This window comes from Coregonus lavaretus (genome assembly GCF_964263955.1).
Source record: "Coregonus lavaretus genome assembly, chromosome: 3".
Taxonomy (NCBI): domain Eukaryota; kingdom Metazoa; phylum Chordata; class Actinopteri; order Salmoniformes; family Salmonidae; genus Coregonus; species Coregonus lavaretus.
In genome coordinates this window covers 54,622,434-54,750,312 of record NC_139990.1, presented here as the reverse complement: position 1 = coordinate 54,750,312, position 127,879 = coordinate 54,622,434, and the positions used below count along the sequence as shown (strand labels likewise).

Below are 127,879 nucleotides of genomic sequence, written 5' to 3'. Positions count from 1 at the left end.
ATACACTGCTGATTTTGCAGGTTTTCCTATTTACAAAGCATGTAGAGGTCTGTAATTTTTATCATAGGTACACTTCAACTGTGAGAGACGGAATCTAAAACAAAAATCCAGAAAATCACATTGTATGATTTTTTAGTAATTAATTTGCATTTTATTGCATGACATAAGTATTTGATCACCTACCAACCAGTAAGAATTCCGTCTCTCACAGACCTGTTAGTTTTTCTTTAAGAAGCCTTCCTGTTCTCCACTCATTACCTGTATTAACTGCACCTGTTTGAACTCGTTACCTGTATAAAAGACACCTGTCCACACACTCAATCAAACAGACTCCAACCTCTCCACAATGGCCAAGACCAGAGAGCTGTGTAAGGACATCAGGGATACAATTGTAGACCTGCACAAGGCTGGGATGGGCTACAGGACAATAGGCAAGCAGCTTGGTGAGAAGGCAACAACTGTTGGCGCAATTATTAGAAAATGGAAGAAGTTCAAGATGCGGTCAATCACCCTTGGTCTGGGGCTCCATGCAAGATCTCACCTCGTGGGGCATCAATGATCATGAGGAAGGCTAGGGATCAGCCCAGAACTACACGGCAGGACCTGGTCAATGACCTGAAGAGAGCTGGGACCACAGTCTCAAAGAAAACCATTAGTAACACACTACGCCGTCATGGATTAAAATCCTGCAGCGCACGCAAGGTCCCCCTGCTCAAGCCAGCGCAAGTCCAGGCCCGTCTGAAGTTTGCCAATGACCATCTGGATGATCCAGAGGAGGAATGGGAGAAGGTCATGTGGTCTGATGAGACAAAAATATAGCTTTTTGGTCTAAACTCCACTCGCCGTGTTTGGAGGAAGAAGAAGGATGAGTACAACCCCAAGAACACCATTCCAACCGTGAAGCATGGAGGTGGAAACATAATTCTTTGGGGATGCTTTTCTGCAAAGGGGACAGGACGACTGCACCGTATTGAGGGGAGGATGGATGGGTCCATGTATCGCGAGATCTTGGCCAACAACCTCCTTCCCTCAGTAAGAGCATTGAAGATGGGTCGTGGCTGGGTCTTCCAGCATGACAATGACCCGAAACACACAGCCAGGGCAACTAAGGAGTGGCTCCGTAAGAAGCATCTCAAGGTCCTGGAGTGGCCTAGCCAGTCTCCAGACCTGAACCCAATAGAAAATCTTTGGAGGGAGCTGAAAGTCCGTATTGCCCAGCGACAGCCCCGAAACCTGAAGGATCTGGAGAATGTCTGTATGGTGGAGTGGGCCAAAATCCCTGCTGCAGTGTGTGCAAACCTGGTCAAGACCTACAGGAAACGTATGATCTCTGTAATTGCAAACAAAGGTTTCTGTACCAAATATTAAGTTCTGCTTTTCTGATGTATCAAATACTTATGTCATGCAATAAAATGCAAATTCATTACTTAAAAATCATACAATGTGATTTTCTCGATTTTTGTTTTAGATTCCGTCTCTCACAGTTGAAGTGTACCTATGATAAAAATGACAGACCTCTACATGCTTTGTATGTAGGAAAGCCTGCAAAATTGGCAGTGTATCAAATACTTGTTCTCCCCACTGTATGTATATATATATATATATATATATATATATATATATATATATGGCTATAGCCATACTATTTTGACATTTTAAAAAAATATTATCAAAATGCAATTTAACTGTAGGCTATAGCCTAAATAGTCCTCTTACCTTTGGGGAGAAGCACGCTCACGAGGATGGTTACAATAAGGTGCATTTTGACTTGGAGCTGAAGGAGGTGAAATGATATAGGGTGTGTCGAGTTACAGCATTTATCTGTGCTCATTTAGAGGTGTGGTATGTTTGTTGAGAAGCATCCACACTCACTCACAGAGCTATTGAAATCCAATGTGTTCAATAATGGAGCTTTGAATAGTGTTCTGTTGCAACACATACTATTTGTAGAATGTGACAACAATTTGTTTTCTGTGGTCTTACAGCCTGGAATTAAAATGCATTCACTTTTTTTTCACTGCTCAGTGCTCTGCAAAACCTTCACAATTTCCAAATAAAAAATAAATGTCAAAAAATAGAATTTTCTTTTTGGATAGGCCTCCACCAACTTTGCACACATCTTTCAAAATTGCTCAAAGTCAGTCAAGTTGTTTGCAGATCATTGCAGTCAAAAATGTGACAGGCCCATTGTGAATATGATTTGTATTCCTTTTTATTTATGCTGTTGTATTTACTGTTATTAAATCTGTCTTTTGTTATTGGCGATGAGAAATAATAACAGCAAATAAAACAATTTAAAGGAGTTAATTCCTAGTCACAATGCGCTATAGGTGACTCGGGAGTTGCCACTGTCTTGTCTTGGTAAGAAACTGTTTTCTTTCAATAAGAAAGTGTGGATTTGGACTTGTTTTGTGTTATTGTCCTGCTAAAAGGAGAATTTTTCTCCCAGTGTCAGGTCTCAAGCAGACTGAAGCAGGCCTAAAGGCGTCAGTATGCTTCAGATCGTTTGGCGGCTAGGCAAAGTCGGCTCGGTGAACCGAATGAGTGTGCTTGCAAACTCCAAAACCTTCGCTTGAAAAAACAAGAAAGAAGCGGCAATAGTACTGTTTGTCCATTTTGAGACACGGTAGTCAGAATTGATCTAATATAACTCAAGAAATCTGTAATTAATGTAACTTGTTTCAGAAAACTAGGTGTGTCGCACATCACTACTTCACAGGTATTTGAACTTAATTTGTATTTTTTTAATCAAAATGCGTTTTTTTGGCAGAAATGCCATCTGGAACATGTAAACTTTCATGTGCCTTAAAAACAAACTTGTGTGCCATCTGTAAATACGAATAAAATGGTTAAATTACCAGCCTAGTTGGTTTAGCCACGGGAAAAGACAGGAACCTTCCCGCTAGCCATGATTGGCTGAGATAATGGATGGGCTGGACATGCCGAGAGATGAGTTTGGATTGGTCTGCCATGTAGCACGCTTCTGTCTATAACATGAGCTGCTTAGTATGTGTAAGTCATCTTTTATAAAGCGTTTTTTTTTTTAAGATATCACGAAGAACTGCACATGTGTTGCTAAGGTTCTCCACTTTCTGGTGGACCGAGTTTTGATATCAGTGGAATTCCCGGTGGAAGCAGAGTATGATAGTTAAGGAGATGGAGAAAAATCTGGCGTTTGAATGCAAATGCGGAGGGAGTCGAAAAGAGAACACAGAAGGCTGTTCTATAAAACACCTGTCAGGATTACATCTTCAAAGTAAGGGCAACCATGGCAGCCGTGACAGAGAGGGAAAAGCGTCCATCTCAATGTATATGGGTAAGAGAGTCTAGCTAGCTACATATTCAGATATTACACGTTTCTAATTTGATCAGAAAGTCGTTTTCATTGCAAGTTAAAGTGTACTGTTAGCTAGCTAGCTAACTTTAGCTGGCTGGCTGGCTGGCTAGCTAACGTTATGTGCAGGATCTGTGTAGTAATGTTATTCGTATCTCAGAGCCATTTGCATTGCTAGTTATAGCCTAATGTTAGCTAGCTAACATTGAACCTAGCTAGTTGGTTAGCTTTAGCTACCTGTAGATTCATGCAGGGTAGTAAAGTTATGAGTTGGGATTATGGTTAATTGTTTAGCTAGCTACATGTCTAAATAAAAGACTCCACTATGCAAGTAACCATTTTACTGTACCGTTTACACCTTCTAACAAGCTAGAAACGAACCAAAAACATTGTTCAGAAAGTTGCTTTTAGTTGCCTGGTTTGCTAGATTGACATGTACTGAATTCATTTTTAAACGGATGGGTTTATTAGTGTTAAAATGCACCAGTTATGCTATTTTGGATCCCCAGGTTGCTGATGAAATGCAGCCTGTCATTTTTGTGTTTATCGTTTTTCATAACGACAACGACAAGTTTGATGTCGGACGACAATAGAATGTTCATGATGTCACTGCGACAACTGTATACAGACATGTCGATAGAAGTAGTATAAACCAGCCTTTAGTCTTGCAATCTCTGGTTGTACACTACCGTACTCACGGTTTGGTGCATTATTTCTCAATAAAAAAATGTACATGAAAATGAGTGGAGAAATTTAAAGGGTTACTCAATGAGGGTTACTTCGCACCAAATGTAACGCTTTGCATTTAGGCCTTTTTGCAGTATTAAGTGCCTTGCTGCAAACAGGATGCATGCTTTGGAATGGGTTTTTCAGTACAGGCTTTCACTCTGTCATACAGGCCAGTGTGAAGCGACTGCGATGTTGTTGATCCATCCAAATGCAGGTTAGCGTTTTTTGTCATGAATCTTGTCTGGAGGCAGCTCTGCAGAGTGGTCACTAGCTGGCACTACCACAAAGTCACAAAATCTGATTTTCAACCTAAACTTAACCACATGTACATATTACCTCAATTACCTCAACTAACCTGTATCCCCGCACATTGACTCTGTACCGGTACCCCCTGTATATATCGCCTCATTATTGATATTTTATTGTGATACTTTTATTTTCTTGAGTTTCTTTAGTACATTTTTTCTCTTATTTTTCTTAAAACTGAATTGTTGGTTAAAGGCTTGTAAGTAAGCATTTCACGGTAAGGTCTACTACACCTGTTGTATTCGGCGCATGCGACAAAGAAAATGTGATTTGATTTGACTACTAACTACTACTAAATTAAGACCAACAAGCTAATTTCATAATTTTTTACAATATAGCCAATTTTGACAGAACACAGACTTTAATTGTATGAATATGCATGACTTGAGACCGATGGATGTTCTTAGTTTTTTGCTTCTAGATGCACAGTTGAGAGAGGATGAGAGAGACATTTGGAGAGGAGTTAATGTTGACCTGATGAGTGATGAGAAGGATGGCCTGCAAAACGGCAAACCAGTGTGGCTTTGTCAAGAAATACAGAGCCGCTCGGAGAGGGACCAGAGCTACTTGGCGAGCTACACTACATGGATAATGTCTGGGGACTTATCGTCAAGGCAACATGGATCCCATGGGCCCCTCAACACTATAGCAACATTTTTACCCTAATGGAGACTCGCCCTGGGCAAAGCTGGATGACTCCTGTCATCACCCCCCCCCCCCCTTAACCCATGTATGCAGGTAACAACCACATTCAATATTCAAAGATTAATTAAAGTATTTTCAAAAGAATCAGGCAGATCTAATGTGTTATATTTTCCTACATTAATTTGACATTTCCACAAACTTCAAAGTGTTACCTTTCAAATTATATCAAGAATATGCATATCCGTGCTTCATGTCCTGAGCTACAGGCAGTTAGATTTGGGTAAGTCATTTTAGGCGAAAATTGAAAAAAAAAGGGTCCAAGGAACTAAGATATTCTTTAGTATAGCATTTATGGGAGAGACATGGGCTGACATGGACGGAGATTTAGTGCAACTGACTTCAAAGGCATGCACTGGAATTTCGCGTTGTTTTAAGTGGGTGGACATGTGTAGTCGTTTCTGGGGATTTACTGAATGTTTCCGGACATATACTCGTCCATGCACGTCTGCGCACATAAAGGTGACAAGATGTTTCAACCTCCATGTTTGACGGTGGGGATGGTGTTCTTGGGGTCATTTGCAGCATTCCTCCTCCTCCAAACATGGCGAGTTGAGTTGATGCCAATGAGCTCCATTTTGGTCTCATCTGACCACAACACTGATCACCCAGTTCTCCTCTGAATCATTCAGATGTTCATTGGCAAACTTCAGATGGGCATGTATATGTGCTTTCTTGAGCAGGGGGACCTTGCGGGCGCTGCAGGATTTCAGTCCTTCACGGCGTAGTGTGTTACCAATTGTTTTCTTGGTGACTATGGTCCCAGCTGCCTTGAGATCATTGACAAGATCCTCCCGTGTAGTTCTGGGCTGATTCCTCACCGTTCTCATGATCATTGCAACTCCACGAGGTGAGGTCTTGCATGGAGCCCCAGGCCGAGGGAGATTGACAGTTATTTTGTGTTTCTTCCATTTGCGAATAATCGTACCAACTGTTGTCACCTTCTCACCAAGATGCTTGGTGATGGTCTTGTAGCCCATTCCAGCCTTGTGTAGGTCTACAATCTTGTCCCTGACATCCTTGGAGAGCTCTTTGGTCTTGGCCATGGTGGAGAGTTTGGAATCTGATTGATTGATCGCTTCTGTGGACAGGTGTCTTTTATACAGGTAACAAACTGAGATTAGGAGCACTCCCTTTAAGAGTGTGCTCCTAATCTCTGCTCGTTACCTGTATAAAAGACACCTGGGAGCCAGAAATCTTTCTGATTGAGAGGGGGTCAAATACTTATTTCCCTCATTAAAATGCAAATCAATTTATAAAAAAAATTACATGCGTTTTTCTGGATTTTTTTGTTGTTATTCTGTCTCTCACTGTTCAAATAAACCTACCATAAAAATTATAGACTGATAATTTATTTGTCAGTGGGCAAACGTACAAAATCAGCAGGGGATCAAATACTATTTTCCCTCACTGTATGCTAACTGGATAACAGTCATTCAAGCTCTTGCTAGCTAACCAAATGACACCTGCATCTCTAGCTGTGTATATCCACTGAAAAACGATATGAGGGGAAAAAGTCAGTCACTCTCCCCCTCCTCCAATGACATTGCATGACATCCTCCTAGCAGCTAGCTAGCTATCTAGCTAACGTTAGGCTCTGTCTTTTTACCTTGCTACATAAATAGATACACTAGCCTATTAGCCACGCTATGACTGACTTGTGATCATTGCCCTTGCTAGTTTGATTGTATTGAAATTCCAAGCCTTAGTTACATTTGTCCATTTTTGTTCAAAATATTTAGTCATTGAAACTGAAACAGTGCATCCCGAATGGAGGCAGCAAACAATGTACCAGGCCATCTGTGATTAACAAACTGATAATAGCAATATTTTTTGGACTACCAAGAAATGTATTGGTGAATTATATTAATCATGCAGTGAACTGCATCCATCTATTCTGCCAACAATGCCTTAATGTACGTCATGGTATGTTGAGTCAAATACTACCTATTTTTAAAACCTCTTATAAAGTTGGTTTGTAGCATAAACTGGGAATTTGATATTTTTGACTGATATTATGATTGTCTGTTTGTTTCATATCTGCAAAGTAGTTAAAACTCTTTCAGTTCTACTTTAAAGTTCTCAGAACATAAAGAAAACTTTCCATAAAAATGACAAGAAAACATTAGTAATGTTCAAAGAACATTCTTAGAATGTCATTAAAAAACATATACATTCCATTCTCAGCGTCAACAGAACTCTCTTTATCCTCTATCTTTTTAAGTGTATTCAGGTGTGATGGCAACGCCCACACCTGATCTTAATGGCTGCTTGTTTCCTTTGAAATGGGGTTTGTTTGAATAGACGAAAATGAACAGCTTTTTATGAGTTAAAAAAACATGGCACGCTAGCTCCATCCTGGTGGCGCATTGGACTAATTCCATGGATAGAGAACAGAAGATCATAGGCGCAAATCTGACTGACACCATGCCACAATAAAAAATAAATGTGTTTGCATGATTAGTGCCTAAGGAAATTAATTTCAATGTGTCCTATTGTTGCTTGGAGTTCGAAACCGTGTTATTAAAAGTATTATTGAAACATTTTCACAGAACATTATTTAATTACCCTCAAATAACCTATAATTTATGTTCTGAGAACGTTAAAGAACCTCCCATGAAAACTTTCAGGGAACCATAGTAAAAATGAACACTCAAAGAACAGGCAAAATTGTTACTTCCGTTCTCAGAACGTTTAAAAAAAGTTGAATGGTCAGGAAACGTATGGCTTCATTCCCAGAACCAATTGGAAACCAAAAACGAACGTTCCCACAACTTCCAAGGAACCAAATGTGCTAGCTGGGAAGTGCCTGGCAGCAAACAGGATGCATGCTTTGGAATGGGTTTTTTCAGTACAGGCTTTCACTCTGTCTTACAGGCCAGTGTGAAGCAACTGCGAAGTTGCTGATCCATCCCAACAAAGGTTAGCATTTTTTGTCATGAATCTTGTTCTGGAGGCAGCTCTGCAGAGTGGTCACTAGCTGGCACCCTAACCTTAACCCTAACCACACTACTAACCCTAATGCATTTTTACATTTTACATTTTAGTCATTTAGCAGACGCTCTTATCCAGAGCGACTTACAGTTAGTGATTACATATTTTTTTTATACTGCCCCCCCCCGTGGGAATCGAACCCACAACCCTGGCGTTGCAAACGCCATGCTCTATCAACTGAGCTACATCCCTGCCGGCCATTCCCTCCCCTACCCTGGACGACGCTGGGCCAATTGTGCGCCGCCCATGAGTCTCCCGGTCGCGGCCGGCTGCGACAGAGCCTGGATTCGAACCAGGATCTCTAGTGGCACAGTAATGCCTGACCATAACCTTTAATTAAGACCAAAAAGCAAATGTTTGTTTTAATTAATTTTTACAATATAGCCAATTTTGACTGTGCAGCTGGCCCATGTTGCAGAAATCAATCAGTTCTGCCTCAAGGAGAAGACTCATGACAATAAATGACAACCTGCTATCCAAACACAGTTTAGTTTCTCCAACCTCAGCCATAGTAGCTGTTAAAAAATGAAAATGGTGAACTTTGGGCATAAGCATCTGTGTTTAATGACATCTTTTTAGATGATACTGTACCTGAAAGCCAAAGAATGGGTTTGAAAAGGAAATGATCAGGGCTGGATACATCCCAAAACAATTCTAGAATGTCAATCTTATGGAGGAAGTCAGCAAGGCTGTTGAGAAAGGAAGAGTAGCAGCAAGCAAAGCAACATGAATTGAGGGGCTTCCTAATGAGGCACTAGTTACCTTATTTACTGCCAGTTCTATTTACAAAATGGTATCCCCCTCATCATGGTATAAACCTTTAATCAACCCGAACTCTGAAGTTGCCATGGGGTTTGATCTGGTGTACCGCCACTGCTTTTGGTGTACGCACCCACAATTTCCTCTCCCTCTACAGTGTATATGTTATCTTTAGCCTACTTTGAGTGCTGACATCTTGTCTTTGTCTGGTGGCCAGGTATGTGTTATTATTTTGTGTACCTCCAGATAATTCATATTCAGTTACTCACAACAAGTAAGTTCTCGACCTCCTGTTTGCAGTATCTCTCGCTCTGGTTTGTGGTCTGCCCGTCTATGCCAACCTACATCTGGTTCTTGTAAGTGTTTGTGCCCGTGGCCTACATACCCATCTCCCTGAGCATGATTATGTCCATGTATGGACACCAAGCCCCGATAGGGTGTTTGTCTTGTGCCTAGAGGCTGACAGCTGTTCATCATCCAGACAGGAAACACAGTAGCAAGTCTAGTGACTACTGCACAAGGGAACATGTCCAACAGACCAACCGGCACATTGAAACCAATGTAAAGTGATATTTCAAAGTATTTAAAGGTCCAATGCAGTCGTTTTTATCTCAATATCAAATAATTGTTTTCAATTAAAGTGGTTAAAAATAAACAAAAATAGCTTCTTAGCAAAGAGCAATTTCTTTCTTATTGGTCTATTAACTAATTTACCAACTGGTGATGTCACCAGGCAGGCCAAAACGCAATCCCACCAAAGCAGGCTGAAATGTCAGGCGGTCTTTTCAAACAGCTCTTACACACACAAAAAAACACAATTTCACAGTATTGTTTCAACCTCATAGTGTGGAAATATATATAAAACACAGAAAAATGTATCACGTTTTGAATGCACTTGGCCCTTAACATCTGCATCTGATTTGGTTTGTTAGACGCACAATAGTCATCTCTCCACTGTAGTAGCTGATGTGTGATGAGCTCCACACCCCCCTCTCATACAATGCAAAAATACTCAGTGTAAAAAACATTAAGAACACCTTCCTAATATTGAGTTGCACCCCCTTTTTCTGTCAGAACAGCCTCAATTTGTCAGGGCATGGACTCGACAAGGTGCCGAAAGCGTTCCACAGGAATGCTGGCCCATGTTGACTCCAATACTTCCCACAGTTGTGTCAAGTTGGCTGGATGTCCTTTGGGTGGTGGACCATTCTTGATACACACGGGAAACTGTTGAGCGTGAAAAACCCAGCAGTATTGCAGTTCTTGACACACTCAAACCAGTGCACCTGGCACCTACTACCATACCCCGTTCAAAGGAACTTAAATCTTTTGTCTTGCCCATTCACCCTTTGGACGGCACATATACACAATGCATGTCTCAATTGTCTCAAGGCTTAAAAATCCTTCTTTAACCTGTCTCCTCCCCTTCATCTACACTGATTGAAGTGGATTTAACAAGTGACATCAATAAGGGACCATAGCTTTCACCATAGCTTTCATGGAAAGAGCAGGTGTTCCTAATGTTTTGTACACTCAGTGTATATAATGTATGCCATTTAGCAGATACTTTTATCCAAAGCGACTAACAGTCATGCATGCATGCATTTTACATATGGGTGGTCCCGGGAATCGAACCCATTATCCTGGCGTTGCAAGTGCCATGCTCTACCAACAGAGGACCAAAATGCTTCAAGCACCTGGTGGAAAGGTGCTATATAAATCCAATGTTGTTGTTATTATTAACTACTTGTAAGGGCACATCAGGACTTTGTTGTTCCATGTTCTGAATGGGAGCTATTCCATGACAAGATGCACCTGACAATCTTAATCCTCTACCTCCACTTCAGCTAGCCTAAACCAAGCCCTGTTTCAGAAGTGCCAACGTGCGATGCCCATTTATTTATCTTTACAATAAGAAAGTCTGCACATGGCATATTCTGCTCCCAAATGTTTCAATTTGACCTAAACCTGGTTCAATGTGCTCCTGCCGAACGTTAAGCACTTTCTTTCACTATTCATATCGTTTATTGTTGGCAGCAGGATGTGCCTATCGCTCACACAGACTTCTTGTAATGGTACATGACGCATGATTCAATCCCTGCTGACTAACGTGTATTGGTTTTGTAAGTGCCTGTATACTTTTCAATACATTACACTAAAGGTGTGGTCTCCATTTTCCCAAGACTTATAGCTAAAAGTCTTGAACGTGACTCAAATATATCTGTTCTGACACAAACCTGTCTTCTCTAATGGGGGAAGATTTCTGCAGTTTCACAATAAATGGCAAGAGTTTTCCCTTCTGTTCTCGATCCAACAAGGATCATTGAGGTTTAGAATATTCTAATAATATTTCTCCCAGAGATGGTGTGAGCACTCAGGAAATCTGATCACCCATTTAGTCAGATAACAATAATGTTATTTTTCTGGAGAAAAGGTAAAGTGAATTTAAACACTTAACCCTAGTTGTTCCTGTAAGTCCCTCTGTATAAGTGTCAGCTAAATTACTAAAATGTATATGCAATTTGTCCAATAAAACAGAATTGAACAGACTCCTGTGATAAAATGTTTTTACAATGATTGCAACAATGTCATTGGAGTGTGTGTGCAAAGCATACACAGAATATGCACAATATTGCATCCTAATGAGTGATGAGGGGACAAAGAAACGGGGCAGGAAGCCAAGTAACACAAATGCATACAACACTTTGCCCTTGAACTGAAGGTAATATGTAAAAGATTTACAAATGATTTACAATTGATTTGGTTGGTGATATTAGTTTGTCACACTCCTGTTTTTACTTTCATTTCCTCTGCAAATGAGCCCTTAAGTTTCTATTCCTTTCATTACATTTCCTGTCAAAACCTCAAACCGAACCACGTGACAAGCTCTACCTTTGAATTGATAAAGCCTGACCCACTTTCATTTCTTCCATTGTGTGGTCTATAATCCACATCTTTTTAAGGTTCTGTTTCTCTCAGTTATGTTTTGTGTCATGAGCCTGTTTCACAACTTCCCGCAAAAAATAGCGGGCTCTGTCTGTGTTGCACCTATTTGTTATTGTTTGAATCCTGGAAAACAATCTGGATCCCAGTCAGAGGAACACACCTCCTATGCCTGAGGGCATTTTACCGTTCTTTTCCTCCTGTAAAAGACACCTTAGGGAAATTAGCTGCTCTGTGGTTGCTATATAAATCTGATCCAATGTTGTTGTTATTATTAACTACCTGTAAGGGCACATCAGGCAGAGCCCGCTATTGAAAGGCTTTTTCAAAGACCGTTACCCTGGCAGTGCCAACTTCACCTTTTCAACAATTAATAATCGTTCCAAGTTCATTAACCTACATTTTATACTACCCTATCATTATTACAGAGTATGTAAATAGACCAAAAAAGCAGATAGACTAGGGATCTTGTTCTTGAATAGAAATTAATGATGAAAGTGAAAACTATTGACTGAACAATACTGTTATGAAGAAGGTTAAAACTAACCACTAAAATGATTGGGGTGTTATGTCCATAGCCGCAGGAAGTAGGGGTGTTGCAGCACCCCCTGAAAAGTCGGAATAAAAATAAAATATTAATAAAAAATCAAATAGGAAAAAATATTTTCAGGAAAGTAGTGCCCTGGGCCTTTAATAGTAGTCCTGTATTAGTGAACCGATATAGCCATCTGCAGCACGGGCAAAACTTTTTTTCCAGGACAAAATTCAAATTAAAGGTATATCAAATTTAAAGGGATGGCTTTAGCTAAATGTACTGAAAACCCTATTGAATGAAAACTCCATGAGAAACTCTGATGGCCAGCAAGTGGGAGGGTTTTCAGCTGTTTAATTAAATGTATTCAGCACACGCAAGGGAACCACGCCTGCAAAGCTCGTTACGCACATGCATAGGAAGTGCGTAGGAAAGGTGTACATTTCCTAAATCTGAATCGGCCCTAAATTACCACAACTGTTTTGAAACCATTTTGATAAATATACTTTTGTTGATATTGTTGTGAATGCAGATATACTGTACCCCTTTTATGTCCCGCCTACCTTGTTGGTGATTTGCAATAGTGTCGGCCAATCACCAGTCAGCACCACATTCATGTTCTGTGTAACTGTCATTTTGGGCCAGTTGACTTGATGTATGGCCCCTGCATAGAACCCAGATTGTTCTGTGCTGGAGCTAGTCAGTCCTTAAAAGTGTGTGTTGTTTGTGTACAATAAACATCAGGGAAAGAAGAAGGTTTGTTGTGGTCCTTCCACCCACGTCCTCCACATCAGCTGTACAGTGTTAGCTATTTGTTAGCTACTGTAGATTCATAGCACTAGCCAGGGTAAGGTTAGCTGATTAGGTGATTGAGCATTAGCTAACGTTAGCTCACACTCAGTGAAGATCTCAAAACATAACACTAGTGCCAGAAGTGTTTTATTGTATTTTTTAAATATTTTCTGTGCACGTTGACGGTTTTGAGTGTTTTGGGGCATTCTCACTGATCTGACATTGCTAGCTAGCTTGTTAGCTAGATTCAGTTGCTAGCTAGCTAGCTACGGGCTCTCTCCTCACAGGCCCTCCCTGTGAGCTGTGCAAGCCCTGAACACATTGCTATGGCAACCCAAGGGCAGCTAGCACAGTGAAAAAAGACCCTGCACTGCAGAGGCACAGCCAGGCCTATTTAGCATTTTTGTGCAATTCACATTTTTTCCTCTTCTGGATATTTGCTTTTTTTTTCATCATTGTAGGGACTAAGTGGTTCAGGGAATACCACATCCAGCTGGCCAACACCATAAGGCAGGCTGGAAAAAGGCTCTATTTTGTTAGAAACAAAGTGGACAGTGACCTGGAGGCCTCATTCAGGTGCAGGAGTGGCAAGGGTCTCACTGAAGCTGATATTCTGAGTCAGATAAGAGCTGATTGTGAGGTGAATATGAGGAAGGCTGGGGTAAAGCAGGCCAAAGTGTTCTTACTGTCCTGCTTTCAACCACAGAGCTTTTACTTCCCCCTCTTGCAGACCACCATTGAGAAGGAGCTTGAGGGCCACAAACGCCACGTTTACCTCCTGTCACTGCCTAATCTCTCATCTGCTGTGGTAGAGCGTAAGAAGATGTCTCTGGCTGGGACTGTGTGGAGAGCCATAGAGGCATGCCTGACTGCTGTAACAACAGGAGATGCTGGCCATGGTGTTGTGTCTCTGTTGATGAACACACAGATCTTACCAGCAGAACTTTGGTCTGGATGCGGATTCATTTTGTCAGTTAGCTGCACTGACAGGAAAGACTTATCAGGTAAAGGAGCCGCTCTACTTCAATATGAGACAGCAACAATATTACAAATGTTGATAATTGATTAATCAATAATAATCGATAATAATTGATAACTTTTTTTTTTTTTTTTCTCTCTCCAAAGGTAGATTTTTCTTTGCTATCCATAATCACTTCTCTGATCATTCTTTTTCTGTCAACTCAAAACCACCTCCCAGGTAACAGGTTTGGGTTTTTCCATTTATGTTTTGAGGTTGCACGTATAGCATTTCGGCACGTAGGGCGCACAGATCATCAGTCATTATGTGTTACACCTGTGCTGGTTGCCGTCTCGTTAGTGGGTAGGTGTTTCACCTGTGTTGGCCCAGGTGCTATTTAGGAGTGGCTGGACCAGTGCTTCAGTTGAGTTTGAGAGAGCTACACGTCACATCAGCTGAGGTGCGATTTCAAGCTCAACCTATATAAGTTTGAAAGAAGCCTGAGTTTTGGTTACCCCTATTTTGCTCCATTTTCTTTTTAGTCCCTATCCTAAGTTGTTGTGGGTTTTTCTTTTAGTTTGTCTTTTCGGAGGTAAACCTAGTGGGCGTCCATGGTGGGCGTCTTTTAGAACCCCTTGCTAGTGGCTTTCCCAACTTTCAGTGGGCACCCACATGGGTGCCTTTCAGAACTCCTTTTGAACCCCTTCCTGTTTTGTTCGGTTGGTTGTCAGTGATTTTCTTTGTCAGTTCACTTTGTTGTGAGTGACATTTTGAGTTTGTCTTGTGGGAATGTAACAATATATATTTCACCTGATTTTAACATTCTGTCATAAAGAGCACATGTTCAACTTCATAAAAAACACATTTTCCCATCAATAAGTTAAATTATAAAATACTATAGTAAGTGTCAATTAAAGTAACAGGGTCGATAAATTCATCTTAAATCAGCGATAAATCTCCTTGTGACAGGGGGAATGAAAGCTTGTTGTGTGCAACAGGGAGGGGCAATTTTTGTTTTATTGCTAAAACCTTTCTAGTCTATCTATGGGTAACAAGGTTGGCATGTTATGCTCGACCCACTCAGTTTTCCACCACAAAACACCAGAAAATTGCCAAAAAGATAAGAACCAGCTCACCTGCTTTTACACTATGATTTGACTATTAGATGTTCAATGTTTCTTTTGAAAAAATTATTGTAAATGGGCAGTGCAGGCAAAAATGTGAATTTCCATTATTATAATTTTTTTATCTGGTGAATTAGTGTACTGTATATTGTATGCACATATTACCAGCACCTTGAATTATGATATTGCCCTTTTAGTGTAAGAACCTTTTTTGGAAAAAACACCTAGAATTTCAGCCTGTTCAGGTGGGATGGAGTTTTTGGCCAAGAGCATGACATCTGAATCTGATCGGATTATTCTGACCAATTACCAGTCTTCTTTTATTTGCAAATGTATCCTCCTATTTTGAAGGGGTAGGCTCTAGAGTCTAGACGATCCTATCCACCAATCAGGGCTGTGTATGTAAATATATACAATTCGTATCAACACGCCCACATGATCAGACTGAGCATTTTAATGGCAAAATGAGGCTCAGGGAAATAAATGATTAACATTTTTTATTTATTAAATTTAAAAGACTGCATGGGGGTGCTCATATTTCTCCATATTTAAATGAGAGTACAGTTCACATAACAGGGTAAAGTAAATTAATCACTAATCACATGAAATAAATAATAATCTTCAGAAATTGCTTTGTCAAAGCAACAAAATAACTAGAGCTTTACAATGATGTTAACTTTAACATTCTATATTGGTGCACAATTTCTACTTAAAATATCAAAGGGAATTAGTGCATTGCATTTGTTGAACAACCCATATATATTATACTAATCAAGGTGCTGGTAATTTGGGCATACAATATACAGTACACTAATTCACCAGATTTACAAGCTAATGTGACCAGTTGGACATACACTAACACACGCCCTCTCTCTGTCTCGCCCGTGGTCTCAGTAATTGTTTAGGATCAAGAAGCACCATGTGGGCGAGAGCGAGAGAGATGGCGCGCTAGTGTGTGTCCAACCGGTCACACTAAGTATACTGAACCTGTTATGTTTTAGAAAATAATAAAATACTTTTCTTTGTTCTTGTTATTACCATTTATGTGTTAAAAAAAAGTGCAGATTGCAACACTTGATAGGCAAAATAACTGTTGTAAGACAGAATTAAATATTTGACATATATCATATAGTGTCATAGTACAGAATCAACTGCATCACCAGTTTTAATTTCAAAGGTCATAGCAACACAACAAATTATAGTGTAATTATGGATGCATTATTTCCTTGAATGCAAAATATCTTACAGAACAGGAACATTGGGAGGTTGAATATGCAGATCGAAAGTTAGGACAATCAAAAGGTAGGTTTTCAAATAAAGGTTAGTTAGCAAGTATAATTTCTGTGAGAGTTCAGTGACAAGCCGGAGGAAGTTGACACGACAGCACCCTCCTCAGGGGATAGGTACTCAGTGTAAAGCCAATTAGCACACAGCTGGGCCGATTAATTGCTTTGTGTCTTCCTCTATATAGGTGTGCCAGGAGAGGAGCTGAGGAAGGATTGGGTGTAGAGATGGGGACCTGGGAGGACGTCATATTGTCCTACCTCAGAGAAAGCTTCTTCGTTTGGGGCACCGTGTCTCTCTATTAACCAAGGCAGACTGTAGATAGAGAGAAGCGTTCCTCCTGTAACTAAACTCAGCAAAAAAAGAAACGTCCTCTCACTGTCAACTGTGTTTATTTTCAGCAAACTTAACATGTGTAAATATTTGTATGAACATAAGATTCAACAACTGAGACATAATCTGAACAAGGTCCACAGAAATGTGACTAACAGAAATTGAATAATGTGTCCCTGAACAAAGGGGGGGTCAAAATCAAAAGTAACAGTCAGTATCTGGTGTGGCCACCAGCTTCATTAAGTACTGCAGTGCATCTCCTCCTAATGGACTGCACCAGATTTGCCCGTTCTTGCTGTGAGATGTTACCCCACTCTTCCACCAAGGCACCTGCAAGTTCCCGGACATTTCTGGGGGGAATGGCCCTAGCCCTCTCCCTCCGATTCAACAGGTCCCAGACGTGCTCAATGGGATTGAAATCTGGGCTCTTCGCTGGCCATGGCAGAACACTGATATTCCTGTCTTGCAGGAAATCACACACAGAACGAGCAGTATGGCTGGTGGCATTGTCATGCTGGTGTACAGGCCTCGGTGTAACGCTCATTCCTTCGACGATAAACGCGAATCCGACCATCCCCCCTGGTGAGACAAAACCGTGACTCATCAGTGAAGAGCACTTTTTGCCAGTCCTGTCTGGTCCAGCGACATTGAGTTTGTGCCCATAGGCGACGTTGTTGCCGGTGATGTCTGGTGAGGACCTGCCTTACAACAGGCCTACAAGCCCTCAGTCCAGCCTCTCTCAGCCTATTGCGGACAGTCTGAGCACTGATGGAGGGATTGTGCGTTCCTGGTGTAACTCGGGCAGTTGTTGTTGCCATCCTGTACCTGTCCCGCAGGTGTGATGTTCGGATGTACCGATCCTGTGCATGTGGTGTTACATGTGGTCTGCCACTGCGAGGACGATCAGCTGTCCATCCTGTCTCCCTGTAGCGCTGTCTTAGGCGTCTCACAGTACGAACATTGCAATTTATTGCCCTGGCCACATCTGCAGTCCTCATGCCTCCTTGAAGCATGCCTAAGGCACATTTACGCAGATGAGCAGGGACCCTGGGCATCTTTCTTTTGGTGTTTTTCAGAGTCAGTAGAAAGGCCTCTTTAGTGTCCTAAGTGTTCATAACTGTGACCTTAATTGACTACCGTCTGTAAGCTGTTAGTGTCTTAACGACCATTCCACAGGTGGATGTTCATTAATTGTTTATGGTTAATTGAACAAGCATGGGAAACAGTGTTTAAACCCTTTATAATGAAGATCTGTGAAGTTATTTGGATTTTTACTAATTATCTTTGAAAGAGGGTCCTGAAAAAGGGACGTTTCTTTTTTTTTGCTGAGTTTATAATGTGTAGACGATAGTCTAAAGAGGAGTAGCCGTTTGTTGTTTTGCTTTCCCTTTGTGGGCCACGGCCTTTTGGTCAACGGCTTAGTTTAGGTTTATTTTGTTGTTACGCTGTTGTTTCAGCGTTGAACGTTACCCTGTATTGGAATTATTATTGTTGGGCGAAAGAAAACCCGTTCAGTAGCAATACAAAAGAAAAGGAACCACATACAATGCCTCTGGTCTGTTCATTTCAAGCCTCCTGCTTGAGATAGGGTGCTTCGGACAAGCTGATCCTTTTACATTTGCCACATATTGGTGTAATGTTCCGATATTGCTTGAAGTCTTGACATAATATTCTTGAAAGTGTACCTTACAGTAATATGCATGACTGGTTTTCAAATGTTGTGTTTAAAAGATTAACCCTGAGCTGTGTGTGAGTCAGTTTACATTTGCCTCTGTAGATGGCCATGGACAACAGACTACTGTATGTTTGGCCCAACATCAGTGAGAATGATGTTGAGGTAGTAAGACATATTGCAGAAGAACTGGAGAATGTGAACTTGACCTCAGCTGCAGGCATGACTCAAAAGTATTTGGAGGAGTTGAGCTATGTGAAGCTGAATATTGCAGTCACAGGGGAGTCTGGCTCTGGTAAATCCACCTTTATCAATGTGATCAGAGGCCTGATGGATGAAGAAGGGTCTGCTGACACTGGTGCAACTCAGACCACTGAAAGCAACACCTTACCCACACCCACAATATCCAAATGTCAAAATGTGGGATCTCCCAGGTGTAGGCACTCAAAATTTCAAACCAGAGGATTACCTTCAACAAGTTGGATTTGAACGCTATGACTTTTTTCATCATTTCATCAGAGCGTTTCAGAGTCAATGATGTTACGCTGGCAAAGGAGATCGACAATGAAGAAGATGTTCTACTTTGTGCGCTCTAAGATCGATGCCACCATAGATGCAGAAAGAAAAAGAAAAAATAATTTCAACCAGGATGAGACACTTAAAAGTTGAGTATGCACAGCAAATGTACATTACTCCCAAATAAACAAAATTTCACTGCAACTATCCGGTGTATGCAACAATAAAAGAGAAATGGTCATTTCATATTGCAAAGCCACATTCTGGAGTCTGTATAGCCAATTCACATTTTTAAAAAATCATGTTCATTATCTCCAGCACCATACCAATGTCTGCCTATCTGAAAACCGTGAAACACATAGTTACAGTTTCAAAACATTTTTGGGGTGGGGGTAATTTTCCCAGGACCTTTTCTTCGTATATTTTGGACTACAGTATGGAGTATTGCTGTTTTTACATACAATACACTGAGTGTACAAAACATTAGGAACATCGTCCTAATATTGAGTTGCACTCCCCTTTGCCCTCAGAACAGCCTCACTTCGTCGGGCATACAAAGTGTTGAAAGCGTTCCACAGATATTCTGGCCCATGTTGACTCAATACTTCCCACAGTCAAGTTGGCTGGATGTCCTTTGGGTGGTGGACCATTCTTGATACACACGGGAAACTGTTGAGCGTGAAAAACCCAGCAGTATTGCAGTTCTTGACACACTCAAACCAGTGCACCTGGCACCTACTACCATACCCCGTTCAAAGGAACTTAAATCTTTTGTCTTGCCCATTCACCCTTTGGACGGCACATATACACAATGCATGTCTCAATTGTCTCAAGGCTTAAAAATCCTTCTTTAACCTGTCTCCTCCCCTTCATCAACACTGATTGAAGTGGATTTAACAGGTAACATCAATAAGGGATCATAGCTTTCACCTAGATAGTCCATGTCAGGGAAAGTGCAGATGTTCTAAAATGTAATGTTCCTAATGTTTTGTACACTCAATGTATGTAGACACTGGTATGGTGCTGGTGTAGAATAAAGCCTAATGTTAAAAAGTGGCCCTTTAAAGCCAAAAAAAAATATTTTTTTAGGGGTGATGTCATTACGTCCAGCTGTTTTCATCGAAAAGATAGAGAAATGGAAACTCACCCTAGCAGACAATTGTCGCATCTATTTACTATGCAAACTTTCTAAATGTCGACAACAACAAAAAAATCACTGGACAAGTTAATGGAAACATAGTTACTGTTGTGGTTGTACTTGTCTTGATTTTATTAGCTTTGCTCTTCTTAGGACTTTGAGTATCATGGTGTGGTCTCCTCAGGTCTTCCTCGTCTCCAGTTACAGTACCTCTCTATGATTTCCCCAAACTGGAGGAGACGATGGAGAAGGAACTTCCTGATCACAAGAGGCGTGTCCTGCTTTTAGCCATTCCCAACATGAGCCTGAAAATCAACCAGAGGAAGAAAGCGCCTCTTCAAGCCAACATGTGGAGATCAGCTCTTGTATCTGGATGTGTGGCAGCAATACCAATTCCAGGTCTCTCCTTTAGTGTAGATATAACCATCTTGGTAAGGGAGATCAGAATGTACTACCAGGCTTTTGGTCTTGATAATGAGTCTCTGCAGAGCCTTGCTGGTAGAACAAATGTGCCAGTGGAGGAGCTGAAAGCAGTCCTCAAGTCCCCTCTGAACAAGGAGATAAGCCAAGACGCATCAAAATTCTGACCAAGGCAGCTGGGTCAACATTGAAGGTGGTTGAGTACTTCTGGAGTATCATTCCAGTTTCTTTGCTGCAGGAGGAATTTCATATGGCACCACCTAAAACAAGTATTTAGTCAGCCACCAATTGTGCAAGTTCTCCCACTTAAAAAGATGAGAGAGGCCTGTAATTTTCATCATAGGTACACGTCAACTATGACAGACAAAATGAGAAAAAAAAATCCAGAAAATCACATTGTAGGATTTTTTATGAATTTATTTGCTAATTATGGTGGAAAGTAAGTATTTGGTCAATAACAAAAGTTTCTCAATACTTTGTTATATACCCTTTGTTGGCAATGACACAGGTCAAACTTTTTCTGTAAGTCTTCACAAGGTTTTCACACACTGTTGCTGGTATTTTGGCCCATTCCTCCATGCAGATCTCCTCTACAGCAGTGATGTTTTGGGGCTGTCGCTGGGCAACACGGACTTTCAACTCCCTCCAAAGATTTTCTATGGGGTTGAGATCTAGAGACTGGCTAGGCCACTCCAGGACCTTGAAATGCTTCTTACGAAGCCACTCCTTTGTTGCCCGGGCGGTGTGTTTGGGATCATTGTCATGCTGAAAGACCCAGCCACGTTTCATCTTCAATGCCCTTGCTGATGGAAGGTTTTCACTCAAAATCTCACGATACATGGCCCCATTCATTCTTTCCTTTACACGGATCAGTCGTCCTGGTCCCTTTGCAGAAAAACAGCCCCAAAGCATGATGTTTCCACCCCCATGCTTCACAGTAGGTATGGTGTTCTTTGGATGCAACTCAGCATTCTTTGTCCTCCAAACACGACGAGTTGAGTTTTTACCAAAAAGTTCTATTTTGGTTTCATCTGACCATATGACATTCTCCCAATCCTCTTCTGGATCATCCAAATGCACTCTAGCAAACTTCAGACGGGCCTGGACATGTACTGGCTTAAGCAGGGGGACACTGCAGGAATTGAGGCCCTGGCGGCGTAGTGTGTTACTGATGGTAGGCATTGTTACTTTGGTCCCAGCTCTCTGCAGGTCATTCACTAGGTCCCCGCGTGTGGTTCTGGGATTTTTGCTCACCGTTCTTGTGATCATTTTGACCCCACGGGGTGAGATCTTGCGTGGAGCCCCAGATCGAGGGAGATTATCAGTGGTCTTGTACGTCTTCCATTTCCTAATAATTGCTCCCACAGTTGATTTCTTCAAACCAAGCTGCTTACATATTGCAGATTCAGTCTTCCCAGCCTGGTGCAGGTCTACAATTTTGTTTCTGGTGTCCTTTGACAGCTCTTTGGTCTTGGCCATAGTGGAGTTTGGAGTGTGACTGTTTGAGGTTGTGGACAGGTGTCTTTTATACTGATAACAAGTTCAAACAGGTGCCATTAATACAGGTAACGAGTATAGGACAGAGGAGCCTCTTAAAGAAGAAGTTACAGGTCTGTGAGAGCAAGAAATCTTGCTTGTTTGTAGGTGACCAAATACTTATTTTCCACCATAATTTGCAAATAAATTCATTAAAATCCTACAATGTGATTTTCTGGATTTTTTTTCTCAATTTGTCTGACGTGTACCTATGATGAAATTTACAGGCCTCTCTCATCTTTTTAAGTGGGAGAACTTGCACAATTGGTGGCTGACTAAATACTTTTTCCCCCCACTGTACATGCTGAAGAGCTGTTTGAATGAGGTGGCTGAAGATGCACAAAATGTACTGAAGGCCGATGAGTGAGATGTCAAAGAGACTGTTTTGATTGTGTTTATCAAGATCGAGGGATGTTTTTTCATAAGTGCCTTTTTATTATACAAGGGAAATATATATTGCCCAAAAATATACATTAAATACTACGCTTCTTTTCGCATTTCATACCAATTTAATCTCTATAACCTACAGCATGAAATCTATTATTTATTTTTTAAAGGATTCTATCACCACCATGACAGTCAAATCTGATGTTTTGAGATGAATGTATAATCAATCAATAATTTTTGCTTCTGGATTTGAAAAGAATCCTAGTTAAGACTTTATCAATATTACTTGCCTGAAATGTAAAGGTTGTGGTTTACAAAGGATTTTATACTCTTTCAGAATGTTCTTACAATATTATTGTTATTACATCAGAAGGGAGAAATAACAGAGTATATCTGTTTAATGTTAATAAGTGTCTCGTACTGAATCTCAGCTCCATCTTTACATAATAAACAATAATAACATTTCAGGTGAACAGGTAACAAATACTTTAGACAATCACATATTTTGAAATAAAAATTAAGCACCGCTGTATACTTAAACTAAATATTACTTTCACCATTTGCATCATGTTAGTCAGAATGTACAGTACCAGTCAAAAGTTTGGACACACCTACTCATTCCAGGGTTTTTCTTTATTTTGACTATTTTCTACATTGTAGAATAATAGTGAAGACATCAAAACTATGAAATAACACATGTGGAATCATGTAGTAACCAAAAAAGTGTTAAACAAATCAAAATATATTTTATATTTGAGATTCTTCCAAGTAGCCACCTTTTGCCTTGATGACAGCTTTGCACACTCTTGGCATTCTCTCAACCAGCTTCATGAGGTAGTCACCTGGAATGCATTTCAATTAACAGGTGTGCCTTCTTAAAAGTTAATTTGTGGAATTTCTTTCCTTCTTAATGCGTTTGAGCAAATCAGTGGTGTTGTGGTAGGGGTGGTATACAGAATATAGCCCTATCTGGTAAAAAACCAAGTCCATATTGTTGCAAGAACAGCTCAAATAAGCAAAGACAAATGACAGTCCACCATTACCTTAAGACATGAAGTTCAGTCAATCCGGAAAATTTCAAGAACTTTGAACATTTCTTCAAGTGCAGTTGCAAAAACCATCAAGCGCTATGATGAAACTGGCTCTCATGAGGACCGCCACAGGAAAGGACGACCCAGTTACCTCTGCTGCAGAGGATAAGTTCATTAGAGTTACCAGCCTCTGAAATTGCAGCCCAAATAAATGCTTCAGAGTTCAAGTAACAGACACATCTCAACATCAACTGCCATGACTAAAGGACACCAATAAGAAGAAAAGACTTGCGTGGGCCAAGAAACATGAGCAATGGACATTAGACCGGTGGATATCTGTCCTTTGGTCTGATGAGTCCAAATCTGAGATTTTTGGTTCCAACCTCCCCGTCTTTGTGAGACGCAAAGTAGGTGAACGGATGATATCCGCATGTGTGGTTCCCACTGTGATACACAGAGGAGGAGGTGTGATGGTGCTTTGCTGGTGACACTGTCTGTGATTTATTTCGAATTCAAGGCACACTTAACCAGCATGGCTACCACAGCATTCTGCAGCGATACGCCATCCCATCTGGTTTGCGCTTAGTGGGACTATAATTTGTTTTTTAACAGGACAATGACCCAACACACCTCCAGGCTGTGTAAGGGCTATTTGACCAAGAAGGAGAGTGATGAGTGCTGCATCAGATGACCTGGCCTCCACAATCACCCGACCTCAACCCAATTGAGATGGTTTGGGATGAGTTGGACCGCAGAGTGAAGGAAAAGCAGCCAACAAGTGCTCAGCATATGTGGGAACTCCTTCAAGACTGTTGGAAAAGCATTCCAGGTGATGCTGGTTGAGAGAATGCCAAGAGTGTGCAAAGCTGTCATCAAGGCAAAGGGTGGATACTTTGAAGAATCTAAAATATATTTTGATTTGTTTAACACTTTTTTGGTTACTACATGATTCCTTATGTGTTATTTCATATTTTGATATCTTCCCTATTATTCTACAATGTAGAAAATAGTACAAATAAAGAAAAACCCTTGAATGAGTAGGTGTGTCCAAACTTTTGACTGGTACTGTGTCTTTCAAAGTCAGTCATTTTCTGTATCATCTGATTCTTCCAAGACTTACCAGGGTTATTTACTGTCACATTGACACCTGAATCTGACCAGCTGTCCCTTTTTCTCCCTCTGTTACAAAGCCAGAGCCACCAAAGTTGAACTGTCTGTAGTTCCATATGTTCCCAAAGAGATGGACCTCTCCTCAACATCAAGCACCTCAGATCACCACTGACTGAACCTGTGAGCCCAATAGTACTGGCACTGTTCATCTCCAGACCCACCTCTCTCGGTCTCTTCTGGTCCTCATGTAGGATAGGGACATCTATTTCCTCCAGTATATTCATCACAGCAGGTTGACAGTGCTGCTAGGCCTGTAGACGGCTGTATTCAGACAGGGCTGAGGACTTCTTTACCCCGTCCCAGATGCGAGCTGCGTAGTGAAACCTGTCACAACCACAACATAACAGTCAAACATATTTCCGAGTACAGTTTTGCCTCATTTCCAACTAATCACAAAATGTATACAGTGAGTGACAGACACGACAACACTTGTGTCCCTCTGTGCTTCCCTTACCAGTTCTTCTCTGTGAGGATGGTGTGTGACAACTGACAGCGGGACATGGCCAGGATTTGGCTGCGGAGCTTGGAGACCTGAGAGGAGAAGGTGGGGTGTCCTCTGTACCCCGGGAGGAGAGAGAAGAGAGGGGCGGCCCCAGACCCTAGAACAAAACACCAAGACACAGACATGGGTAATCAGTATCACAAAGGACAGTGAGGAGAATATCCACAAAGATAGACAGACGTGTGTGAAAACTAAGACATGGTAGTTGCTCTGACCTGCTTTGGTTAGCGCGTCCTCCCCCTCATTCTCCATGAGGGGCAGCAGGAACATGTTGACCTCTGTTTCCAGGTAGTCCCGGCCCAGTCCAGGGAAAATATTACAGTCCAGCATGGACAAAGTGCCTGCATATAGAAACCAAAAGATGATCAGCCAATACATGCTAATTAAACCCATGTCTGCACACTTTATGGGGATTTTTAATGACATATGTCACTGCTTTGCACTTCTCATCCTTCAAAAAGATGCACGTGCTGGAATCATAATATAGAAACAACACAATAGTATAGTGTTTAAATATGTGAATGTTGTGATAAGCCTGTTGGTACATTCTCTCCAGTGTAACCTTTGTATTTCAGATGGGAGTGGGACATCAGCTTGTCCACTGCCATGTGCATCTTCTTCAGGTTTCTGGGACAGAACTCATCTCGACTAGATTTGTTCTGCAGGAACACTAGACAACAGAACAATAGCAATACATTAGTGAGCGTTCAGTACAATGAGCCAGAACTAGAGTGCGTGTGTGTCCGTCTCTGCGTCTGTCACCTATGTGAGGGTAGTACTCTGATCCCTCTTCGTTGCCAGAGGAGCCAGTGCTGTCGTGGCTGGCTGAGGGGGTGGACGGCTTCAGCATCTCTGCTGTCTGGAGGAACCTGGCCAGAGACAATATCATCATCACCACAGAGACACTTCATACAACCTGGTCAGAATATTCACACAGCACAACAACCACTACAATGACAACGTGAATATGATATCAGAACATTCACACTGTTGTGACAGTGGAATGGATGCGAGGGTCTAAAACATTTCCCCAAAAATATTTGACAGGTGGGGTGATTACCTGTAGAGGTTGATATCAGTGAACCAGTCTTGAATCACAATGACCACGTGGCACACTGTGAACAAGAAGGCAGTGATCTGAAGAGACTGATTCAAAAAGAGCAAAGGAGAACGAGTGAGTTATAACACCTTGAGAACAGTAGAACTTACAAACCGACTTCAACATACAGTATGGAAACACGTTATGCAAACACAGACAGATGTTTCAAGACTGAATCAGCTCTCCTTTAGAGCCTCTGTTGTTGCCCCGTGCCCCCTGCTGGCCCCTCACTGACCTGCATCTCCACATAGGTGTGAGGGAGGTTGTACTCTGGAGGCAGCTTGCGGTCGTTGTTGATGAGGTGATCCAAAATGGAGGGGCTGAGAATGGGCTGGAGGAACACACAGAGCAGAGGAACATATTGGTATAGAAAATAATGTTGGAGCAAGAGGAATGGTATATGGATAAATACAACATTTGAGATACAGTGAATCGCCTTAACCGCTGATGCTTTAATCTGACCTGTGTGTCCAAGAAGATGACTCTTTCCTGAGTGATGTAGAAGTCAATACCAGTGCTCTGGTTCCCCCCTCTCTCTTTGATCTCCTGAGTCTGGGCCCTGAACACATAGCCCCTACACAAACACACACACAGGCCTGTCAGACACACAGATACAATACAACCATCTGTTACCATTTACTTTCTAATTGAATTACATTCATTTAGAATATAAAGTACAATTTACAACACAATATTCCCTGTCTTTGCAGATGGAAAGAGCTCCATGTAAGGAGGTGCCAGCAGAACAATACCTTTGGTCTTCTTCAGGTGTGTTGGCAGACAGGAGAGACATGATGGTGGATTTCCCTGTTCCCTGCAGGCCAATGACTCCCACTACCAACATGTCTGTCTGATCCCTTAGGTACTGTAACACAGGACAACACAACTGTTACACAACATGTCTGTCTGGTCCAGTGTTTCCTCTGGAAAAATGTGTATCAGTGGGGAAAAGGATCGCAGTGGAGGGGGTTAAGAGGGGGGTCCGGGTCCCCCCGGATAATTTTTACGTAGAAGGACTGAGAAGCTCAGTTCTTGGGATTTTTTAAAAAGGTTATTCTTCTCCAAAATGAATGAAAATTATGCTGACACCATATAAATTATAATTTCCACCTTCAGAAATGAGCCCAATAACATATTGGTAAAATTATTTTAATATATTGGACCATGCATATAGCCTATGCATGGTCCATATTATCAGGTATGCTATTAGCAATAAGCATGATCACCTGTAGCCCAACCAATAGAAGTGGATAGAAATAAATTGGCTGAAGCATTGGGTCGCTATCTGCATTTACCCTATTGCGCTAATCATTAGCTAGATCCCAAATGGGATCTTTTAAGTAGTTAGCATCATATTGATGCATAAATACAGTGAATATAATGTAGGCCTACCCGTTAGGGTAACTTGGGGTAAAATGCCACTTTGGTAACACGTCCCCTGCCTATATTTCTCACAGAAACCACTTCATGTCACAATCCCCCCCCCCCCACACACATTTTCCCTGGTTGCCACTATTCTTGCTCAACTAAAAATTACATCTGTCACATCACAATTTTTGAAGTCACTCCCCAAAAAATATTTTTGCCGTAGGATGGCATTTTACCCCAAGCTACCCTACAATTGACCTGTGTTATATTCAGCCCCACTATCCCCTATGCACTCACAGCAAATTGCTGAGCAGTAAGGTGCTTAACCATTTAGCTGCTAAAACCTCTGGATTTAAAATGGTGCAGTTTGCGCATATTTAGGAGTTGATAAATAAATAAAGTTGTAATGGGATGCTTTAAAACAGCTGTCCCTGTGATTGCATTATGAATTGTTGTGCATTGACTGCTTGTCAGAACACGTTTCCCTCCCTATGGCACTCGCAACTTGAATGTGCCTTGAGAGTAATATTTATCTCGCATAGAACGTACAACAACAAATCGACTAGGTAAATAGATAAACTGTTATACTATGGGGTTGTCTGGTTTTTCTATTCATTATTCATTTATTTTGCAGAGGAAAAGTAAATGTGGACTGTTCTAGCATCTAAATGACGGAAACACTGGTCTGGTCCCTTAGGTACTGTAACACAGGACAAAACAACTGTTACACAACATGTCTGTCTGGTCCCATAGGTACTGTAACACAGAATAACACAACTGTTACACAACATGGAACATGGTCCTGTGTAGCTCAGTTGGTAGAGCATGGCGTTTGCAACCCCAGGGTTGTGGGTTCGATTCCCACGGGGGGGCAGTATGAAAAAATGTATGCACTCAGTAACTGTAAGTCGCTCTGGATAAGAGCGTTTGCTAAATGACTAAAATATAAATATAAACATGTGTAGCCTGGCTACGGATCTGTTACACATATGTATGGCATGACAACGATAATCAGAAGAGCTTTACCTCCATGGCGCTGTCACACCAGTTCATCTGATCGTCCACCAGCTTGATGCTGTGCTTCATCTTCTCAGGGGGGACGAGCTTGGTCTGGCCAATCACAGCTGTAAGTAACGTGCATTTGTTAGAGATTGTATTCACTGCTGCTGTAAATAAACACTTATGATGGCTAGGGTAATGCTGATGATCAGTAGACATGTCCTGCATCCATGGTGGTCTGAGGCCTTTATTTCATTGTCTCTATTATGTCTCTGATGACACTAGTAAAGAAAGCAGTGGTCTTTGACAAGCATTGACTCACGGTCCACAGCACCGCTGGAAGCAGCTGCTCCCATGCCTCTGTTTTGTATCTGGTAGACAGGTTGGGTAGGGCGCTGGCCCTCCCTCTCCAGCTTTGAGGCCCCAGAGCCAGAGGCCGGAAGAGCCACCTCAGGGGGGGTCCCTGGTTTCACCCCGTCCTCCCTGGTCTTGATGAGCATGATGGGCTTCTCCAGGGCCTGGCCTCCGCTGATGGGTACACTCTGGGAAGGCTTGGACTGAAACAAAACAAGAGCCAAAGCATTATACTTGTTGTTGTGTTTACTGCCAAGACCCATGCATCTGAATTCAGTAAAAACTTTTAGTCAGCTTAAAGACTAAAACCTAAAGTAAGAGCATCTCTCCTTACCCGTTCTCCAGGGGGTTTGGCCAGTATGATGGGTGTCTTCTGAACGAGTGGTCCTGGAGGCTCCTCACTGCCATCCTTCAAAGATCAGATGAGAACTACAATAAACTAAGGAAACCCATATAGATAATTTTCCCGCATAGGAAAGCGTTGCACTCTTGTCCTTACCCTGCGTTCTCTGGGAACATATTCCCGATCTCGACTGGGACCAGAGAGGTTTTGCTCCAGGGGACCCACATCCCTGTCTCGGCGTCGCCTTCTCCTCCTTCCCTGTCCGTACATGCCGGGTTGACTGTGGCCGGATTCTGACATGTTGCACACTGAGGTCAACTGTCAAAATAAAACGAGAACAGATAACTACAACATCAGTTCAAATGTAATGCATACTGCTCTACTGATATGCAGTGGCTAGCTACAGTAACATTAACATATATGGGTGGAATGGATCTGAGTGGCTTTTTTCACACTTCCTGGTTCTTAAAAGCGGAAGTAGCTGCAGATGGGAAGACGCACTTCCGGCAACAACAATGCCAATGGCGGAATCGAGAAACATAAGATTTTGTTGTGTCCCGCAGTGCTCAAATTCCAAACAAAAACAGCCATATTTCCCGAGCAATTATGAATTGAAGAAGGAGTGGGGGCAGGCAACTAGATGAGACTTTAAGCTACGGCGAGGAAGAACATCTTGTTTATTTGCAGCTTCCACTGCAACCCTGGCGGCTATCTTCCTTCGTCAGACCACAAGTGTCAGAAGCCGGATGCTGTTCCTAGACGTTCTCAATGGAACGACTACCATCCCCCAACAACGCGGGAATCTGGATATTACATTTACATTATTTAGCAGACGGTCTTATCCAGAGCGACTTACAGTTAGTGCATACATTATTCTTTTTTTTTTTTTCATACTGGCCCCCCGTGGGAATCGAACCCACAACCCTGGCGTTGCAAACGCCATGCTCTACCAATTGAGCTACCTCCCTGCCGGCCATTCCCTCCCCTACCCTGGACGACGCTGGGCCAATTGTGCGCCGCCCCATTGGTCTCCCGGTTGCAGCCGGCTACAGCAGAGCCTGGATTCGAGCCTTAGACCACTGCGCCACTCGGGAGGTTGAAATGGATATGAAAGGGAAAATGCTCGTCTTGGAGTTGATGTTCGACAAACCGAGAACCAGCAGCCGGACACTTAACTGCTCTGGTGTTCACGACTATGCGAAACCTCCTCCTCTCGGTAAGTGGTGAATGTCTATTACTGTATTATTATTATTATTAACTAGATCAACTCGCTGTCCAGGTAAAGTGGACAGGAACATTTTAAATAGAAGATATACCTACAACACGAACAGCCATGAACAAACCATGTAAATAGCTGTAGCCAGGAAATTACAATGATTGAAGTCTTTTCAGGCCAACGACGCATATTTAAAACACATTACCTCGTCTTTACAATACACAGTTATTTCGTTAACACTTACATTATGCGTTTAATTTGGTTTTCAAAAAGGATTAGCTACTTGCTTTCCAGATAGAATCCACAAAACGGAAACAAAAACAGACGATAACGCTGAAGTACATCTCTCAAATTCCTTCGTTGGGAAACGAAGCCAGCTGACTAGGCTACATTAGTTCCGGGCAGTTCAATGTGGTTTTGCTGCACGACAGGGTTGTATTCATTACGCCGATTCTGTGGCAAAACGGAAAACGAGAGTTTCTATTGGACAAATTCAAGTAGATAGGTGCTAGGTCCCTCCCCGTTTCGTTTGCTCTGTTTTCTTCCGTTTGGTTCTTAAAAGCTAAACGGTTTCCGTTGCAAGACGTAACGAATACACCCCATAATTCGATGTTTTGTACACTGACTGGAGTTCCAACATTTGTAAATGCAGTGTAAAATATGGTTAGTAAAATGTTGCACCGTTCATGTAGTTCAGGCATACATTTAGCTAATCATACTCTTTCCATCTTTTTTTTTCTTCTCATAAACAGGCCTGGCATGGGTGTCACATGTTGATGACAGTAATTTCAGATGGATTTTGAAATGTCCTCATAGTGAACCTAGAATAAATCATGTGAACAGGCACAGACTTCAAAGCAATACATGCATGTGTAATGAGCCATTGCCCTGAAAACATTTTTATTTTGTTGTAGAGGGTGAATATACAATATAGGCCTACACCCTGGTAAAAAAAAAATTATATTGTAGCTATCAAAACTTTACTCATTGGTAACCAGGTTTCCATCCAACCTTTTTTATGCGAGTTAAGTACATGTCGGATAATTTTTTGATAAACTTTCCAAATGTCGACAAAACAAAAATATGCTAGACAAGGTGGGATCTTTTTGTGTCCGTAAAATTAATTATGCAAGAAATACCGGTGGAAACGCTTTTATGTGCAAATATTGATATAATTACCATCATATCTAAGTAAATTTGGAGTCACGCGATGACATGTTGTGTAGTCCTCCCACTACCACTCGTCAGGAAGCATGCAGTTTATTAGGCTACAGATTAAATACATTATGATGGACTTCAGAGTGGTGAAAGTGCATGGTGATGAGCTCGATGCTCCTTTACAATAATCTGGTGACATGATCATCGATGTTTGGTTGCCATTTGACGAATACAAATTATCTCTCTCTTTAATCCATAATAATCTCTTAATGTAGGCTATACATGCGCTCTAGCCACTGCGCGCTGTTGGGTAGAGCGCACGTGCCAACACCAGGAGTGGGCACACTCGCTATATAACGCAAAATGTTTTGTGAGAAAACCATCCGTAGAGTTGAAAATTAAATGGAAACCCATTTAACTTGTATTTTTTATTCGGTACATGGGAATTTAACCGCAAAAGGTATTTTTATGTGCACTACGTCATCACACACATTATTTTATCTGCAACAAATCAATTTGATTGAAACATCTTTGGTGGGGAAAAGCCCATATTGTTTTTATGCGGATTTTGGAATATTCACATGAAAATCTCTCACCAATTGGATGGAAACCTAGCTAGTGATGCAAAACTGAAGAAATAATAATCAAATGGAACCAAGTGTATTTTCTTAGGCCTAAATGGTATGATACCATGATCTAGCACAGCAAGATTTCATGACTATGTTATTGCCATTAGATTGTGCAATTAGGCTGTGGGGAAGATAAAAGTGCCCTACACATAACCTAAAAATAGTAATTTAGCTACCTAACAACAATATAGTCTTATTGTTACTCATTTAAATTCCCCACTTAGCTAATAAAATAGTCCTAATAATATAATTAAGCCCATAATTGAAATTGCATCAGAACTTTGCATTAAATTTAAATCATAATTTATAGTAGGCCCTTATGGACAGAGGTTACGTTATGGTAAACAAAGGTACAGTTTGTAGTTTCTACAGCAGTCTTTCAATTTGCAATAGGCGATATGCACAGGCGAGCATGACGTATTTCCGGTTAAATCTCAGGATTGATGTAAACTTCCGGTTATCGTAGAATGCTGTGCTACCGTATGCTAGCATTGAATGCTTGTCGTCAAAAACATCCGAAACGGTTAATTTTCGTCGTTGTTGTTGTTTATCTTAATGTTTTTACTTGTAAGACTTTGTCTTGACTTATAACACGATGACGTGTAAACGTACGAAAGTGTCCTTTCAAAAACGGGATGACAGCTCTTCCAGCCATCACTGCTGTGTGCCGCAATGTACAGTGTCTGCCAGATGCAATTCTTCTGTTAGTTTTTTTACTTTTCCCAAAGACAGTGAATTACATAAACGGTGGGTGATTAACATTCGACGAGTCAACTTTCTTACAACAAACACACGAGTCTGCAGCCGACACTTTCTAAGTGAAGATGTGATAGAGCCTCCGACTCCAGCTGGGCGCAGACGTCTGAAGAAGGGAGCTGTTCCAGTGCTGTTTCAATGGAACAATTTCAGTCTTCCAGCCCCACGGCCCGGAGTTTGGGAAAGGACCGAGCGTCCCAACACAGAAGGCAGGTAGTGGTTGAGGATTGATGGGTCTGGTAGCTCACAGCTGTAGCCCTTGTAAACTGTAGATCTGGAATAACAATATCAGGAAAAGTAAAGGGTTCACTAGGAAATACACCAGAATCTAACAGCGATTAATAACATTTATTTCGCAACACATTGTAGTCTGCCTATTTAATTGGACTCTGTATACCTAATTCCGCTTGCCGGAGTAGCATCTGGTTTGGCTTCACTACAACCATGGCATCCACAGGTCCTGGCTTCACTCCCTATTTATTTATGAGATATGAGAGATGCTAGTATGCATGTGACACAACTGTCTGGTATTGAAATGATACAAACCATTATTCGTGGTTTATGCTACTTCTGCTCTGTTTCAGTGCACGAAAGTACAGGAGGGACGACAGACATGCCACATTCAGAGTAATGGGCAGTCTGATATAGTAATGCAACCAAATGATTACATATCCCACACCCAGCCACACAGGAACAGTAGCTTTTAACAAGCACAACTGGCTGTGAATCACGCAATGTCATCTGAAATACACAGAAGAATAATTTAATGGGTTTTGAAAGACGAGGGTCTACAGCAGCAGGAGTAGGAGCAAAACTTGTTCTTTCTACTTTTTACTGGTGTAAGCAACTTATCTACTGTCTCGTGTCACTTTTGTGCTTTCTGCATCACTTTCCTACTGTCTTGCACCACTTACCTATTGTCTTGTGCCATTTACCTACCTTCAAACAGTATTGGCAGAGCAGTAGGTGAGTGGTGCGACATTGTAGCCTAGTACCAATAACAACAGTAGAGTGAAGGTTTTGCTCCTAATTCCTCTTGAAAAGTAGAAACATTAAGTACAAAAGCAAGGAAGTTGGGCCATATGTTTATAAAGAAAGAAGTAAAGATGACAGGACAGTTTTGAGTAGAACATCAGCAGTTTGAAGAATAGCTGAGTAGAATATGTTACTGACAAGTCAGGAAAAAGTAGTAATCTCATGATTGTTTACATTTCAAACCAAACTCCAATTTGTTTACAACAGACCCAACAACAAAGCATGGCAATTCCCACTCAGCTACCCTGGTCTGTATTAGGCTACCACTGTTCAGCTGTAGTGAAAACCACTAAAGTTCTAAAGTGTTCTCTTAGCAATGGCAATCAAAGCTGTGGTAACATTAAACGAGTAAAAACATGTGTTGAACGGAACCTTGAACAAGTTCAATAGAACTTTGAACGTGTCACTTAATCTAGTCCTACTCTCAGCTGGTGTGGTGGCTTTAGTTTCTTCATTGAGCGGTAGCAGTGGGCTCTTACAGAGATCTCATTTGTAGCCCTGTTTTTACCTGATACTTTCAAAAAAGTACAAACACATGAAGTGAGAGGTATATACACATGATTAAACTTTATTTAAAGCATGATTAACCTGAAACAGTACGGAGTCATGACTTAAAACACCAAAGCAAGGCTTCTAGCTCAGGCTAGCTAGCGTTAGCATATTACCTTCAAAGTTGCAAAGAAAAGAAGAAACGTAAAATTTGAAGCCTTTATCCAGTTTGCGACGTGGTGTCGTACTGGATGTCCGGACGACCCTCCGTATATCATTAACAGATACTTTAGGCAACTCCAGCAAACACCTTGTACACTTCATCTCTGCCATCATAACGGTCTACTGTCACTGTCTGTTTTTTTCCGGTAACCAGAAATGCCCAAGCATCCTTACGCCAATGCGGAAGTGATGCGTGCATAGAGCCTATAGCAGTATGTGTAGCCTAATTATGAATTTGTTTGTTTTTTGCAAATTAGTGGAAATCGTTTAAGTATAATATGAATACTGGTAGTTGTAGTATAGCGTTTACAAAGATGGCCACTGATGCATGCTGGGAGCTGTAGGCTTCACACTGACTCCACCCATTCCTGTTCAAACAGGAAATAGAGAATAAATGATGGAAGCCAAAGCAGGGAATATTAACGTTTTAAAAAGGACTTAAAAGGTAATGTTTTTCGAAATGTTGCTATAGTTATGTACAATTCGTAGTAGGTGGTAGCTAGGGAATTTAAGTCAAAAAAATAAACGAATCAATGGCAATTTCGCACGTGCACCAGACCAACGACATTGTCGAATGGGGAAACGCGCTCTCTCTCTATCGATGACAACAACGTTGGAGATAAATGGTTACGTGATCCTCACATTTGAGAGTTAACTTGTACGTTAGCGAGCGATCAAACTACACACCCGTGTAGTCTGAAGTACATCATTGGAATAACTTGTTGTCTCATATCTAGTTAGGGGTGTATTCATGAAGCTATTCTGTTGCAAAACGTTTCGTAAACGGAAGCAAACGAAACGGGGTGGGACCTACTTGAAGTTGTCCAATTTTCAACTATTTGTCTAATGATTACACCCTAGGTTGTCTGAATAAAAACATCTTGATGATGATAACTTTTGAAGTGGCTATCTGTGTAGCCTAGCTAACGGTAGTACCAGCAGAGAGGAATAGGCGACAGTACCAGGTAGTTAGTAACGTTTGTAGTTAGCTGGACAATATCATGGAAGTTAAGAACCTGCTTAACCAATATTAGCAACGTTTTGCAGAAACTGACATTGTAACTAATATTTTGCCTTTGGGAGTTTAACTATCACAGTCTACACAGTAATGCCAAAGATACTGGTAACTAGCCATTCTATCTGTGGTAATACTGTAGCAAGTTATTCTGACTTTCTCCATGTCACTATATCATCTCTCTGTGTGTCTGTTTGTGTGTGTGTGGATTTCTCTTTGCTTACTTTGTGTCCCTCAAAATGTAGGGAGCCAGTATACGGTTGCTATGGAGATGGCTGCTGAAGACATAGTGATTCAGGAGATCTTGGGGGCAGAGGTGGAGCTACTGGAGGATGTGAACAAAGCCCACAAGCAGAGCCCACCGGTGAGTTGTTTAAACAGAGTTGATACAGGCCAGAGACTACAGTTATCAATGATATCCTATCAGTGTTCACAGTGTCATCCATCCCAAATTATGTACAGCGGGAGAGTACATATCATGTTGATAGCTGTCAATTTAGATAATAATTTGTTTGAGGAATTTTTCATTATTTACATTTTTAACCCAAATTCCCTTTCAATCGATTCAGTCTGGCATGGAAATTGAATTGGCTGTGTATCCCTCTTGAATGTATCCCTATCTATAATTCTCTCTTACCTCTCTCAATGCCCTCTCCATCGGCTGCCTTGTTATTTTCTCTCTTTTCTCCTCTGCAGGACAGGGAACCGTCTGAAAATCACAACTTTATTTCTACACGTGTACACTTGGTTCTTTTTATATGTTTTCCTTTATGTAGGCTATTAAAGGAGAAGTTCACTCTTTTGAACCAAATCTGTATTTTAGATGTAAATGGCATGTTATAGAAGTACCCAGACACATTTTTCCTGCGATTTCACTTGTTTTTGAGAAGCGTACCCCACCAGCTATATACTTCTTAATGCTCGTTCAGCAGTTGCAGGGGCATTATAAAACAGGAACAAAGGCTCCAAAAACACCCAAGTACATATTTTTTGAAACGGCAACTCTCTCAGTATAGTGATGCAGGTCTTTAGATATTGTACACATTAAATTGTGTGATTCCGAACTTTATCCGCAACGTTATATTCCATTTTGTGTGATTTGAGTGCTACTTCTCCGTGTAGCCCATTATACTTTTCTGTGTGTGTATGTGCAGGCTACACAGAGAAGTGGCACAGATGGATAGGGGAAACTGCTCGAGTCGCACAAAATGGAATATAAAGGTGTGATTAAAGTTCGGAATGACAGAATGTCATGTGTATTGCTGGTGGGGTAAGTTTCTCAAAAACAAGTGTCTGGATACTTCTATAAAATGCCATTTACATCCAAAATACAGTACTTATCCTTTAATGAATTGATTAAGAAAAACTACTTGGGCTGTTAGGCTTTGAGTATGCTGAAGCTTAGGCTGTATCTTTCTGTATACTGTTTCCAAGGCTCTATTTATTGACCTTCACCAGTGCCTGCCTCATATGTAAGCAATTGGCAAACAAAAATATATTTGTGGTCAGTCAATAGTCATCACTTTGTAAACTATTGATTTATTTACTCACTTTGTCTCTAATATGTAATTTTGCTGTGAATTGCAGGAGATCCCCAGGGTGTCTGTGCCACGCCCATTCTCCATGCCAGAGGACTCGAGTGACGATGACTGTGACCTGTCAGGGGACAGTGTCTCTGCTTACGGCATACATTCCATGGAGCTGGGGGGAAAGTGCTGGGAATGTGGCGTGCAATTCAAGTCTGGTCAGGAGTTGATCGAACACTTTGAGAGCCACAGGTCCAAGGTCTCAACGTCCTGCAACATATGTCGGGTGACTTTCAGTCGCACAATATCACTGGCCATGCACCTAGTCAACGCACACCCAAACTCAGTCCTCCATTGCAGCAGCTGCCAGCTGCATTTCAGCAACTTGTGGGATCTCAACAAGCACATAGGAATACACTTGTTCACTGAGTTGTTAAATACACCCCTTGAGGACATCTCAAATAATGGCTTGAATAGCAGTGAAGAGACTTTAAAGGGACAGTATACTCTACCTTCAGCAGTGGCCCTTAAACATGAGGACAACTCAAATGATTGCTTGAATGGAAGTGAAGAGACTTTAAATGCACAGTGTACTGTACCTTCAGCAGTGGCCCTAGACCATACATACAGCATGGAAAGCAATGGGAGAGTGACAAAGACAAGACATAGGCTGGAGGAATCAGAGGAGGAGGAAGATGTCAAACCAGACCCCTCCACTCTGACCCTAGGCCCCTCCATTCTGACCCCCTCACTGAGGATCCGTGTCAAATTAGAGAGAGGGGTTGAGGTTGATGGCGCCCCCCTCCAGTGGGATGAGGGGATGAGCGATGGAGAGGGGTCTGAACATAGCGAAGACACTGAGAGCGCAGGAGGAACAGACAACGACAGGTTAACAGAGAGCAGCGGGGAAACGGATATCGATGAGGAGGACATCAGGCTGAGTGAAGAAGAGGAGGAGGAAATGAAAAGCAAACAGGGGGAGGATAGGAAGAATGACATCCAGAGCGAAAAAGAGGACGAGGATGCTGAGATGCTGATTGACCAAGATGGTGAGCCCTCCTCGTCTGAGCGGGAGTCAGAATTTGACCCAGAAGAGTTATCAGATTCTGACTCGGGGTCCAGCAGCAGCGGGGAATCCAGTGGGTCTTCATACACTCCTGTACGCACAAGGAACGCCAAGACTCGGCCATCTCGGACTAAGCGGCCCCGGACCAAGCTGCCCCAGACCAAGTTGTCCCAGGTCAGGCCTTATTATTGCATCTATTGCGCCAAAGGACTGTATCATAATATGGACTTTCATGTGAAGAGCTGCAATATGAAGAAGGACTTTCAATGCTCTTTGTGCCAAGCCGTCTTCCCTACCGAGATGGCCATGTTGGACCATGAGGTTCGGACTCACTCCGAAGCCATATCGGGCCAAATGTACGCCTGTGAGTTCTGCCGTCAGGTCTTCCCCGATCTGGCCTTCTACCAAAACCACAACTGTCCCAAAAAAGACACATCCCCCCCATATGTCCCTGATCCCACTACGTGTATCCATTGTGGAACAGGGCCATTCACTAATATGGACGTTCATTTGAGAGGCTGCAGTTGGAAAGGCCTTACATGCACTGAGTGCAGAGTACTCTTCCATAATAGGAAGGCCCTGCAGAACCATAACGTTTCGGTTCACGGACAACTTTCCACTATGTGTGCCGTTTGCGGCAGAGGGCCTTTCACTAATATGGACTTCCATTTGAGGAGCTGCTCTAGGGATTGGTCCTTCCAATGCTCTGAGTGCAAAGTACAATTTCCTTCAGAGAAATCCCTGGTGGACCATACTTTTCACTATCACAGTGCCACATCAAAGACCTCTGACAAAGGTGTCTGTGTTTATTGCGGCAGTGGACCATTCACTAGTCTGGACATCCACATGAGGACCTGCTCTAAGCAGAAGGGCTTAAAATGCTCTGTGTGCAAAGTATTTTTTCCTACTGAATCGGTCCTGGCGGATCATATGGTTTGCTATCACAGCACCCCATACCAAGTCCAGAGCATCCCATACCAAGACTCAGAGACCCCTGAAGGTACCTGTCTCCATTGTGGCAGAGGTCCATTCAGTAGTCTGGACATCCACTTGAGATCCTGCTCTGAGAAGAAGGGCTTCAAATGCTTTGTTTGCAATGTTTTCTTTCCTACAGAGACATCCCTGGCCGACCATAAGGTTCTTGTTCACAGTATCCCATCAGAGACCCCTGAACAAGGTACCTGTGACCATTGTGGCATTGGGCCATTCACTAATCTGGACAACCACATGAAGACCTGCTCTAAGAGGAAGTGTATCCAATGTTCTGTGTGCAAGTTTTTCTTTCCTAGTGATGTCCTGGCCAACCATATGATTTCCTATCACAGTACCAAATCCCGAGTTCAGAGCCCAGTCACAGAGGCACATGACAAAGGTGCCTGTGTCCATTGCGGCAGAGGGCCCTTCACTAGTCTGGAACATCACATGAAGTACTGCAATAAGCAGAAGGGCATCCAATGCGTAATGTGTAAAGCTTACTTTCTTACTGAGGGCAGTCTGGTGGACCATATTGTTTTGGCTCACACTGACAAGCTGGTGACCCAAGCTGGTGGGTCCTCCGCCACAACTTTCTCCTTCTTACCCACGGCTATCTCTACCACCTCAGGCCAGCAGAGCCCCAGTAGCCCCACCCTGATGTGTTACAGTAGTGGTGTCAAGGAGCTGAAACGACTGGCCCCAGTCCCTGTGGCTGATCAGGGCCCCAGTGCAGTTGGCCAGCTAACACCTGTTGGACAGTCTACTGTGTCTCTGCCTAGAGTAATGCTGTCTACCTCTTCCCCATCCTATTCCCAGCCAGCTGTTCCTGTGATGGCCACCTTGCTCTTTGACAACACTGGTGGTGGTCCAGGGAAAATGGCAAGGCTGGTCCCAGTGGCCCCACAGACCAACCCTCCCAAACCGCAGGTCACGGCCCCCACACAGACTAACACAGCAAAGCCCCTTGGGCAGTTCTCTAACCTTCTGCAACAGGCTGTCCAACAGCAGACACCCAGGCCCACTGCCCTAGCCATGGACCCTATCAGATCCCCCACCCCCATCACCCCATCCCCTAGACCTGTCTCAGCCTCTGCCCCGGGGCAAATCACCATGATCCGGCTCTCACCTGTCCCTACCCCCCCTGTAGCTCAGTCTTCCCCCCTTACACTTACCCTTGCCCCAGCCCCTCTAAGCATCATGTGTATGTTTGTGAATAGAAGTAAGGAGCTGGCCCTGAAGAAACGCATGAAGATGAGCTGGCGCTCCAAGGGCACCTACACCTGCCGCCAGTGCGGCGCCATCTCGCAGCAGCCCTCGCTCAGCGTGAAGCACCGCTACCTCCATCGGGGCTCCCGGCGGTACCGCTGCCACTGTGGTAGGTCGTTCCTGCGGCGGCTGCACCTCCTGCGCCACTACCTCCAGCACGCCCAGGCCACCCGCTACATATGCACCGCCTGCGGGGAGACCTTCGACGGGGCAAAGTGCCTCGCACAGCACATGGTTGGCGCTTCCAACATGACTAGATGTCCAGGTGACAGCTTAACTTTGAAGCCGAGGAAAGCGTGCCGGATGCCCTTCTCCTGTCATTGTGGGCAGGTTTTTTGTAGGCCCGCTGCTTTTCTCTGGCACAAACTGAAAAACACACAAAGGACTTAACACTGAAATGGGCCCACAGCAGGGCCCAGTCTAGGCCCTATTCAAAGCACTGTTTTTTTCCATGGTTCACACAGGCAGGCAAGCCTATCCTTTACTATGCTTAGGGGTAGAGGAGGACAATGCAGTTTGTGGACTTGTTTGACTTTTTTCACTGTGAATGAAAGATGATTCCATATAAAAAATAATCTATGTAAATTATGTATGTATTGGTTTAAAATGCATTTTACTTCCACTAAAACATTGTTTTCACCAAAAGAGCAGAAATACAATCATATTAAAATATATTTGACTTGAGTTGTCTTTATAAGAGGTCATAGGGTATTTGTACATTAGGAAGTCTAAAGCATTATCATTAATTTGGTTCCATGAGATGGCAATATTATTATCGTTAATATTATAAGTAGGTTATGATTTAGCTGGGAGAATAATACTCATTCAAAAACATCCACTCACCAATGGCTTTTAATTGTCAGGAAGACAAGAAAATGTATTTACAATGCATGGTTTTATCATGTGCAAAAGAAAAGCTGTAAACGTTTTCAGTTATTGTTTTTGCATAATCTATCCTTTGTAAGCCGATTTCACAATGTTACCTGTACATGTGATCCTCGTTAAAAAAACATTTTTTAATAATTACATATCTTAACTCCAGTTAATGAAGACGCAGAACTCCAGTTTAAATACAACCATGGGAATAGTTGTCCTCACAAGGTGCTTGATTTGGTAATGCCCCAGATTACCAGCATGTGTAGAATTTGTGGATTCACAAAGTGAATGACATAAATTATGCATAAAAGACAATGCAGTGCCACTGACATACATTTCCCCATTCACATTTGAGTGCAAAATGTATTGAGAGCTGTGTTCTAAAAATGCACCCTCCTTTGAAGACTGGCCACTTTTAATCCTACCTGTGTACTAAATATAATGTGGCTGTTACTAGTCCAAAAAACAATCCATGTCACCAAAGTTTTGTTTGGTTAATGATTTCAAAAGTATTTAGACTGATGATGTATTATTACCCATAGGCTTCCACAGAGACCCAAGAATAAGACATCGTTTGACATATATTAATGTATGTGCCTGGTGTGTGTAATTGTCATGCATGTACATATCCACTGGGGGGAGCTGCCACATCAGAATTAGAATAACAGTGAGAAATGTCTCCCTGTACTTTATGCAGGTTGACGTTAATTGTCGTGAGTCTTGCCCTGGAGGCAGAACTGTCAAAATTGGCTATATTGTAAAAATTTATGAAAACAAAATTAGGTTAGGCATTATGTTTTGCAGTGTGGTTAGGGTTCAGTTTCAAATCAGATTGTATGACTTTGTGGCTGTGCCCAGCTAGTGACCACTCTGCAGAGCTGCCTCCAGGAAATGAGTCATCCCAATAATTGCCAGCCTGCGTACTTTATTAGGCTATGCCACTTGTCTCTTGATTGTTATAAGAACAGCTTAACTATGTAAACGGACTGCTTCCCCATACAATCATCCTTAAGACAACAATATATGTCGGGCCTTAACAGTCTAGATTAGTTCTTTATGCGAAAGAGTCTGTTAAATTCAGTCTACTTTGGTAACTCCCCAGTACCCTAGGGAGTGTTTGAGTGGGCAGTCCTTCAGACATGGCAACTGACTAGCAGTTTATCCCTCTAACTAAAGCCGTGTGAAGAGAAATTGTGTTTTATTCCCTAATCTAACCAAACGGATAGGATTAGAACAGTAAAAGAACAGAGATGTGTATTTTATAAGTGACCAGCAGCTCTCTCTAATAATGAGGCAGTTGTCCCATACACTGTGATGTTGCCGCTTTATACTTCCTGGTAGGAAAAACGTGTGGAATAACCGTTTTGCTTTTACTTGTGGAAAAAGGTATGATTGAAAGACACTGAGGGAGGCTGTCAATACTGAGTGGCATACAAATAAGTTCCCCTCACATTTAAAAACGCTGTTTAAACCTTTCTGAGGTACAGAACCAGATGCTATGTTACTGTAGTTCTTAATTGAGATTCTTACGCAATACTTTGTACATTAAACACATCTGATACAAATACACAAGTCATCTATATCAGACCCCGCTTTTGTAAAATGAAGTATTTTTCCTTTTTTGTCTTTACAAGTACGAGTCGTTGCGTAGGGTCCATTCAGCCGCTGGGTCAGAAGACGATGCCAGCCTTGGTCCTGGCAGTAGTCCAAGTGGTGCAGCAGGCCAAATGTTAAATGCAGCTTTGGGGGGAATAGGATTCCCATCCCGGTCTGACGGAAATACAGACAAGGCTGGTAGCATCCATCTTTAGTCTTTGGGAAAGGCCTGCAGGGAGTGTGGTTCACCCAACCACCACACAGCCACGAGTCACCTGCAGAGAAGGAGAGAGAGAATAGTTAGAATCTACAGTACAGGTTATACTCATGCATGTTCATATCAAGTTTGGTTGTGATAGTTAAAGGTGCTACACAGAAGTGTTTTGAATTTTTGCATTGTAATTTCAGAAAATGTCCATAATATATCTGGCGCTAATAGTGGAATGATAGTGTTTCACACTATTACTTACACGCCAGTGTTGTGATTGGCTGTGTTATAGTCGCCTGTTGATTTCTCCCGCCGCTGTTCTGACTGTGTGGCTGTGTTATCTAGTGGACATTTCCGTTTATGTGAGAAAACAAGCACTGAATAGTGTAGGGAATCGTTGTACCATCGAAACACTTCGAAATATATTTTCAATAACAGAAAATATCATTTTTACGGCTGTTTGAAGCTGGTGGACCAAAACCAAAAGTAACCGCTGTAAAAACAAAATGTTTTGTTATTGAAAATATATTTCACAGCGATTTAGTTGGTACAATGATTCCTTACACAATTAAGTGCTCGTTTTCTCACATAAACGGAAATTGAGCTAACAGTGTAGAATTTTAGCAACCAGGAAATGACAGCGATTTCCACTAGATAACACAACCACAAAGTCAGAACCGCTTTCCCAGTTTGACCACAGATGCGACTCCTTCAGAATAAATCAATTGGCGACTATCACAGCCAATCACTACACTGGTGGGTAAGTAATAGTGGGAAACACTATCATTCCACGATTAGCGCCAGATACTGAATATTATGGACATTTTCTGAAATTACATACAAAAATATATAAAAAAAATGTGTAGCACCTTTTAAGGTCTACAGTAAAAACTGCTTAGGTAGTGGTTGTGAAATGGTCTAATCTCAGGGTTGTGTTTGGGTTGTGGTTGTCTTACCTATACCTGATATACAGTATGGGTTGTGGTTGTGTTAGCTGTACCTGATATATGAGTTTTGTATTTATTAAGGATCCAAACAAGATTAAGGCGATTACATCACAAAAAATAAAACAGTACATCATACAACATATTATTACACCACTACTCTACCACTACATACAGTATCTACAATACAAAATGTATAATACCACAATACAACAATATTACAATGTATGTGTGTGTAGGGTGTGTGTGTTAGCGTGTGTGTACGTATGCGTGTGCGTCTCTTCATAGTCCACGTTGTTCCATAAGGTGTAGTTTTATCTGTTTGTTTTTTTTAAATCTGATTTTTACTGCTTACTTGAGTTGCTTGATGTGGAATAGTGTTCCATGTAGTCATGGCTCTGTGTAGTACTGTGCGTTTCCCGGTGTCTGTTATGGACTTGGGGACTGTGAAGAGACCCCTGGTGGCATGTCTTGTGGGGTATGCATGGGTGTCTGAGCTCTATGCTAGTTGTTTGAACAGACAGCTCGGTGCTTTCAACATGTCAATACCTCTCACAAAGACAAGTAGTACTAGTTGTGCAGTCAATCTCTCCTCTACTTTGAGCCAGGAGAGATTGACATGCATGTTATTGATGTTAGCTCTCCGTGTACATTTAAGGGCCAGCCTTGCTGCTCTGTTCTGGGGCAACTGTAATTTGCCTATGTCCCTCTTTGTGGCACTTGACCATATGACTGGGCAGTAGTCCGGCTGCAACAAAACTAGGGCCTGTAGGACTTGTTTTGTTGATAATGATGTCAAGAAAGCAGAGCAGTGCTTTATTACGCACAGACCTCTCCCCATTTTAGCTACCGTTGCATCAATATGTTTTGACCATGACAGTTTACAATCCAGGGTTACACCAAGCAGTTTAGTCTCCTCAACTTGCTCAATTTCCTCATTATTCATTACAAGATTAAGTTGAGGTTTAGGGTTTAGTGAATGGTGCCAAACAATGCTTTTAGTTTTTGAAATATTTAGGACTAGCTTATTACTTGCCACCCATTCTAAAACTGACGGCATCTCTTTGTTAAGTGTTGCAGTGATTTCACTTGCTGTGGTAGCTGACATGTATGATGTTGAGTCATCAGCATACATAGACATTTTTTACATTACATTTTAGTCATTTAGCAGATGCTCTTATCCAGAGCGACTTACAGGAGCAATTAGAGTTAAGTGCCTTGCTCAAGGGCACATCGACAGATTTTTCACCTAGTCGGCTCGGGGATTAGAACCAGCGACCTTTCGATTACTGGCACAACGCTCTTAACCACTAAGCTAACTGCCGCCCACACAGGCATTACTCAGTGCCGGTGGCAGGTCATTGGTAAAGATTGAAAAAAGTAAGGGGCCTAGACAGCTGCCCTGGAGAATGCTTGACTCTACCTGGATTGTGTTGGAGAGGCTTCCATTAAAGAACACACTCTGTGTTCTGTTAGACAGGTAATATTAAAGCCACAATATAGCAGAGGATGTAAAGCCATAACACATACATTTTTTCAGCAGCAGATTATGATGGATAATCTCAAAAGCTGCACTGAAGTCGAACAAAACAGCTCCCACAGTCTTCTTATTATCAGCCAATCATCAGTCATTTGTGTAAGTGCTGTACATGTTGAGTGCCCTTCCCTATAAGCGTGATGAAAGTCAGTTGTTAATTTGTTTACTGTGAAATAGCATTGTATCTGGTCAAACACCATTTTTTCCAAAAGTTTACTAAGGGTTGGTAGCAGGCTGATTGGTTGGCTGTTTGAACCAGTAAAGGGTGCTTTGCAATTCTTGGGTAACAGAATGACTTTTGCTTCGCTCCAGGCCTGAGGACACACACTTTCCTGTAGGCTTAGATTGAAGAGATGGCAAATAGGAGTGGCAATATAGTCCGCCATCATCCTCAGTAATATTCCATCCAAGTTGTCAGTCCCAGGTGGTTTGTCATTGTTGATAGACAACAATAATTTGTTCACCTCTTCCACACTCACTTTACAGAATTCAAAATTACTATGTTTGTCCTTCATAATTTAGTCAGTTATGCATCGATATGTAGGTTCAGAGTTTGTTGTTGGCATGTCATGCCTACATTTGCTAATCTTGCCAATGAAAAAATCATTAAAGTAGTAGGCAATATCAGTGGGTTTTGTGATGAACAAGTCTTCTGATTCAATGAAGGATGAAGCTGAGTTCGATCTAATTTAAGGTGCTCCAAAGCTTTTTACTATCATCCTTTATTTTACATTTTAGTCATTTAGCAGACGCTCTTATCCAGAACGACTTACAGGAGCAATTAGGGTTAAGTGCCTTGCTTAAGGGCACATCGACAGATTTTTCACCTAGTCGGCTCGGGGATTAGAACCAGCGACCTTTCGATTACTGGCACAACGCTCTTACCCACTAAGCTACCTGCCCCCATTTATCTTTGTTTCATTGTACAGTTTCTTCTTCTTTTACTTAGGTTAGTCACATGATTCCTCAATTTACAGTAAGTTTGCCAATCGGCAGTGCAGCCAGACTTATTTGCCATTCCTTTTGCCTCATCCCTCTCAACCGGGGATTTAACTGTTTTTACAGTCATTTTCCTAATGGTTGCATGCTTATTAATAACTGGAATAAGCAATTTCATAAATCCATCAAGTGCAGCGTCTGGTTGATCCTCATTACACACCACAGACCAGCAAATATTATTTACATCTTCAACATAGGAATCACTACAAAACCTCTTGTATGATCTCTTATACACTATATTAGGCCCAGCCTTTGGAATTTTGGTTTTCCTTGATATAGCTACTATATTATGATCACTATATCTGATGGATGTGGATACTGCTTTAGAGCAGATTTCTGCAGCATTAGTAAAGAGGTGATCAATACATGTGGATGATTTCATTCCTGTGCTGTATGTAAATACCCTGGTAGGTTGACTGATAACCTGAACCAGGTTGCAGGCACTTGTTATAGTTTGAAGCTTTTTCTTGAGTGGACAGCTTGATGAAAGCCAGTCAATATTTACGTCACCCAGAAAATATACCTCTGTTGATATCACATACATTATCAAGCATTTCACACATATTGTCCAGATACTGACCGTTAGCACTTGGTGGTTGGATTGTGGTTGTGTTAACTGTACCTAATATATGTGTTGAGGTTGTGTTAGCTATACCTGATCTCAGGGTTGGGGTTGTGTTAGCTGTACCTGATTTCAGGGTTGCGGTAGCGCAGGGCCTGTGCCAGCAGCTCAGAGGTCTGTTGGAAGCAGTGGCCCAGCTCGTCTAACTTCTGCTCCATGGAGATGATGCGCTGCTCCAGCTCCCGGTACGAGTTGTTCCAGTTGGCACTCAAATCGCACATGATCATCTGCATCTGTTCACCATCAATCAACCAAACAAACAATCAAACAGACAATTAATCCATTCATCCAATGCTAGTTGTTTTGTGCTTTTTATAAAGTTATTTGTCGTAACAGCACAAGCATGCCTAACAAAATCCAGACATGGAATTCAGATAAACCCAGACTTAACCCCGGATGAGCTGAGGGTGACAGTGGCAACTTTCTTGGGGGAACAACTCCCTAGGGTAGTTAAAACATTGAGGGGAACCACATACGTCACATGTACATATCTCCCTCCTAAATACTGGCTCCTGTGACTGTTTCCTCTTCATAAATTTGCTCCTGTGTTCGATATACATATGAGCTGGACTTGCACAAATATATAGATCAATTTAATTAATAGAAGCGCTCACAACCCATTAACTATAGCCATTTTCTTTAGTTGTGCATTCTTTGCCAGGTATACTGCCCATTAGGTAAAAAGCTCTGACTCTAGGATTACATCACAGAGTGACTTGAACCTTCTGCTAGACCTCATGGCCGTTTTATAGAGTTTTATGTGTCTTTTACAGACATTTTATGTGTCTCAACACCTAGTAATAAATAACACAGCAACCTTAATATACTGGATAATGGTCTGTGTAAGAGTGTGGTTATTACCTGGAACTGGGTTATCCTGCGCATGGTGTGTGTGTGTGTGTGTGTGTCAAACATGTCGACACAGCTCTGCGTGAGTTGTTCTAGCCTACTGTGTGGTGTGGTTGGTTTACCTTGGGCAGGTCGACCATCTCACTGGCGTAATCTCTCAGCTTCCGTTGTTTGAGGCGCAGGTGCCGGAATCTGTCCAAAACAGACAAAGTACGTAGCAACATCTTAGTATGATAACAGTGTGATAGTGACCTTAAATAAATGCCTGGGCCTGAAGTGAGAAACTATCGTCACTGCCATTAGTACACATTACAGTATTGTCTGTTGCTTCAACGTTCTTGACGTTAGTGTTGGAATTTTTTATTTTTTTAGATGAAACCAGAACTGCCCCAGAAAAAGAAAAATGGAAACCAATATTGCAGGGAACTTCCATCAAGCACTCATGTGCACTAAAATGTCCTAGTGGGGATGCCAGAGCCAAAGAACCGATGCATAAAAGCCTGAAAAAGTCCAAACAAAATTCGTCTCTAAATAGTCTCTTAACTGTTTGGCTCTGTCTCCATTCCAAGTTGCTGGAAGTGCCTCATCATGCTTTCTTTCCACCATATATTTATAGTGGGTATGCTAACTGTACAACAGGAAATGTAACCCCTCCACCCTTACAGGCATACTCTCTCTCTCCCACACACATACACACACACACACAAGGACACACACACACACACACACAGTATTATGAAGTCCTGCTGCCTGATAATGACTCACACATTCACACGTCTAAGCTTCCTAGTTTCCTATTTGTTAGGATCTCCCGTGAAAGAGGTCAGGCAACCCCACACCTCACTCCACTTGTTATTAACAGGAAGGCTAGGAGACATATTGTCAAACAACATGGATGAACAACAATGAAAGTAGAGATGGGGAAGCAGGCAGAGGACGTCAAAGTTTCTAAGTGCTATTATGGAGAAGGAGCTGTCATTCAGAACATTTTTTTTGTCAAATTCAAGCAGTTTTTTGTTAACTTTTCCGGTGTTTCTTAGTTGTGATTTGACTACACATGATGTAGGTTCCTTCTTCTTCTGAATTCCGTGTCAAATAAATGTTTCACTGTTTGTCAGATGACCACCGTCCAGTTATTTTGGTCACGAGAGCTTTTGTGAGAGTGAGACTATGTTGTATGCTTTTCTCTATTCTAAATTTAAACTTTACTATTAGATGACTTGTCAGTGAGCGTATCCATTTGATTGATGTCTAAAGTAGATTTTACATAGTGGCCTAGTCTTTTACCAAAGGGGTGGAGTGCCAAGATTGTTTTGCTGGACCGTAACATCCAAACAAAATAATAATAATAAGCCATTTAGCAGACGCTTTTATCCAAAGCAACTTACAGTCATGTGTGCATACATTTTTACGTATGGGTGGTCCCGGGGATCGAACCCACTACCCTGGCGTTACAAGCGCAATGCTCTACCAATTGAGCTACAGAGGACCAAAATAGACTCAGTTCAGTGTTGACAAATAGTTAATGACCCATAAAACCAGCACAACACACACAGACACACACACACACACACACAGAGACATGCACACACACACACACACACACTTTAGACGGCTTAGTGGTCTCTAAATGCATTGCTATTCTTCTGTTCTCCAGTGTTCCTGCAGAAGAAAACTAGTTGAGATGAGTTCTGTCCCAGAAACCTGAAGAAGATGCAAATAGCAGTGGACAAACTGATGGCCCACTCCCATCTGAAATACAAAGGTTAGACTGGAAAGAATCATACTGTGATGAGGACTTACACTCTGATGGCCTCCAGTAGGCACCTCTGGTGTTTCCGGTGCTCTCCACTGTTGCCCTTGGTCAGGTTGGTGCGGTGCAGCAGCCAGCACTCCCTCAGCACATTGGCAGCAGCATGGCGTATCTGGGACAGACAGAGCCGCCAACATCAAGACCCAGTCAATCAAAGCTGCAGCCCTAATGTGTAAGTGTGTTACACACTCCTTTGTACAGAAGGACTGTCCCAGCTGGAGATAAGAGTATATGGAACTGTGATGCATTAAGCTAACACTCATGTTTATAGCAGGATTAAGTTATAAAGAATTACAGCACTAACCGGAAGGATGACAGCATGTCATACCATGGTGCCATCTTGGGAGCATGTTTATATCATGGTGTCATCTTGGGGGCATGTTTATATCATGGTGCCATCTTGGGAGCATGTTTATTTGCTGATTAAACTGTTGTTATGAAGTGAGAGGTAGTCCATGGTTAACGTTGACGAAAACAATGTTGCCTAGTGCAGAACTGGGTCAGGCGGGGTGGGCTGTACACTGATGTTTGCTACACGCCGGTGTTTGCTAAAAACATAAACGGATGGACACGTACTCGTCATACAGGGAATAATATTTGAGGATGCGAATAGGCATCAGTGGGCCATATGTTGGTTACGGAAACACAATCCTATTTTTTCTCTTTGATTCTATTCGTGTCTGCTGTCCTTCCTGATGAGGACACCGTAACTGCCCTGCTATCTGAGCCTGGTGATGTTACTCTAGCCGGGCCCTGTCTTGTGTTGTCCTGTGTGTGGGGTTATTATTAGGGGCCGTCAGGGGCCGTGGCCAGATGTCTTCTCTTATTCTTCCTGTCAGCATAAATCAGGGCAACGATGGACAGCTCCGCGGGGATGCACACACACACCAAACAACTACAAACAGACGTAAGAATGCACCCAGTGAGAGGATGTGTTCAGTGCCAGGGGGGAAGTGGTTGTATCCTCAGCAGACTCAGACCTACAACCTCGCATCCTCACGCTGACAACACACTGCAGCCTGCAGCCAGTTGTAGCCTACACCTACCCTGCCAACCTAGTGCTCAGCTAATGCTCAGTCAGGTCAGTGGATTTCAAAGAATCCTGCTATACACTACTTACATATTAGAGAATTATGTATTTGGAAAATAGATAGGGAAATCATGCTAGCATCTTCCGTTGCGTTCGTTTATTTTCAGGTTGTTGATTCTCCTTCCGTGCGATAAGCAAACAGATGGATCCTGTCCGAGGCTTCAACATGAAGTAACCCCTCACCAACACACACTCGCTCACTGTATCCTCAGTTATGGCAGTGAGTATATACACACACATGACACACACATCATCTTATCCAGTTTCCCGTCAGTCCGAGTGCCCCGTCCTGGACTGACACAAGTCCCTTTCCTGACAGGGACACGATTGTTTCCTCCTTTTGACGCCTTTTGGAGACTATTAAGAGATTGGCGGGCCCCACCTCCCAAGCCCTCCAGCCCCCCAGTCCTTTTCCCACACTATCCTGTCCTCTGGAATGCCCTATTTAAGGAAAAAATAATATTATAAAAAGACAAAACCATAACACGCGTGCAACGCGGAAAATATCGCTGCATCCACCCAGAAGGCCTCATCCGTTGTGTCATGGGTTTTGTTTTTCTTGTGAGACCAAGGGAACCTTTGAAGGGAGCTGGCTGTTACCGGTTATCAATGTAGGACAGTGGTTTGGATCTTCACAATATGTTTTTCTTATCATTCAGTTATTGGAAAATGGGGATAAATGACTCCTTGAACTGAGAGACACCCACAACATGTTCACTCATTACTGTCATTATAGAGCCAGGTATTTTTACTGACCATGTGACCAGGAAAAACTCCCAGCCCTTGTAAAGGTTATAACTAGGGCCCAGAGTTTTACTGACTAGGTGGACACATGGGATCTGGAAAAACTCTGGTCTCTAACTCTGAGTGATTGATACAGTCGTTCTCCTCCTCTCACCCGTTTGGAGATCTGGATGTCCATCATGAAGAAGTGCACGTGTTTCTCTCCTTTGTTCAGCGCCAGCTTCTTGGTCATGACGGCCACCAGCATGGCGGTACAGGCCACACCCTGAGGACAAACACACAGACAGCCACACCACCGTCACCATGGTTACCACCACCGCCATTTGTCATCCTCCTCCTGTCCCCTTGTGACCCGTAAGAGCGGGAGTCAGAGTCGGAAATCACAAATGATCATGTCAACATTCCAAATTTGCCCTATAGCCTCAGGTCTGTTTGGCCAACTTCAAGATAGACATCGTAATTCCTTTTCAAGAGGTTATGAAATAGTTGTTACTTGCTATAATTTGGACAAATATGGTGGGCCTATTTCGCCTATTTCGCCAAATAATACTAGTTACACTGAATTGACCTTATGCTTATGTGAGAGTGAAATGGTTAATCATATGCCATTGTGGGCACTGATATAATAGTATGGGTTTACTCTGAGAATAGCATTGTGCTATTGCTGGATAGGGAACAACAAAATGCTGACGAATGCTTAGGAACACCACAGAGTGAATCAGAGTGACTTGCACACTAAAATACCCTATATTTCAGTGTGGTACAATAGTTTCAACACACTAATTCTTACTGCGTAATCTTAGACTACACTTCTGAACTATGGGGAGATTTAACATAGTTAATTTACCATTGAGTGCAATTTTATATCAATATGTACTGTAATTACACAAAGCTCACAGTTGTACCAATATGTATCTACCTACACTGTAATTGCATTGTACATGCCAGTGTAATTACTGTGGAAATACAGTACATGGTTTTAGAGACATAGTGTAATCATATCATTTCAAGATTAGACTGGTTTGAAAATGAAGACCGATTTTTACCTTTTTTTCCTTCCCTTGTTTGCATGAATAAAAGAGAGAGAGAGAGCAAAATCTGATAAGGAAGAACAATCATATTAGGATGCACGCCAAGGCTCACAATGAAACACAGGTCACAGTCTGGACACAGAGATGATGCTAAGAGCCATTCGGATGGATGAATCACAAAACTAGTCCCCTGTCCCCTCCTAAGAGCTCCCAAAATACTCTGCTGGCTTCCTAACATCAACCAGCCTACTCACTTGTACTGGCATGGGCATGACTGGAACCAAAGATTCCGTGTGAATCTGCCCCAGTGTAATCTGGGAATTCTGAGAGGCACAACATCCTTCCCAGGGATCCATCCACACCCCACTGATAGGATGTGTACTCTGCTCTGCTCACCTCCCCAACACAGCTGGGGCACTACCAGAGAGGCAGGTTAGCCCAGGGTAGAGGTGCTGAGCGTAGGGGTCCTTGACAGCCGAGTGCTACAGGTGTGAGTACTGCTTCACTCATTGTCCTAGAGAGCTGCCCTGTCGGGAGTAGGAAACGCCCTCCTGTTCCAGTGGTGCCAAAGGCTATAAACCACCTACAAATGGAAATGGTGGAAAGTTTTCCCTTAAAAAAGGGGAAAGCTTATAAAAACAAGGGGAGAGGGAGAGAAAGAGGCGTGAAGGATTATTTTCCACTGTGTCAGGGAGGTGTCTCGGCCTGGCTCGCGCCCCTCTGCCGGTCTTGTGACTCGCCACCGCTTATCTGCTCGGATCGGAAACGGACAGAGCTGAGGTGAGGCAGAGAGCCAAGTCCTTACAGCCCAACAGGCAGAAAACACCCAGATACCTCCCTCTCCCTCTCTCTCTCTACTAGTCATATGGCCCTAAACCTTTCAAAATGCAAGATCCTGTTGGTGACATGTATGAGGAACCTGCCCCCTGCATGTCCCCTTATGATATATGGGAAAAACCTGCACGTCTGTGAGTGTGAAAGTCCTTGGAGTCATATTGCAAAACAATCTGCAGTGGGACGAACAAATCGATTCAATGATTCGCAAGGGAAGCAAAAAGTTGTTCTTCCTATGTCGACTTAAAATTTACTTTTAAGGGGGCGGCAGATAGCTTAGCGGTTAAGAGCGTTGTGCCAGTAACCGAAAGGTCGCTGGTTCTAATACCCGAGCCGACTAGGTGAAAAATCTGCCGATGTGCCCTTGAGCAAGGCACTTAACCCTAATTGCTCCTGTAAGTCGCTCTGGATAAGAGCGTCTGCTAAATGACCTATTTATTTATTTATTTTTTAAATATATAACGTGCCACAAATGGACCTGGTAGCCATCTACACAGGCTATGTTCAACCCTGCCTAGAGTATACCGCAATAGCTTAGCACAGCTCCTTGACTCAAGCCGTCTCTGCACAACTCGAGCCCATACAGAAGCGAGTTTACAGAATCATCCCTGGCATGGCATATCCTGGATACAACAATGCTCTGACGTCACTATCACTGCCCTCACTTCATGAGAGAAGAGAAGAGAGAAACTGTGCCTGGACTTTGCTTTCTCCCAGTTCAAGTCCCCCTTCAGAGACTGGTTACCTGCCTGCTGAGGACAAGTGTCAGGCAAATATTCCAACTGCCAGGACTGAGATATATAAAAACTCACCCATTCCATACCTATGCATATTAACAAAACAAAACTTTGAGTCTCCTGAATGTACATATTGTCATGAATTTCAACTTCAATGTGTTATTGCGTGTGTATTGTAATATCCAATAAACTTTGTATTTCAGTTTCATTGACTGCCATGTGGAATCTACCTCTACCTCTCCCTTTCCCTCTACCTCTACCTCTACCTCTACCTCTACCTTTCCCTCTACCTGTACCTCTACCACTACCTCTACCTCTACCTCTACTTCTACCTCTACCTCTACCTCTACCTCTACCTCTACCTCTCCCTTTCCCTTTCCCTTTCCCTTTCCCTTTCCCTTTCCCTTTCCCTTTCCCTCTACCTCTACCTCTACCTCTACCTCTACCTTTCCCTCTACCACTACCTCTACCTCTACCTCTACCTCTACCTCTACCTTTCCCTCTACCTCTACCACTACCTCTCCCTCTCCCTCTCCCTCTCCGTCTCACTCTCCCTTTACCACTGCATCTCACTCTGCATCGCACTCTCCTTCACTCTCTCTACTCTCCTTTTCACTCTCCCTCTCCTCTTACTCTCCATCTTCCACTCCCTCCAACCTCCCACCTCTCACTCTAATTTACTCTCCATCTCTCTCCATCTCCTTCTCACATGTTCTTCCATTGTTAAAACCTAGCAACACTCAACTGACCCCTTACTGCCTCTCATTCTAATCTTTGTACTCAGCATCAACCTACTTAACTGACATATTGGCCTACATTCTTCCTGGTGAGGGTCCATTGTTTTGTAAACAATGGCAGTTGAATTTGACAATATATCATATTAAAACTTCTTTTTTATTTTCTATGACAGAACAACACCTGAAGTGTATTATTTAATGTAATTTCCATGGCACCCAGACTGCTTGAACATAAGAGTCGCAGCACTTTCACAAATTTCAAATAAGCTTACAGTGCTTGAAATTAGCTTTTTTTCTTCTGCGTGTACCTTTCTTACAATGGGTGTAACCAAAGCATTTGAGTCACAGACATAACAATACATGCGTCAATAACCACACCGCTTTCGTCGTTCGACAAGAGAAAGGTCATATGTTATCATGTAGAGCACATTGGGGCTGCATTCTGTATGAAACGTGCTATAAAAATAAAGTTCAATATTATCAGTACCTATACTCTTTGAGTTCACCCATAAAACCAGTGAACCCACTATAACCTTTCACATCTCCCCACCTCTGCTCAGTGCCAAGATATCTCCATAAAAGCAATGTGTGTGGGGCCAAAGCCAGCTCTCAGCATCAGACAACTACTTCAGTGTGTGTGTGTGTGTGTGTGTGTGTGTGTGTGTAAGTGTGAGAGAAAGAGAAAGAGAGAGTTGTGTGTGTGTGCGCATGCATGTGCGTGTGGGGTGAGAGAGTGCCTGGTACCAGAGAATCATTTCTCTGACCCATTACTCAACACCCCTTATCTCAGAGGTGTATAAACAACCAAGACATCATCAGGCATTCTCCCTTGAACATGTTATATACAGACTGATAGTGGGGAAAACAATGCAAAATAAAGAATATTACAGTGGTACAGTAGTGTTAAATTCATTTTCAGAATAGAATAGAATAGCTTTAATATGGAAACTACAGCTACTGTACTTTAAGACATCAAAGCATGCACTGGCAACACACAGGGGGCACATGCTATAGTGTAGGACTGTCACGATCATTACACGATGAAGAAGCGGACCAAGGCGCAGCGTGATAAGCGTACATCTTTATTACTTGTACACACAACGAACCAAAACAATAAACGATACGTGAAGTCCTAGGTTAAATACACAAACCTTCCGGAACAAGATCCCACAATAAACAGTGCCAAAAGGCTGCCTAAGTATGGTCCCCAATCAGAGACAATGAGCCACAGCTGTCTCTGATTGGGAACCACCCTGGCCAACATAGAAATAAACGACCTAGAACACAACATAGAAACTATAACAAAGAAAATCCACACCCTGGCTCAACATTAAAGAGTCCCCAGAGCCAGGGCGTGACAGTACCCCCCCAACCAAACACAACAGGGGAGGGGCCGGGTGGCCACTCCGCCTCAGAGGCGGATCCGGCTCCGGGCGTGACCACCACTCTCTTTCCACCCCCCCGTAGCGCCCCTGGTCTGGTCCCGCTGGCCGGAGCTGGACTGGACACCGGTGGAGCGGATTGCTCTGGCTCCGGTGTGGAGCAGCTGACCGGTGCCTGGAACAGGCACGGGCCGTGCCGGACTGACGACGTGCACCACTGGCTTGGTGCGGGGAGCAGGAACGGGCCGGACCGGGCTGACGACGCGCACCACTGGCTTGGTGCGGGGAGCAGGAACGGGCCGGACCGGGTTGACGACGCGCACCACTGGCTTGGTGCGGGGAGCAGGAACGGGCCGGACCGGGCTGGCGACGCGCACCACTGGCTTGGTGCGGGGAACAGGAACAGGAACAGGAACAGGCCGGACCGGACTGGCGACGCGCACCACAGGCTTGGTGCGAGGGACAGGAACAGGCTGGACCGGGCTGACGACGCGCACCACAGGCTTGGTGCGAGGGACAGGAACGGGCCGGACCGGGCTGGCGAAGCGCACCACAGGCTTGGTGCGGGGAGCAGGAACGGGCCGGACCGGGCTGACGACGCGCACCACTGGCTTGGTGCGGGGAGCAGGCACGGGCCGGACCGGGCTGGCGACGCGCACCACTGGTTTGGTGCGAGGGACAGGAACAGGCCGGACCGGAGACGGACTGGAGGTCTGGAGCGGAGAGCTGACACAACCCATCCTGGCTGAATGCCTATTTCCACACAATCAGTGTGAGGCATCAGCACAGGACGTACAGGGCTGTGCACTCGTACTGGCAATACAGCACGTGGCACTGGCGCAGGATATCCGGGACCGAAGAGGGGTACTGGAGGCCACGAGCGTTGAGCCGGCACACTCCGTCCTGGCTGCATGCCCACCTTAGCACGACACGTGCACAGGACGTACAGGACTGTGCCGGAACACTCGCGGCACAGTACGTGGCTCCACATAAATCGGAACCTGCCCAGTCTCACGCTGCCTAGCCTGAGTACGGGGAGTTGGCTCTGCTCTACCTCTAGGCTCCGCCAACCACCCCTCTAGCCCCCCAAACCTGGTGGCCCCCTCTCCTAAATCGCCGATGCGCCCTGTAGCTGCCTCCAGCAGCCCCGTCGTCCACGCCGTGTGACCCCCCAAAAAAATGTATTGGGGTTGCCTCTCACGTGTCCGTCGTCGGCACGGTTGCCGCCGTTTCTCCTCTCTTGCCAGGGCCTGTACCTTTGCCCAGGGCCCTCTGCCTGCGAATATGTCCTCCCAAGACCACCATTCGCCCACCTGGGACATCGCCAACTCCTCCTGCTTGGCACGCTGCTTGGTCCTTTTATGGTGGGATCTTCTGTCAGGATCGTTACACGATGAAGAAGCGGACCAAGGCGCAGCGTGATAAGCGTACATCTTTATTACTTGTACACACAACGAACCAAAACAATAAACGATACGTGAAGTCCTAGGTTAAATACACAAACCTTCCGGAACAAGATCCCACAATAAACAGTGCCAAAAGGCTGCCTAAGTATGGTCCCCAATCAGAGACAACGAGCCACAGCTGTCTCTGATTGGGAACCACCCTGGCCAACATAGAAATAAACGATCTAGAACACAACATAGAAACTATAACAAAGAAAATCCACACCCTGGCTCAACATTAAAGAGTCCCCAGAGCCAGGGCGTGACAAGGACATTGTAAGAATGCCATCATGGAAAAGAATACAGAAAGAAGCCAAGACAAGAGAAATCGATGGGAGTAGCAACAGTACTGTTGTACATGGCGTGCTCTTTGTATGTACCCAGCAACTAGCCGCCTGCATCAAAGTCATTATTGGGTCTGTGTGGCACCAAGCACCACTGTATTTCTTAATGGGCACTTACACAACAACCAACTCAAGAGCCCTGACTACTGTTTCAGTTTCCCTCTATTCTTCTTAATTTGATCACCCTGTTGCAGGATAACTTTCCTGCAATGCAGGAAATGTAAAACGTAGTGTATTTGAGGTTTAAAAAGGCTTCTGAAGTTTGTAATTTCCACCTTGAAATTACAGACATGATTTTCCCTTACGAAAAATGTTTCTGTTACGAATTCCTCCGAATCTGCCTCCTCTCCTTGTTCGGGCAGGCTTCGGCATTCGTCGTCACCGGCCTTCTAGCCACTGCCGCATCACATCTCATCATTCCATTTGTTTTGTTTTGTCTATTACACACACCTGGTTCATATCCCCTCATTAGTACATGTATAAGTGTTCCCTCTGCCCCCTTGTCCTTGTGGGTGATTGTTTATGTGAGGAGTGAGTAGCTCGGTTGAGCTACGTGTATTTTGTATTGCCGGGGTATATTTTCCCTGTGTGCATGTTTTGTTCCAGTGCGCCTATTTTGCACACTGGACTGTTTGACGCTATCCTGCGTAACTCTGTATTCTGGAATAAACTCTGTATTCTGTGATTTACCCTCCTGTGCCTGACTCCTTCAAATCACCCATCACAGAATCACCCACCAACAATGGAGTCAGCGGGAGAGGAGCGCATGCCTGGAGTCGTGGCACGGGTCCAGGAGCATTCGACGATGCTAGCCAGCGTGGGAGAAGCGATGGATCGGGTTCTCCAGGTCGTCCAACGCCTGGAGAGGAGAGGACCCGATCTGTCGAGACCAGCTGGGCGACCGGATCCAGCCACCCACACCCCAGCACCCAGAGGGATCCATATATCTCGACCTAGGGATTTCGATGCTCTCTGCCAAGGATTCCTCCTCCAACTGGAGCTCTATTATTCCAGCATCAGCCCGGCCCCATTGGAGCGGGAGAAGGTGTCCGCCCTCATCTCCTGCCTCTCGAGGAAAGCCCTGGAGTGGGCCAACGCGGTCTGGAATGAAGGAGGAGCCGCGTTGGACAACTACGGGGAGTTCGCTTGCCTCTTTCGGGCTGTCTCCGATCACTCGCCCGAGGGTCGAGAGGCGGGCGAGCGGCTGGTCCACCTGAGGCAGGGGACGAGGACCGCGCAGGACTTCGCCCTGGAGTTCCGGTTCTAGCAGCTGGGTCCGGGTGGAACGAGCGGGCCCTCATTGACCACTTACGGTGCCATCTGCGGGAGGACGTCCGAAGGGAGCTAACCTTCCCGGGACACCATCTTCACTCAACTGGTGGACATGGCCATCCGCTTGGATAATCTGCTGGCGGCCAGAGGACGTCCTGGACGGGGTCTGCCCGTTCCAACCCCGTCCGACTCAGATCACGAGCTGATGGAGCTGGGAGGAGCGGCGATCCGAGAGAGCGGAGGACGACAGCACTAGTGTCACGAGAGGACATTTCACGCACAATGTCGTCAGCGTTCTTTTGGGTCTGGAGGCGGCAGGCAGGGCACACTCGCATCACCCCAGGTATCGAACACCCACACTCGTTCAGAGCCCTCTGCTGCACACTGTACTCTACCCATCCACTTTCCTGATCACATTGTAGTTCCCCAGTGTAAGGCGCTAGTCGATTCAGGCGCAGCTGGGAACTTTATGGACAGATCATTCTCACACAGTCTAGGCATTTCATTGGTTCCCCTATCCATTCCACTCCCCATCAGAGCACTTGACAGTCGACCATTAGGGTCCGGGTTTGTTAGGGAAGTTACAGCACCAGTCACTATGGTTACCCACGAGGCTCATCGCAAGCAAGACACTTTTTTTTTTATTGAGTCTCCTGCTTTCCCTGTTGTATTAGGTATTCCTTGGTTAGCACTCCACAACCCCACCTTCTCATGGCCGCAGAAGGTTCTCACGGGGTGGTCGCGAGAGTGTCAAGGTAGGTGTCTCGGTGTTTCCGTTAGTGCAACCACGGTGGAAAGTCCAGACAGTACCTCCACCGTGCGCATTCCCCCCGAATACCTCGATTTGGCGCACACGTTTTTCCAAAACGCAGGCGTGATTAACCTCCGGGTAGACGCTGTGCCTCCCAGGAGTCATGTGTATCCCCTGTCACAGGCTGAAATGGAGGCTATGGAGACATACGTCACGAGTCCCTGCGCCAGGGGCTTATACATCCCTCCACTTCGCCCGCCTCCTCAAGTTTATTTTTGTTAAAAAGAAAGACGGCGTTCTGCGCCCGTGCATTGATTATCGATCACTGAACAAGGAGACGATACGATTGAATTATCCTCTCCCCCTCACATTCACACGTCTCAGCTTCCTAGTTTCCTATTTGTTAGGATCTCCCGTGAAAGAGGTCAGGCAACCCCACACCTCACTCCACTTGTTATTAACAGGAAGGCTAGGAGACATATTGTCAAACAACATGGATGAACAAAAATGAAAGTAGACATGGGGAAGCAGGCAGAGGACGTCAAAGTTTCCAAGTGCTATAATGGAGAAGGAGCTGTCATTCAGAACATTTATTTTGTCAAATTCAAGCAGTTTTTTGTTAACTTTTCCAGTGTTTCTTAGTTGTGATTTGACTTCACATGATGTAGGTTCCTTCTTCTTCTAAATTCCGTGTCAAATAAATGTTTCACTGTTTGTCAGATAACCACCGTCCAGTTATTTTGGTCACGAGAGCTTTTGTGAGAGTGAGACTATGTTGTATGCTTTTCTCTAATCTAAATTCAAACTTTACTATTAGATGACTTGTCAGTGAGCGTATCCATTTGATTGATGTCTAAAGTAGATTTTACATAGTGGCCTAATATTTTACCAAAGGGGTGGAGTGCCAAGATTGTTTTGCTGGACCGTAGCATCCAAACAAAATAGACTCAGTTCAGTGTTGACAAATAGTTAATGACCCATAAAACCAGCACGACACACACACACACACACACACACACACACACACACTTTAGACGGCTTAGTGGTCTCTAAATGTACTGTTATTCTTCTGTTCTCCAGTGTTCCTGCAGAAGAAAACTAGTTGAGATGAGTTCTGTCCCAGAAACCTGAAGAAGATGTATATGGCAGTGGACAAACTGATGGCCCTGGTCTTTATTTTAATTTTATTTTTTCACCTTTATTTAACCAGGTAAGCCAGTTGAGAACAAGTTCTCATTTACAACTGCGACCTGGCCAAGATAAAGCAAAGCAGTGTGATAAAAACAACAACACAGAGTTACATATGGGGTAAAACAAAACATAAAGTCAAAAATACAACAGAAAATATATATACAGTGTGTGCGAATGTAGTAAGTTATGGAGGTAAGGCAATAAATAGGCCATAGTGCAAAATAGTTACAATTTCGTATTAACACTGGAATGATAGATGTGCAAAAGATGATGTGCAAATAGAGATACTGGGGTGCAAATTAGCAAAATAAATAACAATATTGGGATGAGGTAGTTGGGCTAATTTCAGAATGGCTGTGTACAGGTCCAGTGATCGGTAAGCTGCTCTGACAACTGATGCTTAAAGTTAGTGAGGGAGATAAGAGTCTCCAGCTTCAGAGATTTTTGCAGTTCGTGCCAGTCATTGGCAGCAGAGAACTGGAAGGAATGGTGGCCAAAGGAGGTGTTGGCTTTGGGGATGACCAGTGAGATATACCTGCTGGAGCGCAGACTACGGGTGGGTGTTGCTATGGTGACCAGTGAGCTAAGATAAGGCGGGGATTTGCCTAGCAGTGATTTATAGATGACCTGGAGCCAGTGGGTTTGGCGACGAATATGTAGTGAGGGCCAGCCAACAAGAGCGTACAGGTCACAATGGTGGGTAGTATATGGGGCTTTGGTGACAAAACAGATGGCACTGTGATAGACTACATCCAATTTGCTGAGTAGAGTGTTGGAGGCTATTTTGTAAATGACATCGCCGAAGTCAAGGATCGGTAGGATAGTCAGTTTTACGAGGGCATGTTTGGCAGCATGAGTGAAGGAGGCTTTGTTGCGAAATAGGAATCCGATTCTAGATCTAACTTTTGATTGGAGATGCTTAATGTGAGTCTGGAAGGAGAGTTTACAGTCTAACCAGACACCTGGGTATTTGTAGTTGTCCACATACTCTAGGTCAGATGGGCAGGTGCAAGTGGGTGGGCAGGTGCAAGTAGCGTTCGGTTGAAGAGCATGCATTTAGTTTTACTAGTGTTTAAGAGCAGTTGGAGGCTACGGAAGGAGTGTTGTATGGCGTTGAAGCTCGTTTGGAGGTTTGTTAACACAGTGTCCAATGAAGGGCCAGATGTATACAAAATGGTGTCGTCCGCATAGAGGTGGATCCGAGCGTCACCAGCAGCAAGAGCGACATCATTGATATACACAGAGAATAGAGTCGGCCCGAGAATTGAACCCGTTGGCACCCCCATAGAGACTGCCAGAGGTCCAAACAACAGGCCCTCCGATTTGACACATTGAACTCTATCTGAGAAGTAGTTGGTGAACCAGGCGAGGCAGTCATTTGAGAAATCAAGGCTATTTAGTCTGCCAATAAGAATGCGGTGGTTGAAAGAGTCGAAAGCCTTGGCCAGGTCGATGAAGACGGCTGCGCAGTACTGTCTTTTATCGATCGCAGTTATAATATCGTTTAGGACCTTAAGCGTGACTGAGGTGCACCCATGACCAGCTCGGAAACCGGATTGCATAGCGGAGAAGGTACGGTGGGATTCGAAATGGTCAGTGATCTGTTTGTTAACTTGGCTTTCAAATACTTTCGAAAGGCAGGGCAGGATGGATATAGGTCTGTAACAGTTTGGATCTAGTGTGTCACCCCCTTTGAAGAGGGGGATGACCGCGGCAGCTTTCCAATATCTGGGGATCTCAGACGTTACGAAAGAGAGGTTGAACAGGCTAGTAATAGGGGTTGCGACAATTTCGGCGGCTAATTTTAGAAAGAAAGGGTCCAGATTGTCTAGCCCAGCTGATTTGTAGGGGTCCAGATTTTTCAGCTCTTTCAGAACATCAGCTGTCTGAATTTTTGTGAAGGAGAAGTGGGGGGGCATGGGCAAGTTGCAGCGGAGGGTGCAGAGCTGGTGGCCGGGGTACTGGTAGCCAGGTGGAAAGCATGGCCAGCCGTAGCAAAATGCTTGTTGAAATTCTCGATTATTGTAGATTTATCGGTGGTGACAGTGTTTCCTAGCCTCAGTGCAGTTTGCAGTTGGGAGGAGGTGCTCTTATTCTCCATGGACTTTACAGTGTCCCAAAACTTTTTGGAGTTAGTGCTACAGGATGCACATTTCTGTTTGAAAAAGCTAGCCTTTGCTTTCCTAACTGATTTTGTATATTGGTTCCTGACTTCCCTGAAAAGTTGCATATCGCTGAGGCTGTTCGATGCTAATGCAGTACGCCACAGGATGTTTTTGTGCTGGTCAAGGGCAGTCAAGTCTGAGGAGAACCAGGGGCTATATCTGTTCTTAGTTCTGAATTTTTTGAATGGGGCATGCTTATTTAAGATTGAGAGGAAAGCACTTTTAAAGAACAACCAGGCATCCTCTACTGATGGAATGAGGTCAATATCCATCCAGGATACCCAAGCCAGGTCAATTAGAAAGGCCTGCTCGCTAAAGTGTTTTAGGGAGCGTTTGACAGTGATGAGGGGTGGTCGTTTGACCGCGGACCCATTACGGACGCAGTGTACCAGGTGACCATTTTTTAAATTTTTAAATTTAATTTTTTAATTATTTTATTTTATTAATTTTTTTTTTTTTTTTTTTTTTTTTTTTTTTTTTTTTTTTTTTCAAGATGGCGAAGTAGTGCAGTCCTGTTTCTGTCGTGTGTCTGTAAATAGCCTGTAAATACCCTGTTTTTTTTGTATTTTTCGTACATATTTCCCTATCAGACTTTTCATCCTTCTACAAAATATACTTTCCTGCAACCCGCCTCACTCAATGTGGAACGGATTCTATTTTTGACTTACCTTTATCTAGAATCCAGAATCTCCAGTTGAAACTAGCTAGCCAGCTAACTAGCTACTTGCTATTAGCCACAGCTAGCGGTGTTTCACCCAGAACATTTGATTTTTTTCCGCGGGATTAATTTTAATCACTGGACATTGATCACCGGATATTCGGCCAGTCTGCACAGCGCGTTATCGACCCAGAACATATCAGTTTTTCCGCCGGAATCACTGAATCACTGGACCTTTAACTCCGGATTCATCGCTACCAGCTGGCTACAACAAAACGGACGCTGTGGTCTGGCTAATCATCCTGAGCTAGGCCCATCTCCCGGCTATCTACCTCTCTGTCAACCGGACGGGACCACCTAGTGTTGACACGGAGTCCCGCCGATCCTACACGACTGGTCTGCCGACGAAATCGTCTGATGTGGTTACGACGTTAACCACGAAGATTCCATCCATCGGCTAGCCCTGGCCCGCTAGCACACGCTATCCGTGGCCTCTTACTCACTAAACTGAACTAGCTACTGAACTAGCTACTTGCTATTAGCCACAGCTAGCGGTGTTTCACCCAGAACATTGGATTTTTTTCCGCGGGATTAATTTTAATCATTGGACATTGATCACCGGATATTCGGCCAGTCTGCACAGCGCGTTATCGACCCAGATCATATCAGTTTTTCCGCCGGAATCACTGAATCACTGGACCTTTAACTCCGGATTCATCGCTACCAGCTGGCTACAACAAAACGGACGCTGTGGTCTGGCTAATCATCCTGAGCTAGGCCCATCTCCCGGCTATCTACCTCTCTGTCAACCGGACGGGACCACCTAGTGTTGACACGAAGCCCCGCCGATCCTACACGACTGGTCTGCCGACGAAATCGTCTGATGTGGTTACGACGTTAACCACGAAGATTCCATCCATCTGCTAGCCCTGGCCCGCTAGCACACGCTATCCGTGGCCTCTTACTCACAAGTGCTTCACCACCGGACCTTATGATAACTCAGCTATACAGCTGATATCTGCTGGACTGTTCCTTTTTACGGTACTACATCCTGTTTATGTTTAGCCTCAGCCCAAACATGGTTAGTTTATTGTTGTTTCGGTTATTTCTAATTGTACTATATCACTGTAGACCCCCCAGCCTAGCTAAACCTGCCTTAGATAGCTCCTTTGTCCCTCCCCCCATACACTCAGAGACCGACTCAATTGATGCCTCTAGAGATACTATCTCTTTCATTGTTACCCAACGCTTAGGTTTACCTCCACTTTACTCATATCCTTCCATATCCTTGTCTGTACATAATGCCCTGAATCTTTTCTATAACACCCGGAAATCTGCCCCCTTTATTCTATGTACCCAACGCACTAGAAGACCAGTTCTTAAAGCCTTTAGCCGTATCCTTATTCTAGTCCTCCTCTGTTCCTCTGGTGATGTAGAGGCTAACCCAGGCCCTGCAGCCCTCAGTATCACTCCTACTCCCCAGGCGCTATCATTTGATGACTTCTGTAATCGCAAAAGTCTTGGTTTCTTGCACATAAATATCAGAAGTCTACTTCCTAAGTTTGAGTTATTCACTGCGTTAGCACACTCTGCCAACCCTGATGTTCTAGCAGTGTCTGAATCCTGGCTCAGGAAGGCCACCAAAAATTCTGAAATTTCCATCCCCAACTATAACATTTTCCGTCTAGATAGAACTGCCAAAGGGGGTGGAGTTGCAATCTACTGTAGAGATAGCCTGCAGAGCTCCATCATACTATCCAGGTCTGTGCCCAAACAGTTTGAGCTTCTACTTCTAAAAATCCACCTTTCCAGAAATAAGTCTCTCACTGTTTGCTACAGACCCCCCTCAGCCCCCAGCTGTGCCCTGGACACCATATGTGAATTGATTGCCCCCCATTTATCCTCAGAGTTTGTACTGCTTGGTGACCTAAATTGGGATATGCTTAATACCCCAGCCATCCTACAATCCAAGCTAGATGCCCTCAACCTCACGCAAATTATCAACGAACCTACCAGGTACAACCCTAAATCCGTAAACATGGGTACCCTCATAGATATCATCCTGACTAACATACCCTCTAAATACACCTCAGCTGTCTTCAACCAGGATCTCAGCGATCACTGCCTTATTGCCTGCGTCCGTAACGGGTCCGCGGTCAAACGACCACCCCTCATCACTGTCAAACGCTCCCTAAAACACTTTAGCGAGGAGGCCTTCCTAATTGACCTGGCCCAGGTATCCTGGATGGATATAGATCTCATTCCGTCAGTAGAGGATGCCTGGTTGTTCCTTAAAAGTAATTTCCTCTCAATCTTAAATAAACATGCCCCATTCAAAAAATACAGAACTAAGAACCGATATAGCCCCTGGTTCTCCTCAGACTTGACTGCCCTTGACCAGCACAAAAACATCCTGTGGCGTACAGCATTAGCATCAAATAGCCCCCGCGATATGCAACTTTTCAGGGAAGTTAGGAACCAATATACACAAGCAGTCAGGAAAGCAAAGGCTAACTTTTTCAAACAGAAATTTGCATCCTGTAGCACTAACTCCAAAAAGTTTTGGGACACTGTAAAGTCCATGGAGAATAAGAGCACTTCCTCCCAGCTGCCCACTGCACTGAGGCTAGGAAACACTATCACCACCGATAAATCTACAATAATCGAGAATTTCAACAAGCATTTTGCTACAGCTGGCAATGCTTTCCCTCTGGCTACCACTAACCCGGCCACCAACTCTGCACCCTCTGCTGCAACTTGCCCATGCCCCCCCCGCTTCTCCTTCACACAAATTCAGACAGCTGATGTTTTGAAAGCGCTGCAAAATCTGGACCCCTACAAATCAGCTGGGCTAGACAATCTGGACCCTTTCTTTCTAAAACTAGCCGCCGAAATTGTCGCAACCCCTATTACTAGTCTGTTCAACCTCTCTTTCATAACGTCTGAGATCCCCAGAGATTGGAAAGCTGCCGCGGTCATCCCCCTCTTCAAAGGGGGTGACACTCTAGATCCAAACTGCTACAGACCTATATCCATCCTGCCCTGCCTTTCGAAAGTATTCGAAAGCCAAGTTAACAAACAGATCATCGACCATTTCGAATACCACCGTACCTTCTCCGCTATGCAATCCGGTTTCCGAGCTGGTCACGGGTGCACTTCAGCCACGCTCAAGGTCCTAAACGATATTATAACCGCGATTGATAATAGACAGTACTGTGCAGCCGTCTTCATCGACCTGGCCAAGGCTTTCGACTCTGTCAACCACCGCATTCTTATTGGCAGACTAAATAGCCTTGGTTTCTCAAATGACTGCCTCGCCTGGTTCACCAACTACTTCTCAGATAGAGTTCAGTGTGTCAAATCGGAGGGCCTGTTGTCTGGACCTATGGCAGTCTCTATGGGGGTGCCACAGGGTTCAATTCTTGGGCCGACACTTTTCTCCGTGTATATCAATGATGTCGCTCTTGCTGCTGGTGACTCTCAGATCCACCTCTACGCAGACGACACCATTTTGTATACATCTGGCCCTTCATTGGACACTGTGTTAACAAACCTCCAAACGAGCTTCAATGCCATACAACAATCCTTCAGTAGCCTTCAACTGCTCTTAAACACTAGTAAAACTAAATGCATGCTTTTCAATCGAACGCTGCTAGCACCCGCCCACCCGACTAGAATCACCACTCTCGACGGGTCTGACCTAGAGTATGTGGACAACTACAAATATCTAGGTGTCTGGTTAGACTGTAAACTCAACTTCCAGACTCACATAAAGAATCTCCAATCCAAAGTTAAATCTAGAATCGGCTTCCTATTTCGCAACAAAGCCTCCTTCACTCATGCTGCCAAACATGCCCTCGTAAAACTGACTATCCTACCGATCCTTGACTTCGGCGATGTCATTTACAAAATAGCCTCCAACACTCTACTCAGCAAATTGGATGTAGTCTATCACAGTGCCATCCGTTTTGTCTCCAAAGCCCCATACACTACCCACCACTGTGACCTGTACGCTCTTGTTGGCTGGTCCTCACTACATGTTCGTCGTCAAACCCACTGGCTCCAGGCCATCTATAAATCACTGCTAGGCAAATCCCCGCCTTATCTTAGCTCATTGGTCACCATAGCAGCACCCACCCGTAGTCTGCGCTCCAGCAGCTATATCTCTCTGGTCATTCCCAAAGCCAACACCTCCTTTGGCCGCCATTCCTTCCAGTTCTCTGCTGCCAATGACTGGAACGAATTGCAAAAATCTCTGAAGCTGGAGACTCTTATCTCCCTCAATAACTTTAAGCATCAGTTGTCAGAGCACCTTACCGATCACTGCACCTGTACACAGCCCATCTGAAATTAGCCCACCCAACTACCTCATCCCTATATTGTTATTTATTTTGCTCTTTTGCACCCCTGTATCTCTATTTGCACATAATCTCTTGCACATCTAGCATTCCAGTGTTAATACTATTGTAATTATTCTGCACTATAGCCTATTTATTGCCTTACCTCCATAACTTGCTACATTTGCACACACTGTATATATATTTTCTGTTGTATTTCTGACTTTATGTTTTTTTTTACCCCATATGTAACTCTGTGTTGTTTTTATTGCACTACTTTGCTTTATCTTGGCCAGGTCGCAGTTGTAAATGAGAACCTGTTCTCAACTGGCTTACCTGGTTAAATAAAGGTGAAATAAAATAAAATAAATAAAATCGGGTCTGGCTCTCGACCCGGAATCTGCCCCTCCGTCTGCCCTGCCGGAAGCTGAGCCTGCGGTTTGTGGGGCCGTTCAAAGTCCTGAAGAGGATCAATGAGGTTACTTATAGGTTATTACTTCCCCATGATTACCGTATTAACTCCTCGTTTCATGTGTCTCTCCTCAGGCCGGTGGTGGCTGGTCCGCTCCAGGAGTCTGAGGTGCGGGAGGTCCCTCCGCCTCCTCTGGACATCGAGGGGGCTCCGGCGTACTCCATCCATTCCATCCTGGATTCAAGCCGTTGTTTGGGGGGCCTTCAGTACCTCGTGGAGTGGGAGGGGTACGGTCCGGAGGAACGGTGCTGGGTCCCGGTGAGGGATATCCTCGATCCCTCCCTGTTGCGGGATTTCCACTTTCGTAATCCGGCTCGCCCCGCTCCGCGTCCTCCTGGCCGTCCCCGAGGCCGGTGTCGGAGTGCTGCTGGAGCTGCGCGTCAAGGGGGGTACTGTCACGACTTCCTTCGAAGCTGCTTCCTCTCCTTGTTCGGGCAGGCTTCGGCGTTCGTCGTCACCAGCCTTCTAGCCACTGCCGCATCACATCTCATCATTCCATTTGTTTTGTCTTGTCTATTACACACACCTGGTTCAAATCCCCTCATTAGTACGTGTATAAGTGTTCCCTCTGCCCCCTTGTCCTTGTGGGTGATTGTTTATGTGAGGAGTGAGTAGCTCGGTTGAGCTACGTGTATTTTGTATTGCCGGGGTATATTTTCCCCGTGTACCTGTTTTGTTCCAGTGCGCCTGTTTTGCACACTGGACTGTGTGACACTATCTTATCTCTGTATTCCGGAATAAACTCTGTATTCTGTGGTTAACCCTCCTGCGCCTGACTCCTTCAAATCACCCATCGCAGTATCAACCTTACAAAAATGTTAATTAATTACAGTCCATATAGTCATTCACATTTCCTGTTGCTGCAGGATTATTTCCCTGCTGTAGCAAACTGGCTCAAATTTAGATCATACATCTGTACACCTGCAGAGACATGAAGCCATGTACAGTACATGCACAGTATGTTATTTAGCCTGCCTACTTTAAAAAGCCATTGTAACCTTTAACATACAGGCTTTATCATGCTTTGACACTCAGGCTAGAAACATTATTTCCCTTATCCCTCCATTCCCCCCACACCATATAGTTACCATGACTCCGGTGAAGAGGCACACCACTTTGCCACAGCTGGTTTTGGGGGACACGTCCCCGTATCCCACGGTGAGGAAGGTGATGGCAATGAGCCAGAGAGCCGTGTCCATACGACCAGTCTCCTCCTGTGTCTGCCTGTAGAGGGCAACACACCCTGGGGTCACTCACTACATACATAGATACATATGTCTGACATGAAGATATTCGTAGATTTTATAGATATTATATAGACATGTTGCATTACTAACAAGATCAGACCAATGGGTAAGACAAAACCAGAGATATATTAAGTTGGCAAATCTGGTTTGAGATTTAGAATCTTTATGGGCACCCAAAGATCCAAGCGTTCTAGTAACAGTTAGACTGTGATTATCTATGTATCTATCAGTGGCTGTGGGGTCAGGGAAGGTCCTGTTTCTGTTTCAATTCCAGGAAAGAGAACATGGAAGTTGAATTGTCTGGACAGATGGTGAAACTGCCTCAAAAATGGGTTGACTTTTCTATGTTGTTGTTTTCTCAGAATCTATTTCAAGACCATTCCAATTCAGTGTTCATCTCAAGTCTTCCATTGACTACAGGGAAGTTATGATGCATTATACCTGTCAGGTGTTACTCAGAAGTCTTACAATCTGTCAATCATCAGATCGTATAACCAAAACGTCGCAGTTTGTTTAACATGCAGCTTGATAAATTAACACGTTTGATTTTCTCTATGTAACTGAGATCTAAGAATCCTATCCCATTGTAGGTTCAGCCTAAACAAATGACCTCACGTTGGTCACAAGGAGACTTCAGAGGCCTAGGATGGTATGTGTTGGCTCACAATGAAGAGCAATTTGTCAGAGTAACTCAACAGAAAACAATCAACATTGAATCTGTTATTAGACTTTCCGAATGGGGAACTCAAATTGACCATCAATATTTGAAGTAGAGTGATCAATTGATTGCCCCAGTCTGTTTGTAATAAACTGTGTAGGGGTGTGTGTGTGTGTGTGCATGTTTCTGTGCTGGCAGTAGTAATGTGTTATATTTAGAATTTTGGCAAACTGTTTTCTTCTCTCACTGTGTGTCCTCTTTTTCTGTTCTGTCTATCACACAGACGCCTGTGCCTGTGCCTGTGTATCTCAAACAGGAGAGTGTGTGTGAGTCATGCATGAGTCGTGTGTGTGTGTGTGTTTGTTTGTGTGTGCGCGTGTGAGCATGCGTGTGAGCATGAGTGTGTGTGTGTGTGCCTGCGTGTGCGCACCCCTCCTCCCTACCTCTCACACAGCGTGAGCATCCAGGAGGCGATGAGCCAGAACAAGAAGATGAAACCCATCAGCGTGCGCGCCGGGTACTTGTTCATCAGCACCTTGAGCACGAAGCGGAACGTGAAGTTGATGTTGTTGAGCGAGCCGATACTCCTATAGGAGGCACTGAGCAGCACCTTGCTGTGCAGTAGGATCGTCCTGTGGACCAGGTACAGCCTGAGGAACATCAGCACCGACAGCAGCAGCTCTGTGTCCAACAGCGCCTCCCCGTGGCGGGAGGATACACACAGCGGCGCCGAGTTGGAGGAGTTGACCTCTACCCCCTCCCTGGCGATGGGCGCGGGGACGCCCACCTCCCAGTAGGTGCCCACAGGGTGGATGGCACAGACCAGCAGCTCCAGGGAGATGCCCAGCACCCTGCGGCTTGTCATGGCGATGCGCCAGTCCACCTGGTTGTGGTCAATGATGAAGAGCTGGAGAAGAAGAGAGGGGTCGGGACAGGGGCGACAGGGGAGAGAGAAAGGGATGAGGGCGAGCGGAAGAGCCAGAGGGAGTAGGAGAGTTAGAGGGAGAGAGAGGGGGAAAGAGAGTGAAAGAGAAATAAAAAGAGAGAGAGAGAGAGAGAGAGAGAGAGAGAGAGAGAGAGAGAGAGAGAGAGAGAGAGAGAGAGAGAGAGAGAGAGAGATTGCGAGAGGGAAAGGGAAGGGGAAGGGGATTGAGTGGGAGAGAGAGAAGTAGGAAAAGAAGGATGTCAACAGAGAATTGTTCATTTGATTTGAAGCATTAAGGAAATGCTGATGATTAACTAAAGGTGGAAATTGGAAGAACAGCAACGACAGGGACATGATTCATTTATTTTTGTTTGAGATGGAGGCCAAGGCAAACAAAGACCCACCCAAGCAGATACGGAGCCAGTGAAAGTCAAGATTGTGTGGGTTGTAAGCGACACAAGCCCTCTCTGACTCACAAGTCTCTTAGATCATCAATATAATCCTGTCTGATCCTAGTCTGACATGACACAACTCCAAGATATCACTTTATCATAATACTAAAGAAAATGAAAACCAAATCCCGCGCTGGCCAAAACCTCAAATTCCTGTTGTTTTGAGGTTTCTTTGTAACTCTTGATATTTGAAACTGCCGTAAGCATATTAGAACACTCAGTTCATAGTCTTGTTGCCCTTGACTGACTTTCCCATTACCCAATCCCCACCCAGTTCCTGCAGCAGAGGGGTAACTTCAGCCACATTCTTCCCCTTGATATTGCCACACCCTTCCCTTGATATTGGCCTCCTGTAGCTCAGTTGGTAGAGCATGGCGCTTGCAAAGCCAGGGTTGTGGGTTCGATTCCCACGGGGGGCCAGTATGAAAAATTTATGCACTCACTAACTGTAAGTCACTCTGGATAAGAGTGTCTGCTAAATGACTAAAATGTAAAAATTTAAAAATATTGCCACACCCTTCCCTTGATATTGTCACACCCTTCCCTAGATATTGCCACACCTTCCCTTGATATTGCCACACCCTTCCCTTGAAATTGGCTCACCTGAGGCGTGTTGGTGTTGGTGCTGGTGATCGGGCTATCGTGCTGCAACACTCTTTCCTTGAAATGGATTAATCTGTGGCTAACCTTGTCCTGAGGCTATTGCGCAAAGTGCATATAAGATTGGTATATCAACCACTCAAAGTTGGCCTTAGTGGGAGTGACCATAGAATTCTATAGGAGTGACCTACTGAGTAAAGTATTTGCCATCATTTATTTTTAACGAATCACACGACTGTGAGGAGTGGCTCTGTGCTTGTGATGTGCTAGTGTACAGGGGAGGGTTAGGGGGATGTTGTTGTGGGAGATGATTGGTTGGTAGATTAAGCCGATTAAGCCATTGCCTATGCGCCGGGAGTTTCTCTCTATTGGCTAACAAAGGCCAAGTTTGACGCATTGGTCCACCAGACTCTTCGCGTATTTGGGCAGAAGTGTTTGGAAATGTGATTAATCTGTGACTAATCAGTGTGGCAGTCTGACAAACATTCCAGTTACAGTGAGGGAAAAAAGTATTTGATCCCCTGCTGATTTTGTACGTTTGCCCACTGACAAAGACATGATCAGTCTATAATTTTAATGGTAGGTTTATTTGAACAGTGAGAGACAGAATAACAACAACAAAATCAAGAAAAACCCATGTCAAAAATGTTATAAATGTATTTGCATTTTAATTAGGGAAATAAGTATTTGACCCCCTCTCAATCAGAAAGATTTCTGGCTCCCAGGTGTCTTTTATACAGGTAACGAGCTGAGATTAGGAGCACACTCTTAAAGGGAGTGCTCCTAATCTCAGCTTGTTACCTGTATAAAAGACACCTGTCCACAGAAGCAATCAATCAATCAGATTCCAAACTCTCCACCATGGCCAAGACCAAAGAGCTCTCCAAGGATGTCAGGGACAAGATTGTAGACCTACACAAGGCTGGAATGGGCTACAAGACCATCACCAAGCAGCTTGGTGAGAAGGTGACAACAGTTGGTGCGATTATTCGCAAATGGAAGAAACACAAAATAACTGTCAATCTCCCTCGGCCTGGGACTCCATGCAAGATCTGACCTCGTGGAGTTGCAATGATCATGAGAACGGTGAGGAATCAGCCCAGAACTACACGGGAGGATCTTGTCAATGATCTCAAGGCAGCTGGGACCATAGTCACCAAGAAAACAATTGGTAACACACCACGCCGTGAAGGACTGAAATCCTGCAGCACCCGCAAGGTCCCCCTGCTCAAGAAAGCACATACAGTGGGGAGAACAAGTATTTGATACACTGCAGATTTTGCAGGTTTTCCTACTTACAAAGCATGTAGAGGTCTGTAATTTTTATCATAGGTACACTTCAACTGTGAGAGACGGAATCTAAAACAAAAATCCAGAAAATCACATTGTATGATTTTTAAGTAATTAATTTGCATTTTATTGCATGACATAAGTATTTGATACATCAGAAAAGCAGAACTTAATATTTGGTACAGAAACCTTTGTTTGCAATTACAGAATCATAAGTTTCCTGTAGGTCTTGACCAGGTTTGCACACACTGCAGCAGGGATTTTGGCCCACTCCTCCATACAGACCTTCTCCAGATCCATCAGGTTTCGGGGCTGTCGCTGGGTAATACGGACTTTCTGCTCCCTCCAAAGATTTTCTATTGGGTTCAGATCTGGAGACTGGCTAGGCCACTCCAGGACCTTGAGATGCTTCTTACGGAGCCACTCCTTAGTTGCCCTGGCTGTGTGTTTCGGGTCGTTGTCATGCTGGAAGACCCAGCCATGACCCATCTTCAATGCTCTTACTGAGGGAAGGAGGTTGTTGGCCAAGATCTCGTGATACATGGCCCCATCCATCCTCCCCTCAATACGGTGCAGTCGTCCTGTCCCCTTTGCAGAAAAGCATCCCCAAACAATGATGTTTCCACCTCCATGCTTCACGGTTGGGATGGTGTTCTTGGGGTTGTACTCATCCTTCTTCTTCCTCCAAACACGGCGAGTGGAGTTTAGACCAAAAAGCTCTATTTTTGTCTCATCAGACCACATGACCTTCTCCCATTCCTCCTCTGGATCATCCAGATGGTCATTGGCAAACTTCAGACGGGCCTGGACATGCGCTGGCTTGAGCAGGGGGACCTTGCGTGCGCTGCAGGATTTTAAAGACTGTGGTCCCAGCTCTCTTCAGGTCATTGACCAGGTCCTGGCGTGTAGTTCTGGGCTGATCCCTCACCTTCCTCATGATCATTGATGCCCCACGAGGTGAGATCTTGCATGGAGCCCCAGACTGAGGGTGATTGACCGTCATCTTGAACTTCTTCCATTTTCTAATAATTGCGCCAACAGTTGTTGCCTTCTCACCAAGCTGCTTGCCTATTGTCCTGTAGCCCATCCCAGCCTTGTGCAGGTCTACAATTTTATCCCTGATGTCCTTACACAGCTCTCTGGTCTTGGCCATTGTGGAGAGGTTGGAGTCTGTTTGATTGAGTGTGTGGACAGGTGTCTTTTATACAGGTAATGAGTTCAAACAGGTGCAGTTAATACAGGTAATGAGTGGAGAACAGGAGGGCTTCTTAATGAAAAATGAACAGGTCTGTGAGAGCCAGAATTCTTACTGGTTGGTAGGTGATCAAATACTTATGTCATGCAATAAAATGCAAATTAATTACTTAAAAATCATACAATGTGATTTTCTGGATTTTTGTTTTAGATTCCGTCTCTCACAGTTGAAGTGTACCTATGATAAAAATTACAGACCTCTACATGCTTTGTAAGTAGGAAAACCTGCAAAATCGGCAGTGTATCAAATACTTGTTCTCCCCACTGTATACAGGGCTGTCTGAAGTTTGCCAATGAACATCTGAATGATTCAGAGGAGAACTGGGTGATAGTGTTGTGGTCAGATGAGACCAAAATCGAGTTATTTGGCATCAACTCAACTCGCCGTGTTTGGAGGAGGAGGAATGCTGCCTATGATCCCAAGAACACCATCCCCACCGTCAAACATGGAGGTGGAAACATTATGCTTTGGGGGTGTTTTTCTGCTAAGGGGACAGGACAACTTCACCGCATCAAAGGGACGATGGACGGGACCATGTACCGTCAAATCTTGGGTGAGAACCTCCTTCCCTCAGCCAGGGCATTGAAAATGGATCGTGGATGGGTATTACAGCATGACAATGACCCAAAACACACGGCCAAGGCAACAAAGGAGTGGCTCAAGAAGAAGCACATTAAGGTCCTGGAGTGGCCTAGCCAGTCTCCAGACCTTAATCCCATAGAAAATCTGTGGAGGGAGCTGAAGGTTCGAGTTGCCAAACGTCAGCCTCGAAACCTTAATGACTTGGAGAAGATCTGCAAAGAGGAGTGGAACAAAATCCCTCCTGAGATGTGTGCAAACCTGGTGGCCAACTACAAGAAACGTCTGACCTCTGTGATTGCCAACAAGGGTTTTGCCACCAAGTACTAAGTCATGTTTTGCAGAGGGGTCAAATACTTATTTCCCTCATTAAAATGCAAATCAATTCATAACATTTTTGACATGCGTTTTTCTGGATTTTTGTGTTGTTATTCTGTCTCTCGCTGTTCAAATAAACCTACCATTAAAATTATAGACTGATCATGTCTTTGTCAGTGGGCAAACGTACAAAATCAGCAGGGGATCAAATACTTTTTTCCCTCACTGTAATTTCAGTTCTTTGTTGGTGCAAGTTATTTTCCTTGTCTTTTACCTTTGGAAACGTTTATAGAATTTCAACTGTACCTCCATCTCATGTGTTCTCATAGACGTACCACCTGGGTAGACCACAGCAAGCCAACGTAAAAATACAGTCCATTACCAACCAATCCTAACCCTAAGTTTTTACAATAAGAAAGTATTGTTTTTATTTGTACATTGTAGTTATACAGTATATACCGGTAAGCAAATACAATTTGATTGGATCATATTGTCACGCCCTGACTCTAGGGACTCGTATTTGTTGAGTCAGGGTGTGTATTTTCTGTGTTGTGTTTGCTATGTCGATGTTCTATGTTTAAGATCTAGAATGTGTAGATCTATGTTGGCCTGTGTGGTTCCCAATCAGAGGCAGCTGTTGCTCGTTGTCTCTGATTGGGGACCATACTTAGGCAGCCTTTTGGCACCTGTTAGTTGTGGGATCTTGTTCTGTGTGAGGTATGTTTTGTATGCTACCTTGGACTTCACGTTTCGTTTGTTGTTTTGTCGTGTGTTTATTTGTTTAAATAAACATGTATGCTTATCATGCTGCGCCTTGGTCCTTCTCGTTCGTCAACGATCGTGACAGAAGATCCCACCAAAATAGGACCAAGCAGCGTGTTCAGGAGCAAACGCCGGGAATTAAACGGGAGGTTACATTAGTTGATGTCCTCCTCGGTTGGGGGAGAATTACGGAGGAAGAGGCCGTCCGTTACCGGAGGGCGATGAATGAGGATGCCCAGGTAGGAGAGGAGAAACGGCACCAACAGTGCCGACAACGGAGACCCGAGAGGCAACCCCAAGAAAATGTTTTGGGGGGGCACACGGTGTGGACGACGAGGCAGCAGGAGGCAGCGACAGGGCGATTCTGCAGGTTAGGAGAGGAGGCCACCAGGTTACGGGGGCTATTGGTTCAGAGGGAGCAGGAGTTATTTGGTCAGAGGGAGGAGCTACAGGAGGCTATAAGGGAGAAGGAGAGTGTAGAGGCACGGCGAGAGGAGCTGGTTAGGCAGCAGAAGGAGCGGGGGTTTATAAGGGAACCCAGTCCCGCTCCTCGCACCAAGCAAGTGGTGTGTGTCGCCAGTCCGGTCCGGCCCGTTCCTGATCCCCGCACTAAGCCAGTGGTGCGTGTTCCCAGTACGGCCCAACCCATTCCTGCTTCCCGCACAAGGCCAGTGGTGTGTGTTCCCAGTACGGTCCGGCCCGTTCCTGCTCCCCGCACTAAGCCAGTGGTGCGTGTTCCCAGTACGGCCCGACCCGTTCCTGCTCCCCGCACAAGGCCAGTGGTGTGTGTTCCCAGTACGGTCCGGCCCGTTCCTGCTCCCCGCACTAAGCCAGTGGTGCGTGTTCCCAGTACGGCCCGACCCGTTCCTGCTCCCCGCACTAAGCCAGTGGTGCGTGTTCCCAGTACGGTCCGGCCCGTTCCTGCTCCCCGCACTAAGCCAGTGGTGCGTGTTCCCAGTACGGCCCAACCCGTTCCTGCTCCCCGCACTAAGCCAGTGGTGCGCGTCGCCAGCCCGGTCCAGCCTGTTCCTGTCACTCGCACCAAACCAGTGGTGCGCGTCGCCAGCCCGGCCCGGCCTGTTCCTGCCCCTCGCACCAAACCGGTGGTGCGCGTCGCCAGCCCGGTCCGGCCTGTTCCTGCCCCTCGCACCAAGCCAGTGGTGCGTGTCGCCAGCCCGGCCCGGCCTGTTCCTGCCCCTCGCACCAAGCCAGTGGTGCGCGTCGCCAGCCCGGTCCGGCCTGTTCCTGTACCTCGCACCAAGCCAGTGGTGCGCGTCGCCAGCCCGTCCCGGCCTGTTCCTGTCCCTCGCACCAAGCCAGTGGTGCGCGTCGCCAGCCCGGTCCGGCCTGTTCCTGTCCCTCGCACCAAGCCAGTGGTGCACGTCGCCAGCCCGGTCTAGCCTGTTCCCGCTCCCCGCACCAAGCCAGTGGTGCGCGTCGTCAGCCCGGTCCGGCCCGTTCCTGCTCCCCGCACCAAGCCAGTGGTGCGTGTGTCCAGTCCGGCACGGCCCGTGCCTGTTCCACCGGTGCCTGGTCCGGCACCGGTCAGCTGCTCCACTCCGGAGCCAGAGCAATCCGCTCCACCGGGGTCCAGTCCAGCTCCGGTCAGCGGCTCCACTCCGGAGCCAGAGCAATCCACTCCACCGGGGTCCGGTCCAGCTCCGGTCAGCTGCTCCACTCCGGAGCCAGAGCAATCCGCTCCACCGGTGCCTGATCCAGCTCCGGTCAGCGGCTCCACTCCGGAGCCAGAGCAGTTCGATCCACCGTCGTCGGGTCCAGCTCCAGTCAGCGGTTCCAGTCCAGACCCAGACGTCAGCCCCTCTCCAGGTTCGGGGTCTCCCACACCAGGGTCCAGACAGGGCTTGGTACGTTGTGGGAGGAAGGAGAGGGAAAGCAGCGCGCCGAGGTCCAGACCAGACCAGTGTAGACCTTTACGGGAAATGCTTACTTACAAGCCCTTAACCAACAATGCAGTTCAAGAAATAGTTAAGAAATATTTACTAAATTAACTAAAGTAAAAAATAAAATAAAAAGTAACACAATAAAATAACAATAACGAGGCTATATACAGGGGGTACCAGTACCGAGTCAATGTGTGGGGTTACAGGTTAGTCGAGGTAATTTGTACATGTAGGAAGGGGTAAAGTGGCTATGCATAGATAATAAACAGCGAGTAGCAGCAGTGTAAAAACAAAGGGTGGGGGGGGGGGGGGGGGTCAATGTAAATAGTCCTGGGTGACTGGAGTCTTTTACCATTTTTTGGGCCTTTCTCTGACACCACCTAATATGTAGGTCCTGGATGGCAGGAGGCTTGGCCTCAGTGATTTACTGGGCCGTACGCACTACCCTCTGTGGTACCTTATGGTCGGATGCCGAGCAGTTACCATCCAAGGCGGTGATGCAACCGGTCAGGATGCTCTCGATGGTGCAGCTGTATAACTTTTTGAGTATCTGGGGACCCATGCCAAATCTTTTCAGTCTCCTGAGGGGGAAAAGGTGTTGTGGTGCCCTCTTTATGACTGTCTTGGTGGGTTTGGACCATGATAGTTTGTTGGTGATGTGGACACCAAGGAACTTGAAACTCTCAACCCGCTCCACTACAGCCCCGTCGATGTTAATGGGGGCCTGTTCGAACCTCCTTTTTCTGTAGTCCACGATCAGCTCCTTTGTCTTGCTCACATTGAAGGAGAGGTTGTTGTCCTGGCACCACACTGCCAGGTCTCTGACCTCCTCCCTATAGGCTGTCTCATCGTTGTCTGTGATCAGGCCTACCACTGCTGTGTCGTCAGCAAACGTAATGATGGTGTTGGAGTCGTGCTTGGCCACGCAGTCCTGGGTAAACAGGGAGTACAGGAGGGGACTAAGCACGCACCACTGAGGGAACCCAGTGTTGAGGATCAGTGTGGCAGATGTGTTGTTACCTACCCTTACCACCTGGGGCCGGCCCGTCAGGAAGTCCAGGATCCAGTTGCAGAGGGAGGTGTTTAGTCCCAGGATCCTTAGCTTAGTGATGAGCTTAGAGGGCACTATGGTGTTGAATGCTGAGCAGTAGTCAATGAATAGCATTCTCACGTAGGTGTTCCTCTTGTCCAGGTGGGAAAGGGCAGTGTGGAGTGCAATAGAGATTGCATCATCTGTGGATCTGTTGGGGCGGTATGCAAATTGGAGTGGGTCTAGGGTTTCTGGGATAATGCTGTTGATGTGAGCCATGACCAGCCTTTCAAAGCACTTCATGGCTACAGACGTCAGTGCTATGGGTCGGTAGTCATTTAGGGAGGTTACCTTCGCTTTCTTGGGCACAGGGACTATGGTGGTCTGCTTGAAACATGTAGGTATTACAGACTCGGTCAGGGAGAGGTTGAAAATGTCAGTGAAGACACTTGCCAGTTGGTCTGGGCATGCTCTGAATACATGTCCTGGTAATCCGTCTGGCCCCACGGCCTTGTGAATGTTGACCTGTTTAAAGGTCTTGCTCACATCGGCTACGGAGAGCGTGATCACTCAGTCGTCCAGAACAGCTGGTGGTATCATGCATGCTTCAGTGTTGCTTGCCTCGAAGCGAGCATAAAAGGCATGTAGCTCGTCTGGTAGGCTCGCGTCACTAGGCAACTCGTCAATGCACTTATTGATGAAGTCGGTGACTGAGGTGGCATACTCCTCAATGACATTGGATGAATCCCAGAACATATTCCAGTCTGTGCTAGCAAAACAGTCCTGTAGCGTAGAATCCGCGTCATCTGATCACTTCTGTATTGAGTGAGTCACTGGTACTTAGTGCTTTCGTTTTTGCTTGTAAGCAGGAATCAGGAGGATACAATTATGATCAGATTTGCCAAATGGTGGGCGAGGGAGAGCTTTGTATGCGTCTCTGTGTGTGGAGTAAAGATGTTCTAGAGTTTATTTTCCTCTGTCAGGGGGAACTTGCATGTGAGCGTGTGTAAGTCACTGCATGGTTATTTACTAGGAAGTCCTGCTGACAGTCTGTGTGTGTAATCAAGATATCATCAAGGCAAAAACAGCATCTGAGGTTTTTGTGACCAATCAATGAACAAACCAATGGCTGAATGTTATCAAAGTCTGGTTGGTAGGACAGCCACAAAATCTGAGCAATTCACTTCCAGATCAAACAAGAAGTATCAAAACAAAAAACACCAATAGCAAATTAATATCAGAACATCAAGTAGCCAGCGTCAGTCCTTGACGTTCTGCCGCCATAGGCCACACCAATAAATGCAGCGTGGCAGATGTGTTGTTGCCTATCCTTACCACCTGGGGGCGGCTCGTCAGGAAGTCCAGGATCCAGTTGCAGAGGGAGGTGTTTAGTCCCAGGGTCCTTAGCTTAGTGATGAGCTTTGTGGGCACTATGGTGTTGAACGCTGAGCTGTAGTCAATGAACAGCATTCTCACATAGGTGTTCCTTTTGTCCAGGTGGGAAAGGGCAGTGTGGAGTGCGATTGAGATTGCGTCATCTGTGGATCTGTTGGGGCGGTATGCGAATTGGAGTGGGTCTAGAGTTTCCGGGAGGATGGTGTTGATGTGAGTTATGACCAGCCTTTCAAAGCACTTCATGGCTACCGACGTGAGTGCTACGGGGCGGTAGTCATTTAGGCAGGTTACCTTTGCTTTCTTGGGCACAGAGACTATGGTGGTCTCCTTGAAACATGTAGGTATTACAGACTCGGTCAGGGAGAGGTTGAAAAGGTCAGTGAAGACACTTGCCAGTTGGTCCGCGCATGCTCTGAATACATGTCCTGGTAAACCGTCTAGCCCCACGGCTTTGTGAATGTTGACCTGTTTAAAGGTCTTGCTCACATCGGCCACGGAGAGCGTTATCACACAGTCGTCCAGAACAGCTGGTGCTATCATGCATGCTTCAGTGTTGCTTGCCTCGAAGAGAGCATAAAAGGCATTTAGCTCGTCTGGTAGGCTCGCGTCACTGGGCAGCTCGTCAATGCACTTATTGATGAAGCTGGTGACTGAGGTGGTATACTCCTCAATGCCATTGGATGAATCCCAGAACATATTCCAGTCTGTGCTTGCAAAACAGTCCTGTAGCGTAGAATCCGCGTCATCTGATCACTTCTGTATTGAGCGAGTGACTGGTACTTAGTGCTTTCGTTTTTGCTTGTAAGCAGGAATCAGGAGGATACAATTATGATCAGATTCGTCAAATGGAGGGCGAGGTAGAGCTTTGTATGCGTCTCTGTGTGTGGAGTAAAGGTGGTCTAGAGTTTTTTTTCCTCTGTCATGGGGAACTTGCATGTGAGCGTGTGTAAGCCACCGCATGGTTATTTACTAGGAAGTCATGCTGACAGTCTGTAAGTGTCACGACTTCCTCCGAAGCTGCCTCCCCTCCTTGTTCGGGCAGGCTTCGGCGTTCGTCGTCACCGACCTTCTAGACACTTTTTATTACACACACCTGGTTCATATCCCCTCATCAGCACTTGGATAAGTGTTCCCTCTGCCCCCTTGTCTTTGTGTGTGACTGTTTATTGTGGAGGTATTATAGCTTGGTGGAGCTACTTTATATTTGAATCGCCGGGATATTCACCCATGTGCCTTGTTTTCTCAAGTGCGCCGTATTTACTGCACTGGAGTGTATTACGCATTGATGCATACCGCTGTGTTCCTTATTAAACTATATATTCTGTGATTTATCCTCCTGCGCCTGACTCCGTCCGAAATCACCTGCCACAGAATCACACACCCGAACATGGAGTCAGCAGGAGAAGAGAACATGCCTGGAGTCGTGGAGTGGGTCCGGGAGCATTCTACTATGCTAGCCAGCTTGGGAGAAGCGATGGATCGGGTTCTCCAGGTTGTCCAACGCCTGGAGAGGAGAGGACCCAACCCTTCAGGACCAGCTGAGCGACCGGATCCAGCCACCCACACCCCAGCACCCAGAGTCATTCACCTATCCCGACTGAAGGAGTATGAAGGGACAGCTGCCCGCTGCCTGTGATTCCTCCTGCAGCTGGACCTCTACTTCTCAACCATCACCCCGGCTCCATCGGAGCTGGAGAAGATGTCCGCCCTCGTCTCCTGCCTTTCGTGGAAAGCCCCCCTGGAGTGGGCCAACGCGGTCTGGAGTGAAGGAGGAGCCGCGTTGGACAACTACGGGGAGTTTGCTCGCCTCTTCCGGGCAGTCTTCGATCACCCACCCGAAGGAAGAGAGGCGGGCGAGCGGCTTGTCCAACTGAGGCAGGGGACGAGGACTGCGCAGGACTTTAGCTGCTGGCTCTGGGTGGAACAAGCGGGCCCTCATCGACAGCTTCCGGTGCAGCCTGCGAGAGGACGTCCGAAGGGAGCTAGCCTGCCAGGATAGCATGTTGCCTTTGACCAGCTGGTGGACATGGCCATCCGGTTGGACAACCTGCTAGCTTCAAGAGGATGTCCTGGAAGGGGCCTGCCCGTTTCACTCTTGACAGCTCCAGTGTCTCTCTTGTGGCAGGAGAGGACATTCTGCTGCATGCTGTCATCAGGGTTCTCCCGGGTCTAGTGGCGGCAGGCAGGGCACTCTCGCGTCACCCCAGGTAGTGCACACCCACACTCGTTCAGAGCCCTCTGCTGCGCACTGCACCATACACGTCAACTTCCCTGATTACCTGGTAGTTCCCCAGTCTAAGGTGCTGGTCGATTCAGGCGCAGCTGGGAACTTTATTACATTGGTTCCCCTACAAATTCCGTTGCCCATCAAAGCGCTTGACAGTCGACCATTAGGGTCAGGTTTTGTTAGGGAAGTTACAGCACCAGTCACGATGGTTACGCAAGAAACCCATAGAGAGCAAGTCACCTTTTTTATTATTGAGTCTCCCGATTTCCTTGTTGTGTTGGGTCTTCCCTGGTTAGCACTACACAACCCCACCTTTTCATGGCCGCAGAGGGTTCTCACGGGGTGGTCGCGAGAGTGTCAGGGTAGGTGTCTAGCTGTTTCCGTTGGTGCAACCACAGTGGAAAGTCCAGACACTACCTCCACCGTGCGCATTCCCCCCGAATACCTCGATTTGGCGCACGCATTTTCCAAATTACCACCTCATCGGGCGGGGGATTGCACGATAAACCTCCGGGTAGACGCTGTGCCTCCCAGTACTCAAGTATATCTCCTGTCGCAGGCTGAAACGGAGGCGATGGAGATATACGTCTCCGAGTCCCTGCGCCAGGGGTTCATGTGTCCCTCCACTTCACCCGCCTCCTCGAGTTTCTTTTTTGTGAAGAAGAAAGACGGAGGTCTGCGCCCTTGCATTGATTAACGAGCACTTAACAAGGGGACAGTTTGTTGTAGTTATCCTCTACCCCTCATTCCATCTGTAATCGAGTCAATGCATGGGGCGCGCTTCTTCACAAAATGAGATCTCCGTAGTGCGTACAACCTGGTGCGTGTTCGAGAAGGGGACGAGTGTAAGACAGCATTCAGCACAACCACGGGGTATTACGAATACCTGGTGATGCCTTACGTTTTGATGAATTCTTCATCAGTTTCCAGTCCTTTGTGAACGAGGTGTTTCGGGACATGCTTGGTCGTGGTGTGGTGGTCTACATCGATGACATTCTGGTGTATTCCGCAATGCTCGCCGAGCATGTGTCCCTGGTTCGCAAAGTGCTGGGCCAACTGTTGGAACATGACCTTTATGCCAAGGCAGAAAAGTGTCTGTTTTTCCAGCAGTCCGTCTCCTTCCTCGGATCCTGCATCACCACCTCAGGTGTGGAGATGCAGGGAGACCGCATTTCAGCCGTGCGTAATTGGCTGACTCCAACCACGGTAAAGGAGGTGCAGCGCTTTATTGGCTTTGACAATTACTATCGGAGGTTTATCCGTGGCTTTGGCAAGGTCGCAGCTCCCATCACCTCTCTGTTGAAGGGTGGGCCGTTCCGGCTCTGCTGGTCTGCTGAGGCTGACAGGGCTTTCAGTAACCTGAGGGCTCTGTTCACCTCAGCCCCGGTGCTGGCCCATCCCGATCCATCATTACCGTTCGTAGTGGAGGTGGATGCGTCCGAGGTAGGGATACGCGCTGTCCTATCTCAACGCTCGGGCGCTCCACCCAAGCTCCGCCCCTGTGCCTTCTTCTCCAATAAGCTCAGCCCGGTGGAGCAGAACTACGACGTTGGTGATCGGGAGCTGTTGGCTGTTGTCAGAGCCCTGACCGCTCGAGGGGGCGAAACACCCTTTCCTCGTCTGGACGGACCACCGTAACCTGGAGTACATCTGGGCAGCGAGGAGGCTGAACCCTCGCCAGGCCAGGTGGGCCCTGTTCTTCACCCGGTTTTATTTTACACTGTCCTATATACCGGGTACAAAGAACGTGAAGGCAGATGCACTGTCACGGCAGTACGACACAGAGGAGAGGCCTATAGACAACACCCCCATACTCCCGGCCTCCTGCATTGTGGAGCCAGTAGTGTGGGCAGTGGACGCAGACATAGAGTGGGCGTTACGCACAGAGCCATCTCCACATCAGTGCCCAGCTGGGCTGCGGTACGTGCCGTCTCTTGTCCGTGTCATCTGATCTATTGGGCACACACATCCCCCTCCTCTGGTCACCCAGGTATCGGCCATACAGTGCACTGCCTGACCGGGAAGTACTGGTGGCCTACCTTGGCTAAGGACGTGAGGGTGTATGTCTCCTCCTGCTCGAGTAAGTCACCTAGGCACCTCCCAGCGGGTAAGTTACATCCCTTACCAGTTCCACAACGGCCATCGTCCCACTTGTGTATTGACTTTCTCACTGGTCTTCCCCTCTCTCAGGGTAACACCACCATCCTGGTTGTTGTGGACCGCTTTTCTAAAGCCTGCCGCCTCCTTCCTCTACCCGGTCTCCCCACGGCCCTGCAGACTGCGGAGGCCCTGTTTACTCATGTCTTCTGGCACTACGGGGTGCCAGAGGACATAGTGTCTGACCGGGGCCCCCAGTTTACATCCAGGGTCTGGAAGGCATTCATGGCACGTCTGGGGGTCTCGGTCAGCCTGACTTCTGGGTTTCACCCCGAGTCTAAAGGGCAGGTGGAACGGGTGAATCAGGATGTGAGTAGGTTCCTGCCTGTCCTACTGCCAGGACCGGCTGGGGGAGTGGTTGGTGTTCTTGACATGGGCCAAATATGCCCAGAACTCTCTCCGCCACTCCTCCACTAACCTATTGCCATTTCAATGTGTTTTAGGTTATCAGCCGGTTCTGGCACCGTGGCATCAGAGCTAGACCGAAGCTCCTGCGGTGGATGACTGGTTTTGGTGCGTGGAGGAGATGTGGAACGCTGCTCACGTCCACCTCCAGCGCACCGTGCATCGCCAGAAGGCCAATGCTGACCGCCACCGCAGTGAGGCCCCGGTCTTTGTACCGGGTGATCGGGTCTGGCTCTCGACCCAGAATCTATCCCACCGCCTGCCCTGCCGGAAGCTGAGCCCGCGGTTTTTGGGGCCGTTCAAAGTCCTGAGGAGAATAAACAAGGTTACCTATAGGTTATTACTCCCTCCAGATTGCCGTATTAACCCCTCATTCCATGTGTCTCTCCTCAGGCCGGTAGTGGCTGGTCCGCTCCAGGAGTCTGAGGTGCGGGAGGTCCCTCCGCCCCCTCTGGACATCGAGGGGGCCCCGGCGTACTCCGTCCGTTCCATCCTGGATTCGAGGCATCGGGTGGGGGGCCTTCAGTACCTCGTGGAGTGGGAGGGGTACGGTCCGGAGGAGCGGTGCTGGGTCCCGGTGAGGGATATCCTCGATCCCTCCCTGTTGCGGGATTTCCACCCTCGCCATCCGGCTCGCCCTGCTCCGCGTCCCCGAGGCCGGTGTCGGCGAGCTGCGCGTCAAGGGGAGAGTAATGTTACGACTTCCTCCCAAGCTGCCTTCCCTCCTTTTTCGGGCAGGCTTCAGCGTTCGTCGTCACCGGCCTTCTAGCCACTGCCACTCCTCATCTCATCATTCCATTTGTTTTGTCTTGTTTTTTACACACACCTGGTTCATATCCCCTCATCAGCACCTGTATAAGTGTTCCCTCTGCCCCCTTGTCTTTGTGTGTGATTGTTTATTGTGGAGGTATTTGTATATTATTACTTTATATTTGTATCGCCGGGATATTCACCCTTGTGCCTTGTTTTCTCCAGTGCGCCGTATTTACTGCACTGGGCGGTAGTCATTTAGTCTGCTTGAAATATGTAGGTATTACAGACTCGGTCAGGGAGAGGTTGAAAATGTCAGTGAAGACACCTGCCAGTTGGTCCGTGCATGCTCTGAATACATGTCCTGGTAATCCGTCTGGCCCCACGGCCTTGGGAATGTTGTCCTGTTTAAAGGTCTTGCTCACATCGGCTACGGAGAGCGTTATCACACAGTCGTCCGGAACAGCTGGGGCTCTCATGCATGCTTCAGTGTTGCTTGCCTCGAAGCGAGCATGAAAGGCCTTTAGCTCGTCTGGTAGGCTCGCGTCACTGGGCAGCTCGTCAATGCACTTATTGATGAAGCTGGTGACTGAGGTGGTATACTCCTCAATGCCATTGGATGAATCCCAGAACATATTCCAGTCTGTGCTAGAAAAACAGTCCTGTAGCGTAGCATCCGCATCATCTGATCACTTCTGTATTGAGCGAGTCACTGGTACTTTGTGTTTTAGTTTTTGCTTGTAAGCAGGAATCAGGAGGATAGAATTATGATCAGATTTGTCAATTGGAGGGCGAGGGAGAGCTTTGTATGCGTCTCTGTGTGTGGAGTAAAGGTGGTCTAGAGTTATTTTTCCTCTATCAGGGGGAACTTGCATGTGAGCGTGTGTAAGCCACCGCATGGTTATTTACTAAGAAGTCCTGCTGACAGTCTGTGTGTGTAATCAAGATATCATCAAGGCAAAAACAGCATCAGAGGTTTTTGTGACCAATCAATGAACAAACCAATGGCTGAATGTTATCAAAGTGTGGTTGGTAGGACTTTATCAGGAGTTATCTCAAGCCTATTTGCAATGTGTTTACACAGCAGGAAATGCAGAAGTATTTAATTTTTTGCTATGATCAGCTTGTCAAAAATGGACCGATACAAACTTGAAACCACTGATCATGACAATGGGGTGAAACTCCTGGACAACCGTTGTGATTGTTCATTCCATATTGTCCATTTTACTTTGACCTGTCCTGTTTTTAGGATATGTTGTTTGTAAAAAAAAAACATTTGATTGAGCGCCATTTAGGTTAGGCTATTTGATCTGAGAAACCTGCATGATGTAAAAAGTGTCTGTCTCATTACATTATCATACATTTGATCTCTAGCCTGTAGGCTAAAGTAAAGGCCACATACTCTTTTTACCATATCCTATATCTGCTACATGATTTATGTTAGATTTTTTACAGAACGTTGGTGGAGCACTGCAGAGATGCATCTCTCCAACAGCACCCTGGAGAGGCGCGCTGGGAATGGACAAGCAAGATATTTTGCAACCCTGCCTTTAACAAACTGCTTATCAAAGGGCGGCATCAGCGCTCACCTAAAAAGCCCATATGCCACTGGTTGAGAGAAATTGTCATTTAGGCAGAATTATGTGAGGTTTTATGTGTTGTTGTTGGAGGTGTGTCTTGGTCAGTTTAGCTCAGAAAATGCCGCCCTTGTCAATCTACCGCCATAATCCTGCCTAATGAGTGGGCCGGCCGTGCAAGTAGCATTCATAGAGGACTGAAGCACCTTTAACAGTACGTGATTTAATGTAACCCCTGCCTTCAACTCCTCCGTTCAAAGAGTAACTAACACTGTTCCCTCCAGTGATAGAGAGCTGGGCTGCAGAGTCAGTAATGGGGTCAGATGTCAGAGAGAACACACACTCACCCTGATGTCCTTATAATGGAAGGCTACGATGAGAATCAGAAGACAACCAGTGGACATGCTGATGGAGCAGTGGATGATAAAGGCGTAGTGGGAGCCCTGGGAATGAAGAGGTGGACAGACAAGATAAAGACATTAAAGGGAGGTTTAAAGTTATTCCAACAGTGCTTCGGTTTTCGATTATTTTCCGTTTGCCGTTTTCCAGAACAGTGTGTTAGTGTTAGCGGAATGCTCTGACCTTCAGCCTCCACTGGCCACGCACACTGATTTGGTGACAACTTTATAATGTGTGAGATACACATGGACACTCACGAACGCACGCACACACTTGGGCGGCATGAGATCAAGTAGGCCAATTGACCTGGCATGATATGAAGTACTGACTTCAAGTGAACCATCAGGTCGTGTAACCAAATAAAAGGAGTATAGGCCTACAAAGCTCTTAGCTGATGCATTAAAACAATCTTTATAAACTAGCAGAGACGGCCCTAGCCACTAAGCGACATAAGCGGAAGCTTAGGGCCCCGCGGCTGCTAGGGTGCCCCCGACCCGAATAAATAATTGTTTTTTTGTTTGTTGGTTCTTTTAGGAACTCAGTCAGGGTCTCAACTTACTGTTGAGAGTTAGAATAGTAGACTACACAAGGTGCAATTTCAAAATTTGGTTGTGCATCAGCAGTTTTTCTCTTGTTATGTCAGTGACTGACAGTCACTCAATTAGCACGTCAGCTAACTTTTTGTAGATTGGTCTAGCCAGCTATATAAACTAGTAATCATGTAGTCATGGTTGAATTACCAACCGTGCACGCAGGGCATGTGCCCAGGGGCCCTGACCTCCAGGGGGCCCCCATTGATTTTGTTAGACACTCTCACTCAGATATCATATTAATATGGCATAAGTCAGTGCAAGACTCCTCCCCATGGCAAAATGAGTAGAATTGCATGAAATGAGTTATAAAATTGCTCAATCTTCTCTCTGCCCTATGGCGAAATGTGTAAAATTGCAGCAAATGAACTCTAAAACAAAAAAAACACTGTCAATAAAATGTAACTTAGGGCCTCCAAAAGGCTAGGGCCGGCTCTGTAAGCCAGTAACTAACCAGGTGAGAGGTGACATGCTCTCCATGAGGCAAACATTATTTTTTTTTACTTTACCCTGGACTGCAGCAAACCCTAAAGATCATGGTACTTTTAGTTAGATTAAAGAAAAAGGAACAGGATTTGGCTTCTGTAGCTATGAACATAGCCGCAGGAAGTAAGGGTGCTGAGGGTGCTGCAGCACCCCCCGAAAAATCAGAATAAAAACATTTTTTAAAAATAAAAATCAAATATTTTATCTTCACAAAAGTAGTGCACTGGGCCTTTACTAGTATTAGTGGACCGATATTGACATCTGTAGCATGGCATATATTTTTTTCCAGTGTCTCCACTTTGCATAATTAAGAACAGTATCTTGCAGGATTAAATAGTTGTAATTGTAAGAGTTGTTGCCCTGTCTTTTTCTCTGCGATTGCCATTCTAATGGAATCCATAAAGGACAATACCATGATGTGATTATGTAGCTTAGTTAGTAGGCATAGGGCTTGCAACACTAGGGTTGTGAGTTCAATTCCCACAGGGGACCTGTATGAAAATGTATGCACTCACTACTGTAAATTGCTCTGGATAAGAGCGTCTACTAAAATGTAAAAGGAATGAATAGACGTTTCAATTTACACATAGAAATAAGTATTTTAAGAAACTGGAAAACATATATCAAGCAAGTATTTCAGTATTAGATTAACTGTCTGGCACAGATAAATATCAGACTCAAGTTACAAATGTTGGTAAACACTAAAATATAAATAGATTTAGTTTAAATATGTTCACGAATGTAGTGCATTGGGCCTTTACTAGTCCTGTATTAGCGGACCTTCAGCCCAGGCATTGGGCCTTTACTAGTCCTGTATTAGCGGACCTTCAGCGCAGGCATACTACTTCCCGCGAAAATGCGATGATATGTCAACACATCTGATAAGTAGGCTATGAGTGTCTTCATAATTGACCCTGTGAGTAACGATCACTTGACTTCACTGTACTTGAAACGATCGTCTCGACAGTAGGCTAAGTGATAAAAGGTGTGCTGTTTATTGCCATGATGTCCACGCAGGCAACTGATGTAATCTCGATGAAGGTTTTAACGGGGAGTTAATTTAATGATGGGTGGTTGGAGTTTACAGTCTAAAAGATATAATTGCAAATTTTCAGACAACGTTAGGGAAACTTCAACGCAGAGAGGTGGTATGGTGTGACGTAGGTTGGCAACGTTGATCGTTTTCCACAATTTCACTTGTAGCATCTGCATCATGTCTAATTTTATCCAAAGCGTAATTGGACTCCACATAAGCGTAACGTTAATTTGACTACATTATTAGACCTATCACATGGCACAGCAGGTTGCTTGCTCCGAGTGTCTAAATTTGTTTTGTAATATTTTCCTTTTGGAAACGGAGTCATTTCAATCCCTTTTGAAACGACCTAATTTGTAGTAACTGTAACACGGGTTGTTTATCCAGGCCTTGGACAGACAGAAAGGCCACCCAAGACCAATGCATGCCAGCATCCATCCCATCAGCCTTCAGACAGACGCTGTGAGTAGATGATGTGAGTAGAGCCTGAAACATTCATCATAATTCTGAATTAATTATTAAAAGAAAGAAAAACCCCGTTGTTGATCACTTTTGAAAAGGTCTAGTTGATTTGCAACAATGTCCTCGGTGTGCTGTGTTCGTGACAATGGCACACCCAAACAGCTGTTAGGCCGTCGTTAATAACATCAATAATCATTGTCGTTTGTTTTGTTTTTACAGTTACAACATGATGATGTTGTATCGGCTTTACTATAGAAACGCATCCTCTTGGCACGCAGTCAAACCTGGCGCATATAACTTGGGAAAACACAGTGCAGATTTGCAGATGTAACTAACTAGATGGTCACACTCCAAGAGCCCGTTCTGCCTTATCAGTCTGTCATGCTCGCCCAAAGACCTTGACAATCAGCCCAGCCTTAGCCCCCCTTCTCCAGGAGAGGTGAAACTCTTGCATTATTCAAACAGTCTCTAATGAAACACAAATGATGTGGAAAGATCCAAAATGACCGTGGGCAACCTGAGAAACACTAGCTGTGAGGGGAAACAAATACAATGTGGAAAAAGTACCACAAATAGCTCATTTTCCTCATCCTGCATAACCTGGTTTCCACGGAAAAGTATGCTTAAATACACTGTCATGCAGAGAGGGTATACCAGGCATCTAGCTATTTCTGAGCATCCAGTTGTCTCACTCATCATGCAGCATATGTTTTCTAGAGTTTTGATACAACTTATGCATTTCCAAAAATAATAGTTTGGCAAACTCAAGAGTGGTTTTCAAAATCAAGATAATGTATAAGGAAAAATGCATGGAAACGCCTGCCTGGGTAATTGCCAGATACATCAGCATATGGAGCTGTTTTCAACATGAACTTGCAACATGAACTTCCTCCAGGCCCAGGTACACACTGTGTGTAGGCCTAGTTGCAGGTAGCTTAGTGGTTAAGAGCGTTGTGCCAGTAACCGAAAGGTCGCTGGTTCTAATCCCTGAGACGACTAGGTGAAAAAATCTGTCGATGTGCCCTTGAGCAAGGCACTTAACCCTAATTGCTCCTGTAAGTTGCTCTGGATAAGAGTGTCTGCTAAATGACTAAAAAAATAAAATAATGTTTGATCTAGCATGACAATCATATTAATCAAAGAAGACAAAACAGATTGGATCTCCTTTCCCTGAAATCAGCCTGATTTAAACAGACTGACTACTGCACTCAGCAGTTTCACTAAGGGAAACATTGTTTTCACTTCACTTGCCTTTGGATCATTACATGGAGGAATTAGGTCAGCTGTACAGGGGCTACAGCTTGCTCATCTAGCTGTAACTACCTCTAAGTATAGGGACCTCAGATTGGATCTCTTTTCACTGGATGGCCAGGCAGGTATAACCAGGCTGACTGATTGTTTCACTCCATTGTTTTCACTTCACTTGATAAGTGAAAGTGAATTGAAAAAAATGGTGAGTGCAGTGGTCAGGCTGGTTACACCAGGGAAGGAATCACCTACCGCATAGTGTTTAGGTGGTCTGACATTTGCTTGCATCATGTGAGCTGCTGAGAGCCTGTTTTCTACTTATGGAACTGGCACGTGTACTCTAGAACTTCAGTGGGATGGAGTTAAAAATGGCTTGATTGTGTGGACTGACGTTATTATCCACCCTGATCTGTATGTTAATGTTAAGAGACGGCAGTACCAAGTAGTGGTTCTGGAAATAGGCTCATAATCAGAAGGTCACCAGGTTCAAAAATCAGGTGTGGGTTATGCTATTGTGCTGTGATGCAAGTCATGCTTGTTTAAGGGGTCTGTTAATCAAGGAAATGGTTTCGACAAAAATTAGACATGCCGTTCCGTTCTCTTCCTATGAATGGACTGGATATAGTATTTCTGTACGTAGATTAATCCAAGGACATTGTGGTAGAGCTACAGGGCACATGTAGGTTGATAATAGCATTCATGATCTTTATGTTGTATCAACAACACCTGTTTTCTGTCTGTCTGACTGACCTCTTCATGTTAAAGGGATACTTCAAGATTTTGGCAATGAGGCCCTTTATGTACTTCCCCAGAGCATGCTAGCAGTTACCCGTAGACTTCCAGTCATTGCGCTAATGCTAGTTAGCATTGGCTCGTGAAACTACATCCAACTTCCTTCATACTGGACACAGAGACATAAAAATGGTATCCATGAGTTCATCTGACTCTGGGGAAGTAGATAAAGGGTCTCATTGCCAAAATCCTGAAGTATCCCTTTAACATGTTCATGATCCATGCAGAGGTTGATACTCATTTCTCCACACAAGGGGGGTGACATTCACTCATAAAAAAACACAAATAGTGGTCAGTAGGTCTGTGACCTATTCTCAGATAGACTCTCTTTCTTGAGCAGCCTAGTCAGAATACTAGGGCTATACACAGGATATCTGGTTCCCTGAGTTAGTTGCTACTATTCAATGAATTGCTGTGGTGGCCTGGCCAGCAGCAGGTCAGTTGAATCCTGCAGGTTTCAGTTGTATTACATGCTGTTGTTGAGGCCTGCGTTGCTGGTCATTTTATAATTGGTCAGGTGGGGACAAGGTAATTGAACCCTAAAGAGGTCTCTAGCTCACCAAACCAAAGTGGTCCCTGTGCCATCCTAGTGGTGTCAAACAGGTGTAGTTAACGATTAGGTAGAGAATCAATCTAATTTATTTTACAAGGACAACCTTGGTGTTCTCACCACTAGCCTATTCGATAGTAATTTGATAATCATGATGGTATTTGCTGTTCTAAGGGGAATCATATATTGTGAGCTTTCCAAATACAATGTACCACTGACTTTACTCTCTCTTTCTCTCTCTCTCTCTCTCTCTCTCTCTCTCTCTCTCTCTCTCTGGCATGTGGCTTTGACAGGTCAACCTGTGTCTTAGACTAAATCACTTTTTTGGCACATGATTACTTGGCTCTTGATTAATCAAAATATGTGAGCTGAGAATTGATGAATCTTCTATATATCCATAATGGCCTGTGCATAGTGGCAATAGTGGCATATGTTTGACCCCTGTCTTTGACCCACTTTGAATGTTATCATTCTGAGGGAAGCCTTGTACTTTTAAGTTCACTGTCTTGATCTAATCATTTTAAAATAGAAACAGCTCTTTCAGTAACTCCCTTTCAACTTGAGTGTTGCAAGACTATAATGTAGGTCCACTTTATTTAACTGAAACTGAAAACCAACAGCAAACAACTTTAATAGCCAGAGATTTGTTTTCATTTCCTTGATAAATGAGTTAGCATGATTATATTTTAAGTCTTGTTGGTAGTTGAAAGTGAATTTTACGGAATGTGAAGTGACCAAAATGACCTACCGATTGGTAAATAAACGGGCACAGCTCCGCGTGCAGTATCATGAGCAGTGTCCCAAGCAGCGCGGTGCCCAGAGCCCAAGCGCACAGACGCTTTTTGTCCTCCAATAACAACTTTCTGTCTCGCAATCTATAAATATTGTCCCCCTCGATTTGAGGCATACGCTTCCCAGGGTGGGACAGTGGCACAGATATCTCCGTCATGTCCACGCCGTTTCTGTTGATCACTCCATCGCAATTGTCAACTTTGGAGTCGAGGTGCAAGTTGCGGGTTGTCATCTCCATGTCGCGTTGGGGTCGGCTGTGGCCGCTCTCCGTGTCGTCCTCCTCTGATGCCTCGTCTTCTCCCTGTCCAGTCTCCCCTCCGTCCGTGCTCTTCCCCGGAGTGCGGGAAGGCATACCACGATGGGCCAACTGTGTCCCAGGTCCTCCTCCTCCTCTCCGTGGCTCATGAAAGTAGCGGAATAAGGACAGTATAACTAACTGTACGCGCTCACCTGAAGACGAACAGCGAACACCTCCACTAGCGGCATGGGATAAACGTACCGCTGACAGTTGATTGGTTGACTGGGGCGCTGTTCTTATTTGCATGGGTTATGAGGATATATGAGAGGGCGCCATAAAAAGTATATCTCACTCTCTCTCTCTCTCTCTCTCTCTCTCTCTCTCTCTCTCTCTCTCTCTCTCTCTCTCTCTCTGTGTGTTTGTGTGTGTGTGTGGCTCCTCTGATCATTTCAGATGGTGAGGAGTCAATCACCAATTCAGTTGGACAACCATTTTAGCCTGTCTCTACCTTTTTTAAATCCCATTTTGATGGCCTTTTCAGTGATGTGTCCCATTAATTACAGTACTGATAAAAAAATAAAAAATAAAAATCCAGCAATCCCCATCGAAACAAATTATTTTAACAATACCACAATACTGTGTGCACCCAAAATGCTATTCTGTAGCCTTGTAGAATGAATGAATTCATTTTGGCATTATCAATTGCAAATAAGCTATCACTTAGGCTACCAATTACAAGCATAGTATAGACTAGTACTGTTGTTATTTACCTGTGCATTGACATGGTGAGCCTATTCTCAAACAACACTTTCACAGCTCCAGGGTGACCTCTGGTGGATAAAGGTGTAGGGTGTTTATTGAGATATAGGGACAATGTTATACAGTATGTAGCCAACAATTTATTGTCAGTCAGACCCTTATTTATATGAGAGGGATTTTCAGTCTCTCTTGAACAAAACTGCATGGTTATTATTTTACTATTAATAAATGTCCCATGGAATGTAGACGTCACCTCGTAATTGTTTTATTTTGTTTTGTACTATGCTCAGATGTCTCAACCACTAAACTCTAGAGATCTTTTATCTGTTCCCAACAAACTGATGCAATAAGTCACAATTAGATAACTACCCCCCTCCTTCCCCAGACACCTAAGTAACATTCCTCAAAGTGCCTTGAGCTATAGTGTAGAGTGTATGAAAATGCCCCAATATGAAAATGTATGCACTCACTAACTGTAAGTCGCTCTGGATAAGAGCGTCTGCTAAATGACTAAAATGTAAATGTAAAATGTAGACTGTGTCTCCCCTCCCCCACCCATACATACACACTCAATCCCCATCACCCCCACACAACCTCTCACCCTATTTCCTAGGTTCTGTGCCTGGGAGGAACAGCGTCATGACCTTGGGCCATGTGACGCACTCACCCCACACAGATCCTTCTGATAGGGTATCCTGTGCTGGGCTGCTGCTGACGACATTGTCACTACTCTCACGGCTCTAAGTGACTGGCTGACCGCCTCATAGTGGCTTTCTGCTGGACCTGACCTGCTCTGTATCAGGACCGGACCTGGTCTCTGTATCAGGACCTGACCTGGTCTCTTTATCAGTGTCAGGGAGAGGTTGTGAATATAGGGTTAGGGTTAACTGGTGGAGACTGATTTGATACATACATGGGCCCAAGGCCAACATAGTACACTATATATACAAAAGTATGTGGCCACCCCTTTCAAAGGAGTGGTTTCAGCTATTTCAGCCACACCTGTTGCTGACACGTGTATAAAATCCAGCACACAGCCATTCATTCTCCATAGACAAACATTATTGCGGGTGTAGCGAAATGCTTGTGTTCCTAGCTCCAACAGTGCAGTAATATCTAACAATACACAACAATACACACAAATCTAAAAACTAAAATAATGGAATTAAGAAATACAGAAAAATTAGGACGAGCAATGTTGGAGTCCGGAGTACGCTATATATACAAAGTATATGGACACCCCTTTAAATTAGTGGATTTGTCTATTTCAGTCACACTCGTTGCTGACAGGTGTATAAAATCGAGCACACCGCCATGCAATCTCCATAGACAAACACCGGCAGTAGAATGGCCTTACTGAAGAGCTCAGTGACTTTCAACGTGGCACTGTCATAGGATGCCACCTTTCCAACAAGTTAGTTCGTCAAATTTCTGCCCTGCTGGAGCTGCCCCGGTCAACTGTAAGTGCTGTTATTGTGAAGTGGAAACGTCTAGGAGCAACAACGGCTCAGCTGCGAAGTGGTAGGCCACACAAGCTCACAGAACGGGACTGCCGAGTGCTGAAGCACGTAGCATGTAAAAATCGTCTGTCCTCAGTTGCAACACTCACTACAGAGTTCTAAACTGCCTCTGGACACAACGTCAGCACAAGAACTGTTCGTCAGGAGCTTCATGAAATGGGTTTCCATGGCTGAGCAGCCGCACACAAGCCTAAGATCACCATGCTTAATGCCAAGTGTCGGCTGGAGTGGTGTAAAGCTCGCTGCCATTGGAATCTGGAGCAGTGGAAATGCATTCTCTGGAGTGATGAATCATGCTTCACCATCTGGCAGTCCGAGGGACGAATCTGGGTTTGGCGGATGCCAGGAGAACGCTACCTGCCCCAATGCTAGTGCCAACTATACAGTTTGGTGGAGGAGGAATAATGGTCTGGGTGTCACGATCGTTGACAGATGAAGCGGACCAAGGCGCAGCGTGATAAGCGTACATTCTTTATTTGTGTACACAACACGAACCAAAACAATAAACAAACGATACGTGAAGTCCTAGGTTACAACACAAACCTTTCGGAACAAGATCCCACAACCTAACATGCCACAAGGCTGCCTAAGTATTGTCCCCAATCAGAGACAACGAGCTACAGCTGTCTCTGATTGGGAACCACCCTGGCCAACATAGAAACTAAATGATCTAGAACAAAAACCAATGAAAACTAAACATAGAAAATCCACACCCTGGCTCAACAATTAAGAGTTCCCAGAGCCAGGGCGTGACAGTACCCCCCCCCCAAAGGCGCGGACTGCGACCGCGCCACACCAACACAACAGGGTAGGGGCCGGGTGGGCATTCCGCCTCGGAGGCGGATCCGGCTCCGGGCGTGACCACCACTCTCTCTCTACCCCCCCGTTGCGCCCCTGGTCTGGTCTGGCCCCGCTGGCCGGAGCTGGACTGGACACCGGTGGAGCGGATTGCTCTGGCTCCGGAGTGGAGCAGCTGACCGGTACCGGACCAGGCACCGGTGGAACAGGCACGGACCGTGCCGGACTGACGACGCGCACCACTGGCTGGGTGCGGGGAGCAGGAACGGGCCGGACCGGGCTGACGACGTGCACCACTGGCTTGGTGCGGGGAGCAGGAACGGGCCGGACCGGGCTGACGACGCGCACCACTGGCTTGGTGCGGGGAGCAGGAACGGGCCGGACCGGGCTGACGACGCGCACCACTGGCTTGGTGCGGGGAGCAGGAACAGGCCGGACCGGGCTGGCGACGCGCACCACTGGCTTGGTGCGGGGAGCAGGAGCGGGCCGGACCGGGCTGACGACGCGCACCACTGGCTTGGTGCGGGGAGCAGGAACAGGCCGGACCGGGCTGGCGATGCGCACCACTGGCTTGGTGCGGGGAGCAGGAACAGGCCGGACCGGGCTGGCGACGCGCACCACTGGCTTGGTGCGAGGGACAGGAACAGGCCGGACCGGGCTGGCGACGCGCACCACAGGCTTGGTGCGAGGGACAGGAACAGGCCGGACCGGGCTGGCGACGCGCACCACTGGCTTGGTGCGAGGGACAGGAACAGGCCGGACCGGATTGTGGAGGCGGACTGGAGGTCTGGAGCGGAGAGCTGACACAACCCGTCCTGGCTGAATGCCTATTTCCACACAATCTGTGTGAGGCATCAGCACATGACGTACAGGGCTGTGCACTCGTACTGGCGCTACAGCACGTGGCACTGGCGCAGGATATCCGGGACCGAGGAGGGGTACTCGAGGCCACGAGCGTTGAGCCGGCACACTCCGTCCTGGCTGCATGCCCACCTTAGCACGACACGTGCGTGGTGCTAGCACAGGACGTACAGGACTGTGCCGGAACACTCGCGGCACAGTACGTGGCTCCGCCAACCACCCTTTTAGCCCCCCCCAAAAAATTTATTGGGGCTGTCTCTCGGGCTTCCTCCTCGGCCGGTACCCTCTGTGTTGCCGCTGCTCCTCTCTGTAGCACGCCTCCACAGTCTCCTCTCCTGCCTGGGCATACACCTTTGCCCATGGCCCTCTGCCCGCGAATATCTCCTCCCATGACCACCATTCGCCCACCTGAGCCATCGCCCTCTTCTCCTCCTGGGCACGCTGCTTGGTCCTCTGGTGGTGGGATCTTCTGTCACAATCGTTGACTGATGAAGCGGACCAAGGCGCAGCGTGATAAACGTACATACTTTATTCAGTACTTAACACGAACAAAACAATAAACGAAACGTGAAGTCCTAGGTTAACACAAAACCTTAACGGAACAAGATCTCACAACCTAACATGCCACAAGGCTGCCTAAGTATGGTCCCCAATCAGAGACAACGAGCTACAGCTGTCTCTGATTGGGAACCACCCTGGCCAACTTAGAAACTAAACGATCTAGAACAAAAACCAATGAAAACTAAACATAGAAAATCCACACCCTGGCTCAACAATTAAGAGTCCCCAGAGCCAGGGTGTGACACTGGGGCTGTTTTTCATGGGTCGGGCTAGGTCCCTTAGTTCCAGTGAAGGGAAATCTTAACGCTACAGTGTACAATTAAATTCTAGACAATTCTGTGATTCCAACTTTGTGGCAACAGTTTGGGGAAGGCCCTTTCCAGTTTCAGCATGACAATGCTGGTGTGGAAGAACTTCACTGGCCTGCACAGAGCACTGACCTCAACCCCATCAAACACCTTTGGGATGAATTGGAACGCCGACTGTGAGCCAGGCCTAATCACCCATCATCAGAGCCCTACCTCACTAATGCACTTGTGGCTGAATGGAAGCAAGTCCCCGCAGCAATGTTCCAACATCTAGTGGAAAGCCTACCCAGAAGAGTGGAGGCTGTTATAGCAGCAAAAGGGGGACCAACTCCATATTAATGCCCATGATTTTGGAATGAGATGTTCGATGAGCAGGTGTCCATATACTTTTATCATGTAGTGTATGTTGCTATACAGTATAGTTGCAAGTGATTCTGGCCTGAGGTAGCCTATAGACTGCTCTTGCGCAAAGACAAATATAAATATTCTCTCAATACACTACTTGTCTGTGTGAAACAGTACAGTATACACAAGGTAACAGATTTCAAAAACACAATTTCATTTTAGAAATAGGTTGATTTAATGTTATGTGCTGACAAGACAGAGAGATGATAGGTATAAAAACTGACACAGCTTAACATAAACATTAGCATGGACAATTGTCCATCAGATACAGTAATAATCGTGTGAACACAGAGTACTGCTCTGCACTCAGGACAAGTGAAAAGACAGTTAATAAAATGGAATAAATATGCATCCAAAGCAGATCAATGGGCCAATAAAAGCCAGTAAAAAAATAGAGAATATAAGTATTAAGTTATGAAAACATCTATTCATATTAAAGCTAAACATTTGGATCACCCAAGCATTTTTCATTTCCAGTATATAAAACTATTTACAGTAAATGCATGGAAGCCTGATTATAGAGGAGTGAATACAGTTCAGTCCAGACCCATTGTATCCCAGCAATCAATCAATGAATCAATCACATTTAGTTATAAAGCCCTTTTTACATCAGCAGATGTCACAAAGTGCTATACAGAAACCCAGCCTAAAACCCCAAACAGCAATCAATGCAGAAGTAGAAGCACGGTGGCTAGGAAAAACTCCCTAGAAAGGCAGGAACCTAGGAAGAAACCTAGAGAGGAACCAGGCTCTGAGGGTTGGCCAGTCTTCTTCTGACTGTGCCGGGTAGAGTTATAAGAGTACATCGCCATAAAGGCCAGATTGTTCTTCAATCTGGCCTTTAGCAAACTAAAGATTTATAAAAATGGAAATTATAAACAAATAATTATTCAAATCATACATGCACCAACACTACAAACTTTATCAAGATATATAAAATAGAGTATAGCCATAAATATGCTTGGAATTTGACTTTACAACAGTGATTTTGGTACCACCCACAGGTGGAAAATAAATTACAACAGATTTTTAAAAAAATAATGTGGTTGATAATTAATATTTCTTAATAGGTTACAGTATGTACAAAAAGCTTCTGGTTGGTCTGTTAATTATTATAAAATAGAGAGAGTTTTGTGCTTGACAGATAAAATATACAGTTTACAATCACAGTGAATTGTCAAAAATAGTAAATCACATTTGATTGGATTCCAGAATACCATTTCTTATACTGTACAGTGCTTGTGATAATCTATTGTCTTGTATTGATACATTATATTGTAATGATATGCAGTTAGATGCAGCTTCTGAGAACACAACAGACACGGTACATATGTTACCACATGTAACTGCATATCATTACAGTCTATAGCAGGGCTGCCCAATCCTGGTCCTGAAGGGCCGAAACACTACTGTTTTTCATCTTCTCCTTCTAATCAGGGACTAATTCAGACCTGGGACACCAGGTGAATGCAATTAACTACCAGGTAGAAACAAAAACCAGAAGTGTTTTAGTGACATATGAAAAGGTAGTCTATAATATTACAAAAATATCTAAAATCATCAAAGAAGCTTTGGCTTTCAGCTTATTGATGAGGATTCCTGAGATGGTATGAGCACCCAATGAAGTAATACAGCCCTCAAACTACACTCTGGACCTCCAAGCCAGTTCCACTGCTTTTTTTCATTGTTCCCCTTTAATCAGGCACTGATTTAGACCTGGGACACCAGGTGGGTGTAATTCATTATCAGGTAAAACAGAAAACCAGCAGGCTCCGGACCTCGTAGGGTAAGAGTTGAATACCACTGGAATACAGTATCACACTAAACTAGTCAATCTGCAACACACTGTCTAGCAGGCCTACTCTAGACACGTCAGCAATATGAACAGACTACTTTTAATCAGTGGATTACCCTAAACCAAAACCTACTGGCAGCCCTTAGGGAAGTGCCTGTAGCAATATTTGCTAAACCCTGTTTTAGTATATTCCCTGTTTACTTCAGTGGCAATTCTACCTAAGAAAGTTACATAGAGGAAATCCCCAAAACCGATTCTCACCAAAAATAAGAAAATGAAGTGTACAGCAATCAAAAACGTATATAATGAATTAAGTTGTGGCTCATAGGTAAAATGGCAGTTTTACATCCCCCTCTCCAACCAGTTGGTTTAGCTCTTCACAGCCCCCCATGGCTGCAGAGTGGCATAAGGCATGATGAACTGCGGGGGTGGCTGGGGCAGGACGTAGTAGCCGAACACTTGGGGAGGCGGAGGTGGAGGCGCGTATATTGTGGTGAGGAACACAGGACCCTTCTTCTTGTACGTTGTGGGCCACACAGGGGCAGGGTGGTAGAAGTACTGCTGAGAGGTGGGCTGGAGCTGGAGAGAGAAATAACAGAGGGAGAGAGATCTTAGATATGATTCCGATTATAATTAATCTTCATTTCAATAATCAGATAGTACTTTGAGAGCACTTATTCTGGATGTGTAGGATCTGGTGCTACGTGAATCCACGTGTCCACAGTGCTACATTGTGGATGTCAGATAGGGAGATTTGGTACCACATTAAGGTCATGTAGATTAACAGAAAAGTTCTTACCAGTGTTTTGTTGACCTTCTGTTGAGCATGCTCGACCCTGAACCTGTCCCGAACCCTGGGCATCATGGCAATCACGCAAGGTTTGCCCTCCACCTTTCCCTTCTCTTTCTTTCCCTCTTTCTCTTTCTCCTTCTCCTCATCTTTTCTTCCCTCCGTCTCTCCATCCATCCCCTCCTCCTCTGTGTCGCTGGAGACAGCAGAGCCACAGTCAGACGAGGTGGCGGAGTGGTAGTCGGACGTATCCAGGTCGACATCTTTGTCTCCTTTCACATAGTCCTCATCCTCCTCTTCTCCTTCTTTGAAACGAGCTACTGTGAAGTACCTGCAGTTCTCCCCTGACCTGTGAGAGAGGAAAGAGAATACATTAGTTCCTGTAAAAAAAACACAGAAACAAGCTACTGTGAAGTACCTGCTGTTCTCCCCTGACCTGTGAGAGAGGAAAGAGAATACATTAGTTCCTGTAAAAAAACACAGAAACAAGCTACTGTGAAGTACCTGCAGTTCTCCCCTGACCTGTGAGAGAGGAAAGAGAATACATTAGTTCCTGTAAAAAAAAAATACAGAAACAAGCTACTGTGAAGTACCTGCAGTTCTCCCCTGACCTGTGAGAGAGGAAAGAGAATACATTAGTTCCTGTAAAAAAACACAGAAACAAGCTACTGTGAAGTACCTGCTGTTCTCCCCTGACCTGTGAGATAGGAAAGAGAATACATTAGTTACTGTGAAAAAAACACATGGGAATGACCTATAAACCACCTTGTAGCCCTTTCCTGCAGTCAAATGACCTAGTGGCCTCATGGGTGGAATATTATTAATATTTTTCATAATATTTTGAATATTTCATAATCAAAAAAGCAGCTGAAAATTTGGTGTTTCTATGTTAAACAGTTTTGTTATATTTCAGTCTTCTGTGATGTATATAAAGTGTAATACATTTCAACTCTATATCTGACATGGAACATGTTTTCTTTTTTTAAAGCCCATAACCATGTGTTTTGTTTCACAGCAGATTTTTTTAAGACTACCAAGAATCACTCTGTGTGACCCTGATTTAACCCACTGCAGTAAAAGGTTGAAGGGTCTAACAGTTTCACTTGTATCAACACATCTCCCTCAGGATAATTTCCTCATTGTAGTTGCTATATTTCCTCACCCTCCTCCTACCGTAACTTGATGAGTCATCACATAGTGGGCAGGTTCGTACAACACATGCATCATGATGATAATTATGGTACCTCCAGAGAGCTGACTGTATGACTGTACAATGAATGACGAATGAAAGCCTTCTTCCTCTGCCTTCTGAGACTGAGTATGTCACTGTGTGTGTACGTCTGTGCACATGTGAGTAACATAGTGTGACTCACCGTGCGCACACCTCCAGTGGGTCGATCCACAGCGCAATCTCGCATGGGAGGCCCAGCTCGCTGGGTTTGAGCTCGCTCTCCTCACACGCCCTCAGCACCTCCTCATCACACGGCACCCCCTCGCTTACCCTGATGCACCTGAGAGGGGTGAAAGGGCAGATGTCACAACTCCACTCTCCTGAGTGCTGTTCACCTGGACCACAGTCAAATTCTCATCATATACAGCTATGGAAAAAATTAAGAGACCACTGCAAATTTTTCTTAAATCAGCATCTCTACATGTATGACAGACATTCCATTCCAGTGTCTGTTGAATTCCAACACAGGCACACCTCATTCTACTGAATTAGGTACTGATTAGGTGATCACATGAACCAAATCTTATTTAACGAGGAAAAGTATAAAAACCACTGCTGTGGTCATCACTATCCTCTTGCAATAGGACCAGCTGGATGGCAAAAACAGTGCTAATAGTACCTCAAAAGTAATATTAATCAAAAAATAACTATTGACCATGCCAAAAGAGTTGAAAAGGAAAGGTTTGAGTGAGGAAAAGAAGGGTTCAATTCTGGCTTTACTGGCAGAGGGATACAGTGAGCGTCAGGTTGCTTTTTATTTATTTATTTTTATTTCACCTTTATTTAACCAGGTAAGCCAGTTGAGAACAGGTTCTCATTTACAACTGCGACCTGGCCAAGATAAAGCAAAGTAGTGCAATAAAAACAACACAGAGTTACATATGGGGTAAAAAACATAAAGTCAAAAATACAACAGAAAATATATATACAGTGTGTGCAAATGTAGCAAGTTATGGAGGTAAGGCAATAAATAGGCTATAGTGCAGAATAATTACAATAGTATTAACACTGGAATGCTAGATGTGCAAGAGATTATGTGCAAATAGAGATACTGGGGTGCAAAAGAGCAAAATAAATAACAATATGGGGATGAGGTAGTTGGGTGGGCTAATTTCAGATGGGCTGTGTACAGGTGCAGTGATCGGTAAGGTGCTCTGACAACTGATGCTTAAAGTTAATGAGGGAGATAAGAGTCTCCAGCTTCAGAGATTTTTGCAATTCGTTCCAGTCATTGGCAGCAGAGAACTGGAAGGAATGGCGGCCAAAGGAGGTGTTGGCTTTGGGAATGACCAGTGAGATATACCTGCTGGAGCGCAGACTACGGGTGGGTGCTGCTATGGTGACCAATGAGCTAAGATAAGGCGGGGATTTGCCTAGCAGTGATTTATAGATGGCCTGGAGCCAGTGGGTTTGACGACGAACATGTAGTGAGGACCAGCCAACAAGAGCGTACAGGTCACAGTGGTGGGTAGTGTATGGGGCTTTGGAGACAAAACGGATGGCACTGTGATAGACTACATCCAATTTGCTGAGTAGAGTGTTGGAGGCTATTTTGTAAATGACATCGCCGAAGTCAAGGATCGGTAGGATAGTCAGTTTTACGAGGGCATGTTTGGCAGCATGAGTGAAGGAGGCTTTGTTGCGAAATAGGAAGCCGATTCTAGATTTAACTTTGGATTGGAGATTCTTTATGTGAGTCTGGAAGTTGAGTTTACAGTCTAACCAGACACCTAGGTATTTGTAGTTGTCCACATACTCTAGGTCAGACCCGTCGAGAGTGGTGATTCTAGTCGGGTGGGCGGGTGCCAGCAGCGTTCGATTGAAAAGCATGCATTTAGTTTTACTAGTGTTTAAGAGCAGTTGGAGGCTACTGAAGGATTGTTGTATGGCATTGAAGCTCGTTTGGAGGTTTGTTAACACAGTGTCCAATGAAGGGCCAGATGTATACAAAATGGTGTCGACTGCGTGGAGGTGGATCTGAGAGTCACCAGCAGCAAGAGCGACATCATTGATATACACGGAGAAAAGTGTCGGCCCAAGAATTGAACCCTGTGGCACCCCCATAGAGACTGCCATAGGTCCAGACAACAGGCCCTCCGATTTGACACACTGAACTCTATCTGAGAAGTAGTTGGTGAACCAGGCGAGGCAGTCATTTGAGAAACCAAGGCTATTTCGTCTGCCAATAAGAATGCGGTGGTTGACAGAGTCGAAAGCCTTGGCCAGGTCGATGAAGACGGCTGCACAGTACTGTCTATTATCAATCGCGGTTATAATATCGTTTAGGACCTTGAGCGTGGCTGAAGTGCACCCGTGACCAGCTCGGAAACCGGATTGCATAGCGGAGAAGGTACGGTGGTATTCGAAATGGTCGGTGATCTGTTTGTTAACTTGGCTTTCAAATACTTTCGAAAGGCAGGGCAGGATGGATATAGGTCTGTAGCAGTTTGGATCTAGAGTGTCACCCCCTTTGAAGAGGGGGATGACCGCGGCAGCTTTCCAATCTCTGGGGATCTCAGACGTTATGAAAGAGAGGTTGAACAGACTAGTAATAGGGGTTGCGACAATTTCGGCGGCTAGTTTTAGAAAGAAAGGGTCCAGATTGTCTAGCCCAGCTGATTTGTAGGGGTCCAGATTTTGCAGCGCTTTCAAAACATCAGCTGTCTGAATTTGTGTGAAGGAGAAGCGGGGGGGGCATGGGCAAGTTGCAGCAGAGGGTGCAGAGTTGGTGGCCGGGTTAGTGGTAGCCAGATGGAAAGCATGGCCAGCTGTAGCAAAATGCTTGTTGAAATTCTCGATTATTGTAGATTTATCGGTGGTGATAGTGTTTCCTAGCCTCAGTGCAGTGGGCAGCTGGGAGGAAGTGCTCTTATTCTCCATGGACTTTACAGTGTCCCAAAACTTTTTGGAGTTAGTGCTACAGGATGCAAATTTCTGTTTGAAAAAGTTAGCCTTTGCTTTCCTGACTGCTTGTGTATATTGGTTCCTAACTTCCCTGAAAAGTTGCATATCGCGGGGGCTATTTGATGCTAATGCTGTACGCCACAGGATGTTTTTGTGCTGGTCAAGGGCAGTCAAGTCTGAGGAGAACCAGGGGCTATATCGGTTCTTAGTTCTGTATTTTTTGAATGGGGCATGTTTATTTAAGATTGAGAGGAAATTACTTTTAAGGAACAACCAGGCATCCTCTACTGACGGAATGAGATCTATATCCATCCAGGATACCTGGGCCAGGTCAATTAGGAAGGCCTGCTCGCTAAAGTGTTTTAGGGAGCGTTTGACAGTGATGAGGGGTGGTCGTTTGACCGCGGACCCGTTACGGACGCAGGCAATAAGGCAGTGATCGCTGAGATCCTGGTTGAAGACAGCTGAGGTGTATTTAGAGGGTATGTTAGTCAGGATGATATCTATGAGGGTACCCATGTTTACGGATTTAGGGTTGTACCTGGTAGGTTCGTTGATAATTTGCGTGAGGTTGAGGGCATCTAGCTTGGATTGTAGGATGGCTGGGGTATTAAGCATATCCCAATTTAGGTCACCAAGCAGTACAAACTCTGAGGATAAATGGGGGGCAATCAATTCACATATGGTGTCCAGGGCACAGCTGGGGGCTGAGGGGGGTCTGTAGCAAGCGGCAACAGTGAGAGACTTATTTCTGGAAAGGTGGATTTTTAGAAGTAGAAGCTCAAACTGTTTGGGCACAGACCTGGATAGTATGATAGAGCTCTGCAGGCTATCTCTACAGTAGATTGCAACTCCACCCCCTTTGGCAGTTCTATCTAGATGGAAAATGTTATAGTTGGGGATGGAAATTTCAGAATTTTTGGTGGCCTTCCTGAGCCAGGATTCAGACACTGCTAGAACATCAGGGTTGGCAGAGTGTGCTAACGCAGTGAATAACTCAAACTTAGGAAGTAGACTTCTGATATTTATGTGCAAGAAACCAAGACTTTTGCGATTACAGAAGTCATCAAATGATAGCGCCTGGGGAGTAGGAGTGATACTGAGGGCTGCAGGGCCTGGGTTAGCCTCTACATCACCAGAGGAACAGAGGAGGACTAGAATAAGGATACGGCTAAAGGCTTTAAGAACTGGTCTTCTAGTGCGTAGAATAAAGGGGGCAGATTTCCGGGTGTTATAGAAAAGATTCAGGGCATTATGTACAGACAAGGATATGGAAGGATATGAGTAAAGTGGAGGTAAACCTAAGCGTTGGGTAACAATGAAAGAGATAGCATCGCTGGAGGCATCAATTGAGTCGGTCTCCGCGTGTATAGGGGGAGGGGCAAAGGAGCTATCTAAGGCAGGTTTAGCTAGGCTGGGGGGTCTACAGTGATATAGTACAATTAGAAATAACCGAAACAACAATAAACTAACCATGTTTGGGCTGAGGCTAAACATAAACAGGATGTAGTACCGTAAAAAGGAACAGTCCAGCAGACATCAGCTGTATAGCTGAGTTATCATAAGGTCCGGTGGTAAAGGACTAGTGAGTAAGAGGCCACGGCTAGCGTGTGCTAGCGGGCCGGGGCTAGCAGATGGATGGAATCTTCGTGGTTAACGTCGTAACCACATCAGACGATTTCGTCGGCAGACCAGTCGTGTAGGATCGGCGGGGCTCCGTGTCAACACTAGGTGGTCCCGTCCGGTTGACAGAGAGGTAGATAGCCGGGAGATGGGCCTAGCTCAGGATGATTAGCCAGACCACAGCGTCCGTTTTGTTGTAGCTAGTTGGTAGCGATGAATCCGGAGTTAAAGGTCCAGTGATTCAGTGATTCCGGCGGAAAAACTGATATGTTCTGGGTCGATAACGCGCTGTGCAGACTGGCCGAATATCCGGTGATTAATGTCCAGTGATTAAAATTAATCCCGCAGAAAAAAATCCAATGTTCTGGGTGAAATACCGCTAGCTGTGGCTAATAGCAAGTAGCTAGTTAGCTGGCTAGCTAGTTTCAACTGGAGATTCTAGATTCTAGATAAAGGTAAGTCAATAATAGAATCCGTTCCACATTGAGTGAGGCGGGTTGCAGGAAAGTATATTTTGTAGAAGGATGAAAAGTCTGATAGGGAAATATGTACGAAAAATACAGAAAAATAGGGTATTTACAGGCTATTTACAGACATACGATAAAAACACAACTGCACTACTACGCCATCTTGGTTCTTGGCTTCCCAACTACAACTCTTCCAAGCACTCCTTCACAAAAGACGGCGGTTTATAAGAACAAGGTCAAGCAGCAGACATTGGAAACAACAAAGACCGGCAGAGGGCGAAAACGACTCTCTACTGACTGGGATGAACGCCAACACATTCAAATGTCACTCAACAACCGTAGGATGACATCAAGTGACCTACAAAAATAATGGCAAACGGCAGCTGGGGTGAAGTGCACGGCGAGGACGGTTCGAAACAGGCTCCTAGGGGCAGGGCTGAAGTCGTGCAAAGCTAGAAAAAAGCCCTTCATCAATGAGAAGCAAAGAAGAGCCAGGCTGAGGTTTGCAAAAGACCATAAGGATGTGACCATTGAGGACTGGAGTAAGGTCATCTTCTCTGATGAGTCCAATTTTCAGCTTTGCCCAACACCTGGTCGTCTAATGGTTAGACTGAGACCTGGAGAGGCCTACAAGCCACAGTGTCTCGCACCCACTGTGAAATTTGGTGGAGGATCGGTGATGATCTGGGGGTGCTTCAGCAAGGCTGGAATCGGGCAGATTTGTCTTTGTGAAGGACGCATGAATCAAGCCACGTACAAGGTTGTCCTGGAAGAAAACTTGCTTCCTTTTGCTCTGACATTGTTCCCCAACTATGAGGATTGGTTTTTCCAGCAGGACAATGCACCATGCCACACAGCCAGGTCAATCAAGGTGTGGATGGAGGACCACCAGATCAAGACCCTGTCATGGCCAGCCCAATCTCCAGACCTGAACCCCATTGAAAACTTCTGGAATGTGATCAAGAGGAAGATGGATGGTCACAAGCCATCAAACAAAGCCGAGCTGCTTGAATTTTTGCGCCAGGAGTGGCATAAAGTCATCCAACATCAATGTGAAAGACTGGTGGAGAGCATGCCAAGACACATGAAAGCTGTGATTGAAAAGTCTTCCTAAGTTAAAACATTACTATTGTGTTGTTTAAAAATGAACATGAACTTATTTTCTTTGCATTATTCGAGGTCTGACATCACTGCATCTTTTTTGTTATTTTGACCAGTTGTCATTTTCTGCAAATAAATGCTCTAAATGACAATATTTTTATTTGGAATTTGGGAGAAATGTTGTCAGTAGTTTATAGAATAAAACAAAAATGTTATTTTTACCTAAACACATACCTATAAATAGTCAAACCAGAGAAACTGATAATTTTGCAGTGGTCCGCAGCTATATTATGTATCTTCTCAGAGACAGTCACACGAAATAACAACCCAGTTACTTCACTTCTTTAATATTTCACTTCACTTGTTGTTTACCTGAATGCCTGTCCTTTGTTGGGGTTGTCGGGGTACCAGTGGTCTTTGAATTTGTCACACAGAAGTTGCCGCAGCTTTCCAGCAAAAGCGTCAGCTTTGGTTCCATCCAAGCCACCCCGCTCCACGGCTAGGCGTCTCAGGAAATTCACCCCGGCGTTTACCTCTCTCTTCATCGTTTCTGTGAGGAAATAGGTGCAGAAAACATTTGTCTATCCTGTAAAGCTACTCAACTAATTTAGAAGATTTGAACCAACAGTACAGCGTGGAAAAACTATTCCGAAACTACAGCGTGTGTGTTCAATTCACAAGCCACCACTGTCAAAATGTTTTTCTCAGTTCCTCAAACCCCAGAACAGCCCTATTTCACAGTCTGTATTACAAAATATTTACCACCTTTCAGTCTAATGTAGGGCAGGAGGAACTCAGTTCCTCGGATAAGACCTCTTCCTAGAGTATTTATATGATCATTACCTTCAGACCACACTACATCTATCTGTTCAATGTACGCAAGTCAGACTGGCCTTCTGTTGTTGAAACAAACTGGGAGCCAAAGGTCGTAGTTTGTATACAGGCAAACAAGATGCAAATAGACTCATAGGCCATGTTGGCATGTGAATATGTCACATACGCAAAACATGTCAGATTCAGGTACAGACCAAAGGTACAGTATGTGCCTTCTGATAGATAAGAGTGTCTGTTTCTTCTCAGTAGTGCCAGACAGTGTCAGATTGACATAGGGTAGAAGGTACAGTACAACCCTTGCCTACAGTACAGGTCAAAGAACTTGAATGTTTGCCCGCTTAGCAGAAATGCTGAGCCAGTTTAGCTGATTAGCCATCATGAAACTACGTATGTGAGGAGTGCAAGTGACACCCTGGAAAGACAGTGTGTTGACTTCCTGCTCTGGTTTAGTCGAGGTGCGAGGGTTAATTGTTGTTGTCAGTGTAGACCTGACATACATAGAGGGAGTCAGGGAGAATCTGAAAAAACACTGGTTGCATCAGCTTCCACCTCAAGCATCTTCCCGGAGGTGACAGACTTTGTCTGGTGACAAAACAATGTACTAATGGCATTACGTAAACTGTTAAGCAATTATACAGAAACAATTTGTTTCTACAGGTCACAAGTGAAGAAGTAAGTTAATTTCCCTTAAGACCAACATAACAAATAGCTTTACCGTACAGTCCTACTAGGCACAGATGTCAGTTTAACGTTTAATCACGTCATTAGATTTAGGTTAAAAGTTTGGTGAAAAAAATATGAAATGCCCTTATGTTGATGACTTTTTGCAATTCCAATTCGTTTTCCACATTGATTTAACGTCACCACATTGATTTGGGCGGTTGAAATGATGAGGAAACAAGGTTGATTCAACCAGTTTTGTCCCAGTGGTGTAGGTTCAGTGAGCTTATTCAGTTATTAACCACTTTGTAACTCAGTTGTAGAGATATACCAGATGGTGAGGTAACAAAATCATATTCATTACATTATTACTTCACAATATTGCTTTCAGATGCTTTTGATGATCGCATGGTACTGTGATTATATCTTACTCAATAACAGAATGCATTTTTCATTAGAACTCTACCAGTACACGGTCACAAGTCCTTGAAGAACTCAGTGTGCCTCAGGATGTTATGTCGAAACTCTCTCCCTCTATCTCGCTTTCACATAAACACACACACACAGCCACAGACACCAGAACCTCAGTCTGAAGACAACTCTGTAAACCCAGCTGACACTATGGTGTTTCAGATAGCTGGCATAACTGAAAAGCATTTGCAGGTGGTGCCTCTAGCCTGCACTGTTAAACTGCCTCGTCCCACAGTTGGTGGAAAGAAAGAATGTTACATACGTAACAGAATATTTACAGTGGGGGGGGGGGGGGGGGGGGGGGTGACAGAATGGTAATCCTTTTTACCTTAGGGGTATACAGAAGAAGGGTAGACTATTTGTTTGTACATGTGACATGGACCAATTTGAATGGACTGAAAAATATTGTTTTCATCACCATGTTGAAACCCAATAGAAATGTCAGTGAGAAGTTACTGATGTAGGATCTTAATTTGAGACAGTTTGCTACAGAAGGAAAATAATCCTGCAGCAACAGGAAATGTGAATTATTATGTGGATTATAATTAATGGACGTTTCTGTAGGGGTTGATAAATTTTTTGTAAGTGAAAATCAATTCTGAAATTTCAAAGTGGAAATTATAAACTTCAGAAGCCTTTTTAAACCTCAAATACACTACACGCAGGAAAGTTCTCCTGCAACAGGGTGACCAAATGAAGATCCTACATCTGTACAGACATACAGTAACACAGACTGTTACAGACACAGACTACTGACTCATCACATTGTTCTGACTGACTAGTTCACAGTCTGACCACTTCTCTAACTTCACAGCCACATAATGTCATTCAGTCTAATAATATTGCCCACAACAATCACCACAGGTTTGTTATTTTTCAGACTGCACAGCAACATACAGATGTAGGATCTTAATTTGACCTATATTGTCACAGCAAAATAATCCTGCAGCAACAGGATTGGAACGTTTAGTCCATAATGTTGCTTGATCGGTGGTTAGGCTATTAGCTGGCCAAAGGTAGGCTACATGAAAAGTGCAACACTGTTAATATAACCATGTGTTAGTGTGGGTTTTCAGTGAATTTATGTAAATCACAAAGCTCCTCTGCATTTCCTGCGGTGCATTTCAGCAACAAGAGAGTGATCAAATTAAGATCCTACAACGGTAGAGCCATTTCTCAAAAGTGTAACTAACAGACACATATTTTGGCCACTGCTGTACATCACTGAAGACATTGAGAGGCTAATTGAGAGACATGAGCATCTCTGAACTTAGTAATGTGGTTCTTGTGCAGTATCTAGGACAGGGCATGTAATGGCGAGGGTTATCAGGTCAAGAGGTGGTGAGAAGTTTCATTCTGTGCAATGCTCCCCTCCACTCTGCAGTCTAGTGTGAAACCTCTTACAGCTCAGAGAGCTGACCTCATGTTAGATGATGGCCCAGTCATTTACTGGTTGCCTCATCTGTCATCATAAACTTTGCATATTAAAGTGCTATTATCGCTAAATCATTCACTACCTTATTTAGACTGGCTTGATGTGTCTCCCGAGTGGCGCAGTGGTCTAAGGCACTGCATCGCAGTGCTAGCTGTGCCACTAGAGATCCTGGTTCGAATCCAGGCTCTGTCGTAGCCGGCCGCGACCGGGAGACCCATGGTGCGGCGCACAATTGGCCCAGCGTCGTCTAGGGTAGGGGAGGGAATGGCCGGCAGGGGATGTAGCTCAGTTGGTAGAGCATGGCGTTTGCAACGCCAGGGTTGTGGGTTCGATTCCCACGGGGGGGTATGAAAAAAAAAAAGTAACAATAATGTATGCACTCACTAACTGTAAGTCGCTCTGGTTAAGAGCGTCTGCTAAATGACGTAAATGTAAATGTGGACGTTGCTCATGATTAGATTAGAATATGTTAGGACCACTGAGACCAGCATTAAACATCTTCCTGTCTATAAATTACATTATCCAGATAAAAAATGTAATGCCATGAACAGATCTGCATTCTGCAAGGCCCTCATCTATGTCCTAGATCTGTATGTCCTAGATCAAAAGCCATCGCACAGAAGTGAGGTGGAGAGCCATGGTGGACGCCCTATGCTCCCAAAGGGGCCAAGAGGTTTAAAGACACACTCCAGCTATTTTTGAACTTTTCCTGTTAAAAAAAAATATCCCGAGTATAAATACAGTAATGTACACACCAGTGGTGGCTGGTGGCACTTTAAAAGGGGAGGGCAGGCTCATAGTAATTGCTGGAACAGAATAAATGGAATGGTCTCAAACACATCAAACACCTGGTTTCCATGTGTTTGATACCATTCCATTCACTCCATTCATTATTAAGAGCCGTCCTCCCATCACCAGCCTCCTCTGGTACACACACTTAAGGTTAAAACAATACGTTTTGAGAAATGTTTTGTTTTTTAAACACAACTGCAAACTTCACGGAGTTGGTCTGATGTGATGTCATTGGCATCCCCCCTTGCTTGCGGGAAAAATAGAATAGCAATAGAGGACAATAGAGGATCATCGAGGACATCAACTACCCGAGCCACGGCCTGTTCACCCCGCTATCATCCAGAAGGCGAGGTCAGTACAGTGCATCAAAGCTGGGACCGAGAGACTGAAAAACAGCTTCTATCTCAAGGCCATCAGACTGTTAAATAGCCATCACCAGCCGGCTACCACCCGGTTGTGCAACCCTGCACCCTAGAAGCTGCTGCCCTATGTACATAGACATGGAATCACTGGTCACTTTAATAATGGAACACTAGTCACTTTAATAATGTTTACATACTGTTTTACTCATTTCATATGTATATACTGTATATACTATATACTGTATATACTGTATTCTAGTCAATGCCACTGACATTGCTCATCCTAATATTTATATATTTCTTAATTCCATTCTTTTACTTTTAGATGTGTGCGTATTGTTGTGAACTGTTAGATACTACAGCACTGTTGGAGCTAGGAACACAAGCATTTTGCTACACCCGCAATAACATCTGCTAAATATGTGTATGTGAAATTTGATTTGAAGATCAAAGCCCCCCCCCCCCACACACACACTTGTGCCATGTCATGACATACCTGGAACTCCTATTGAGATGTGCCTTTTGGTAAGTAAATCAGGTGATAAAGAGGTGAAATGGAGCCTGGGGTGCATCTTTAAGCCAAATCAGATCTGTATGTGAATTGCATTTACATGCATAGCAACCGTTCCAGTAGCAGAGTCTTTGAGTGACATGTTTACCCTCTATAGACAGTACACAGTGACCCACTGCCTCTAACAGACAAAGCAGTAACACTGAGGTGTTGGTATTGCAGCAACCCCTGTATTGATCTGTGTGTAAAGACAGAGACATGACCTCTCTACAGCCCAATAACAACATACATGTCAGTCCATGTTGTTCAAGGGTGAGAAAATTGACATTATTGGTGTTCCCAATAATCTGAACCAATCCACTGAGCCTAACACAGTACAATAACCTACATAATAACCAATAATTGTATAATAACTAGTTCCTATTAAGATGAGTGAACACTGGCAGTGAGAAGCTTCTGTGTTATACATGCTATCTGTATCTGTATTTCTTTGACACCAGTTAATTAATATCTGGTTGTTGTTGAGTAATATGGCTGCTTGGAAGATTATGGTTATAGCACAGTAATGTTATAGCAGCATATACAATACATGAGGTTGTTGGCCCATGCCATGTGGGGAGTCTTGTTGATAGCAAGTTCATGTAAATGGCAAGAAAACAGCTGAAATGTCAGATCTGAAAGAGTGGATTTGAGTCTCCTATAGCCCGGTCACGTGCTTCCTGAGCCTATGGAAAGAGTCAACACTGCAGAGATTGGATACATTTTAACACTTGAACTCAAGTGATTGCTATAATGTAACTTGTGAAGAACATTAAATGGTTATCATTTAGAGATCACACATCCTGTAGGCTACACGTCAAACAGATTTCAGATTGGGTTTTCCGTTCAGCCTGTGGTTTTTGTGGCGCCGACTTTTTTCTTCCTCTTTCGAAAACATTGAACAGGGGAGTGGGTTCTCAACGCGGAAATCCCCCCATGTAATTGGAAATTCAAAACGTTTCCTTGAATAGATTCCGCGTTTATCCTAAAGATTAAGTCTAAATTGTTTAAAATATACAAACTTAAATAATAGTTCGATTTGGGAATAAAAAAGCTAAACAACAATTAAACTAGGCTCCAATTAAATTATTACACACTACAAGGATTGTCGTGGTGAGCTAGCTGTTGTAATTGCTGTCATTTCTAGTCATTAAGCAACATATTCCTTAAAGAATAAATACATGTACAACTTTTGTAATACCCAAACAATCACCAAGTTATTTAAATCGCATGTGGAAAGAGCCTACATTTGTTTACAAAATAATTTTTCAATCACATCAAAAGGTTGACTTCCAAATATGGTAAACTTCTCAATATTTCTCACTTACCTGTCTAATAACCGCAGTATTTTAAATATCCAGTGTAATGACGCTGTTTTCTCTATTTCCTCTCTATATTGCTGTGATCAGACTACTTGTATAGTTATCGGCACATGTTGCTTCCTTGTTCTCTTTGGTACAATCAAAGTGATCCACGTTCCTGGTTTTGCGTTGTTCTGTGGGAATATCTCAATTGTATTCTCCTCGCGTCCTCTCTCCTCGTCTCCTTCTCAAAACCCATTGGATGAGAAAGCCAGAGATCCCGCCCCTCTGACCTTCTCCTCCAATGGGTTTTGATAAGGAGACGAGGAGAGAGGACGCGAGGTCTATGTAATTGAGATTATCCCTGTGTTGAGTAGAGGGTCTGGTGCAAGCCAGAGGTAACACCGTCAATATGACTCACTTCCTTGTTCAGTGCTATGAGCAATATGCTCACCCCCTTTCACCACACCCAGAGACTCCCACTACAGACCAAATATGGTAAGCCCCGGTGCACACATAGTCTTCTACTATCATAGGCTATCATACAAAAACATGTAAGGATTACATTTAATTCTCACCATCTTATAACCTTATTATAGTCCTAACCTGTTATTATTTATATTGATGAATAGTAGGCCTAACAACGTTTGGCTTGTAAGGCTACTACAACAACATCAGCCCATCAATGTAAAATGTCAGTCTACTCAAACTTGAAATCCGTCTGTGATAAGCTTGATGTTCATTTCAAAGTTATTTTGACCCTATGTAATTGTGCATGTAGTGACTTCATAGGCCTGCATGTTGGTACCATCAGTAGTCGCTGACAACCAGATGTTTTGACACAACAAGAAAACATGCCTAAAGGCATAAGGCATGTTTTTATAATATGTCACATTGCATAATTTGTCTAACATACATAAGGGTAATTATTCTTCCACTCAGGAATCATTCATTATGTCAAGCGCTCATCATGCCTAGAGCATCTTGTAGGCTCCACTACTGATGTCTATTTAACTTAGGACAGGTAGTCACAGTTTACATAAGAATGTCTGTGGGCACATTCATTCTGTCATCAAAATAATAATTTTCTTATCAACAAAATTCAAGACACTACATATTAGGCCTGTAATTAAAAACATCCTCCAGACTGCTCCAAGGAGAAGCCTTGAAATTCCTGATGGCCCTCCTGGATGGCTGCTTGAGTCGATACACCATCTATAAATGCCAGTTGCTCACAGCAACACATTAAGTTGAAGGACTGCATCTTGAATCACTGTGTGGAGCCCTTTCATTCAATAGCAACACATGCACTGTAATTGATACACAGGCTGCATCTTAATAGTATAAAATGGATTCCTTTCCCCTAATCCTCATCTCCTCTCCTTCATCTTCACTGATATGAAACAAACTAGACTGGTGAAAGCAAATACCTTGGTGGCATCTAACCCATTTATTGCACTTATTTCATGTTTTCAGATCAGTAGACAGAGGAGAGACGAGTAGAGGAAGTGGACACAGACTATTGAGATGCATCCACAGTGCTCTCAAACAGATGAATGTGGATGAAAGATGCAACATTCTCCATATACATAATATAGAATTTATAAAGGTATATGACTGTGATATAAAGCATATATAATAAATAATAATAATAATTTGTTAAACTTCTATAGCGCTTTTCATAACAGAAAGACATCTCAAAGCGCTTCAAAAGCACAAAAAAACAAAACAAGCAATATATCATCATGAGTAACCTAGCTATATCTAGCTAGCTAGGACAACCAATAGACGCCAAGTCTTTGAGTGCATGCATCCTCCAAAAATGTAGAGGGTCAGTTCATGGCTTGATCAGATTAAGGGGTTTAGGGAGATGGTTGTTGGAGATGGAGTCTGATGATGATCTTGTAGAGGGCTTCTCTGGGAACCAGCCTGAGTCCTGTAGCCACTGGAGTTCTCCTCCTTCACAATGTGTGGCACCCACTTGGGTGATGCCTTAGCAGCTCTAGGCGCCAGAAATTTCACTACACAGTTCAGAGTAGTAGCCAGTCGTCCTCACAACGAGCCCTCTGCCTCAGCACTGCTTTCCTCCACTGCATCTCCTATTCCTCTCAAACTTAAGGTGACTCCTCAATTGATGTTTTGTATTCATGTTGGATACATTGTAACACTGGAACTCAAGTGATTGCTAAAATGTAACTTGTTAAGAACATTGAGGTATTTCAATGAAATTGTTATCATCACACATCCTGAAGGCTACACGTCAAACAGATTTCTGATTGGGTTTTCCGTTCGGCTCGTGGTGTTGTCATTTTCCGCGTTGTGGTGCCAACTTTTTCCCATTCCTCTCAAGCTTAATTGACTCCTCAATTTATGTTTTCAAAAGATCAGGCACCAGCAGCCAGGTGAAACAAAAAAGCTGGTACAGTGTCCAGATGCATTATTCAAAGAAAAGCATTATTAGTCAGCTAGCTAGCTAGCCAAGCCCAAAAAAGTAGACCTGTTAGTCTGCAAATCTGTAAATCTGCAAATCTGTAAATCTGTGGGTACAAACCACCAGATATATGCAATAAAAACTCAATGTTTTAAAAAACGAAACAGCTGATTACAAAACAACATGAAAAATATATACACTACCGTTCAAAAGTTTGGGGTCACATAGAAATGTCCTTGTTTTCCATGAAAACATACATGAAATGAGCTTGAATAGGAAATATAGCAAAATGCATAGGAAATGTAGTAATTGACAAGGTTAGAAATAATGATTTTTAATATAAATAATAATTGTATCCTTCAAACGTTGCTTTCGTCAAAGAATCCTCCATTTGCAGCAATTACAGCCTTGCAGTGTCACGATCGTCGTATGAGTGAGTAGACCAAGGCGCAGCGTGTGAAACAAACATGACTTTAATTAGTTAAAGTATACCAAACAAAACACGACTCGTGAAGTCCACGGTAAACAAATACCGACACGGAACAAAAACCCACAACACCCAAGGGAAAACATACAGTTTAAATATGGCTCCCAATCAGAGACAACCAGCCGACAGCTGACACTCGTTGCCTCTGATTGGGAGTCACACAGGCAAACATAGAAATAAACAACCTAGAACACCCAACATAGAAACAAAACACATAGAATGAACACACCCTGGCTCAACATATAGAGTCCCAGAGCCAGGGTGTGACAGTACCCCCCCCTAAAGGCGCGGACTGCGACCGCGCCTAAATACGAGCAAAACAGGGGAGTGCTGGGTGGGCATTCCTCCTCGGCGGCGGCTCCGGCTCCGGGCTTGCCCACCACCCTCCAACAAACCCCCCATAGCGCCCCTGGTCCGGTCTGGCCCCGCTGGCTGGAGCTGGACTGGACGTAGCAGGAGCGGTAGGCTTCAGCTCCTTAGTGGAGCAGTAGAGCGGTACCTGAATTGGCACCGATGACCCAGGCACGGGTTGTGCCGGACTGACGACTCGCACCCCTGGCTTGGTGCGAGTGGCAGGAACGGGCCGGGCCGGGCTGGCGACGCGCACCGTAGACTTGGTGCGAGTGGCAGGAACAGGCCGGACCGGGCTGGCGACGCGCACCGTAGACTTGGTGCGTGGAGCAGGGACAGGCCGGGCCGGGCTGGCGACGCACCCCGTAGGCTTGGTGCGTGGAGCAGGGACAGGCCGGACAGGGCTGGCGACGCACACCGCAGGCTTGGTGCGTGGAGCAGGGGCAGGCCGGGCAGGGCTGGCGACGCACACCGTAGGCTTGGTGCGTGGAGCAGGAACAGGCCGGGCTGGGCTGGCGACGCACACCGTAGGTTTGGTGCGTGGAGCAGGGACAGGCCGGGCTGGGCTGTCGACGCACACCGTAGGCTTGGTGCGTGGAGCAGGAACAGGCCGGGCAGGGCTGGCGACGCACACCGTAGGCTTGGTGCGTGGAGCAGGGACAGGCCGGACAGGGCTGGCGACGCACACCGTAGGCGTGGTGCGTGGAGCAGGAACAGGCCGGGCTGGGCTGTCGACGCACACCGTAGGCTTGGTGCGTGGAGCAGGAACAGGCGGGGCAGGGCTGGCGACGCACACCGTAGGCTTGGTGCGTGGAGCAGGAACAGGCCGGGCTGGGCTTGCGACGCACACCGTAGGCTTGGTGCGTGGAGCAGGGACAGGCCGGACTGGGCTGGCGACGCACACCGTAGGCTTGGTGCGTGGAGCAGGGACAGGCCGGGCTGGGCTGACGACGCACACCGTAGGCTTGGTGCGTGGAGCAGGGACAGGCCGGACTGGGCTGGCGACGCACACCGTAGGCTTGGTGCGTGGAGCAGGAACAGGCCGGACCGTACTGGGAACACACACCACTGGCCTTAAACGGGGATCAGGAACGGGCCGGACCGGACTGGCAATACACCTCAGTACCTCTCGCCGTGCCTCTACAACTTCCTTCCCTCCTCTCGCCAATGGCTCCCGTAACCCGGTGGCCTTCTCTCCTCGTCTCCCATTTCGCCCTGTGGCAGCCTCCTGCTGCCCAGTCGCCCATGCCGTGTGCCCCCCCCTAAAAAATTATTGGGGGTGCCTCTCGTCCGTCCGACGATGGCACTGCTGACGCCGCTGCTCCTCTCTCGCCAGGGCCTTAATCCTACCCCAAGGTCCCTTGCCCCCGAGCATGTCCTCCCAGGACCACGATTTGCCCACCTGGGCCATCGCCAGCCTCTCCATCTCCTTTCCTGGCGCTTCCTCCCATGTCCAGTCTGCCTGCTCCTGGACACGCTGCTTGGTCCTTTTATGGTGGGTTTTTCTGTCACGATCGTCGTATGAGTGAGTAGACCAAGGCGCAGCGTGTGAAACAAACATGACTTTAATTAGTTAAAGTATACCAAACAAAACACGACTCGTGAAGTCCACGGTAAACAAATACCGACACGGAACAAAAACCCACAACACCCAAGGGAAAACATACAGTTTAAATATGGCTCCCAATCAGAGACAACCAGCCGACAGCTGACACTCGTTGCCTCTGATTGGGAGTCACACAGGCAAACATAGAAATAAACAACCTAGAACACCCAACATAGAAACAAAACACATAGAATGAACACACCCTGGCTCAACATATAGAGTCCCAGAGCCAGGGTGTGACATGCAGACCTTTGGCATTCTAGTCCCCTGTAGCTCAGTTGGTAGAGCATGGCGCTTGCAACGCCAGGGTTGTGGGTTTGTTTCCCACGGGGGGCCAGTATGAAAATGTATGCACTCACTAACTGTAAGTCGCTCTGGATAAGAGCGTCTGCTAAATGACTAAAATGTAAATGTAGTTGTCAATTTGTTGAGGTAATCTGAAGAGATTTCATCCCATGCTTCCTGAAGCACCTCCCAGAAGTTTGATTGGCTTGATGGGCACTTCTTACGGTCAAGCTGCTCCCACAACAGCTCAATAGGGTTGAGATCCGGTGACTGTGCTGGCCACTCCATTGTAAACAGAATACCAGCTGACTGCTTCTTCCCTAAATAGTTCTTGCATAGTTTGGAGCTGTGCTTTGGGTCATTGTCCTGTTGTAGGAGGAAATTGGCTCCAATCATGCGCTGTCCACAGGGTATGGCATGGTGTTGCAAAATGGAGTGATAGCCTTCCATCTTCAAGATCCCTTTTACCCTGTACAAATCTCCCACTTTACCACCACCAAAGCACCCCCAGACCATCACATTGCCTCCACCATGCTTGACAGATGGCATCAAGCATTCCTCCAGCATCTTTTCATTTGGTCTGCGTATCACAAATGTTCTTCTTTGTGATCCGAACACCTCAAACTTCGATTTGTCTGTCCATAACACTTTTTTCCAATCTTCCTCTGTCCAGTGTCTGTGTTCTTTTGCCCATCTTAATATTTTATTTTTATTGGCCAGTCTGAGATATGGCTTTTTCTTTGCAATTCTGCCTAGAAGGTCAGCATCCCGGAGTCGCCTCTTCACTGTTGACGTTGAGACTGGTGTTTTACGGGTACTATTTAATGAAGCTGCCAGTTGAGGACCTGTGAGGCGTCTGTTTCTCAAACTCGACTCACGACTTTCAGAAGAAAGTTCTTTGTTTATGGCCATTTGGATCCTGTAATTGAACCCACAATTGCTGATGCTCCAGATACTCAACTAGTCTCAAGAAGGCCCGTTTTATTGCTTCTTTAATCAGCACAACAGTTTTCAGCTGTACTAACATAATTGCAAAAGGGTTTTCTAATGATCAATTAGCCTTTTTAAATGATAAACTTGGATTAGCAAACACAACGTGCCATTGGAACACAGGACTGATGGTTGCTGATAATGGGCCTCTGTACGCCTATATAGATATTCCATTAAAAATCAGCAGTTTCCAGCTACAATAGCCATTTACAACATTAACAATGTCTACACTGTATTTCTGATCAATTTGATGTTATTTTAATGGTCAAAAAATGCGTTTTTCTTTTGAAAACAAGGACATTTCTTAGTGACCCCAAACTTTTGAACGGTAGTGTATATGTACAAATGTACAGGAACTCTGTGCTTAGGCTGCTACTAGGGCGTCATGGCAACTAATGAGCTGCTGTGACCTATTGGTCCTCACTGCCGGAGCTGTGGGTCTGATTTCTGATGAAAGAAATACAGGCTACCCTATAACCTTCTCTTTAACCAGCAGAGGGCAGACTGGTCTGAGGTTTCTCATGTTCCTCTCCTTCATCTCTCTCTCTCTCTCTCTCTCTCTCTCTCTCTCTCTCTCTCTCTCTCTCTCTCTCTCTCTCTCTCTCTCTCTCTCTCTCTCTCACTCTCACTCTCACTCTCACTCTCACTCTCACTCTCACTCTCTCACTCTCACTCTCTCTCTCTAATTCCCATCACCCAGACCTTGTATTTTGCTAACCCCCCTCACACACTTAATCTCTTCACATTCAGGCTACACTATAACCTTCTCTTTGACCAGCAGAGGGCAGACTGGTCTGAAGTTTCTCATGTTCCTCTCCTTCATCTCTCTCTCTCTCTCTCTCTCTCTCTCTCTCTCTCTCTCTCTCTCTCTCTCTCTCTCTCTCTCTCTCTCTCTAATTCCCATCACCCAGACCTTGTATTTTGCTACCCCCCCTCACGCACTTAATCTCTTCACATTCAAATTCTAGGGTGGCTCAGCGGCTATGAAGGTGACGTCACCTTATCAGGAGCTGGCCAGAGAACAGTGTGTTAGATTGCTGTCTGGTCTCTCCTTTACTCTCCCACCCCCCTGCTTCCCTCCCTCCGTTGGATCATAGTCCCTTTCCCAGATGACAAGTCAAGAGGAAATGATCGCAGAGAGAGAGATGAAGAGAGGGAAGGTGGGATGGGAGAATGAGATAGAGAGAGGGTAGAGGGATTGTAGGGTCACTGTGGTCTGTTGAGAGTATATGAGTTGTAATATTAATTTACGACAATAGGAATATTAAACACAAAGTCTCTCTCGCTCTCTCTCCTTTTCCCCTCTGCTATCTCCCTATGCTCTCTGCTCTCTCTCTCTTCTCTCACTCTCTCTCTCTCTCTCTGCTATCTCCTTCTCCCCTCTGCTCTCACTTTCTCTATCTCTATCTCTCTCTCCCCCATACATTCACTTAGCCTACGTCTCAGTGGGCCATTCCGGTCGTTGACGGCAAGACTGATTGCATTTTCTTCTCGATGCCTTTAAACAAACAATTAATTTGACCAAAGAGCCATGGGTCGTTTGGCTTCCTGCTCCAATCAGGACTGACAGAGAGTGTTGAAAGCCCAGACTGGTCTGGCTCCTTAGAGCTCTTAGAGGCAGGCCCTCCACATACCTAGAGGGAGAGATGGGGATTCAAGAGAGACAAAGTGAGGTGGCCTGTTTATAAAGAAAAATATATATATATATTTTACTCAACTAAGTTTAGGCATCTCATATATATTGTCACACAGTTGACACATGGTACCAGGGGCGTAGGCACGGGTGGGCCTGGGTGGGCGATCAGATTGAGCAAAAAAATAAATGTATATATATTACTTTTTTTGCACGCTCTACATGTCAGTGTTCCAAACGGGACATTATTTGTCTTTTTACCTAAGCACAGTACTTGACTTGGGCAGGAACTCACCGGAACTGAGTACCGGCACCTCAAATGTTCCTGCACCTTCTATAGAATATTAGCTAAAACGTATTGAGCAGTTCCTGCACCAAAATATAAATGGTACCGGCACCAAGAATGAGTACCGGCACCTATTTCAGTCGAAGTGAAGCACTGGCCTAAACATGCATAAATAAATCAATAAAAATCTAATCAAATCCAATTGTATTGGTCGCATACACATATTTAGCAGATGTTATTGTGGGTGTAGTGAAATGCTTGTGTTCCCAGCTTTGATGACAAAGTTGGATGACAAAATTTGCCCACAAGAAGGAACGCCGCGCTACCTTCCTGTTCAAGTGAGCACAGCACAACAAGGTGAGTCCAAAAATGTCTGGTATGCTGCTGCTAAATAATGTAATATGTCAGGGAGATACTGTAGCTAAGAAAGTAATTGTATGTTGTGTAGTAAGCTGTTAGTAGCCCATGTGCCTCACCCTAATAATTTGGTCCCTTTCCCCCTCATAACTTAGCATACTATTCTGACTTGGTGGTGCACATTTATGCTGTAGCCTGTTTTAGAGAAATGTAATCATCGAATATTGTAAGAGCTTTCATTGTCTGCTTATATGCCCCCTTTATTTATCCTAATGTTCTGACTTGGTGTACAGGAAGAATACTGTAAGAACGGCCCATGTTCTGAATTCTGTCGCTGTACATTTCAAAGGTGCTGAAGAAATAGTTATATTGACTACGTCCGTCCTAGCTCGCTCATTGTCTTAATCTAAATTACGGATTGCCTCTTATCCGCTCGTCGTTCCCTTATGCCATAGTTTGTACATCTCAATTGTCAGTAGAAACCAAATTTGTTTAAGCAAGTCAGCCATGTCAGCTATGTTTTAAAAAAAGACAGTAAATGAGGCTGAAAGAACTGTTTTGCTGCCAGACAAAGCTCCGCTGATAGCCAGGTGTAGCAGTGGTAAGGATTCACTCCGTGGTGATGAAAAGAAAGCTCTGCTGTTGGGAAAGCTTTATGTAGGCCCTAACAGTTTGTGGGCACCATTTGTGACCGTTATAGTGCAACTAATGTATTGTTTAGTGTTGTGTTGTGTAGTGGGAGTTTGCCCCACCAAAATGTACATGCTAAAATCGCCACAGTGCATTCGGAAAGTATTCAGACCCCTTCACTTTTTCCACATTTTGTGGATTAAATGGTTTTTTCCCCTCATCAATCTACACACAATACACCATAATGACAAAACAAAAACAGTTTTTTAGACATTTTTGCTAATTTATTAAAAATAAAAAATGGAAATATCATATTTACGTAAGGATTCAGACTCTTTACTCAGTACTTTGATGAAGCACCTTTGGCAGCGCTTACAGCCTCAAGTCTTCTTGGGTATGACGCTACAAGCTTGTCACACCTGTATTTGGGGAGTTTATCCCATTCTTCTCTGCAGATCCTCTCAAGCTCTGTCATGTTGGATGGGGAGGGTTGCTGTGACTCTATTTTCAGGTCTTTCCAAAGATGTTTGATCGGGTTCAAGTTCGGGCTCTGGCTGGGCCACTCAAGGACATTCAGAGACTTGTCCCGAAGCCACTTCTGTGTTGTCTTGGCTGTGTTCTTAGTGTCGTTGTCCTGTTAGAAGGTGAACCTTCGCCCCAGTCTGAGGTCCTGAGCGCTCTGGAGCAGGTTTTAATCAAGGATCAAGGATAAGGCTGTAACGTAACAAAATGTGGAAAAAGTCAAGGGGTCTGAATACTTTCCGAAGGCACTGTACATATATACACTACATGTCAAAAGTTTTAGAACACCTACTCATTCAAGGGTTTTTCTTTATTTTTACTATTTTCTACATCGTAGAATAATAGTGAATACATCCAAACTATGAAATAACACATATAGAATCATGTAGTAACCAATTTCTTTTTAAACAAATCAAAATATATTTTATATTTGAGATTCTTCAAATAGCCACCCTTTGCTTTGATGACAGCTTTGCACACTCTTGGCATTCTCTCAACCAGCTTCATGAGGTAGTCAACTGGAATGCATTTCAATTAACAGGTGTGCCTTCTTAAAAATACATTTGTGGAATTTAATGCGTTTGAGCCAATCAGTTGTGTTGTGACAAGGTAGGAGGGTTATACAGAATATAGCCCTATTTGGTAAAAGACCAAATCCATATTATGGCAAGAACAGCTCAAATAAGCAAAGAGAAATGACAGTCCATCATTACTTTAAGACATGAAGGTCAGTCAATATGGAATATTTCAAGAACTTTGAAAGTTTATTTAAGTGCAGTCGCAAAAACCATCAAGCGCTATGATGAAACTGGCTCTCATGAGGACCGCCACAGGAATGGAAGACCCAGAGTTACCTCTGCTGCAGAGGATAGGTTCATTCGAGTTACCAGCCTCAGAAATTGCAGCCCAAATAAAGGCTTCACGGAGTTCAAGTAACAGACATATCTCAACATCAACTGTTCAGAGGAGACTGTGTGAATCAGGCCTTCATGGTCGAATTGCTGCAAATAAAACACTACTAAAGGGCACTAATAATAAGAAGAGACTTGCTTGGGCCAAGAAACACGAGCAAAGGACATTAGACCGGTGGAAATGTGTTCTTTGGTCTGGAGTCCAAATCGGAGATTTCTGGTTCCAACCGCCATGTCATTGTGAGACGTGGAGTGGGTGACTGGATGATCTCCACATATGTATTTCTAGATGGTAGCGGGGTGAACCGGCCGTGGCTCGGGCAGCTGAGGTACTTGATGATCTTCTTGGCCTTCCTGTGACACCGGGTGCTGTAGATGTCCTGGAGGGCAGGCAGTGTGCCCCCGGTGATGCGTTGGGCAGACCGCACC

At 44.8% G+C, this 127,879-nt stretch overlaps 4 protein-coding genes and 1 pseudogene across 8 annotated transcripts; 2 read left to right on the top strand and 3 right to left on the bottom strand.

The window, feature by feature from the left end:
• Positions 1-18,684: 18,684 nt before the first annotated feature.
• Positions 18,685-20,800, top strand: LOC311108035 (interferon-inducible GTPase 5-like; annotated as a pseudogene). The gene is made up of 2 exons: positions 18,685-19,126; positions 20,279-20,800. The product of its transcript is annotated as an interferon-inducible GTPase 5-like (transcript).
• A 3,726-nt stretch (positions 20,801-24,526) lies between these two features.
• LOC311110158 (nonsense-mediated mRNA decay factor SMG9-like) lies at positions 24,527-30,944 on the bottom strand. Its single transcript, XM_084152977.1, has 14 exons — positions 30,786-30,944; positions 29,482-29,643; positions 29,317-29,391; positions 28,951-29,185; positions 28,656-28,753; positions 27,014-27,126; positions 26,724-26,835; positions 26,497-26,592; positions 26,223-26,308; positions 25,925-26,031; positions 25,725-25,832; positions 25,378-25,503; positions 25,115-25,259; positions 24,527-24,984 (listed from the first exon to the last, which is right to left on the bottom strand). Exons 2-14 carry the CDS (start codon positions 29,623-29,625, stop codon positions 24,906-24,908), a joined length of 1,524 nt encoding a protein of 507 aa, XP_084009103.1. The 5' UTR covers positions 29,626-29,643; positions 30,786-30,944; the 3' UTR covers positions 24,527-24,905.
• On the top strand, positions 30,427-41,172 carry LOC311108025 (uncharacterized protein; the record flags this gene model as incomplete). The annotated part of the gene is made up of 5 exons (XM_084150662.1): positions 30,427-30,541; positions 36,091-36,209; positions 37,433-38,793; positions 39,727-40,912; positions 41,143-41,172. 5 exons carry the CDS (start codon positions 30,427-30,429, stop codon positions 41,170-41,172), a joined length of 2,811 nt encoding a protein of 936 aa, XP_084006788.1.
• Positions 41,173-43,296: 2,124 nt separating this feature from the next.
• On the bottom strand, positions 43,297-95,459 carry kcnn4 (potassium intermediate/small conductance calcium-activated channel, subfamily N, member 4). The gene is made up of 9 exons (XM_084157341.1): positions 95,152-95,459; positions 89,188-89,283; positions 71,661-72,124; positions 70,401-70,536; positions 52,111-52,221; positions 50,113-50,234; positions 48,432-48,501; positions 47,527-47,693; positions 43,297-43,425 (listed from the first exon to the last, which is right to left on the bottom strand). Exons 1-9 carry the CDS (start codon positions 95,431-95,433, stop codon positions 43,422-43,424), a joined length of 1,452 nt encoding a protein of 483 aa, XP_084013467.1. The 5' UTR covers positions 95,434-95,459; the 3' UTR covers positions 43,297-43,421.
• A 6,080-nt stretch (positions 95,460-101,539) lies between these two features.
• On the bottom strand, positions 101,540-117,148 carry LOC311120743 (maternal B9.15 protein). Of its 4 annotated transcripts, XM_084157887.1 has the most exons (6): positions 115,607-116,752; positions 110,929-111,106; positions 104,604-104,741; positions 103,649-103,666; positions 103,240-103,561; positions 101,540-103,019 (listed from the first exon to the last, which is right to left on the bottom strand). In XM_084157887.1, the coding sequence occupies exons 1-6, from the start codon at positions 115,680-115,682 to the stop codon at positions 102,810-102,812; spliced, it is 942 nt and encodes a 313-aa protein (XP_084014013.1). In that variant the 5' UTR covers positions 115,683-116,752; the 3' UTR covers positions 101,540-102,809. The 4 variants fall into 4 exon arrangements, with proteins under 4 accessions (XP_084014013.1, XP_084014014.1, XP_084014012.1 ...); XM_084157888.1 differs by lacking the exons at positions 103,649-103,666; positions 115,607-116,752 and adding an exon at positions 116,989-117,148 and having other exon boundaries at positions 103,240-103,579; XM_084157886.1 differs by lacking the exon at positions 103,649-103,666 and having other exon boundaries at positions 103,240-103,579; positions 115,607-116,746.
• Between the last annotated feature and the right edge of the window lie 10,731 nt (positions 117,149-127,879).

What these genes read in the sequence shown, in the direction of transcription:
- LOC311110158 (XM_084152977.1), bottom strand. Translation starts at nt 29,625, where the DNA reads ATGTCAGAATCCGGCCACAGTCAACCCGGCATGTACGGACAGGGAAGG. An exon ending in ACACCTGAAGAAGACCAAAG is followed by an intron (nt 26,836 to 27,013) that starts GTATTGTTCTGC and finishes GTGTTTGTGTAG; the next exon opens with GGGCTATGTGTTCAGGGCCC. An exon ending in AGAGTACTACCCTCACATAG is followed by an intron (nt 25,833 to 25,924) that starts GTGACAGACGCA and finishes TCTGTTGTCTAG; the next exon opens with TGTTCCTGCAGAACAAATCT.
- kcnn4 (XM_084157341.1), bottom strand. Translation starts at nt 95,433, where the DNA reads ATGGAGATGACAACCCGCAACTTGCACCTCGACTCCAAAGTTGACAAT. An exon ending in TCCATTATAAGGACATCAGG is followed by an intron (nt 72,125 to 89,187) that starts GTGAGTGTGTGT and finishes CTTCTTCTCCAG; the next exon opens with CTCTTCATCATTGACCACAA. An exon ending in CTACTGGAGGCCATCAGAGT is followed by an intron (nt 48,502 to 50,112) that starts GTAAGTCCTCAT and finishes TGTTTTGGACAG; the next exon opens with ATTCCGGCACCTGCGCCTCA.
- LOC311120743 (XM_084157887.1), bottom strand. Translation starts at nt 115,682, where the DNA reads ATGCACCCCAGGCTCCATTTCACCTCTTTATCACCTGATTTACTTACC. An exon ending in CATCTCAATAGGAGTTCCAG is followed by an intron (nt 111,107 to 115,606) that starts GTATGTCATGAC and finishes ATTTCCTCACAG; the next exon opens with AAACGATGAAGAGAGAGGTA. An exon ending in AGAAGGTCAACAAAACACTG is followed by an intron (nt 103,020 to 103,239) that starts GTAAGAACTTTT and finishes TTCTCTCTCCAG; the next exon opens with CTCCAGCCCACCTCTCAGCA.